General features: G+C 43.1%; 2 protein-coding genes across 2 annotated transcripts; one reads left to right on the top strand and one right to left on the bottom strand.

Moving 5' to 3' along the window:
- The first annotated feature begins 44,988 nt into the window (after positions 1-44,988).
- ABCA1 (ATP binding cassette subfamily A member 1) lies at positions 44,989-124,360 on the top strand. The gene is made up of 49 exons (XM_054397778.1): positions 44,989-45,063; positions 50,075-50,168; positions 55,144-55,285; positions 56,536-56,657; positions 74,725-74,846; positions 78,888-79,079; positions 86,224-86,310; positions 90,750-90,990; positions 91,490-91,629; positions 92,276-92,392; positions 95,252-95,440; positions 96,330-96,535; positions 96,627-96,803; positions 97,390-97,612; positions 97,960-98,181; positions 98,777-98,981; positions 99,535-99,648; positions 100,358-100,529; positions 101,077-101,208; positions 101,713-101,852; positions 102,789-102,926; positions 103,416-103,636; positions 104,076-104,148; positions 104,678-104,880; positions 105,860-105,908; positions 106,799-106,912; positions 107,096-107,244; positions 107,685-107,809; positions 108,197-108,295; positions 109,466-109,655; positions 109,811-109,905; positions 110,295-110,327; positions 110,851-110,956; positions 111,618-111,692; positions 112,098-112,267; positions 113,084-113,261; positions 113,808-113,923; positions 114,014-114,158; positions 115,163-115,286; positions 115,893-116,022; positions 116,158-116,278; positions 116,454-116,516; positions 116,934-117,040; positions 117,467-117,608; positions 118,855-118,989; positions 119,728-119,831; positions 119,959-120,051; positions 120,223-120,466; positions 120,675-124,360. The coding sequence occupies exons 1-49, from the start codon at positions 44,998-45,000 to the stop codon at positions 120,813-120,815; spliced, it is 6,786 nt and encodes a 2,261-aa protein (XP_054253753.1). The 5' UTR covers positions 44,989-44,997; the 3' UTR covers positions 120,816-124,360.
- A 2,511-nt stretch (positions 124,361-126,871) lies between these two features.
- On the bottom strand, positions 126,872-134,434 carry NIPSNAP3A (nipsnap homolog 3A). Its single transcript, XM_054398005.1, has 6 exons — positions 134,354-134,434; positions 132,699-132,906; positions 130,007-130,168; positions 127,517-127,666; positions 127,063-127,149; positions 126,872-126,948 (listed from the first exon to the last, which is right to left on the bottom strand). Exons 1-6 carry the CDS (start codon positions 134,432-134,434, stop codon positions 126,872-126,874), a joined length of 765 nt encoding a protein of 254 aa, XP_054253980.1.
- Positions 134,435-143,654: the final 9,220 nt, after the last annotated feature.

The raw sequence follows: 143,654 nt of genomic DNA, 5'->3' as shown, positions 1-143,654 counted from the left end.
GTGTGGTGTGATATTATAGCCCCTTCCTCACATTTGCTATCTTGCTGTACAAGAGATAGTGATTTATAAGAACTCAACCAACGCACATGCAGCAGATGCATGACTCACCCCATTTTTGCTACAGAATTAGTTCTGTGTCTGTCCTGCGTCTGCATGTTCTGTGAAACCACTTCCTTAAATTACTTTGTCTAGATGTCATGGCTTAATCACTTGGTGTTGAAACCAATCTGGGGTTACAATAAGTCACTCACCTTGTGTTTGAAGGCAGGCTGTGTGCTCAGAGTAAATTAGAGGACAAATTTTGGCCTAGCATCCATATGACTTCATCAAGAATAATGCGATGTGTTGTGGAATACATTCACATTATGTAGGACAGATTTGTTTAACAGCTCAGCATTAAAAAGCTCCAGAGAAATGAAACTGCCAGGTTTCCCACTCAACTCAATCCCTACTGAGCAACAGGCAAGTTGGGGGAATATGAAGAGATGCACCCTCTCTTCTTCCCTTCTCATGATGGGGGGATGAGAATATAGAGGGGGGGATATAAAAGGGGATGAAGATACAGACCTTAGGTTTACTACTTCTAAACTGCTCAGTAAGAACCAAGGCCTGAATTTCTTTTCCATTAGGTATTGCCTTGCATACTTAATTACCTGCCTTTCTCACACTTTTTATTCTGTGACTGCCTGGCTCAGCTATCAATATGAAGTGGGTAGGCATGTGGGTGTAGGTCATCCTTGTTATCTAGGGACCTTCCAAGCATCAGACCTCAAAAGAGGCTTTTGTGCAAAAAACCAAACAACTGGTTTGTTGTTGCAATGGGATTTGCAAGCACCACCTGGTGAAAGACCAGGCTAGGAGAGGAAGAAAAGCTCTTGAGGGTACTTAGGCAGTTTGTGGATCTGGGAGGCTTAATTAGCTGCATGCTACAAAAGACTGCTTGGAGATGGCAGGGAAAGTTGACTGTTGGGAATGAAGAGGCAAGAACGGTTGTTTCCTGAGTAGTGCAAAAACAGTGGAAGAGTCCTTAGGTTCTGAGGATCAGAAGCACAGCTTTGGACTGAAGTTACCAGGAGCGTGTGAAGCAGAGTGAGGCAGTATCAGAATCTGCTGAACGCAACTGAACTACAGGTTTGATGAGTTAAACAGAGCAAATCATCTTTGCTTTGTGTGGCTAGACAGCAGGAAAAACTAGTGGCCTGTGAGGTATCTGGTCTTTCAACAGCTGTGGATAGCACATGACAGGCCTAATAAAAGCACATAAAATAATCCTCTGTGAATCCTAGGACTCTCAAGAACTTCCCGCAGGTATGAAAGTGAGCAGGCTTCTAGCCTGACAGATCAAGACTTCTCTCCTAAAGGAGCCACCAAGACCCCAAATCTTTGGAAATTATCCTGTGGCTGACTGTTTCAGCCCTATTTGAAAAGGCCCAAAATTAGCTGATAATGTCTGAAAACAATGGCCTGCAGGTTATTGTTTATAAATACATGACGGGCAAGTGTCAGGAGGACAGAGCCAGGCTCTTCTCAGTGATGTCCAACGACAGGACAAGGAGCAACAAGTACAAGATGGAGCATAGGAGGTTCCACATAAACATAAGGAAAAAATTCTTCACTGTATGGGTGACAGAGCACTGGAACAGGCTGCCCAGAGAAGCTGTGGAGTCTCCTTCACTGGAGGCATTCAAAACCTGCATGGATGCATTCCTGTGTGACCTCTTCTTGGTGGTCCTGCTCTGGCAGGGGGATTGGACTAGATGACCTTTTCTAACCCCTAACATTCTGTGATTCTGTGATTCTATTAGGCTGGATAGGCTAGGGGTGTGTGCACTCAAAAGGAAAACTAGTTTCTTAAGGATTCAGGTGGCCAAGCACAGATATTGCCCTCTTTCAGGCACAAAAAGCAGGGCAGAAAGGCAATGTTTAAGAGGCTATTTATCCAACTATATCACTTACTTCACCCCTCATGTCAGCATAGAAGATGTGTGCCAACTCCATTTTATCTCTGAGTATTTATGGTAAGCCTGTAACAGTGAAGAATTCATATAGCAGGAAAAAAACCCAGCAGCATGTCACTGCAGTGAGGCATGATCCATCTTAAGACCATGGAAACAAAGCTCTGCTTAAACTAAACTAATTTAATGGAGGGTCTGATTTTACTGGGGAAGGCCAGGTGAAGCTTTTGCTGTGTAACTGGGATAACAGGAACTGAACCGTAAAGCACAATTTCACTGATATCCAACCAGTAAACTTCAATTCCTAATATTTGAGATTTCCATCAAGAATGTGGGCCAGATCAACTCTTGTCTTACTGACTTTGGTGAACATTTAACCATGGATTCAGGAAGCAAAACAAGGTGAGCACTCAAAGAAATGGCTGCCCAACTTCTGTGCAAACCCAACACCAAACCCGTGCCCTGAAACGAAATGCTAAAATGTCTGCCATTTACCACTGCAGACTGAATTTAATCTCAGCTGCTTCAGTATTAGTAAAATGGATTGCAAACACTTTCAGCCAGAACTTATTTTCAAATTGGTCACTGTGAGGATACCAGCATTTCTGAGAATGTTGTAGAACAGAAACGGTATGCTTTCAGGAATGTCCAACCACATGGACAAACATGAGGGGTTTTGAAATAATACATTCTTCCCTGCACACTTTGAAGGTTCATACCAACTTCATCTGTCCTTCTCCATTGAAATACCCTTGCAGCCTCTTTGTGATGTCCTCCAAGGCAGTAGTGTTCTGTTTCTGCATGTTCAGGTTGTGGAAGAGCAGTATGTTCTGTTAAATGTCTTTAGGACTGGGCCATATAGTATCTGGAACAATTGCTTCTGGCTTGAGGCATCTGCAGAGAAGACTAGCAGACCTAGGAAAGGAAAAGCCAAGTGTAGATTAGTTTTCATTAAAAAAGAAACAAGGTGATGTCAGTCTTAAAATGAGAAAGTGTCTCTCCGTTTAAAACAGGAAAAAGAAGAAATTCACATAGATGTAATTGAAATGTAGGTTTAGAAACCTACTGTGTAGAGCAAAGGCACCAAGTTTTCTCTGTCTTGTTACTGTCATCACAACTACTGCAGTTTAACACAGATAGTTTGATCAGGTGATGCCCTCAATGTGCAGCTAAATGTGTGTTTTGAGATTAACTCTGCCCAACTATCTCTAAAAGGTGAAAGTGGTGATACAGGATAAATTCACTCTTATGTGCAGCTATAAAGCACCTGCAGACCTCCTAGCACTGTAGTTCTGTTTGGGTATTATAATCACTATCCTCTAGCTTTGGATATATTTAAAACCAAAAAAAAACAAAAATTAAACACCAGTGCTCTTTGTGCTCAGTAAACTGTAGTACACTTTGAAGCTTGCAAGCGCTGCAATAAATTATTCACAGTCAATAGGAATTAAATTCCAGAGGAGGGAGAGGATATGAACACAGACTGTGAGATGCTGCAAGCCTCTGTATTACAGCATCTGTGCTGTGCCATTCTTGACATTAATCACCCTCCTCCTATTTCACACAACAAAGGCCCCCTACAGCACTGTGTGAGGGGAAAAAGCAAAAACATTGATTTCTTTGTGCGAGGGGAAAAAAGCAAAAAGATGGATTCTTGGCTTCCCTGTGGGACCTTCAGGCTCCTTGTGCAACTGTTTGTAGAACAGGCAGCTTCCCAGCTGTAGCACTCGAATCCTGCCTCAGGCATGATCCTGTTTGCTACTATCAGTCACACTTTGCCGTGCCACAGCACACCAGCCAGTCCTGGGCACTGCTCACCCCAAAATGGTTTTCAGTCCTTACCCACTGTCCACAGGGAAGCTGCTTAGGAGTATGAGCTCTAGCACCAAAGATGGTGACATATTAAAAAAGCATATATACACAGAATAAATATATATGTAGATGAGAGCTGATTACTTGCTTGCACATGCTAGAAAGAGTAACATGAAGGTCAAAGCCTGGCTGGGTACTTAGTAACTGTGTGAACTATCCCAACACCTCCAAGGAGGTCATGAACTACTAAAATGTAAATCTGAAGTGAGGCCATACGTCTTCTTGTCTGTGTCACCTTAGAGGTGACAAATCTGTTAGACCACCAATTTATTTATTAAAGTTACTAAATACAGCCACAGCATTAGTAATAAAGGTCTGCAAAAATTGACTCATAAAGGAAAGGAAGCAGAAGCTTGTGACAGCCTCGGCCCTTGTGATCTGAAGGCTGGGTTTGCTGAGGTTTTTTTTGATCGCAGTACTGCATGCGACTTCAGCACAATTTATGTCTCTAAGGTATGTGGCAACCCCAAATACTTCTGCAGCAGTGTCAGCCCCAGCGCTCCCAGGTGAGCGCTTTCGTCATGAAGGCTGTAGAGGTACAGGTGTTGCTTGCCTGTGTGTGTGCGGGGAAGCGGTCAATTTCATACTCTCCGCCGTGAGAGCGCGCTCGGCCGCGAAGGCGAAGCCAGCGGACAAGGCCGGGGGATGAGGCATGCCCCCAGCCTCCGCTCTCCTCTCCAGCACTTCCCCGTGAAAACGTTTCGAGGAGAGCGGAGACCGGGGCAGGGTGGAGAGTGGTGGTGTCGGGAGGGGGGAGAAAGGGGGAGGAAGGGAGAGGAGGGGGAACAGTGAGCGGCACTGGCTCCTTTGTACTGCGTTACCGGTGCCTCCGGTACCGTTGTCCTCCCACCCCAAGCCCGGCACGTGTTCTACCTCTGCCTCGCGAGCCCCATCCCCTCGACAGCCCGCATTTCCTGCCCCACCGACCCAGGCAGCTCCCCACACACACCCGATGCCCTGGCAGACCGGGAACCGCTGCCCGCGCATGCGCCGGGAGCCCCCGCGACTCCCGAGGGCGTTGACACCAAGTTGCTCTTCACCTACTTGGCGGCGGCGCGGCGCGCTGGGGTAACTGCCGGTCAGGCGGCGGCTCTCAGCGCGCCTGCGCGGGGTCCCCGGCTCGCTGCCTTTCTCCAGCCGGCGGGCAGCACCGACACCTTGAGCCTGGCAGCTCCCCGAGTTCAAACCGTTCCGCGAATAAACGCACACGCACACACACCCCCACCTCACCATCCCCGTGACCTGGCCGGTGGCTGGCGGTTCACCCTTCCCGGGGGAAGGGGGAGCAATAGGAGAGGCGAGCCGGGCAGGTGCGAAAGTTGAGGTGTGCTGTATTTATCGGTTGGGCTCCCCCTCCCCTCCCACCACCACTTATTTTGCAGCCGAAAGGTGATGCGCTTGCAAGGGCTTACACTGTGGATAGCCCAGCCATTGCTCATCCCGAGCGCTGGCAAGGAACGACAGTGTTTTCGCTCCGAGCCGAGGGCGGCTGCGTGTGAGGTTACTGCCGGTCACTGCTGCAGGGCGTGCGCACGCGGCGCCGGTTGCTTTTCCATTCCTTTAGAGGGAAACGCGGGGGGGGGGGGGCCGGGGGTGTGGTGTGTGTGTGTTTCTGTGCCTCCGATCGTTTAAGCTAGACTTCTGGTTTTCCTGCTAATGCTGCTGGCAAAAGGGTAACGCAAGCCCATACTGCTCCACAGTTGCATTGCAGAGCAATTTTCAGCAGACTAGGGGGTACGCTGCGTGAATGACTCTTTGTTTCACGCAGAGCTTATACCAATACTGATTTTAGTGTGAAAGGTTTACTTCTAGTGAGAATTTTGATCGTGGATCAAGCATAAATTCTCAAAAGAGACTTCTGAAAGCTCTAGACCAACACCAAACCATTCTTTCAGAGCTGATGATACGTGTTGGAGAAGAGAGTTTAAGATAAATACTTATACAGTCTTTTCTAGGAGTAAATTGGAACACCTCACTCTGAAAGCGCAGGATATTCTAGCGTGTTAAAAGCAGTGCGCACAGCTCAAAAGAGGTAAAATAGGGACGTTGTAGATGTATTTGCTGAGATACGACATGTGAATCTAGCATCTGGGTTGAATTTTGTACTTGGAGAGGCTAAATACGTAGTTTTCGTGGGTACAATCTATCCTGTCTCAATTTGCCACCATGTATTTCTTCTGTAAATGAACCCTGTAGTCATTAATCAGGAAAATCAGGTGAGGGGTTTGTCCTTTTGTGTTGCATGTGGCTTTGGCACCACCATTCCTGTGTTTCAAGGACACAGCTGTAAAGGGTGGTGAGGATGACCCTAACTAGCCTGTGAACTGAAGACTTGGATTATCCTTGGGTTTATTTTAGCTCAGCGTCAGGAATGTTTGTAGATCATTGTGACACTGTAATCACTTTTTTCTTTTTTAACTTTTAACAGCAGGGTAGGCTGTCAAAGCACAACACAGCAGTCCTCCCTTGGTCTAGAAGAATCCAAAATTGAAGGAAATTTGATGCTCCAAGAATTTGTAACATGATACACGTTCCGAGTTTTTGTATAAAAGCAACTTAACTCAGTTTAACTCTCATTAAATAGCTACAAAAGAGATGAACGGTTCTTTTGTTCTTTCATGAGCTACATACAGCTCTGATTTAGCTACTTAATCTGTAGCATACACTCAAACTTACTAAATGATATTGCACAGCAAGTAAACTTAAGCAGTGAAGAATTTGGGAAGAATGTCTTTTTATCCGTAGAAGCAGCTTTGCAATTTGCTTTAGTGTTAAATGCCTCCATTGTTTTCCCTCCCCCACGTGTTGGGTTTGTGTGTGTGTGTGTGTGTTTTTGGATGGAATCCCACCCGTCGTCCCCTTGTATACTTTCTCCATTTCTAATACACTGATTCATCTGTGTTTTAGTAGTCTCTTGTTATGAGGCTCCTGAGTAGAGTTGTGTGCTGGTCATCCCTGTGCTGTACAAAGGCACAAATAAATGGAAGGGAAATATTTACGTTTGCTATCGGAAAAGGGAGGTAGTGATAGAAAAGTAACCATTTTATTACTTTAACAGCTTTTGAAGTTATTTTCCACTGCCTCCCAGCTGCATTGTCCACACCTGTTGATGTAGATTTTCCACCTGCATTTGTTATTTTTCACTTCAGGAATATTTAAGGGAGACTGCACAATTGCTGTTTACTGAGTACTAAGGTGCCTGGGGTTCCATTATCTATACCACTTCCTCATTAAGTTAGCAAAGTTTACCAAAACTATAGTTTTTGTTTCTCTAGTGGGACAATAATTTCTTATTTACATTTATTCACACAATTTTATTACCTCTTGAGTTTTGTAGTAGCTGTGGACTTGCATGCATAGCAGTGAAGAAACAGTTTTTATGCTTAAAAGAAGTGTCAGCATGCTTGGGAGGACAGAGATATGAACTAGAATGGGTCTAGCTAAAACAATATTTTGAAGACTAGCATTACCAGGGTTAGTATTGCAATCCCTTCCAGAAGACCATGCCTTCCTTGGATCTGTTCTTGTCAGTGCTTTCACTTTCTATGCTTACTTTCCTTGTTACTTATGACAGCTATGACCTAGACAAGTGGGCTGTGCAATGGGTGGGGAACTGGCTGACAGGCCATACCCAGAGGGGGGTAAAAAATAGCTCTTTCTTAGGCTGGAAGTGGGTCACTAGTGGGGTTCCCCAGGGATCAATATTGGGCCCAACATTGTTTAATGTATTAATTAATGGTTTGGATATTGGAACTAATGATGAAGTTGGAACCCTGATGAAATTTGCTGATGAAACAAAGATAAGTAGGGAAGCTGACACCCCAGGAGTATCCTGACAGGCTGGTCAAGTGGGCAAGAAGGACCTGTATGAAATTTAATGAGGCCAAGCGTAGGGTCTTGCACCTGGGAACATGTAACCCAGGAGTGCAGCTCAGACTGGGAGTCACCTGTTTTGAGAGCAGTACTGTGGAGAAAGGGGACCTGGAGGTCTTGGTGGACAAAAGGTTCGACATGAGTGAACAGAGTGCTGCAGTGGCAAAGAAAGCCAACTCAGGATGCTGAGTTGCATTAATGAGGGATAAAGATGTCATTCTCCCACGCTACTCAGTGCTGGTCAGGCCCCACCTTGAATACTGTGTAGAGTTTTGGTCCCTGCTACTCAAGAAGGATGCCAACAGGCTGGAAAGGGTCCAGAGAGGGGCCACAAGAATGATCAGAGGACTGGAAGACCTGTCATGAAGGGAGGCTGAGTGAACTGGGTTTGTTCAGCCTTGAGAAGAGAAGGCTTAGGGGAGACCTCATAACCATGTACAAGCACATGAAGGGTGGCTATCATGAGGAGGGAGACTCCCTTCTTACAAAGAGTCACATGGTAAAGACAAGGGGTAATGGGCACAAGTTGCTACTGGGGAGATTCAGACTGGGTACCAGAAAAAATATTGTCACCAATCAAACTATTAGACAGTGGAATAAAATCCTAAAGGAGGTGGTAGATTCCACTACAGTTTCAAAGCCCAGCTTGACAGGGTGCTGAGCCATCTCATTTAAACTATATTCTTACCCTGAAAGTTTGGCCTAGATGATGCTTGAGGCCTCTTCCAACCTAGTGTTCTATGAATCATCTGTCCTTACTCTACAGGCCTTTTCCCTCCTTGTGTTGCTTCGATGGTGACTCAGAGTTGTGGCCAGAAATCTCAGACTGCAGCAGTGGAAAATGTGCTTCAGGCAAGAGCATCTCTCCTCATCTGTCCCACAGTGATTGTGTTTGAAGAGCAGATAGATGGCAATTTCAAGCAGTATTCCTGGACTTCTGTATTTTAAAAGTATTTTATGTTCTGACCTGAAAAGCTTAAACTGTGAAAAGATATGTTCTTGAAAAAGAAGTTTTCTACCAAATGGTAGAAAGCTCATGCTTCTACGGTATTGCTAACATGACTGAACATGTACCCCTAGCTTAGAAAATAAGCCACTTGAGCTGGAGTTTTATTGTAAACTGGATTCTCTTTAAAAATAGCACAGATTTCAGTTTCCTTGGAAGTGTAATTGGAGCCTTTTTTAATGGAACCTTTGTTATCTGGCTTGCAAGGGCAAGAACTCAAATTATACCTCATGTTGAGACATCCTCAGAAGTCCTGTATGGTAAAGACAGCATTTAGGATCTTCAAGTGTTCATTTTCAGCTTCCCGTTTAAAATTAAGGATTTGGAATAAGGAATTGGAATGTTGGCCTCATACCTCGAATGTGGGAGTTTTTTTTTTAATGAGAGTTTTGTTACCCCATTAGCAGGAATATTGGTAGTCTCTTTAGGCCTGGGTTAAGACTTTAACCATGTAACTGCGATTGCATAAATAAGTTTCCGAAATAATTTTGTGAAATCACATGTGTGACAAATGAGGCCAGGTATGGAACTAAAGGGACTTAATGAAAGACTCACAGTCTCCAAATACAGGTACATGAGAAATGTTTATATGCTGCAACAACTGTCTTCATATTTGGTGTTTACACAGTTGCCGATTACTGTGGAAGTCCTGTGAATTACTGCAGTATAAACAATAAAATGTGTTATGGTAATTATCGTACGTAGTAAATGATAATGATAATAAAAGCCTTTGCATCAGGATGGAGGTAAAATCACAAAGCAAAACATGAGGAATGCAAAGTCAAAACCAGGGTAAATGGAAGTTAATTGCTGTACCATAAGCTTTCCTGTCTGAGAGAAACTTTCTCAATTTCTTTGTTTTCAAATGGATGTCCAACATGTGATTAGAGTAAGTCATGAGTATTTCTCTGTAAATGTGAGAAATCTGAGTATTTTTCTCAACTGAGCTCCCTTTAAATGCTCTGACTGGGTCCCATAGTGTACACGCAGGTGCTGCAGGCTGAGAGACTGACAAGCGTACACCCCCTTGCATTCAATTGCAAGAGTAGAGCTTTTCAAACAATCGTTTTGGATCATGCCTAGCTACTGTTCAGAGTTTGCCAGCAGGGTGACTGGCACTGTACAGGTCTGAAATAACAGTGAACTGAGGAAGCTTGGCTATGAAAATGTTCTACCTTTTTAATAATTCTATTAATACTGTGAAGCTTTTCTTTTTCATGCCAAAATGGTAACATACACTGATGAGCACAATGAACAAGCTAAATTCTCTGGCACTAACTGTTCCTTACAGCTTACAGATCTACGCTGAGTCTGAACAGCCTTGAGCTCCGAACAAAAGTGTTGTTATTAGAGAAGTAACTCCCTCTGACTTCAAGAACTGCACTGAACTCAATAATCTCTTCCTGGTCTGTGGCTGAGAAATTGAGAGGTTTAGTACTGAAAAACAACAACAACGAAACCAAACCAACAACCCAAAAAAAAAAAAACAAACAAACAAACCAAAAAGACCCCAACCAACCAACAAAAACCCAACAAAAATCCCTGCATCATGACAAATTAAAAACTCGTGATCAATTCAATATTAAAACAACTGTGGACCCCAACGCTTTAGATGCAGAAGCAATCATTGTAATTTTTATTACAGTAAGAGCAGGATAATTACTTATGTCACATGCTGGTTATTTGATTTTTCCCTTCAGAGCCTGTAGCATGATCTGGGCAATATGTAAATAACAGTTCTTTCTGTGTAAAAGAAGTGCTGTTTTGTTGGTTGTTTTTTTAATATGTAATTACCTGTTAAGAATAACTTTAAGCTTCTGCCTGGGTCTGAGATGGCTTTACAGTCCCAGCTGGTTGAAGAAATTAGTACACAGACAATAACTGCAGCTATCTAGAAGTTTAAAACACTTGTGATATGCTTGGAAATTTCCTTTCCTTTCCTTTACTGTCCTGATAATTATTCTGATTGCTATTAAAAATACAAATTGGACATTCTAGTATGAAACTAAATACAACTCTACATCGTATGGCAGAATCCCCATTATTTGAATTTGTTTCAGTATCTGCAGTACAATGTAGACTGAATTGAGCCTTCCCTTTGTTTCCCTGATTTCAGTCATTTTGGCACTTGGCTTGTCATATCTTACCAGGGGTTGTATTAACTCAGCTCTTCCTAAAGGAAATACTGGATAAGTGAAATGGACATGGAACGCCCATGTCATAGAAACACCATCTGAGATTTTAAGACATGTGGATTTCACTTCTCTTCCTCTTTTTTTCAGTTGTCATGGGGAAAGGGGATATGCATTGTTCCTGCCTTTACATTATCTCATTATACAGCATATGAATTCAAAGCGTGGTGCTTGATGTAGTTCAAATGCAGTGAGTAGGTCTTGGCTAGGAGAACTGTTTTATATGCTCATGTCAGTGCCATTAAAAAAGGGTGCAATATGTAAATTTTTCCTGACCTGATATTGACAGTAATGAAGATATGAACCTCAATGCAAATGGATGCAAGAAGCCTGTGTTTGGCTGATGAACTGCACACATTTGTGATCTTACTTAATGAACAATGCAGAGATGCTCTAATAATGAGTAATTTTTGGCATTCTTGACTTACTACCTAAGTAGGTCTCTGAACTGGCCTCCAACACGCTAAGAGTTACAGTAATGTACATAATCAGACTTCACAATTGTGTTCCCCTCAGGGTCACCTCTAGGCTTGCAGAATGCAAGGCAAAATTTTTCTCCTGAAAAAACACAAAAGGGGAAGAGTTTTACAGAAGTCTTTTGGTGCCGGTAAAACTTGTCTCACCTGAACATGTCTGAAGGAGGAAACTGATACTTTTACTGTGATTCTTGCATATAAAGAAGGGTATTGACCTCTGGCTGGGGATACAGGTGATACTGGTTACAAAAGTTGTCAATTCTCATGATTTCTTCACTGCCAGAATGTTTTATTTATGTTTTGCTAGAGGCCATGCACAGTTTGAAAGAGATGTAATGTCCACTTTCAGGCCATGTGGGCATCTTGAATTAAGTGATGGCCAAACCTTTGGTGGCAGTTACATCTTGAGTTTTACAGCTTTACATTTTTTTGTTCCATACACCAAACAAAAGCAATTAACTCACGTTGCTTTGCTGGTCTCTGCACATCCTAGGAAGGCATTCAACTCACTTCTGCTCAAACACTGTCAGAATAGCAAAAAAAAAAAAGGCTGTTAAAACTATCCAAAAAATTTCACCCAAGAGCAGCATGATCCAAAATGTCTTCAACTTTGCATGCCATGGTGAGTGAAGCCTCTGCACACTCTGGGTACTGTAGTGCATCAGCCCATGAAATCTTTGTTAAGAAGGGGACAATGATCTACAACTCGAAAGTCCCAGCTGCATCTCCTCTACCTTCAAAACCAGTGACCTTGCCCAAAGCTTTAAAGTGCTTTAAAGTGTGCAGATACATCCCTTAATTTCTTCCTGTAAGTTACTTGGAAATTTCTCTTCACATTATTTTAAAATTTCCTTGTTTAGCTTGGGCAAAGTGGTTTGGTTTTTGGTTTTTGTTGTTGTTTTGGTGGGGTTTTTGTTTGTTTGGTTTGTTTTGTTTATTTGTTTTGTTAGGAGTAAGGGTGTAGTGGAGTGAGGGTTTGGTTCTAAAGGAGAGATCTAAACATACCTTCTTTTACATAGTGCTGAGGGATCTCCATTATGCATGGAGCTGAACCTGTATGTAGCTGGCAGAAGAAGTCTCGTGTTGTTTATTGTCCTGCCTGACCAACCTGATCTCCTTCTATGACCAGGTGACCTGCCTGGTGGATGTGGGGCAGGCCGTGGATGTAGTCTACCTGGACTTCAGCAAGGCCTTTGACACCATCTCCCACAGCAAACTCCTGGCCAAGCTGTCAGCCTGTGGTTTGCACAGGAACACTCTGTGATGGGTTAGAAACTGGCTGGAGGGCAGAGCCCAGAGAGTGGTGGTGAATGGTGCCACTGCCAGCTGGCAGCCTGTCACTAGTGGTGTCCCCCAGGGATCAGTGCTGGGCCCCATCCTGTTCAATATCTTTACTGATGATCTGGACAAGGGGATTGAGTCCATCATCAGTAAATTTGCAGATGACACCAAGCTGGGGGCAGGTGTTGATCTGTTAGAGGGCAGGAGGGCTCTGCAGAGAGACCTTGACAGGCTGGACAGATGGGCAGAGTCTAGTGGATTGAGATTTAACACATCTGAGTGCCAGGTTCTACATGTTGGCCACAACAACCCCATGCAGAGCTACAGGCTGGGGTCGGAGTGGCTGGAGAGCAGCCAGACAGAAAGGGACCTGGGGGTACTGGTTGACAGTAGGCTGAACATGAGCCAGCAGTGTGCCCAGGTGGCCAAGAAGGCCAATGGCATCCTGGCCTGCATCAGGAATAGTGTAGCCAGCAGGAGCAGGGAAGTCATTGTGCCCCTGTACTCAGCACTGGTTAGACCACACCTTGAGTACTGTGTCCAGTTCTGGGCTCCTCAATTTAAGAAAGATGTTGAGTTGCTTGAACATGTCCAGAGAAAGGCAAGAAAGCTGGTGAGAGGTCTGAAGCACAAACCCTATGAGGAGAGGCTGAGGGAGCTGGGGTTGTTTAGCTTGGAGAAGAGGAGGCTCAGGGGTGACCTCATTGCTGTCTACAACTGCCTGAAGGGAGGCTGTAGCCAGGTGGGGGTCAGTCTCTTCTCCCAGGCAACCAGCAACAGAGCAAGAGGACGAGTCTCAAGCTGTGGCCAGGAAAGTTTAAGCTTGATCTTAGAAAGAAGTTCTTCACAGAAAGAGAGATTGCCCATTGGAATGGGTTGCCTAGTGAGGTGGTGGGATCAACGTCCCTGGAGGTGTTTAAGAAAAGACTGGATGAGGCACTTAGTGCCATGATCTAGTTGATTAGTTAAGGTTGGGTGATCAGTTGGACTTGATGATCTTGGAGGTCTCTTCTGACCTGGTTGATTCTGTGATTCTGTAATATCAGACAGTTTATTCTGTGTTCTTGCATCTAAATGTATGTGAAAATCCCAGAATCAGAGAGGTTCAGTGTGGGACTCTAAGTATTTGTACTGGTCCCAGTGTAGTGTTGGCAAGGATGTTCAATCTCTAATTTTTTTTAGATACAGATCCCTTAGAAAGTCAGCCCCATGTGCAATGTGTTTATGAATGAGTCTATGTGCTTTGAATCTGTCAATTGTCCTCATGGTTCCACTCTTGTATTAAAACGTAATAATTGAGGCCCATATATTAAGAATAAAGTAAAATAGGATGAATGTACCCAGAAGTGGGTTTTATTTATTTCAAGCTGACCATCTCAGCTGACTAGCAAGAGAATCCAACTTGGGTGTGCATGTGTGTGTGACATAGCGTGAGCCTTTGCCCAGGCTGCTTTGGATTTAACCCTCCAGCAGTTAACCTACCATCCATTTGCAAAGCTACAGAGGCATATAAAGAATGGGTTACTATGGATAACTTTGAAGGAAAACTATGGTTTTCCTCCAGCTATTTTTTTTCTTCTTTTTTTTTTTCCCTTAATCACTGGTTCTAACTATGTATTTCAGTATATTCAGCATATTTGTCTTCACTGGGTATCATAAGGCTGATCTGTGTTGCACTGGGTAGTCTTCAAGGAATCATTCTTGAGCAAATATTCTCTCAAAGCCTGACTAAACAGTAGTTAATGCACACTGAATGTATCCACAGAAGACTAGTGCTCGGCTGTAAATTCACTTTCTTCTTTCCTGAGAAGTAGCTTCCTTGTGTAGACAAGCTCTAAGTCAGTTTCTGTTTAAACTAGCAATATGTGACAGTCTATGGAGATGTAAGAATGCCTTCCAGGAATTAGACATATTTGCAGCATGTCCCAGCAATGCAGCGATTTGCTGACTTGAAAAATCAAACTCCCTGTGTGCGTGTACCAGATTTTCATACTGATCTACAATGGTGTAAGGTAAATAATGGCAGGGGGGTTGGAACTAGGTGACTCTCATGGTCCCTTCCAACCCTGACTGATTCTATGATTCTATGAAATAAGGGAATTAGATGCACTCTGTCACAGTGTCTGGTTCCATGGGCTGCTGTTAACTAGCCAGGGATGTTTGCAAAGGTTGAGGATAGGGAGAAATAAAGCAAATCTTTTTTATAGGGAAGAAGGTAGGTATTTCTGTGGAAATAATTCTCTCTGTCCGCCATGGAAGCTTGTTAATACTTGCTTTTGTACTAGGTTTTTCCTCAGGATCAATATGGATTAGATGATTTATAATCTGGTCTCATCAAAGGGAAAAGACTTAAACCAATGTGCTCTAGATTCTCCCCAATGTATAATTTGCATAGTGGCATTAACACAAACAGATGAGGATTCATCCATTTATTTAAACCTCATTAAACACGTTAAGTAATTCATTAAGCTGTAAGAATTTGAAAAGCACAAGTTCTGCTATGAGCAGCTCTGCTGTAACCACTGGATGTCATTTTTATGGCACAGAAGGAAGCTTTTCAAATAGATTGGTTTGACAGAAGAGTTTGAAAAGTTTTTTTCCATTAATACATACATGTGAGGCCCACATTCTCTAATGCAGTTCTATATAAATCAGTAGTATTACTAGATAAAATGAAACAGTAATCTCTAATTGGATTATAAAACTTTGTAGCAGGAAATACTGCCATCTTGATCCATGAATATATGAAAGGCTGAAATGAACTTTACCCGCTGTGTGCTGACTAGACTTGAACTGATTTTGTAGGAAAGACAAGGGCTGATTTTGTCCTGTCCAGGACTAGGGACTCTTCTTTATTTCATGTTTATATGGAACTGAGCACACCTCAGTCTTTTCACTCAAATAATCAGTCCTCTGGTACAGAGCAGCAGGGAGGCGCTTCACTCAGAGGTGCGTGACAGTGGTTTGTGGAAGTGTCAGAAGTGGGGTAATGTTTCATTGCTTCACAGCCTTCTCTCCTGTACCATTATTTGGATGTACTCTTGCATTCATTCCCTATTTCATGGCCATACACAATTCCCCATCAGCTGGTGCACCTTAAAGAAAGGAAAAAGGCCTACCATCTGCTCTGTGCTGCTGCTGCCAAAACTCCACAGAATACTAACAGCAAGACAAAGCTTAGCTGCCAGCAGTCTCCATCTACGAGGTGAAGTGCAAGTGAAAAGATGGAAATACAAAGCATGGCTGTCTGCAAATCAGTCCCAGGAACAAAAAGCTGGAAGAGCTAGGGTTTCTCAGGAAAGTACAGCTAAAAGTGATGTATATGAGTTTTGCATGCAGTTGTGATAACTCACTGCATGTAAGGGAATGTCCTGGTTTTGCTGGGATAGAATCATAGGGCAGCCATGGTCTGTAGGTCCTTAGCAGTTTCAGGTCAGTCAGAGCAGCTGACCACAGCTGCCTCACAGGTGTATCCTACACTATAATCATCATGCTCATTATAAGGGGGAAGTTCGCTGAGGGTGGAGGTTCTCTGTCTCCCAGCCTACCAGCCCTGGAAGGGCTTTCTGATGATTCTGCTCCTAAGGCCTGCTCTCCTGTTTGCTCTGACCACTTTACATTCACACTGGGCTAAGTATAAGTCTGTATGCTTTGTATTTGCATTAGTGTCAACATGCATTTCACTGTGACATTAAATTAATTTTCATTTTGACCTACAGATCTTTTCTGCAAAAAAAGAGGGTTCTCTGGTGATAGAACAACTGCTACAGCTTAGACCTGATTGTAAGCTAAACATAGAGAACGTGTAGTTAAGTGCAAATATCTTATTGATGTTATTTGAAGACACAGGTCAAAACTAGAGTTTAGTTAATGTTTTTCATAAAATCAGTCCTTTTTTTAAATTGTTATCTTCACCAGAGTTTTCATCAGCAAATGATTTCGGTGTACAGACCCACACATTCTCAAATCTTACACACATACTAGAAAATTGGTCAGTGAATATGTTATCTAGAATTGCACTATAAGTAGCAAAGGGGTGTGTTTGGCATCTCTTGCTTGATAATGCCAAGCAGATAAATTCCATACAACAAATATTTAGTTGTTTGGGGGTTTTTTCTGGTTGGGTTTCTGTTTGTTTTTTGGTGCATGGAAGGTTAACTACCAACCAACCAGAGGATCTGTGAACATCAGTGAGTCATTTAAATCTTCAGAGTCAGTTCCACTTGGTAGAGGAGCCAGTAACTCCAGTACTGTGGAAGATTTTGAAACCTGAAATGCAGAGGCTTGCATAAAGCTCTGGTAGTAGTGATAGTATTAGCAGTAGATTTGCGCTGACATTCCCAAGGTAGCTGATACTGTGTGAAGGGAGGAGATCTCCCAAAACTCCTGACTGTTGGTCCTCCTCTTAAGAAATTACAGCATAATGGGATTCTTTTTTTTTTTTTGCTGGGTGCTTTACTGTAAGAACAGTTTCTAGCCATGCCATTTTACTTGGTTTAACACCTCCAGTGGCAATGCGTGCAGCTGGATATGTTTATGATGCAGCAGTATGCAGATGTACTTTCAAGTTGCATTCTGTTCCTTTGTAAGGAGAGTAATATGGAAAAACAGGCTGAGAAGATCCCTTAAAAAGTAATTTTCTCCCTTATGTTTTTCCAAAGTAGGTTCAACTGACTAACCTAAACTTTTCTGAACAGAATAGCTGGCCAAATTTCCTGAGTACTGGGTAAAAAGCTGCCATGGGTTTACAGTATGAGGGGATTAAAGATACATGAACATAAAGGTAATAGTATAAATAAAGACAGATTCCTGCTTGTTACTCTTGTTCAGTGGTAGATTGCAGTCAGCTTTTCAGTAGCAGGGTTATATTCTAGATGGAGCCTTCAGGGACATCCTTGCACAGGGACAAAAGCAGCTAAGCTGCTTAACATATAGGGGATACTTAGTTCTTCTTGGGAAATGACCCAGAGAAACCCCTGAAAGAAAGAGCTGTTTTTCTCTGTTCTCCTGTTTTTGTCTGGAAGGAGTTTGCTCTTGTGTAGGCAGGATCGGAATGCATCCACCACTCTTGGTTCTATTTGTCCCAATGAAACAAGCTCATCAGAAAGAACTGATAAAAACATTGATAATTATTCTCTCAAAGCTCTGATTTGTGCTTGATACAGAACTGAGAAGTTTGTTCTTCTCAAGGGTATTTCCTGTTTGTTTGTTTGTTTACACTTCTTTCCAGTTCTTCCAAGCTTTTCCTGTTTGTTTAGGTTTTTTGTTTGGTTGGGTTTTTTTTTGCTTGCTTGTTTTTTGATTTTTGTTTGTTTGCGATTTTTGGGTTTGTGGCTTCTTTTTTTTTTCCCCACTGAAAGAGTGGCAGCAAGGAAAACAGAAAGAAAAAGAAGAAAGAAAGGAAAAACAAAGGAGGTAGAGGTCTCTATACTTCAGTTTAGGGTAATTTAAAAAAAAAATATATGTAAATCTTTTTTTCAATCTTACTTTGCCAGGAAACACACCTTGCATTTTGAAGGGCTACTTCTGGGGACAGAATAGCTACAGTGAATTTCCCAATTAGCTCCACAACCTTGGCTCCATCCATGCAGCCTGAGATTTCCCAGCTGTAATACCCTACAGCTCACATTGCTACATGTGATCTTGTATGCAGGAATCTGTTCAAGGCACAATATTACTTTATTTACGCAATGTTACCTGCTTATATGTCTAAACTGTAATTGCACGGGGAGAAATTTTGCATTAACTTCATGCCATCAGAGATTTATTTATCATAAATACTGGAGCATGTATAAACAGATCATTACTATTACATTTAAATAGCACCTAATCATTATGCACAGTGTGTAGAAGAGGAAAACAGGTGAGACACTGTGGTTTCAGATCTGTCACTCCAGAGTGCCCCAAAGAAATTCTAGCAACTGTTGACAGCTTTGAAGATACTCATCTGTGAGAGGTTGGCTTGATTGTTCATTGAAAATAAAAGCAACCTAGGAAAATTAAACCTGAATGCTCAAACTGAAGAATTTCCAAAGTAGTCTTGGAAAGCAAGAGCGACATTTATAACCTGTTGCTTTGTCTAGATTCTTTAACTTGACAGAAATTGGGACAAATCCCTCAAATTTAATTGAGGTCTAAAATCACCAAGCAGCTTTTAAAATGTAGCCTTAATTTACTTTTCAGAGTCAGGGAACTTCTTTACCTTGAGGCACTAAAGGGACTGCAGAACCTACAGATGGACTGCATAGAATCTTTCAGTCCCTGAGAGAAACATGCTAAAATCATTAGCAGACTGAATTTAGAGAAGAGTGAACTTCAAATTTCCAGAATAAATTTGTAGTTGATAAACCTCTATTGTAAACAAGATCCCTTCTGTATGTTAAAAAGCATTCATGTTGTTTCTTTTATTTTCAAGACCAAAAATTGGCAATGGAATGGAGAAAAGAAGAATTAATAATGTCCACATACCCCTGGTTCAACATGAAATATGTTCTGTGAAGAAACTCTGAAGTTGAGCTTCTGAAGTAACATTCAGTCAACCAGCCTAGTGTGTGTTTAGAGTGAATACAATCCTGCAGGAATGGGCAAGACTCAAAGCCCATCTACTTCATCCCTAAAAGTGATCGTAACCAGATGTGTTACAAAATGGCACGTGACCACTGAAGCAGCTCTGCAAAGCTATATTAACTCCTAACTTCCTGTGATTAGCACAACATGTGGCTTATGAACTATTAAAAGCACTAATAACATATTGTGGCTAACCTTGGAAGAGCTTTGGAGGATGGCATAGGAATTAAAATTGTCTTGCATCTGTCTGTATGGTGTGCATACCATTCGCTTAGTGTTATATAGCCATCAGTTTTCTCATGTATTTATATAGTGCTTTTGGAAACCAGTAGGTTTGGGTTGATTGCTAGGAATCATTTTCACTGCGGATTTCTTTCTGGTAGGCTACAATGATTCAGTAGCCCACATATCAACCAAAGAGGAGTCTTGGAAATCTTGGTCAAAAAACTTGTCCATGATCATTATTTCCTTTAGAAGGATATGAAAGTCAACACTGGTGAGCAGCTTAGGGTGGAAGTCTGCACATAGAGGACAGGCTACATCAATTTCAATAAAATTCTTTCCTGCATGCACAATAAGTGAGCAAACAAGTTTTTACAGCTATCAATTCAACACACACAGGTAAGTCATTGTTCATTTTACAGCTATCAAGAAAAATGACACAGACCGATGTCTCGTTGCTCTGAAATTCTGATGAGGCTGATGCTGAAGACCTTGCTTTTCTGAAGGAAAATAAGCTGGAGAAATAAACAGAAAGAAGCTATTCCAAAGAAAAGGAAGCGTCTGAGTACTGAAGACACTGAGTGTTGATGCTGGACGATAAAGATTGACAGGATTTCACACTGGGGATAAAGAGGAAAAATGTCCAAGAATGATAAGAAAGAATGTAACTTAGATACCAGAGCCTCTGTGGGAATGTACAGTAGATTGTGAGTCCATTGTATCCCCGGGAAGATTGTTGATATCCTGACCAACACTGGAGGCAAGTTAAAGAAAAGACAGCATTTGCAGCTACAGGATTGTTTTCTCCAACTACCTGATGAGGTCACACGGTAATGGATGGGAAGGATGAAGGGGCACTGGGTAAGCTTAAGCTTGACTATGTCATCTTGCTGCAAATGCTAGAGAGATAATGACAGGCACAGGGAGATACCTGCTTTTAAGATTAAGAAAAAATGAGCAGAAACAGGAAATGGCCTGTCTTGGAGCCAAGAAGGGGATTGTATGTGCAGAGCAAGCTGGAAACACCCTAGATCCAGCCCCGGATGCCTGTGAGTAGCTAAAGAATGTAGAGGTCAGACTTTGCTGCCTTGGATAAAAGGAACTTTTAGAAAGTGAAGCCATTTCAACAAGGGAAAACTCAAAGCTGGCTGGTTGGTTGGTGGGATTTTTTTTGTGTTTTGGTTGTTGTTGGTTTTTTGGGTTTTTTTGGTTTGGTTTTGTTGGTTGGAGGTTTTTGTTTGTTTGTATGTTTGTTTTTGTAAAAAAGGAAACTTCAAACTGAACAACATGGTGAGAGGAAACCAAATTTGGCCATATGGAGCAGACTGCAGGCTGCCAGTGTGCAAGTTGGCTGGCAATTCTGAGAAGCTTTGGAAAGATTTGGGTTTGAAAAGCAATTCTTCACTCTGCAATATGAATTTGTCTTGATGTCTGGGGAAACTCAGGATTTGAGGAAAAACCTTTTAATCGCACTTGCAGAAGGTGCTTCGCCAGGTGTATAAAGAGACTATGGTCTCAGTCCACAGTCCTGTCATTCCTGGAAAGGGAAGTGTGAAAGAGGTGTTTCTTGCCACCTGGAAAGCAAGTCCTTGTAGAATGACATGGACTTGCAAAACCACAATAATACAGAGTACTGGTGATCTCAGAAGAGGGCAGGGATGGGAAAAGAGGAGGATATAGTTCTGACAACACAAATGTGTGACTCGCTCTCTTTAAGGGCATTGTAGTTCATGGCAAAGAAGAAGTCTATATCCTCCCTTCTCATATATGTGGGGATGCTGTCAGGAGAAGGACTGAGGCACACTTTCAGCTCGACACTGGAGCTTTGTTGCATACAGAGTGAGCTGGACGAAGCTGCTGGGTGACTGTGGAGCCTTTAATGTACACCTTTGCTTGGTTGGAGTCCAAAGGGATCACCTGGGTAAGTAAAACCTTCCTGGATCTGAGGATAGCTTACTCTGAGTGTGTAACTCATTCATTAAAATTAGAGGTGAAGGACAGGATACTTTCCTCTGTGGCCTTTGGTCATTGATGCTGAAGCAGGCCATATAGTTGTGGAGTACTCCCCACCTCTCATTCCTTCTGGTTCACAGGCTGCTTTTGAACACTTGATGGTGCATTTCCTTCCCTTCTTGACTTTCATTATCTAGTGAAGGAAAAACGTCATTTCCTAAAACGGATCATCTTGACAGTAAGATTTACACTGAATGCTGTTTCTACAGCTCTACAACTATGGATGAAAGATTTGTTACTCAGTGACTGGCTTTTTTTACAGTTAAAATTTAGAGGGGGCACTGCCAGTGTATGCAGCTAAATTCCCAATTGCACATCTCCACAGACTTAATGGACCTACTCAAATACAAACTCTCAGTGCCAAAGGCTGAAGGTATTGTAGTATCGAGCCCAAAGCAGGTGTTCTTAATTCAGTCAAAAGTTTCACTGAGTTTCATTAGGACTGACTGGGTAAGGATCCTAAAGGGTTAAAAGTTGATCTATCTTAAATAACTGTTTAAGAAGCTAGGCTTCACTTCTGTTCTGTGAGGAATTCTTGCTCCCGCATTGCGTGCACTGGGGGCTACTGGCACAAATTTTTATCATGGGAGATGAAGCAAAGAACGTTTGAAACACGGGCTTTGTCCAGTTCTGCATCCTTATCCATCCAATCATATTGCTTATACAGAAACCCTGCCTCATGCAGTCCAGTCTAGCCCTATAGAACCTGCCTGGCAGCATATGTGTAGAACCTGCCTGGCAGCGTATGTGTAATGTACACTGAAATATTTCTGCAGGGCTAATTTTTAAGAGATAGACAATTCCACAGCGGAAGGTTGAAATGTTAACATAAAAATACATTATTGCTTCATGTAATTATAAAGTACACCACCATTCAATATACAATTAAACTGATAACTTATATAAGCTTCCAGTATTTTTGCTGGCAACTCCACATATTTTCTTTGCTCTTCAAACTATAGCTTAGATCCATAGTAGGGAAAATAAGCTTATTTCTGGATAACTAAAAGAATTTTGACCATGTAAATATTTGGCTGCACATATGTTTTACATCCAAAATGTAGTCACGTTGTAACAGTGACCTTTGCAGTACCGTGTTGTTTGTAGATAACTGCAGGTGTAGTTTTACCTGTATTTGATGTTACGTGTTTGTGAGAAATTTCAAGGCTATGCTTGTGGCAACGGGCTCTCTTCTTAAAATGTGGGAACTGTCACTCATGAAAAATGGCTTCTAAGTCACCCTTCCTAAACATGACATACGTTACATTTAGAACCATTACGCATAACTGCTTAAATTACAGCTTGCTCATACCTGAGCTTCAATATATTCTTATTTTATTTGAGGACTTAGAAGCATCTTATTAATGACTGCAGACAGTTTGAAGCCTTTATTTATGTTGAGAGACTGAAGATGACAGCAAGCACTTTTGCCCTCAACAGGCACTGGGACAGGCCTGCAATGTTCTTTGATCCCCAGGACAGTAACTTCCCAGATTCACTTCTTAGTGTGGCACAGATAAGCACTTTAAAGCTTCCCCACTGCATGTCACAGTAAAGGATGTACAGGTGTTTAAACCTTAGGTAGTGCTTCTGTTTCTCTCCAGGTGGAAAAAGTAAGCAGCAAGTCTGTTTCTCTGTAAATAGAAGAATGGGAAGAAAAGTGAGCATGGCAGGTTGCAGTAAATAGCATGATGCAGTTACTTGTACTCCCTGGGCTGTAAACTACACTAGACTGACTAACTCCCAGCCTGGGAAATATAAATGATGTTAGGATGCTCATTGAGAGTTTATGCTCCTGTAAGACATAACAATGTGAGTATTTCTTACTGGAAGTTAGAAAGCTCCTTCCAGGAAGACTTTATGGAAGCTGTCACCATCCTCTGACTCAGATATTACAAGTCAAGGGAGAGTATACCAAGACACAGCACTAGGGTTCAAATCCAGATCAACCTTCAGTGTATACCCCAAGATACAATAGTGAGGAATCATGAAGCTACATTTGAGTGACAAACCTGCCAAGTGCTCAAAGCTCTTTGAAAAGTAGTTTTCTGATTAGAAGTATTACCAAAGTGCTGTCTTTCCTGCTTCCTGAACTGAGTCCAAACTAGGTCATCTAGTGCTAAAAAGAGCTTGGATTTCCACATGAAATATCTCAACAGCTGACTGCCAAAGGTGTATGAAACTATGGCTTGCTTGCTCTGTTGCTGAAATCTCTTTCAGACCTCTTCGCTTTTCACCAAGGCTTGACATGCTTGACTAAGCCCCACAGTCTTCTCTAGCATCCTGATGTTAGAAGCCATCAGTCTTGGCAGGCTCAACAGTGGTGTCTTTTGACTTGTGGAAGTTACGAGTATGAAGACACAACTTCCTCCTCAGCAAGAACACAGCATGTTTTCCTGTTTTCAGCTCTGCCCCTTCATTCCATATCTTTTCCATGAACAGCAATTTACACGTCCTCTGACCTCTCAGTAACTGGCATAGCTACAGTCCCTTTGCAGCTCTGTAATTCCTGCCTTGCTCCCTAGTGTGGGCTGCCAGATCATACTAGCAAAAGGACATTGTAAGGAGAGAACAGGCTGATGGAGAAGACTAGCCTTTGGAAAAGAAGAAAGGGTCAGATTTAATCTGAATGTGCATATCATGGGAAACTGTGTATTTGGCATAACTGGCAGGGCAAGCTTTTACTAGCAGGGAGCTGCAAGGGAGGAGAGCATGAACTGCTCTGTGCCAGTCACAACGGCTTTCAGACAGCTTTAAAACGGATGGAAACAAGCCGCTGTAGGTTAAAACCTCAAGTAATGGGAGCAGCACATGGCACCTCTGCTGAAACAGATTTAAGAACAAATGTCCACATCCAGTGCCTGACAGAAAGACTTGGGAGAGACAGAGAATAATGCCTTTTGAAAGCAAAGATGTTGAGACTAGAAAGTGGGAAGGATAGGTGCTTAAGTGGGGCTTATCTTGGGGAAGTGTTTAATTGTTTATGTATCCTTTCCCCCCACACACACACACCCTCCCCTGCTAAATATCTGAATCAGTAGCTGAAATTGTGTTAATTCGAGGTACATTAAATTAAGTGGAATTCCCTGAATGAGACTTCTTTGCATGCAAAGACCTATCACACCTTCCACAGGACACAAAAGTAAACATAATGTTGGTTGTGGATTTAAGACTTGGGAAGTGCAAATTTCTCTAAGAAATCTATAGGAGTGGCATATGTTCCTCCACTCAGAAAACTCAAGCTACCCAAATACAAGTATGGTCAGTGTTAATCTTAGAAAGTAATCACAGCTTGGCTATTGACTTTGTGTTTGCACAGCCTAGCCATTGGACCTAGCTGTGCCCCCTTCCCTTGTGATGCTTCTTGTACTGTTTCTCAGCTCTTGTCTCTGCTGCCACTGTTGCACAAACAGGGGAATGCAAAATTGAAGAAATGCTGTCCAATGGTTCACAAAGATTTCCCACCAATCCTACAGGTATTTTAACAAACTAAATTAAAGAGCAAACTAAATTAAATTATCTACTTGCTTCTCATGAACAGCTTTTTATTAGCTGTTTTATTGGAAAATATTGTCCAATTGCTTTTGTTCAATGGAATTCAGTTTAAGGAGACACCAGTAGCAGGACAAATTTCAGCTCTTTGATATTGATGTAGCACTGTTCCAAATGATTGCAGGGCAATAATTCTTCTGAAAACCCTATCCAGTATATCCCACTGTCTTTCAAATGCTTTACTCTGTGGGATGAGACATTAACACTCTGCTGACAATAGACTAAATGTACTTGCTCTCCCTGTTTCACGTAAATATGTTGAAATTATTTGTTTTAGGATTTTAAGTTACAATTTAGTAAATGTTTGTAACTGTGTGCAGATGGGAAGCTCTAATATATGGTAAAAAGCACACACACAGATGCACATTAAAGAAAATTTTCTTTTTCAGTTTCACAACCAGATGACTGTATGGAGTAAATCCATTTAAGTCAGTGAAGTTAATGCAGGAACTACACTGGGGAAACCAAGATCAGGAAGTGGAACATTTTCTTTATGAGGAGGGACTAAAGGAGCTGGGTCTCTTTAGTCTGGAGAAGAGGAGACTAGGGGCTGAGCTCGTTCATTGTTATAAACATGTAAAGGGTGAATGCCAGGAGGGTGGAGTCAGGCTCTTCTCGTTGATGCCCAGTGACAGAACAAGGGGCAATGGGTGGAAGCTGAGGCATAGGAAGTTCCATGTAAACATTAGGAAAAATTTTTTCACTGTGAGGGTGATGGAACACTGGAACAGGCTGCCTGGGGCAGGTTGTGGAGTCTCCTCTGGACATATTCAAGACCTGCCTGGATGTGTTCCTGTGTGATCTGCTCTAGGTAATCCTGCTCTGGCAGGGGGATTGAACTAGATGATCTTTTCAGGTCCCTTCCTTCCCCTAACATTCTGTGATCAGAACCTGGAGCTTTTTCATTTTATCCAGACTTGAACCCTTCCGTGAGCTGGTGACTGTGGGAAGCAGCTTGGGTCACTGCCAAAATGAACCTGTCAGTTTTTAGTCAGTGCAGAAGGGTCTGTGTGGTGAGTTTGAACGTTTACTGCTGTATGTGAGACTCCAATGCATAGTATTATTTCAGATTACAGTGAATCTGAGCTCTCTGGTGTTTGCTTTCAGGTATTTGTATTTCTGTGCCACTCGAAGAAATAAATACAATAGTGGTAGGCTGAGCATCAAAATACAAATCAGGAAACTCGAAGATACAGTTCCCTCAGTAACTGTGCATCATCCGGATTGCTCATAACAAGGCAAGGCATTAGCAGCGTGAAGGCACTAGCAGTGCATTATGTCTGCAGAGGAAACCATAATGTAGAGTTGTCTGCCTTTCGTGCATTACTGGTTTTCATTCACAGAGGATTTTATGCACTGAAAATGCACTGCTGTGCTTTCATAGATTTCACTGCAATGTCTTTAAAGTGCTCCTTCCAAGCTAAAAACTTGGAAGATATTGCATGATGGGTGGTATTTCTAGGGGAGGAGCCCATTTGTGAGGACAAAGCACTGTGACACTCAAAGCTGCTTGAGAATATAATAATTGCTAGGATCAATACCACAGGCTGTTTCTCAGGTAACTAAAATATGCCATCATTTATGGATTTTGTGTTTGGGGCAAGCCAAATTTGAGCATTGTGAATAGTTGTCTGTTTCACCAAGGACTGACACTGTCTTTATTTATGGGTAAGTATCAAGGTGTTAGCTTTCACAGTTCCTTCCCTTCTCCTTGCCATAAGGGACAGGAAGAACAAATTCTGGTCCTGTCGAAGCTGGTTATTATGGATTGATTCCTGCCACGCCAGCGCTGTTGGTATACTGTGTAGTCTAGACAGGTGAGGATGCCCTACTCGCACCGGCTCATCTCTGAAGATGCTGGAGCGGAGCAGGCATGAAGCTGAAGGTGATGGGCGCGCACTGAGCTCGCAAGTAACTCAGTGCCCGGGTTTCTGCTCCTTTTATCCGTAGGGAGGGACTGCCGGGCGACAGGAGCGGGGACAGACGCTGCGGGAAGAGGTGCTTCTCATGGACCTGGGGACGCGAGGTCCCGCAAAACCCAAAGCAGGGAGCTCGAGAGGAGGGGGCCGGAGCTGACATACACAGCCATACAGTTTGTTTTTGGCTTCAGTGTGCACGCCCACATGCAAATCGCCGCGTCCTCACGTACCCACCCCACCCCCCCACACTCTTCAGCAGCAGCTGCAGACGGAAAAGGAGGGGGCGGGGAGTGGGGCCAAAAAAAAAAAAAAAAAGAGAGAGCGCAAATAGAATAAAAAGAGAGGAGAGAAGGAAAAGAAGGTAAAGAGGAAGAAGAAAAGGAGAGAGGACAGCAGAAGAAAGGAAAAGGGGGAAAGCAGGCTCCTGGGCGGCCCCGGCCGTGGAAGGGGCGGTCGCCCCGGCCGCAGGCAGCTCCGCGCTCTCCTATAAGAGGCGCTGCGGGGCACGGGCCTCTGACAGTGGAACGGAGCGGGGAGTGGAGCAGGGAGCGGAGCGGGGAGCGCAGCGCAGGCGGAGGCGGTTGGGTTCGGTTCAGCTCAGCTCGGCTCCCCTCGGGACCGACGGCTGCTGGCGGCCGGGGAGGTAGGCGGCGGCAGGGTGGACGAGCCGCGGGCAGCTGTCTGGGGAAGCTTCTCTGCCTGTTCCCGCTCCGCTTCGAGCAGGCAGCGTAAAGCGAAGCACAAAAACAAGCAAATAAATAGGGGGGGATTGTTTCTGGTTTTGTTTCAACGTGGTGCCGCTCGCAGCGCACAGCGTGTCAGGAGTGCGTCGCTAAGGACGGCTTAAAAATAGCGGGGGATCGGGAAGGGGCTAATAATGATTTGCGGTGTTTTTTTGTTTGTTTGTTTGTCGTCTGTTTGGTTTTTTTTTGTTTGTTTTTTGGTTTTTTTGTATGCGTGCTTATTTCTTTAGTAATAATTTTATTTTCTCTTCTCCTGAGCGAGGTGACTCTGCCTTGGCAGCACTCGCGTAGGGTGGCTCACCTCACCTCCGCCTCTTCCAGCCCTGGTGGGCGCTAGAAGACAACGGCAGGGTTCTCATCCCCGTCTCTCTAGGGTGAATCCTTGTAAGGGCTATGAAGTCATGTGGGGAAAGGGGAGTACCTTGGGATCATGCAAGAGTGTTAAAATAAAAGATCGATTCGGCCAGTTTTGTGACGAGTAGAGGAGGTTCGGTTGCATGCAGCAAACCCTGCTTCTGTGTGCAGGCTGCTGTTAGGTCTGAGCTTTTCCGTTGCAGCATATCGCAAGCCTGCTGAAAAATACTGCTGCTTAGTTTTTGGAGATTCATGACTGTCCGGATGCTTGAAACGTATCAAGAAAGATACCCCAATTCTAAAGTAAAAGTTCATAGTAAACAGGGTTTCTTTTTTTTTCCTGTATTAAACCAGGAGTCCTCCCCTCCTCTTCCCACAACTGTTGGTCCTGGATATTTTAAAGTTGTTACAAATAACTTACTTAGATCAAAGCTGATCTTCAGTGTGTTGGAATGGGGCTTACTGAAGCCACAGGGGTGTCCACATGTGCTCACATGCTTGTAAACGTGTGCTAAACTGAAGCCTAAAGATGAGTTGAACATTCTTGAAAGTTACTGATATGGATTAACACATTAAAACTCATTCTGGCGGTACCTTTGAAAATGAGTTGCTGCTTGCACTGCAGAGTACAGCCGTACCTTGGGGATGTTCCAGTAACAACAGATGGCCGAGCTGGCTGTTGAAAGGCTTTTGTAATGGAGCAGTCTTGCTCGGTTTTGAAAGAGAGTCATGGTAGTAAACATTCAGTGCAAATGCTTTTTGGGCTTGGACCTTGTGACACAGCTTGCCTCCCTACCAAGTGGGAACGGCGATGTGTGTTGAGACTTTCCTGTAACACAGATCAGTGCGTTACTCTATGATGCCTTTGTAGGGTGTCAAGTCAAGTGGGCACTACCTGGGGCTCTCCAGTGTGCTGCTGACCAACAGATACAAATGTCTGTTGGTGGGTCTTCACAATGCATTGTGCAAATTTGAAGCTTGATTTATGTAATAAATCAGTAATATAAAATAACATGTATATGGTATGGCCTTGAGAAGTAAGGCCAGGAGACTGATGCCTTTACTTATGACATGGAGCACCTTGTTTCTCATGTTACTGTAATTTGGTAGGGCTGATTATGGTAAGAATTAGACGTCAACTCTTAATTTAGTAGTGTGGAACGCAAGAACTGTATGGTAGAATTGAAGCCGAACTTGCTAAATAGAGAATGCCTAGCATTTAAAAATAATGAAAATTGGTGGTTTTTTTATACTGGCTGTAGGTGTTCTGAGGAGATATACCCACTGGCATCTGTGTTGCAGGAGGTCACAGTTGTCATTGTGTGAGATTAGACTGTAATAATCAAGCAGCTAGTCCTAACTGCTCACAATAAATTGCTCTCAGCATACAATTAGCCATATGATATTTTTGTTAAACAAACGCCTCAAGTGCAGCTTTATGTAAGATTTTGGTGTTTGTAGGAGTTACAGCAATCTTTTGGCTGTCAATTCCAGACTTCCTCTGAATACAACTGCATAGCAGAGTATGCAGGTACTTTGAAAATTGCTTAATTGTTTCTTCATCCAGTTAGATTGAGGCACATTTATAAATTGATTTGCCACAGGCAGGCGCTGACAAACCTTTTTTGTAATGCTAAATTTGTTTTCAAACACAAGTTTAGCTCAATGCCATTGTTGCAAGCAGAGACTTGGGACACCTATCATCATAATATACACAAGAGTGGTGTGTGTTTAAAGGCTAACTGCAGAAAGTGAAATACCATAAGTTGTTTTTGTTTGTTGTTGTTTGTTTTTTTTTTTAAATGGTCAGCAGTATTTTTGCCTCTGTTCAGGGAACAGCCTTTTCTCCATCATTCCTTAGGCTGAACTCCCCCTGTGAGACGGTAAACAAGTCTGCTATGATTCAGGAGTAAGCTTCAATGACTTGAGGAAAGCAGCAGTGGACTGTGCAGATTCTGGGGCTGGAGCATTTTCATGAGCTGAAGTGTAACACATGCAATTCCGAAAGCAGATCTTTGCTTGCCTTCATCTCTGTCAGCCTGGTCTCTCAGCAGTGAGTTCACCTAGCAGAGTTAGACCTGCAAAGAGCAGGAAGAGGATCAGTACTGAACTCAATCCATCTGTGACCAGGGGTGATCAGCTCCAGTAGTGTTTATCACAGGGGTTGCACCATGCAGACACAGTATTTCTTAGGGTGTGGTTTCTTCAGAACTTTAATCCAGAGTAATTGAAGGCTGGTAGTGAGCTGGTAATGGCCCTACTTCATTCCCTTCCCTGACTGCCTATTCTCTCTTTTTTTTTTTTTTTTTTTTTTTTTTCCCTCCCTGCCCGTTTTTATCCTCCCTGCTGGCGCTGGAGTTCATCAGCCATGAGCTTCTTCTTTTTCACCTCACTTCTTTTAGTCTGGTGCTTTTTTGGTTGTTTTTCAGCATCCTGTGTCCAGAGTCTCCTCATGGCTTTGTGAGCACTGGAGCCAGCACAAAGATGATGGCAAAGCAGAAAGGGAACCAGACTAAGACTTTGTTTAAGTAACCTTGGAGCAAGCACCCTTAGTGTTTATATAGGTCTTCCAGGCTGGGCAACACACTAAATACTGAAACAAGTCCAGGGGCCATGGCTCTGCGTGATTCTATTATGCTTCTTCCCCCAGGCCCCCCTTGGACAGAAAGCAGAGTTAGTTAAGCAGAAAGTTGTTAACTTAGCTGCCAAGGTCAGTGTGTTATCTTCAGCCAGAAGAGAAGAAGAAACAGCAGCCAGACAGCCCAGCAACTGCCCCCACTGCAGAATGCAGAATGTGCAGAGTGCCTACTTTGTTTTGGGTAGTAGTTCTTAAACATTTCTATCTATCCAATGGAAGTGTTTAAAACAATCATTATTTTGCTTTCTTACACTCAATAGTGACTTATTTGCACTCTTTCACTTTCTCTGTTTTGAACTTTGCAAGGAAAAAATTAAAAAGACAGTTTCAAACCATCACATAGGCTGGATATTCTTGATGAATCTTCCTGTGAGAGGGACTAGAGTCAGAACCTAAAGTATCAAAAACGTATATATGGGACATATTTTCCTTGCTCATCTGAGGCAGGCAGGGCTCTACCCACTTTCTCCAGGTTTGACATGGTAGAAATTTGCTCTGTCTTAAGATTGTCTTATATTTATGCCAGCTGAGGATTTGTGTTTTCTGTGTAGTTAATGAGCACACACATCTGCAGTTACTGACTACAGGTTAAAAATACCATGGTAAGACTGTACTTGTAATGTTCAAATGATGATCACTGCAAAAAAGCTAAAGTTTCATATTCTGTAGCTGTATGTCACAAATTTCCATTCACTCAGAAGTACCATGATTTGAATTTCCAATGGGAGTAGAATCATAGAATCACAGAATTGTCAGGGTTGGAATGGACCTCAAGGATCATCTAGTTCCCCCCTCCCCACCCCACCATGGGCAGGAACACCTCACACTAAATCAGATTGCTCAGACCCCCATCCAGCCTTGAAAACCTCCAGGGATGGGGCTTCTACCACCTCCCTGGGCCACCTGTTCCAGTGTCTCACCACTCTCATCTAATCTGAATCTATCCATTTCTAGTTTTGATCCATTCCCCCGAGTCCTGTCACTGCCCAACATCCTATAAAGTCCCTCACCAGCTTTCTTGTAGGCCCCCTTAAGGTACTGGAAGGCCACAGTAGGGTCTTCTTAGAGCCTTCTCCTCTCCAGAATGAATAGCCCCAACTCTCTCAGTCTCCATAGGAGAGGTGCTCCAGCCCTCTGATCATCCTTATGGCCCTTCTCTGGACATATTCCAGCACATCCAGATCTTTCTTGTAATAGGGGCTCCAGAACTTGATGCAGTACTCCAGGTGGGGTGTCATCAGAGCAGAGTAGAGGGGGAGAATCACCTCCCTTGACCTGCTGGCTATGCTTCTCTGGATGCAGCCCAGGCTGTGATTGGCCTTCTGGGCTGCAAGTGCACACTGCTGGCTCATGTTGAGCTTCTCATTCACCACTGTTCCCAAGTTCCCCAAGAGAGGGCTGCTCTCAAGCCAGTCCCTGCCCAGTCTATATCAGTGCTTGGGGTTGCTCCAGATGCCAGACCTTGCATTGGATTTTGTTGAACCTCATGAGGTTGTCATGGGCCCACTTCTGCAGCCTGTCATGGTCCCTCTGGATGCCATCCCTTCCCTCCAGCGTGTCTGCTGCACCACACAGCTTGGTGTCATCAGCAAACTTGCTGAGGGTGCACTCAATGCCACTGTCCATGGCACCAACAAAGATGTTGAACAAGACTGGTCCCAGGACTGAGCCCTGAGGGACTCCACTTGTCACTGGCCTCCAGTGGGACATGGAGCCATTGACAGCCACTCTCTGGGTGCAGCTGTCAAGCCAGTTCTTTATCCACTGAATGGTCCATCCATCAAACCTGTATTTTACCAGCTTGGAGACCAGGGTGTCGTGAGGGACGGTGTTGAAGGCTTTGCTCAGGTTCGGGTAAATGCCGTCAGTTGCTCGTCCCTTGTCTATTAATGTTGTGACCTTTTCATAGAAGGCCACCAGGTTTATCAGGCAGGATTTGTCCGTGGTGAAGCTGTGCTGATTGTATCCAGTCACCTCTTTGTTATTCTTTGTTGTTCTTCTGCCTCAGCAGTGCCTTCCCAGAGATCTGCTCCATGATCTTACTGGGCACAGAGGTGACACTGACTGGCCTATCGTTCCCTGGTTCTTCCTTCTTTCCCTTTTTGAAAATGGGGGTTATGTTTTGCCTTTTCCAGTCAGTGGGGACTTCACTGGACAGCCATGACTGTACTTCATTCTCTATATTTTTAAGTCTCTTTCTTTAAAATAGGTGGCCACAAAGCTAGTCTTTTTTAGCATTTGTCACTGGGTGGGGGGGAAAAAGCATGTGAGCTTGCCTCTAGAACTGAGAGCAAGACAGAGTGGGATGGAAAACTGTTGATGAAGCTTTCCTGACACAACAGACTAACATTGTAGGAAAAATGGGAAAAATTCAGATCACTATTCTTTGGATTCTTAGTGAAAAAGCTTGATCATGGATAATAAGAATGCATGTCAGTTTGAATAGCATAAATATCCACATACAAGCTGACCTTTTTCCTCTTCTGTTATTTTCTGGAGGAGTGTTGCTTAGCAGAGCTCTGTCTAATGCAATGAGATTGGTTTATATTGCCCTAACTTTGTTAGGGAACAGTTCTTATTAGATGGGAAAAGGAGAGCAAAAAAGCATTTCCAAGACCATTCTGGTTTGGGCTAGATAACAAGGTCATTCTCTGGGAAAGAACAAACAAAAGTCAGAGCCTCTGACCACAGTTCAGAGATCATTCTGGAGGTGTGGTTTCCTTTTTAGCAAATAGCGTGCAGGACTGTGTGGAAGACAGAAGTGCCCAAAACCTGTTATCACCTTACTTGCTTGGTTCCCTGAAATAATCTGCAGTTTTACTAGCCCATTTCCAAATGAACTGTTGCTAAGAGGAGCAGGCAAGCCAACTAATACTAATACTCGTCAGGGTTCTTGCTTGATTGCTTAGTAAAAGTAAAAATTAAGTGATGTGGAAGGTGTCAGAACAGCAATGGTGGTGGTGGTGTAGGTCACAAGAGCAGGACTAGGGACTAGGAGAATCTGGTTCCCAGCACCTGAGCCCATCTTCTTGTGATGGCTTGCCCATTTCCTGTTAGCTGCTTTCATGTTGTTACAACAATGACATGACAAAACTTTATATTCTTCGTAGTAGAAGTGAAAGTGTGTTTCTTCTCACCTGCAGGAAGCAATGTGTCTTCTTAAAGATTATAGTCTGTGTTGCTAGTGTCAGCAACCTGTGTTTAATTTATAGGTTTTCAGATGTAACATCTGCTTTTCCAGCTGATTTTTTTTTTTAAGTTTGTGTGTGTGTTCCTAAAAAAAAAAAAAAAAAAAGGCAAATTGTGCATGTTCTGTTGTTTGAGAGCTGTATTCATGGGGAGTATATCAATATGACTTTTTTCTTCTTCCCTATGTTGTAATTGTACTCCCTTAACAAGAGTTTGGCTATGCCTGCAGATAAAAGCAGAATTAGGACCAAAGTTGAATGGGTTGAAAAAACTAAAACCTCTCATCAAAAAAATAAAGCAGCCACCAGCCTTTCCAGAGTGCAGACACATGGACATTTCATTCTGGTAGCAGTACAGGAGTCTAAGTTCAAAATCTACTTCTGCTCTAATTGAAATATTCCTACCAAAAAACCTAAGCTGAAAATGCATTTGTATATTTGGCCCACCAATGGACAATGTGCCTCTAACCTAATTTCTTTGTTTTAAAGTATTTTAGATGGATTATTCTTTATTAAATCAGAACAGTATTTCCTACTGCTCCCCGCCCCCCTTTGCCCCCATCACTCCCAGACTTACATTTAAATATTCAGCCCAAAAGTAAGCAATAGATCTTCTGCTGTGTTAGGGGAGATCTGAACTTGCTTCATTCTTGTAGAAAACTGATATCATCACCTGTATACCATCTGTTTTCAGATTTCTTCAGTTTTTTTTCTTTCCCCATGTTACTTTCTTGTGTTCTCCTGATTGCTGTGTTTTCCAGAGCTTCGTTTCCAGTTCTTGTGACATGTTTTTAATATTCCATAATACTGCATCTATCTTTGCAGTTGTGTTTATATATGAAACCAGACGTAATTGCAGTCAGCTGGATTGTCTTTGGGAGTATACACTGACTCCAGGAGAACTTTCTCAGCACCACTAAGGATATCCTAAGCTCAACAAAAAATGCATATCGTGGGTCCATTAAAAGCTTGTAAAACTTCTGTTTTATTTTCTCTCTTGCAAGGTTATTGCTTTTCTTCTTGGCATTCTATGCCACTTTTGCACTTTAACCTAGAGTTTTCTGTTCCAAGTCATATGGCTGAAATAGAGTAGACCCCAGCTCTTCACCTCTCTGCTTGAAACTATTGCAGCAAATTAATGGAGCTCTGTCCTGAGTCTTGCATCACAAGATGTAACTTAGGACATGAACAAATTCTGCCACCTCTCTGTCTTAGGTCTGTATATGCGTGATGGTAGAATAGGCACATGTTGGCTTTGCACGTCTGTTGACTGTCATGCTGACCCTCAGGGTTAAAGCTTCAGCAGTGGGGCTATGGGTTGTGCCTCTGGAGCTGAAGAATACAAAGTATCTGGAACAACAGTTTCCACTGTGGATCAGGCAAAGCAGGGAAGATTGGCACATGGTTTCTGGCAGTGATCCCAGTTAGCTGCCCTGTGCCACACCTGTCAGTGCAGGCACGCGAGCTTCCTTCTTATCGTTTATTTTTATATTCTCCTATGAATAACTTCAAAGATAATGTGGTTATTGAACTCTATATCAGTTGCCAAGATTGATCAGAAATTGATTCCTCTTGATGGCCGACACTGACTGCTTTCAGAAACACTTGGACACCTTTTTATCACTTCAGTGAATTGCTAGATTCCAAATCCATACAGATAGGTGGTAGCTGTGATCTTGGGTGTGTTGTAGACTTCAAAGCATCAAATTCTACTCAAGCTGGCAATGGCTGCTAAATGCTCCCTTTGTCAGTGTATTGCTTTTTTCCATGATGTAATTTCCTTTCATTGTGCTAGGGCTTTTTCTTGGCCTGTTTTTCTGCATAGTTTAGGAATAATTTGTTCTTCTGCTGTTAATTCTACCTGTGTAACATATGTTGGTGCAGTGGCACAGATATCAAGCTTAACAGACAGCTTATTCTTCATGCAAGGGAAGCTCAAAGGCACCACTGGGATGTTTCCTACAGTGTAAACCATGTTGTTTTCTGCTTTGTTACTGAGCGGACACACTGGTTTAAGGCATTGTGGTCCCAGATGGCAATGATGATGTTACAGGGGAGGCATGCACCTCAAACTGCAGTTTAATTTTGTACTGGGCACAGTTTATGTCCTTGTTTTCTCCCAAGATGAAGAGCAAGTGGAATAAAAACAAGATGTAGGAGAAGACACTCCATTAAAAAAAATGCTTATGAACGTGATGCCAAAGCTTACAGTGCTTGGTAACTTCACTGAGTAGAAGATAGAAGCATGCAGGTGATGCTCTAGCCACTCTGCAGGAGGATTGTGCTACACCTTTCAGTGTTAGACTTGGTTAAACCAGATGTACCGCTGCTTTGTCTAAAGTAATTCAATGCCAAGGACATGCTGTGGAAGGGATGATGGTAAAAATATTCTGAACACCCTTTGAGCTTGTGGCTTTCTTTTCCTAAAAAGCTGATGAGGCTGATGATTTTCTTGGGGGCACCCTGTGTTCTTTGTCCCCCTTCAGGTTGCTTCCAAGCAGAACAGTATCTTTTGCAGTGTGAAGTTCTTGACTTTTTTTTTTTTTCTTAGTTTGAAAGATACTGTCCTTATACAGGATGCATCATCAGCTGGAAAAAGTGACTGGGGCTGTGTAATGTAGCTTTGTGCAGACTGTGTACTGACAATACTATAGTTGCGCAGAGATCACAGCATAATGACATGAATTTGGCTTAAATTTTGCAATTTTATTTTGGCAGTATGTTCTATTATTTCTAAATTCTAGTAGAGAAGAGCTCATTCTTTGAGAGCCAAAAAAAAAAATCTGCTAATGTGGACTATGGATTCTTGGACATTGGCCGTGGTAAAGCAAATCAGGTTTTCTGTTTGTTTTTGACAAAGAATGGACTAGATTTTGGCTGCTCTTTTTTTTTTTTCTTTTTTTTTTTTTTCTTTTTTTTAATGGGTGAAGTAGAGGACATTCAGTGTCCTGTTGAAATGCATTCTGTATTTCACAACCTTACAGTGGAAGCTGAATTTTTGTAAAATAGATGACTACATTTCATATTAAGTGTTAGACTTGACATTTAGGCAATTCCTCTTTCCTAAGCATATGACACAGCCGCCTGCATGTGCTTTTCTTTGGCTCGGTTCAGCAGTGGTGCATGCAGACTTGACATCTTCCACTGCATTGGAGCTTTCTGAGTATGCTAGAAGTAAAGAGAACCAGTTGTTATGGTCATTATCATAAGCAGATACTGTTCCCTTGTGACCTGGGACAGGTCTTCAAAACAGGTTGGCATGCTATATCACAAGGGGAGCTTATAAAATACCAGCCACTGCTGAAAATGTGTCTTTCTGTACATAAGCAAGGAGGCACTGAGGGCTTTGGAAAACATAGTCAAGTTTGTATCATGGAGTACTTTATAAGCTAGTGCTTGACTCTCTGGGAAAGTGTACCCTATGATTTGTTTCTGATTGGTGGGAGTGGGCCCACCAAAGGCCCAGAAATACCTCTTAGGAGTTTGGTTGACAGAAGACAGAAGATGCATACTTTGAACAGCTTAGGGCCAGGCTATTTAATTGCTCGTTATGTTAATTCTGGGCTAGGTCTCTCAAAATGACCATCTGCTCAGCTGTTCATAGTGGAGCATTCAGAAATATTGCACATGTAATACACTGACTTGAAAAATCCATTTGCCCTGTCCTAATGCCAAGGCTAAATACCTTTACCACTTGCCATTTGATCTAAATAGTTGGAAAGTCAGATTTCTGCCCTCAGCACATCATTATATTAGTTCAAACTCTTACCAGAGCAGGATTTAGTCTCTATTCTCTGTGTAGTGTACCTAGCTCAACCTAGCTTGGGTTATGTCACTATTTGTTTTAATAGCAGCAGTTAAAGCAGGTTGTGAATAGGTATTTTATTATCAGCCTGTGCTAAAGGGAGAAGTTCTTCTCCACTGGTTGTCTGCAGTCCTCTGATAGGTTTTGCCCCCTTAGGTAACAAAGGGAAGTAATTTATTCAGTGTTTTGAAGCTGTATGCACACAGCCCAAACAATCCTGTGGATGAGCGAGATGCTATGTGCCTTGTTTTTGTCTGGACCAGAGGTGGCAGTTTGCTGGAGGGATTCCATGAGACTGTTTCATCATCTTCCTAACGTTTTGGCACTACCCTTTGGTATTACTTTTACAAAATTTGAAGTACTCCTCAAGGAGGGAAAATGAGTTAATCTGGTTGTGGATTATCATGAAGGTGGATCTTAAAGTGTGTCTCTTGTACAAACTGTTGTTCAGAGGGCAGATGGATTGCCATGTTGAAAGCAGCATCCTAGTTGCGTTCAGTATTAGCAAGCACACTAGTAGAGGATCTTGCCAAGAATTGTCACCCAAATATTGTTTGTGGTCCTAATTAAATCCTTACCTGCTGACCCAGAAGCTCTCCAATCTCATTGTTAGCAACAAGGAGTTGATGTAAACCCTGATATGACCCAGGTGATTTTTCAAGAGGAAAACACTTCTCACTGAGGGATTTTTTTTTTTAATATGGAATTGGAAACTTGGTGTCCAAGACAAATTTGGCAAATGGGAAAGGTATGTCCTCAGGGGAGGTTATGAAAGACCTGCTTTTAGTGTCTGTGTGGCTACACTGATAACGATCCAGCAGACCACAGGTTCAAAGCTCACACCTCCACTGCTGATCCTGCATTGCTTGTGATTGCTGCAGAGTCTAACGGTGCTTAAACCAGGAGACAAACGTGTGGGGTCTGGTGGTCACATTCTCATCTTTGTCTCTACTTTGTTTGTGGCATCGGGTGAGTTGTTTGAACACTTGTTGCTGCTAACACTTCTTAAAACACCTTTTTCTAAGTTAGTTCAGACTTTTGGGTTTAAAAAAATCACTTTAAAAGGGAAATACTGTTATTCCTGTAAAATTACTGTGGTTTTAGTGTCAGTTTCTTCTCTTTCATAGAGCACCAGTAGATGATGTAAGTTTTTTGACTACCTGAAAGCTTTGGAGAAGGGAATGTTGATTTTGCTTCTATGGGTTCTGCAGGCTTTATGCGAGTTGTTTTGATAATAGAATGAACATTAATTCAGATTCTTTAGGCGTTGGCTCTTTCTGCTGTGGATGCTATCTCCAGAGGCAGGGTAAAAAACTCCTTGCAATAGTCTCAACAGAATTGAGACTAATGCTGGTTTTCCTCCTCCTTTAGTCTTATTCGGAGTTGCAGAGTTGTAAAATGCTTTTCACTTTTTGGGAACTGTAGAAGTTATGGTGAAAGTCCTCCAAATACTTGTGCCTTGAGACCTTCTTATGGCCTTGCACAGTAATAGGTTGTACAAAGTGGATGTACTTGTGTAAGAGTAAATCTTTGATTGTAGCTTCTGTGCTGTAAGAATTGAAATCCTGGTGCTCTGCAGAGAAGCAGCCAAGATGCTAGACCTTGATTTGGGAGATGTAGATTTAATTTGCAACTCTTGGCTTAATCTGCACTTCTGTTATCCAAATGTCCATCCAGGCCACTAGTTCTCTGATGAACCTTGTTTGAGACATCAGTTCATGAGACAGGCATTCCTGTTGTGGGGACCTGCTCCCAGCTGATGTTATATGGGGCACTAGGGGACTTTTACCTTGGATCTGGGCTTTGCAAAGTTGTCATGGCTCTTGATAATGCTTGCTCCACAAAATGCAGCCTGATGCTGCCTAAAAGAAATGAAATGTTAAGGTATTTCTCAGTGTTCTTGAAGAAGACTATTTCTGCTGGAATCTGGTGTTTGTGCTTTAGTTGCCCCTTCTCTTCCAAAGTGGGTGTTTTCTGACTTGATACATACATAGGCAAAAGCTACTGGAATTAAATACAACTTTCATCTGAGGCAGAAAGCGTGCACTTTACTGTGTGCTATACTGTCTGCTCATGGGAAAGTAACAGAACTGACAAGAGTAGCTCAAAACGCTATCCACCAGACAGTGCCTTTTTTCCCTTCTTAAGTGAATCATCTCTAAATATTAGATTGGTAGTCTCCAGGACCACTTGATCTGTGGAGAGCTGCCAATGGTAGTAGCTTTTGTGATGTGAAAATCTGACCGAGAGAACAGGGCAGAGGCCGCTAAGCGAAGGCCACTGAACTGTCATCAACTAGTAAAAGCTTTTAGCTTTGCTGACCAGGATGGGGTTTAAGTCATTGGAGACGTGAAAGGTCTATAGCCTCTTGCCAGAATCCCTAAACATTCCAGTCTCATAATGCCTGATAAGTTCAGTTTGTTCCCTAAGTATGGATTTCTTCTCTAGGGGAGAGGTGTGGTGGGGTTTTTTTTGTTTGGTTTGTTTGTTTTTTTTTTTTAACTCCCTCCCCCCTTCCCCCCCCCCTAAGAAAAGCAAACAGCTGCATTGTTTGCAGAAAGCTGCTTTTGAAGGCTGTTTTATGTTTACTTAGTACAGACACCAGGCGTGGGGCTGGGGAAATGTATCTATGCCACTTGAGCTTTTTGCTTTTTTAAATCTACAGCTGTAAAAATACATTGCTTTGTATTCAAGATGAATTTGCTCCTGGCACACCACCTAATGGGCTTTTCAACAGCCATTCTACTTCCAAGTACTGGGTAGCACTGATCTAGGAAGAAGGGGTTGGTCCGAGTATGTGATTCGCTATCAGCGTGTTACCCTCCAGCCTAAGTTTCTGTTGAGTAATTTTCTGAATTGCACGCCAAGATGGAATTCCAGCCCTGTAGCTCTAGAGGCTGTGCAGAGTTTCTGCAGCAGAGGGAAATGTTGTGTGCAGGGAATATTCTGCAAAGGCAGACTGTTTGACAAGCATGCAGAGCCTGTGCTGTAATTCTGCTGGTGGGTGGTGGTGTGGCTGCTGGTCTTAGTGAACAGAGAAAGTACCTATCAGGTGTTAGAACTTTTAAGATCATAGCAAGAACTCCAAGATGGATCAGAAGATACATGCAGATTGCTCAGCACCTTTTCCCCAGGAAGAGGCTGGGGGAATCTCTGAGAAATCTGGGGAAATATTTCTGTTTCTTTTATGTGATCCCTCCTCTGCTTTATGTTAGGAACTGGGAAAGCTTAAGACAACTTAAGCATGTTGAATGTGCACAAGTGTGAGTGGCCTATTGGTAGAGTATGAAAGACCTCTGTATACTGGATCTCCACCATTTATTTGCTGGCTAAATACAAAATGGCTGCTCAATCCTTACTCTTTCTTGGCTGGCTGGTCAACTGAATGCTCGTTGTCTTATCTACATGTTGCATAGAGCTGGATTCAGGATGTTATTCCAAGCATGCATTACTCATTCCAGTCACCAGATAGCCTTTTCTGATGGTATCTATTTGTGATGTCAGTTTGAGTTTGCAGCTGAGTTACTAGATAGTTGCCTGGTGTACCCAAAATCTGTAGACAATTTGGGTCTCTCCTGGTGTGTTCCAAGTAGTCCAAGTTTTGTGGTTGTTTTGTATATGTTGGTGGAGAAGTGCTGAAGAAGAGCTAGACAAAAACAGATTTATGGATGATGAAGAGAAATAAGACTGATGCCTCTAGGCTTAAAATTGCTGTATATTGATATCTACCTCTAGTGGAAAACTTGCAATATTCACATAATGGGAAGATTGGATATGAAAATTTTGTCTTACACAAAGACCTTTCCACAACTAAGCTGTGCTATTTCTTGCAGTTGAGAGAATTCTTCCTACTTTATGAAAGCCAGAGATTGCACTTTAAAAGGATGGGTCCAGTATTGGCAGGTATAAATCCCCATTATCTTCAGCAGAGATGTTATAGCTTACATCACAGATGAGTTTTGCTATGGTGATTAATTCACACAGTTTTTCTTGTTTTAGTCAAAAACTATTGCTGCTTTAGTTTTGGACAGTTCTGGGTGAATGTCAGAAGTCATCACTTGATACCTGCTGTTGGTTCAAAGCTTTATTGAAGTGAGATACAGAAGGCTGCTGGTATTTGTATCATAGCACTGCAGTACTAAATGGCAATGTGGATTTCAGTTTCCCAGCTATGCTGAATTTACCAGAGAAGTCTGAAGTGGGGTTACAGATGGACTTCATCTCCAGCTGATCTGGGAGTGTTTGGTCTATCAGTTTTCTGCAACTGGGCCTACAATTCTTGCCTATTGTCAGCTGGGAAAACATCTGAAAGGATGCTAACTCATTTTTCTCTGGCTTTCTCAGTTTGCAGAGCATTTTCAATGCATTAGTAATGCAGGTGGATCTAGTTAAGTGGTATCAGCAGTGAACCAAATATGTCACCTTCTGTGGATCAAAATCAAAGACAGCTCTAGGCGTCAACAAACCTGTATTAACTGGTCTGTACAGGTACGGGGCAGAACATGTCTTTGAAGCTGTCACCCCAGTGTGGCTGGAAGAAGAACTAGGCATGCTTCAGTTTCAGGTTTTGTGATCTTGGTGACTAGTCCAGTGTGCTCTGGCCCCTAATTTAGTGTAGGTGCTTAGCTGGTCATGCCTACATCTGGACCAGATTTTCAGATGTTCGTGTACAGTCCTTACAAATTAGTATTTCTGTTTAAGTTGAAACTTGTATCCAGGCAAAGTGGCCTTATTTAAAGGCCAGAACATTTGCTTTGTTCCGGTAGACTACAGCGGAACCCCAGAAAGCTAGAGTCCAAGCAGATGGCCATGGCTGAGCCTTCGTGTCTGCACAGGCTTTTGCTGATCACCTGAAATGTGTTAAATGATCACATGTGCTCTTATCTCACTGCAGTTTTCTAGTGCAATGTGGACCCTACAACCTCTATAAAGCAATATTTTTGTCTTCTGGATCCTGCAGATATACTGCAATTTTGAGGGACCAATGTCTGGAATTTCACTGATGTGTGTTAAACCAGCTGCCCTATGATAACCTCAAACATCCCACAGACTGCTTCATTTTATTTTTGTGTTCTGGGCAGGATATTAAGGCACTGATTGTACTTCCATTGAAAATAATGCCAAGGGTCTCTGTGGCTTTCTGTGGAATCCTTCCTGTTCTCTTCCTGTGGCACTTTATACCTGTGGATTTTTGTATTTAGGTGTAATTGCTGGAAAGCATTGGAAAGTAGTTTGTTACAGAGAGTTGACAATGTTATAGAGGGGCTAATCTGGAGTGGGTACCATGGATCTTCTGAAGATAAGATTTGTTGCATAACTATGAGTGAGTGTAAAAAGTTGTGCAGTCCCTTCCTGTCCTCTATTTCTGTATGCTCAACTTGTCTAGTGCAGGAATGGTCTCAGGCAGAAAGCATGCTGGAGAGCACAGCAAAGCAAATGGAGAGCTGTGACCCACAGACAGGGCTTGGTCCTGTGACACAGAGCAGGTTTTTACCCTGCTGTGGATATGAGGTTAGCCTGTGAAGTGCCTCACTCTGAACATGTTTGGGAATTCGCTGTCTACCAATGAGATGTGCACGCAGCAGGAAGCTCTGGACTGCGGTGGGAAGGCTCTCTTGTCAGATCTGTTGGGCATCCCTCTGTGAAGGAGCATCTGTAGACACTGTGGCAGTGAATTATGGCAGTACCTAGCAGAAGTTAATGAGCCCATGCAGGCTGTACACTCAGCTACCTTTGTGTTCATGTGAGGTTCAATTTGTAGGGTTTTGTGGGTGTCTGTTATTGTTCTTTGCTTCTCTGTACTGGATTAACTAGCACTCTTGGCGTGTTGTGATACTATATTGCAATTACCTATAGAACTCAGTGTAATGGGGTTCTTCTGCTAGTCATGTTTGGGAGTTTTGTTTTGTTTTGGTTTGGGGTTTTTTTTTGGTAGCAGAGACCTATATTATTAAGACAAGTTTTTAATCTGCAAGTCATTTTAATAAAAGAATTTACCTTTGGATGAGACTTAAAAGGCCACAAGTGTTCACTAACTTGAAGTTCACATCCAGAATTGCCATTTATCATCTAGTCTTACTCCAGTATTGGACTGGTTAGAGCATTTCCTGAGAAGTCTTATGTTCCTAGCACATTTATGGATTTTTGAGAACCTTTTCAATGCAGTTTGCAGCTAAGCACGCAACTCTGACTCATAGGCTATGGTACTGGTATCTGGGACACTAGAATCAAAAGCATGTGTGTTCTTATTTCAGCAGATGTTGGAGGGAATGGTTCTCTCATTGTTTGGATCAACTGTTATCTATCCCATCAACACTGAGCCTGTCACCAGAGTGTATTCAAGGACAAAAATCAGAAGTAATTTGATGTGGATTAACTAAATACCTGTGTGAATGTTTACTCAGAACAAAACTGCTCTTAAACTGAAGTGGCCTAGGCCTTAAATTCAGTTATGCCGGGTTAATTTTGGAAAAAAGATTTAAGGAAGTTTAGCTAATGTACTGTAAGCTCCTGTTTCCGTTTGATCGAGTCTTCCTGGAAGTCTGTGTACCCAAGCCTGTGCCATGCTACTACTAAAAGATGCCAAAAATTAATATGTTTCTAACTTTCAGTACTTTCTCATACTGAATGCACCCAATTCAAAGCAGTAGTGAAGTCCAGGCGGTTGCAAGACTTGAACACTGACTCATCAGCAATCTTCCATTTGCATTATTCAAAGACCATTCTTAGTCACTTAATTTCAAGGAAATGGACATTTTTCCTTTGCCTGCAAAGTGCATAGCATTTTCTTCTACAAGTGGTGGCATTGACTGGAGTTCAAAACAAAGCCTTTTCTAATTTGGCAGCAGGATTTTCACTGTTATAAAAGTAAATATGGAAAGAAGTTTTTAAAGAAAATGGGTTGAATTGTACGATTCAGTCCTGTTCAGAAGAGTCTGTAAATCACCTTTCAGAGCCTATGGTTCTTCTCCTTGTTCTATGCTATTCTTGATCTTGTAATTTTGGGCAGGGAGAAAACCGTTGTCCTTGTGGGTATTACCTCGGAGCTCTGAGGCACAGAAGAATGTAAGAGACAGTTTTGCAGTAAGAGTCTAAATCTGGGTTTACTGACACCCATGATACTTGGCAGCAGTGGCGGCGAGTGCCCTGAAGGGCTACAGGGTTACGTGGGGTTACAGAGTGTAGCATCTGCCTTTCCCTGTCTTGTAACCTTTTCTGTTCTGACAGAGCTTTTCCCTTTCCCTTTTTCTCCCTGCCTCTAGTTAATGCCCAGCCACAACATCACTGCTGTGTACTGCCACTCCTGCTGCACAGAGAGCTCCTAGGCTTTGCTGAAGGAAGATGGCTTTCTGGACGCAGCTGGGTTTGCTGCTATGGAAGAACTTCACATACAGAAGACGACAGACTGTAAGTATTAGGCAAAGGGCTTTTTGAAGTCTTAAGTTGTAGTGTGGTAACTTATCAAGCAAAACAGGGAAAGATCCTATATCTTAATGTTTTACCTCTATTGGTCCCTGGCAGAGCAACTGGTCTACCTTTGGCAAGACTCAATTCAAACTGAAGAAAGTGGTGGGTGGACAGAAACCAGGGGACCTGAAAGTGCTCAAGACTTCTGTCCTGAGTACTAGTGTGAGTGTTAGAGTACTGAACTACTTGCCATGTGCAGCAAGGAAGGTGTAAAGTGAAAACCTGTGCTGTGACCCACTCCAGTCTGCAGATGGGGCATTGCCAGACTGCAGCAATTTGTGCTTGAGTTCAAAAGCTTTTGAATGCTGCAAACTGCAACAACAGCAACAAAATTCTGCCATTTTCTGTCAGCAGAAGCGATAGAGGCAACAGCAATCATCTTAACTCTTTAATCACATACTCTGATAGTTTTCTGAACCCTGCAAATGTCAGGGTGCTTGCCAGACATTTAGGGCTGGGTTGTTTTAGAACTTTGAGTCACAAGAGACAGGAGACTATCATGTGTACCACTGGACACAGAGATAGTCTCTGAAATCTGTGGCTTAGATGTCTGAGGCTTCGTCTCATAGGACTTGTGTCCAGTGAATTCAGAGCTGGAATTAGGCCATTCTTAAATAAAACCAGATAAAAAGGGCTCATTGCATCTTTGTCTTCTCCTGTATAACTCTGTGGCTACAGAACTACTAGTGATGCCAGGAATTTCTATGGGATTTACATGTTTTTGTCCTTATCCCAGGAACCTTAATCTCATAGGACAAGACTTCCTAGCTGAAAGGCTATGGAGTGTGTCACCTGCAAGGAGTGTTTGCTCACTGCATATATAGGCCAGCACTGTAACTTCGTGAACAGCCTCATAATTCAGAAAAATGTTGTAATGGAACTGGGGAAGGCAGTCTCAAAACTGACTACAGTCCTAAAAAAAGATAAGCTGTTTTCAGCTATTCCCTACATAATCTAGGCTCTTGGAGCTGAAAACAGATTCTTCCTCCCTTGCTACTAGAGATCTTACTCTTGATCTGTCCTAAACTGCCTTTAGCAACTAGGGGAACTCTAGGACATTGATGGAACCTCTGGAGTAATGCTTAAACTGATTAAACTAGAAGATTTCAGAGGAGTTGACTTTTACACTAGGAACGGTGGCTTTTTTTTTTTCTTTTTTTTTTTTTTTTTCCTTTTTTTAGTCTTGTCAGGATCTTCTGAAAATGATGTATCAGGTTTGAAAGTTATGTGAGGTCTGTGAGGTCTGAGTCTGGCTTGCGTGTCCTGTCAAGGTAGCTGTAGGCTAGCTTACCTGGCAGCAGACTTGCATGTGGATCCTTCGGTGATGCCACGAAAACATAGTAGGATAGGCCTATGTCAGTGGAAAAAAAAGGCCTTCATGGTCATGGTTTTGTCATTACCTTGAATCTGCTCAGCTGTTTCTTGGCACCTTCTTGTAGCTTCTGCATCAGTTTCCCATCAAGCAGCCCAAACTGCTCATAGTCTGTGTTCCACACTGATGTTATTAGTTAATTCACAATGAAGGCCTGAGACATTGGTTGGGTTTTTTGTGGTTCCTGTATCTGGAGTTTTTCTAATTAGTGGCTCCTATTTGGACTTTACAGGAAGGTGTCAGGAGGGGAAGGCCACTTAATAGAAAATGGCAGAGAAGTGGGAAAACACTTCTCTCCATGCTGTTATCATGGCTGCACAGTCATTCATCTGTTTGCTTTACTGTCAGGAGACCTGTGTCCTTGAGCTGGGTGTGCTGGCTGTCCCGTTTGTACTTACTGAAATTGTAGCTGGGAAATAGTTTGATCCTTACCCTTCTTCCCACAAGAAGTGTGTGTGAGCCTTTGCTTCCCCCTGAGCCCTCTCCTTGGCTGATGTGAGTTTGGGCTGCATTGCGAAAGCTGGGTTCAAAGCTCAGCCTGACGTGTGCAATTCAAGTGTTACTTTGTACTGGATAACTTCCAACTACACTGGAGTGGGGGAAGAAGTTTACAGCAGGAGAGGAGAAAAGAAAATCATGTTCAGGGGTCACTGTGTAAAAACACTTCTCTGTCCCTTATGTCTTGCAAATGAGGAGGCACCTCACTCTCATGGAGAGACTGGTCAGCAGCTGGTAGCTCTCTGTGTTGAAACTGGACCATAAAAGTCAAGAGGGTGGTTGACTCTGAGATGGGGTTATAGTTTGGTTAGTTCTTGCTCAACAGATTTCCTGTTGACACAGTGTAGATCTCAGTGTTTAATTGTATTCTGCATCTTCAGCCAACTGGTATAAATTGGGCATGTTTCCAGGTCTAGCCTCAGTAAAATTAGGAGTAGCTTACTCTTGGCCAAGCGCTACCTCTGAATTCACCTGCTGTGTGCAAATGGGATGTTTCTTCTTCAACTCCAAATGGAGCAGGGCAGTAGAGAGGTTGGAGGTTTGAAGATTCATTTCATTATTTACCAAGCTGGTCTAGTACTCAGCACAAAAGTAGGTGTGAAGGCTTGATTTTTCATTACCTACTTAGTATGAACCTAAGTGATAGATGTCCCCTTCAGTATCTGTTCTCCTCTGCAAAGGCCACAGTGGATGAAAAGTGCTGTCACAGGAAGGTCAGGAAGCAGTAGAGGAAGAAACCTCTTGACTTTTAGGAGCAAAAGGAAGAGAACTCACTTCTGTTGAACACTGCAAGGCTCTCTATTGAAATGCCACTGACACATTGAGCTTGACTGCATGCAAGCTTCTGGTGCAGCAGTTGCCAGTTGTCTTTCACTAAGCAGCATTTCAATGGCTACCATGATGCAGTAGTCTCCAGATGTAAAGGTGCAAGTCGAAGACCCATCCTTTATTTCTCTGTCCTCCCTGAGCCTGTTAATCTGTGAAGTTAAATATGTTGTATGTGCAGAGGCATAGAGCACTGTGTGTACAGCCACATGTGGTTACTTTCATGATAGTGTAATTAACCATAATCAGGCATGAAAAAGAAGTGCTATATGTGCAAGGTGGCCAGGCTCTTCCTTCATCTAGTAGGGCCATTGAGACATTACTGTCCACCCCAGAGGAGTGTGGCTGAGGCTGATATCTTGCTGAGCAAGTCAGACTTTGATCTCAAGGGCAGCTTTTTCTCGCTGGTTCCTGTAGCAGTTCCAGGTCTGTGAGAGACCTTGGTCACCCCAAGAGGTTTCCACAAACCCAGCCTAAACTGGTCTTCCCCGGTATAGTGACAGTCACTTGTGGTGCCGTACCCCTTGCCTGTGTCACAGTGGTAGAGGACTGTGATATGTGCCAGAGCACAGCTTCTGATGCTTGGTGGATAAAATAACTTTTCCCGGTTTCATAGCCACCTTTCTGCTGAGATGTCATCCTGTAGCTGTGAGGGTATCCTGCAAAGGGAAAGAGTAAACAAGTTGTTGGTGTCCTAGCTCTGAGCATCTGGGAAACAGATCACTGTTCAATGCAGAAGGAAGCAGGCTGTCACTGTTAATGGCTGTTACTTACGGTAAATACAGAGACCAAAGATACTGAGGCATCTTGCTGGCATCTTTGTTAGCCTGGTTTCAGTGGAGTTTCTTATCCAGTAGTCATACAGTATGTGCATGGAATTAATGGTTGGGAAACAGTATTCCAAACTCATTCTGCAGAGCCTGGCACTATTACTAGAAGTGCTTGGAAGACTCTGATGTTCAGTTTTTCTGTCTTTCCAATAGGCCATTTGGTTGGACAACAGCCATTAAGTGTATCTTTGAAGAGCCATTCTCTGCTGGATAAGTGGTACTTGTTTTAATGCAGTGTTTTTACAGTGAGATTATTTTGAGGTACAGTAGTCACCTAGAAGTCTCACATTAAGGTTTGTGATGGGTCCCTTGTGCCGTGACAAAAGTCTAACTTTAGTTGTCAGTGGTGTAATATAGGAAAGCATGTTTGTGTGTGTACATCTCTCTCCCACTGGGGTGCAAGTCTTAGCCTATATGCCCTATAGTAAGAATGACGTAGACATCTCATTAGAAAAGATGGGGTTTTCCAGGAAAGAAGGGAAAAATATTTCTCTTCGCTTGGCCAAGAAAACACTGTTTTCTTGCTCCCAAAGGAGGAAAAACCTTAGAAGTAGTAGCATATAAAACTTCCAGGTTTTCCTTGTATCATGGTTCACCTAAAATGCATGTTTAGGCAGCCTTTCTGGAGTGGGACAGGAGAGGAGTGGTTGGTAAAGCGTAGCCTTTGGAAGCCTCAGCTTGTGTTTCAAGATCTAGGCTGAGAAACTGCTTTGTCCACACGCATCTGTGAGACCTGGTGCATCTCAGTTAAGTTTTCTGTGCTTTCATTTCCTATCTAAAAGGGCTCTGCATTTAACAGCAGGCCTTTCATACATCTTTGTCTAGTCACTCCAAATAATCTTTATATCTTTACCTGATATTCACTGCCTATCTATACATACTCTGGACCAGTGGGCACCTACCTTCAGGAACAAAACATACATTAGAACAAAACAATAAATAGATGTGAGCTTAATCTTAGTAGCTGTGCTTTCCACATACCAATATGCTTCAGCAATACTGAAGGACTTGGCATAGTTATGCACTGGCACAATTTCCATGCTTAATGTGTTAGGGTAGAAGCTCAATGATTTACAGTAAGAATTGGATGCAAGTAGTTCCCACTACTTCTAAAATGTAAGGGCAAAAATTCAGCTCACTGCTGGAAGATTAACTGGGAGGTTTCTTGCAGTCAGGGGACAGAAAGAAATCTTAAGCACGTCCAGTGTAGTCCTGTAGCTGGCACTTATCAATGAGAAAATTCTTTGCAGATTATCCTCTGACAGTAGAGGAACAAACTTTGTGGTCTTGGAATATGTAGGCAAAGCAAAGTGAGGCAGTGCTGCTTGCAAAATTGTCCTGGCTTACAAGTGGATTGTCCTGGAACCTCTGTTCTGTTCTGTATTTTAAATATGATGTCTTAATACTTTGTCTTTATTGTTTCCAGTTCCAACTGCTGATTGAAATTGCCTGGCCTCTGTTTATCTTCTTCATCCTGATCTCTGTAAGACTTTCATATCCGCCCTACGAGCAGCATGAATGTAAGTACCAAACACAGCAGCTGCATCAGAATGGTGGTTATTAGAAGGTAATAATGCAGCTGGCAAGATGCAAAGAGCAGGGGCAGTGGTTGCGTACTTCAGTCAGAAATCTTCAGGGTAGTTTTCTACCAGGCTTCTTTCCTTCCACTCTGGGGACTGCAGTGTGTTCTGACATGTTAATGTCGCTCCGAGACTGTACATTGCTGCTTTTTTTTTTCTTGCTGTTGCTCATTTTTTGCATTTACAATGTGTTAGCCAAGAATTTTCTGTGAAACTGTGACAAGTCTGCAAAACCCACACATAAACTCATCGTTGGTCTGATGTCACTTAGCATAAAAGGAAAGCAGTGTTCAGGTCTGTGAGAGCAGTCTCATTTTCAGGCAGTAATGTGGGTTAATGCATCACATTAAAGAGCACAAGGGTGGTTCCATTCCTTCTATTAGACCGTTAGCTCTGTATTCAGTAGATTCAGCAGTTATACATTTTGTAGGGGAAAACCATTCCACTTTTCTCTTTACATCCTATGTGGACACATTTCTGCTCTTCTTGTAAAGAAAGCTTGTTTTTGCTCTGTAAATGAACTCTGCATTGGTTGCCATTTGATTTGAGATGCATGACTTGTTTTTTAGCAATGAGCTTTGTCTTGCTGTGATTGATGACAGCATCATACTGTGATAACATGACTGTGAAAGACCTCTTTGTTTATCTTTCCTTTACCTGATTACTACAAGGTAAGATTTAAGGGTCAGCACAATGTGGTTCTGGAGAGTGCTCTGAATTATCTCATTCTTAAAATGGGTAAGGAACTATCTCTTGCTGTGCTTACCCTATGGTTGTTTACAGTTGCTGGGGCATTTTAAGCTGCTTGCTAGTCTTTCAAGCTAGCAAGAATCTTTTCAAAGCCAAACTGTTTGCAGTTTCCTATTATGGTTTGGACACCACTGGTGCCATGTACTGCCTAACTCATTTTCTGCAGGCAGGGCAATTGAAGCTTCCCTAAATTGTCTCGTACTTTCCACAACCTGGAATTGCCTTTTCTTACTGAATGTTAGAGTGGCCTTAGGAGAGACAACCTGTAATACTGACATGAAGCTGAAGAGAAGCAATAAGCAGTCTGCTCAGCTGGTAAAAATGACTAACAGCCTCAGTGGTCATTTATCTCAGCTGTGGCGGTGCTGTATATAAACTCAAACCTAGCAAGCAGTGCCTTTTCATACAGCTGCTTAGAATTGGCTTTTTAGCATTAGCCTCCTTGTAAATCATCAGAGAATCATAGAATCAGTCAGGGTTGTAAGGGACCACAAGGATCACCTAGTTCCAATCCCCCTGCCGTGGGCAGGGACACCCCACACTAAATCCTTTGCTTTGGCACCCTTGTGTCACAGGCAGTTTTGAGTCTTTTCATCTGAAGCCCTTCTCATTCATGTTTTGTCTGCCTTCTCCTGTCAGGAATTGAAGAGTGCAGGGCATCTGGTAACTTTTTCATTGGTTTGTTATGGTTATGTCCTTTCCATTTTTCTAAAAGCTACTGAGAACAGGCACCTTTAAGCGTGTTTTCACTGAACATTGATTCATGTGTTGACAAGCAGGGATTTTTTTATACAATGGAACATTTTTTGCTGAACTCTGAGCAGAGACAGAAAGAAGCCTTGAGTTCATGTTGAACTCTGTGGCAACCCAATGGATACCTTAAGGTAAGCAGGATTGTTATCTGTGGTGGAAGTACTGTGTGCTGTTATGAAACCACTTGCAGATAATGCCTGATGATAGCACTAAGAGAGCTGCATGCAGATGCTTTGTAGCCTCCATAAAGCTCCAACATTTTAATGGTATTACCATTTCCCAACAAACAGATTTTCAGTTCTTTTCCTATTTGAAGAGAAGAACTGCCAAGGATAGAGCCATTTCCATAGTCAGACTTTCCAGTCAGAATTTTGTATTTTTGGTAGTGAGACTAAATGTGTAGAACCTTTTTTTGAAAACATAAGGGAAAATTTTATTAGATCTTAAGTGTATTACATGGCTTTCACCAAACCAGCCAGAGAAGACATCTTAAATCGCTGTTGAGCAAAACAGCTGACTTGTGTCTTGTAGAGCTTGACTTTTCTGTTCTTGTGAAGCTTTAAGGTATTCAAAATGCACTTCATTTGGGGGAAAAAAATGACAAAAAGTTACTTTAGTATCTACTGAAAAGCTTGGTGCCTTAAGCAATGCCATTGAAAATGGTGTGCTGTTACACTGCTTTCTGTGCAAATCATCTGAATCAAAGCTGGCAGATTCCTGCTTTTCTCCCTTTCTTCTCTGTGTACTCAGAATGCATAAGGCCACATCTTGAGTACTGTGTTCAGTTTGGTGCCACACCCTACAAGAAAGACATTGAGGTCCTGGAGTGTGTCCAGAGAAGGGCAACGAAACTGGTGAGGGTTCTGGAAAAATGGTCTCTTGAGGAGTGGCCTGAGGGAACTGGGGTTGTTTAATCTAGAGAATAGGAGGCTGTGGGGAGATCTTGCTCTTTGCAACTAGATGAAAGGAGATTTTAGCAAGGTGGGTGTTGGTATCTTCTCTCTAGTAAGAAGTGATAGTTCAAGGGAAAATGGTCTCAAGTTGCACCAGTGGAGGTTTAGCTTGGATTTTTAGGAAGAGCTTCTTGCTGAAAGGGTTATTAAACACTGAAATAGGCTCCCCAGGGAGATGGTTGAATCCCCATTCCTGGAGGTATTTAAAAAGAGGCAGAGAGGTGATGATAAGGGATATGTTTTAGCACCAGGCTTGGCAGTTAGCATAATGGTCAGGTGTTTTCCAACTGACGTGATTCTGTGATTCTGTGCTCTTTGAGAAACTGGTGTTGCATCCACCACTGGGTGTCAAAAATCGCCATGAATTCTTGTGCATACTTTCTTTCACATTGCTTTTAATACTTTCTTTGAGTTCTTAGTCATCTAAAATTAAAGGCTTGGAAGAGAGAAAAAGTGATTTTCTGAGAAATCTTAAGAAAATAATTTGAAATTCTTAGGATTTTCCTCTTCTCCCTGTCCCTCCCTCCCCCAAGCCCCTCAGCCAAGAAAAACAAAAAAGCAAAATGAAAAGTCGGAGAGCACAGGTAAATAGCTTTTCTGTTTAAAAAAAGAGAACTGGGAACAAACAGTCTCCTGGGTACTGGTGTGTCGGTGTGAGCTGAAATTCCCCCCCCTCACCAACAATAACCAGGCTAGCTCAGTCTGGAAGCAAATGAAAAGCTGTATTTACAAGCAGAGTCTAAAATCTACAATGAAATGCAATGAATATATACAAATATATACAATCAACAGAAAAAGCACAACCGATCTCCCTTTGCTTCCCCCCAAGGGGACCCTCCCAAAGGGGCCTCCCTCTCCCAGGAGCTTCCCCCCCAGACCCCCCTGGACAGAGAAGCAGAGTTAGTTAAGCAGAAAGTTGTTAACTTAGCTGCCAAGGTCAGTACATGTTATCTTCAGCCAGAAGAGAAGAAGAAACAGCAGCCAGACAGCCCAGCAACTGCCCCCACTGCGGAACGCAGAATGTGCAGAGTGCCTACCTTGTTTTGGGTAATAGTTCTTAAACATTTCTATCTATCCGATGGAAGTGTTTAGAACAATCGTTATTTTGCTTTCTTACACCCAATAGTGACTTATTTACATTCTTTCACTTTCTCTGTTTTGAACTTTGCAAGGAAAAATTAAAAAGACAGTTTCAAACCATCACTACTGGAAACAATGAATCTTCAATTCTTTCACCTTTCTGCCGGACAGAGTCCTTGGCTCTTTTCAGGAAGGGAGGGCTGATTAAGTTCCCTGCCTTTCTTCAGTCACTTACATGAACTAGCCTTGCTATAATTTGGCAACATTTACTCTTCCTCCTGGGGCTTTGGTACCTCCGGTTGTGGCTGTGGTAGTAAGGAGCCAACTGCCCTCTGTGTGATTGCAGGCATGCTGCGAGGACACGATGGGCACCGGAGAGGGGGAGAATGTGTGTCTCGTGGTCAAAGCCTTGAGTAGCTGCTTTGAGGAACTGTGAGAAATATTGAGGAAGAGGCACAACCTCCATTCTCTCTTCCCTAGTGTGGGGGACAGGAAGTGAATTTGCTTGCAGAAATCAACCTGATAGCTCATCTAAGATACACGATTATAAAAGCAAAGCCTTTCTTCCCAGGTTGTTGAAGCATGAGGGATTCACAAGTACAGAGTGTCTTACTGGTGGAGATCTGCCAAAAGGAGTCTATTACTGCTTTAGGTCTTGACCAGAATACAGAACATAAATAGGACATAAACTCCGTATGTATGACTTACGTAGATCTTCAGTAGCAAGAGTTAGAGTTTAGCAAAAAGATTTGAAACATGGTGGGCGGGTGCCAAAATACTTTGGGAACTCCAAAGTTTAAGACCGTCTAGAAATCAAGCCGCCAACACAGGACAGCAATAACATACTTACTTAATGGAAACCAGTGTAGGCACCCATCCCACAACTGCTGATCTTTTGCTTTGTGTTTAATTGGTGTGTGTAATTGAAGAGAGGAGATTTTGGAAACTAAGAGAACTGATGCCAAAAGCCCTGACCAGGGCTGTCTGTGTGAACTCAAGCTGAATCCTTGTGTTAGTTAAGCATGGAAATCCAGAGGAGTGTGGCTGGTTAGAAGGCATGTGTGTACATATGCTCTCCATTGGAATTGCCTGCTGTTGGGCATTTCTTAGTGAGAAGTGCTGTAGCTCCATCAGTGTGGCCAAAACCAATGCTGCAAAGATGAGAGGAGCAATGAACTTCTCCTGCAGACTTAACACGGTGGAGTTTTTCAGGAGGCTAGAGTTGTGTGGGGAACTTTGTGTTGCCTCCTCTGCTCTGTCATAAGCAATTTGGTGCAGTAACCAGTGCAGAATTAGTGTTGCCCTTCAAATGCAGTGCTGTGTAATAGTGGCTTGGATCCTGTGTGCCCACCTCTTAACTCTTTGTGTTTCTATTCTAGGTCACTTCCCAAACAAAGCTATGCCTTCAGCAGGAACCTTACCATGGGTACAGGGGATCATCTGCAATGCCAACAACCCTTGCTTCCGCTACCCAACTCCTGGGGAATCTCCTGGTATTGTTGGAAACTTCAATGCCTCTATGTGAGTCTGCCCATTTTTTTGTCATCTCTGTTCTTGGGAGAATGTGTGGAAAAGGGGTATTTCGAAGTCACCAAGTAGTTGAGTAATCCTAAACTATCCAGGTTTTTCTCCAGCTGCCACTGAAGTACTAGGCTTTCCAGCTACCAAGTTCAGAGGGCTTAGCAGAGAGCTGTCAGGTGTGCAGTCAGGTGTTCTGAAGTCCAAGTAGTCAGAGCTCTTGGTGAGAGATGAGGTCTGTCTGAATGAAGCCTGAGTCCATTGTCTTATTGGTTGCTCAGAATTTGGCAGCAAAAGGGCAAGGCATAAACTTTTTTTTCAGAGAGTCTCTTTTCCCTGGTTAATGAACCTCTGCTCTGACATTAATAGCATTGAGTGAGAAGCAGTAGAAGAGCAGCTCTGGTGAGAGGGGATCTGATCAATGTCTTTAAATATCTAGGATCTTAAATATCTTAAATATCTAGGGTGTTGAGTGGAGGGGGCCAAGCTCTTTTTGGTGGTGCACAATAAGAAAGAAACAACAGTTACAAGCTTGAACATAGAAGATTTCACCTCAACATGAGGAGAAACTTTTTTACTGTGAGGGTGATGGAGCACCGGAAGAGGCTCCCCAAGTGAGGTCGTGGAGTTTCCTTCTCTGGACGCATTCAAAACCCACTTGGATGCATTCCTGTGCAGACTACCCTAAGTGATCCTGCTTTGGCAGGGGGCTTGGACTCAATGGTCTCTGGAGGTCCCTTCCAACCTCTAATGTACTGTGATACTCTCTGACATTTGTCATCTAGTACTGACTAATGTGTTGCAGAAAGTTCAGTTCTTGACCCGTTTCCTTATACCCTGCCCTGCTTGCCATATTCGTACTGACAGGCCAGTTAGGCTAATGCAGAATACAATGCATCTGCAATCCAAATGCTTCCACATTTCTGAGGAGCAAGGACCTTAAATTATTGTGCATCTAAGAGGAAGCAGTTTGCAGGCAGCAAGATGCCGTTCTCCCAGTTTTAAATAAATGCTTTTAAATATATGGAGGTTCCCAATGTAACTTTGTTTGACCTTGCATTAGTAGCCATCTTTTATTAGGCTCCTTGGATTGTCCCAGGGTGGTCAGTGAAGAAAAGGCTCATTGTACTGCAAGGGGCATAACTGAAAGAAACTGAAGCTTGGAATTGGGATTGGCATGTAAAACTGTATTGGTGGTTGCTGGCTTACATAGCTGATGACTGCTGGTTTTTCTTGTGTTTTCCCGTTACCAGTGTTTCCCGCCTGTTCTCAGATGCCAAGAGGTTACTCTTGTACAGCCAACAGGACACAAGCATAAAGGATGTCCAGAAGGTCCTGGGAAAACTACGCAAGTTGGAAAACTCCTCTGTTTCAGGTAATAGCATGGTTAGAAAGAGCTACCTATATGTGACATTTCTGGTCTGGTTAATTCTGCATGTGTGTAAATTTCTGGAATGTATCATAATGGGAATGCGTGTGGTTATAATTTAAAGCTCATCAAACCCTTTTAAATCCTGCAGAAGAGCCTTCAACCTGTCTTGTGTCAGAGCTTTTTGTGCTCTCTAGCTTCTTTGGTGGAAGAGAAGAGATGGACTGTATGCCAAGAATAGCAGCTGTTTTGGATGTGAATTTACAATCCTCAGCTCACTGAAGTCGGTTGAAATGCTGACTTCCTCAGAGGATTCCAATAATGTGTCTTTTTGAAAACATTGGTTATTTTGCTGTTTTGTGAGTGAAGCGGTGAACACAATACAGCTACAATTTAGCAGTCTACTTCCCAGCTCCAGAGGAAAGTGCACTAGAAGAACACTGATGAGGAAAAGCTCATGCTGGCCTCCAGTTTACAAACTCAAAGCTGATTATTATCTCACAATTAACTCCACATTTCCACTCTTTTTCAGTTGTTTGTTTGTTTTGTTTCCGTATGAATATTTGCTGTGGGATATTTGATTCTCTGTTGTGCGGAAGGATTTTGAACAGCAAGGTCCAAAAGAAAATGTTTTATCTTAGTCTCTCACAGTCCCATTTGCTATGAAAAATAAGAATCCTTACATCTTTAGATTGCATGAGAAGGTCCAATGTTCTGCCTTGCCCTGTGCAGATAAGTGAATAGTGTGAGGTCACACAGGAAGTCTGCAGCAGAGCTGAGGTGTGACACAGCTCTGCCCAGTCGGCGCAAAATCCAGATGTGATCAGATCTGCAGGTGATACTGTGGTCTACTGACTCTCTGAATATTGGTTGGTGTTTTTAGTTATGTATAAGGGATACTCATCCTTGCGGGGCTCCATATCTATACCATCAGGCTTCCCTCTTCTTACTCTTAGAACTGCTAAGTGGCGTCATCATGCTTCTGCCTAAATCTGTGACAGTTGTAAGGGGAAGAGCTTGCAGAGTGAACCCTTTGTGCAGAGATGAACACACAACAAAGAGGAACTAAATAAGCTGAGATGACTTTTTTCCCAAGTTGAGGTTTAATACTGCTTTTCGTGGACCTCTTTGAACCCTTGATTTAACTTGGTGATCTTGTGAGAACAAACTCTTTCTGTCATAGAATCAACCAGGTTGGAAGAGACCTCCAAGATCATCCAGTCCAACCTATCCAATCAACTAGACAATGGCACTAAGTATCTCATCCAGTCTTTTTGAACATCTCCAGGGACAACAACTCCACCACCAAACTGTGCAGCCCATTCCAATGGGCAAATCACTCTTTCTGTGAAGAACTTCCTCCTAATATCCAGCCTATACATCCCCTGGCACAACTTGAGACTGTGTCCCCTTGTTCTGTTGCTGGTTGCCTGGGAGAAGAGACCAACCCCCACCTGGCTACAACCTACTTTCAGGTAGTTGTAGACAGCAATGAGGTCACCCCTGAGCCTCCTCTTCTCCAGGCTAAACAGCTCCAGCTCAGAATGCCAAGTTTTGTTGTTACTGGATTTTACACTTTGTGCCTGCAGTAGTAGTTGCAAGTTAACTCTTCCAAAAAGAGCAAAATACTAGTGTTCTGTATTGAAGCATGCAGTGAACATGCAATGAACATCATACACAGAAACTTACAAAAAAACTATCAAAGACATAATCCCAAGAAGCATTTCACATAGGGAGCATTGTACAAGACAAAAGTCAGGAGGTTCATATTTCGATGTACTGTAAAGATGAGCAGACTGCAAAAATAGGCCTCAGACTGGTCATCAAAGGTAGTAGTTCTACAATAAAATGTCAAATGTGTAATAAAAATCAAACCTCTGTGTCATTAGAATGACAGACTGCCCATTGTTGGTAAAGACTTAGAGGAAACAAAGCCTGTTTGTCCATCTCATGATACACTCATTTACAAAGCCTCTGACTTGGAGGTCTCTGCTGCCTGCTCTTCAGCTGCCTGATTCATTTCTTGACAGCGTACATAAATCAGCATCCTCTAATCTTACAAGTTCTTGTGTGTTTATGCTTAGCAGTGCTTAGAGTCTTGTGCAATAAGGGAGCAGGCCAACCCTTAGCTACTGTTGGTGGGTGTGAAAGATGCTTAAATCCTTTCCTCTCTGTGGCATTTCCTCCAGTGATTCTAGGAACTGAAGACAACGGTAGGAGAGGATGTCAGATGTGAAACACAACCTCCAAACCTGAAAGCACAGCATTTATATGTGTATTTCCCCAGTTAACAGGAGGATTAATTACCTACTGAGCTAGGAACTGAAAACATCTGTAATAACCTCCTATCTTCCAGCTCTATCCTAGACCTGAAGCCATGCGAGTCAGTGGTGCAGACAGATGCAGCTTTGTAGCTCGTTTCCCCAAAGGGAGGACAGGTGTGCTCCCCTGCTGTGTGATGTGGGCTTTAATGAAGTGTCTGCAGCTCTCTTTATCTCCCCTCATGCTGACATGAGGTCCTACTTTCCTACATGCTTCCCACTGCCACCTCAACATTATTAGCAGACAAATTAAAGCTGTAGTATATATACTGTTGTAACGCTAGTCACACAGAGTAAACATGTCTGTGTTTGGCTTCAGGTATTTGAGTCTATTTAGAGTGTATTTGCTAAGTCCTTTCACTTCAAGCTTCTTTAAAACAACCCTCCCAAATAAATCTTTGAGGTGTGTCTGATAGTGTTACCTGATCTGAAATTAGGAATGGAGACTTGCTTAAGGTAGCAGGATGCTTACACAGGTATCTGCAAGTCAGTGTCTTGGTCAAAGACAAGGAGGTGACACTAAGATTTCTGTTCAGGCAGTGCTGTGCATTAATTCCAACAGGCTTTGTATCTCAGTCACTTCTTGATGAGACGGGACATAATTCACAGTTTCACAGATTTGCATTGAGTTGGGAGGGACCCTCAAAGTACATCTTGTCCAACCCTCCTGCAGTGAGCACCTCAAACTAGATCAGGCTGCCCAGGGCCACATCCAGTCTGATACTGAATGTCTCCAGGGGTGGGACCTCAACCACATCCCCTGGCACTCTCATTGCAAAGAACTTCTTCCTTATGTATAACCTAAATCTGTCCTGTTCCAGTTTAAAACCATTGGCCCTCGTCCTTTTGCTACAAGCAAACAAGTAAACAGTCCTTCCCCAGCCTTCATGCTAGGTTCCCCTCAAATATATGAAATATCTGAATAATTACTGAAATAATTCTTCCTCATAACAAGGCTGTTTGTCCAGAGCCCTGCAGCAGAGAAAGGGGAGGATGGAGAGGAGGTGGAAAACAGCCCACTATTGCTTCGTGTAGAGTGTTTTCTGGCCAGGATGAAGTACTAACTGATAGCTTCTTACCTCACACTGGTGGTGTGAGGGATTTCAGCATAAAGCAGCTGTCATGCTATATAGGTGCTGCTGTTCTGGATTCACTTCCAGCAAGCTCTGAGGGACGAAATCTACATGCAGGCACTCACATACTTCTGTGTAAGCAGGTTTGCAGGCAGTTGCCAGGTGTGCCCTCTACTCAGCATTTGTTAACATCTCTGTCCAGCAGTGTCACTGAGGTCATGGTAAGGCAGAGTGCAAATCAGAACAGAGAGTCAAAGACCTTGATGATGGCACTTCCAAGAGCATGACATGGATCCTGGGATTGCAGCTAGCCTGGTTTTGTAGCTGGGCTCAATATTCTCTTACCAGAGGATAAAGTATTTGCAAGAAATAAGCTTTTCTTCTTTTTTTGAATGGTAGAGATACACTTTGCTTTTGGTTCCGTGGCACACTTTATATCATCCTTATTTCTACAGGACTCCCAGATAATTCAGTCTGCAGTGCTGTAGGGTAATAAATCAACACATAAAATTAAAGCTGTCACCTTTTGTTGTTGCTAACAGTTGTACATATAAGCAAGTCTAGCTAGTATTTTTTTAATTGCTCTTAGTTTCCAGTGATCCTGAAGGACATGTTTCTATTTTTCTTGAAACCAATCCAACTAAACAAAAATGGAGCAGTGAAACAGGCAAACAAACATGAGAAATGGAATCAAATCTCAGGCTATTATTCTACATGTGCCTTGCCTTTCCCAATTGTTCACTGAATTAGTATCAGTTGCAGTATAGGAGAAACAGCTGGTTCCCTCTGCTGATGTGGCACCCTGTTGCACAGACAGATGTTGGGAGTAAAGGAGTTTGCAGCCCATCTGGTCAGTGCTGACAGTGCTACATTTATTTAACAGGTAATGATCTTAGAGGGTTTGGGCTGAAGAACAGCCTTAGGAGTGGCTTTCTGGTGGCATGTCTTTTGCTGTATGATTAATTGGGGCACTTGGGGAAACAGGATGTACGTTATCTGATAGAGGACATTAAGGTGATAGCTAACTCCCTCCTCCATGACTTCTCTCTAACAAAAATAGCCCCACACTCTCAAGCTAAACATTTAAATTGATTCTTCTACCTGCCTACTTCTCCTTAATTAAGTTAGTTTCCTCCTTGACTTCGCTTGGGCAGGACCCTAGCAAAAACCAGCCAGGCTAGAATGAGAACTTACAAGCAGTATGTCCAGGTGGCCTTCACTCTTGGAAACATCTGCAGACAGTAACTGTGGCAGGGTGGCATTCTTGCTACTGCCTGTTTGTTTATACATATAAAACTGGGTTCTCTGTGCTTCATAGTGATGCCCAAGTGCTTGACTTTCCTTTTAGGCTGGGGAAAACGTTGTCAAAAATGCTGCCCTATGCTATTAGTAGAGACACAATGATTGGTAGGGGTGGGTAGGAAGGCTGTTCTACCTTTGTGTTACCAGTACACAAAGTACACATCAGTACATTCTGTGTCAGCCCTCAGCAGAACTCCCCAGGGCATTCATGGCTCCTGCCAGGAAGGGAAGTCTGGGACTGTATGGGAAGTAGTGTGATTTCTGCTTTGGTCAGATGCAGTCTGTTGGGATGAAGCAAGTGGAACAAGCTGCCAGTACTGGGTAGGGTACTTGGGAGATTGTTACACATGACAGTTTTCCCATACTTGCCAATTAATTTTTTTTCAGATTTCTAGGTTGCTGAGTAAGGACAGACTTGAGTGTCTGCAGATTTTTTTTTTTTAAATATTTATTTATTTGTTTGCTTTTCTGTGCATGAATGGACATTGTGCAGGCAACTGCAGATCTGGAAAAACCTTTCCAAAATATTCCTGGAAGGACAGTTTTAAGTCCTTTAATACAGGCAATAGACAAAATCTCTGTGTTTATCCAGTTGTTCCATGAATTTTTTTCTGTCCTAAACTGAAACTAGGAGGATGGCAGTCAAGAGATATGCAAAGGCAGAGAAGATTTCTTATGACAGTGTGGGTCTCAACTTGTGTGTTGAGCAGTTAGCTGTGCAGCTTTTATTAGTGAGGTGGTATTGTGCTGGCTGAATTACACATTTGTACAGTTACCACTTTCAACAGAGTGTACTTCTGCTTTCCTTAGTATTTTGAAGCCAAATATGAAATTAAAGTAACAAAACTATGTTGATACAAGTTTAGGCACAAAGGTCTGCTTCAGCATTCAATCTGTTACCAGGAGAATCACACTTGTTTCCCATGAGGCTGCCTGACCTTTCAGAGGTTCCTTTGCAACAGAATTATTACATGACTTTGCTTTTAGGTTGGGATGGGTAAATAGATACAGCATAATGTGCATTGCTACCTTATGATTATGCAGAACTGGGCTTTGATGTCTGGTTTTGGTCTGAACTGCTGAGATGCTTTTGAAGTGAGTGGTTTAGAATTATGCCAACTTGGGTTCTAGGTAGGTGAACACAGATGTGGGAGGGAAAGACTGATAGCCCTTTTAAAAAATGGAACTGAAAAAATTCATGCAGTGTTAATTAAACCTGGCCTTTCTAGAGTGTCTGCACTATACTATAGGTGATGTGAGCTTGAGACAAACATTTCTGAGAATCCTGTCACAGAGGACTGTATGAACCCTGATAAAAAAACAACCAGGAAGAATCTCAATCATGTCAGCATTGGTGTGCACTAGGGAAGAGCTGCACTGGCAATTTGGTTAAGACCTGCTAAGCTGATGGTGCCAGCTAATGGTTTGACTGCGTGCAGGGAAGCCAGTGGTGCCCATATCTACAACTAGCAACACAGTTATTCCAACATACACCAAATCACTGTACCTTAAAGGCACCGTCTTTATCTTGCTGTTAACTTGTCTAGATAAAGAGACAATGATAAAGAAAACAAGAATTGCTTACTGTGCTTGTCACAGTGTAAATAGTGTTAGCATGTGCTGCAGAGGCAGGACAGTACTAAATGTTCTGGATGCTTTCTTTAGCCTGCTAAAACTTTTCATCCCCGTTGTTAATGCTGACTCTCCATTTTATTCACTGGTTCAAAATAAGAGTGCAAGCAAACAATTGCACCTTTCACACTCACCTAGTCTCTACCTCTGGTTGCACACAACCGTATCAGGATGGCTCGCTCATACCAGCATTATGTTGCCAACAACTCAGTGTGCACCCCAGTTTGCATTTATTTTCTATATTTTCCATGCTGACACAATTTCTGGATTTATTCTTAAAGACGTCTAGTCTCAGAATCTCACTAAATTGCCTGATCTGTGGAAGATTACATTTGGTTTGTTTAAGCTACAGTCTGAAGTTGATTGAGAGAGTGGTATAGAGACTTTTCATGTTGAGCTTTGTGGTAGTAGTCCCCTAGGAACTTTGTACCACTGTCATGTGGTGAAAAGTTCAGCTGCCTAATTTGGATCTGACCTCTTGTACCTCTCAGGTTAATATTCTGCTTTGGAGCCTTTGCTATTAATAACACTTTTCATCTTCAGTGTGCATTACAAACATTTATTACTTAGTTTTTACAGCATTCTCTGAGCTAATTTAGCTCCAGCTTCAGCTGCCAAGGAACTGCAGCCCTCATTCTGCAACAAAGTAGGATGTGCAAGTTTGAAAAGTAGTCAGGATGCAATAAAAGGTGATGGCTTTGAAATACTGTCACTTATAATCAGGCGAGAGAATAGAGCAGTGCTTGACTGAACTTCTTGAAAATCCAGGAAAGCTCAATTTTTGTAGGAAGCCTTTTTCATGGGAAACAGATGCTGTTCTATTTAAATACTTCTGGTCATAAAATGAGAGAGTTAATGCCAGGATCCTGTCTAAAATCAAGCAACATATTCTACCACTTGCTGCTAAATTTCTTTACATCTTCAACAAACTGCAAAATTCTTCACTTAAAACCCCAGGGGTTTGTGTGGTGTTTGTGTTTTCGTTGGTTGGGTTTTGTTTTGTTTTAGGTGTTGCTGCATTTTATCATGTAAAGGTTATGTTTTGTTTGAAATGTTTTTAGTACAGGTGACAGGTTTTATGCTTGTATCATAGTTTGCATATATTTTATTTCTAAAATTCTGGAAAAATTATTTGAAGTCAAGTGCAGAATCTGCAGAATATGATAAAATCATACACAATTTTGTGAAACTGAGATAGTTAAACTTCATACTGATTTTATACCTGTGTGCTATGAAATCCTTGTCTGATGAAAAAATTGGTGTAGCTCTGAAAATTTTAGTGGCATGTAGCTCATTTATTAACTGAAAATCTTGTCCTACCCTTTTTAACGCTGACCTGGCAGTACTAAGCTCTATGTGGAGGAGATTCAGGCTGATCTGTGACAAACATCCTCTGTAAACAGTCAAAGTTTCCTTCCCTTTCTGATCTAGTTTTAGCTTTTAAGGATTTCCTCTGGTTTTTGGTTCCCCACACACACCCCCCACCCCCATTCTGTGAACCCTTCTGTTCTTCTATATGTATCTTTTTTAGAGGTAAATACTGCTGGAGTTAATTCTTAAATGCATTTCTGGTTGACAGAAGCAAAAGGTTTGCATGACCACAGATTGTCAGAACTTAATCTGCAGAAACTATTACACCTCAGGAGATCCTATCCTTGTAATTCTACACCTATTTTAGCAAGTGCAGCTGAAATATAATTGAACTGTATCTGAGGGTGACTGAGCATGCATAGATGCCAGAAGGGGATTTGCTGATGGGACAAAGACAGCTTACTGCAAAGACAGCAATATCTCAGCTCTGAGAGCTTGTTGTGACTTGTGCCAACTGGCTACTTAGGACAGCAGCATCTCTTGTCTACCCAACAAAATGACACTGCAGAACAGTACCAAAAAAAGAAGAAAACAACCCCCCCCCCCCCAAAACCTTTTCCACTTGAGACAAAATGCAGACATGAAAGTATCTTGTCCCAACAATTTTCTTCATAGCAAAGGCACAGATGTGTGCCAACAGGGTCAGCAGCCATCAGATATCTCTGCTCATGTATGTTATTTTCCACCTTTGTTCACATACTTGCCCATTGCCCAGCAGGACAGAAAATGGGCTGTAAACCCAGAGAGCAGAAATCAAGATAATGGACTAATAGCCCTTGAAGACCACAAGTGTCTTCATCTACCTGGTCCCTTTCATTCCTTCGAATGTCATCTCTTGCTGCTACCTGAAGAAAGTGCACATGAGTTTACCAGTGCATCTTTATAAATAATGCAGAAGACCTCTCTAGCAGTACACACTCCATTTAATTCAGGTGACTGCACTGCTTTGACACTCAAGTGCACAGGATCAAGTTCCTAAAACAAAATGAGGCACTGCTCATCACTGGATACTGATACTGCTGCAAGTATTCCAAGGGGAATTTTCAACCAGCAAATTATGTCAATGCTGAAGGGAGGGAATGGTCAGTACATTGACAGTCTGTCCAAAAGAGCACCAACCTGAAGGGTGAGCTCCTCAAACTGTCAAGGCAGAGTCTGTTGAGAACATCCTGATGTGAAGAGCAGTGTAGTATTGCACTTACAAGAGTCACAATCTCTAGCCAAGATGTGAATTTAGGCAATCCATATTTACTAATCATCTGCACTTTAGTCTTTCCCAAAGACTATTTTGAAGTGCTGTTGCTCAACAGTCTGATATATCCAAAGGGCTGAATGGTTGCAAAGGTTCCCCTAAATTAGGCTGAGAAACTGAACTCTTGTCTTAGTGCTGAAGTGTGATTTTTTTTTTTTTACTTTTTTCTCTCTTTTTTTGCTACCCATCCTTCATACTTGAGTGTCAAAAGCAAAAACAAACTACTATCCATGAGGATAACTTTCCAATGACCAACTAAATGGAAGCATAAGGAGTGGGAGCTTGGAATAACTCAGATTTGTTATGTTTTCAGTATAAGCAGACAAGGTTTCCATGTAAATGAATTGAACTTTAATGATTGGCTTATCCTTGCTAATCTTTAGTATTTTTTCTTACCTTTTGGCATTGGTTTGACCCTTTGTTCTGCACATGGCTTCTGCTGTTGTGTGCTAGATGAGGGTCATTGGGACTTGGCACTAAATCCAGAAGTGTCACATCTTCCTGAAGATAGAGGAAGCAAGAGCCACTATGATGTGCAGACAGCAGACTTGATATTATATTAAACTTTAGAAAAACTCAAATGTGAGTCAGATTCCCTGAGTCTGTGATGAGTGAGAGGAAGGGTGAAGCTTCACACCCAAGGGTGGTGGAGTGGCTTTTTCTCTTCTCATAAGAATTTCACTATAAGGTAGAACAAAAGTATAGGACGCTCAAAGTGCTTTAATTCAGGACACTCAAGGTGCTTTAATTCTGGGCAGTTCTGCCTGCCATTTTGCTTTACCCGTGTCAGTTTCATGAGGAAAGAATTTCAAATTGGGTAGGCTGGTACCATGATAAGTTTCAAGTAGTATGATACTGCTGAAGTGGTTCTGCCTGCATGTTTTGGGCTTTGGAATTATTCTGAAATAGGCTACTTCTGTTTGTATTTGAACCAGCAGTCTTCCAGATGCATGTTCACGTAGCCAGCTCATGATAACTCTTCTGCTATTAGTAATTGTAATTTGATTGGAACGGCCTGTCCTACATTTTTCCTGTGACTTGCATGTCCATTGAATTTGAGGTCACTTGCTTACTTGCTCTTTGGTCACAGCTCATACTTTGAATTTCTGCTTTGCTCCATGCATTTTAATAGCATAATGTTATTCTTTGTGTGCTCACACCTGTGTTTGCCATTAGAATAGTGGTATGTGGCTGGATATGACCAGGGTGTTTGGTTTCCAGCCATCTGTCTATTGATTTCTTTTTTAAATGTATTTTAGTCTGAGTTGTTTCGAAACACCTGAAATCTGCGTATTGTCTAAGACATAATGTCCCTAGCATAGTCAAAATCCAATCTTAACAGGAAGCCCTTGCTTTCTGCCTCTTTAGAAGCACTTCACTTTCTGTGAGCTGGATTTGACCTTTAGAGCCTTCCATAGCCTGTGCCAGCCCTCAATGTTTTGTATACCGCTCCTGAAAATACATTTTTTCTTCCTATAATAAAGTATTGTGTCTGGTCTGGAATGCAGTCTATCATCTTCTTGTCTGACCAGCCAAGTCAGAGCCTGCAAAATTTACAGTTTGTCCTTAGTTTGTGAAAATAATCGGAATTTTCAGCCAGTTGTAACTGCCATGCTATTTGGACCTCTGCTTGGAATTTGTATTGTAAAGCAGTATTGTAAAGCACTTAGGATGTTTACTTAATGCTTGGTTGCTTAATTTTTTTTTCACTGTTGGAAGCCTTTTTCATTGGTAAGCTGTGTTTCACAATTGTCTGTGCTGATAACAATTTAGCTTGCAGCAGGGGAAGACATGAGAATATCTCTTCTGTGGTGTTACATGGAACTTTGAGAGGCAGTAAAGTGCATCCCTTCAAATGCTGAATAGGCTGGCAGGACTGCCTGTGATCAGCTTGTGCCCTTTGCTCTTCTGTATGTCTTTGGTTTCTCCTGTGTGCCATACAGGAGGGGATTTGAGACTGAAAAGCTCTCCCCAAAGAGGGGTATGAGTCTTGTTTGCTGAAGACTTTTCATTCATGTTGGAGGTGAGATAGATGTCAGGTGGCTTAAATAGGCTCTTCATCATTGAAGCCAGCATAACCTTCACTGAATCCTGAATGAGGACTGTTCTCTTACATGTGCACCAGTACATGCCAGGTCTGCTCTCTGCCAGAGTGACTGTGTGCTGGCCACTATTTTTAAAGCTTTTCTGAGCAAAAAAGGAGACTTGTAGAGGAATGGAGGTGGTGCTGGTGTCTGCAGTCACAATATGAGAGGGTAGGCCTGAGCCTATTTCCCTTTTTCCCTGGGGGGAGATCCTTGCTGTTGGAGCTGGATGGCAGCCAGCCTTTTCTCTACTTACAGCAGCATTTGGAACGGCATATGTATGAATGCAAAGAGCTCCAGCTGAGTAGGTGCTCACTGGGTTATTATGTAATGGCTGCAGAGGCAGCTCTGTTGCACATCTGATGGACACAAAGCAGAGCTCTGTAGCTACTGTAAAACTACAGTATTGCCAAGGCATGGCTGCGGTAGGAACAGCACTTGGACTGAGTCAATCAGGCTTGTATTTGTGCTCTAGTTGATCCTGCACAGCAGGCCTGCTGAAGCGCTTGATGTCTTGTCAGAAGATCAGGGTACATCTGTCCAACTTGTTCAGAGGACAGTATCAACAGGGATACAGGCAGCTATCCCTGAGAGCTATTCCCACCTCTTACGGTTTTGAGGCTGGGTGGCTTTAAAAACCATAAAGTACAGACCTCTAGAGGCTAGAGAGGACCAGGAGGGGGACCAGAAAAGTGGAATTCATTCCCCTAAGTCCTGCATTCCTGTAACACTGGCTGCACTGCTAGTTTCTGCCCTTTCCCCCTCCCTCTCTGCTCCTGGGAGGACATGCAGGCTGTTACCTGCTTGCAGGGGAGTGAGGGCTGGTTTGGCCTTGGCAATGCTGCCAACTGGGGCCTAGAGCTGCCAAGCCGAATTTTTGCTGTGTCACATGGGTTCAGTAATGGGGAATGCAGAGAGGCACAGCAATGGTGGGAGGGGGGCACTTGAGGTCTGGAGTTTTGGCCTGTATGGGGAGGATTTGAAGAGGTTGTTGGTTTAAAGAGGTGGTTGTGAGCCCAGGTCAAAGGACTGGGCTGAGGCTGAATGTGAATTTGAGTATTTTTTGGTTTCTGTATATAATTGTGAACAGCACATTTTACTTCCAATTCTTTCCAACACGGTATGAGAGTGTCTTTATTTTACTTTCCTTTGGGGGGTAAAATACTATTTCTGTCTGCTCTTAAAACTAAGATGACACCACCACACAGAGGGAAGAGTGCTGCACAGAAAAAGCAAAACATAGTAATTGTTACAAGCGAACAAACAGCCAGCACCAAAAACCCCAAACACAAGCAAACAAAAAAAACCCCAAAAACCCAACAAAACCAACCAACCAAAGAAAAAACAACCAAAAAACCAAACCAACCAACCAAAGAACAAAAAAACCCCTAAAACTCAACAATATCAACAAAACCAAAACAAAACAAAAAGCAAACAATCAAACAAAAACATCAACAAAAAACTTTAAAATTCTTACTTGATTGTGCTTTCTGGACACATACAAAGTTAGGGCTATCATGAGGACGAATGAAAGTTTGCTGCCTTGAAAAGTACTTGCCTTGCCCAGTACTGGCCCATCTGAAAGGTTTGCTTTTCACATTGTAGATCAGGGTTATTTGCTTTACCTAAAGTTAGGATATGGCTGTTTACTATGGGTGATCATTAGTTCACAAGTCCTTCAGTCTTTGGTTCCCCTGTTGAACTTGCTTGCAATCCCATTTTTATAGGAAGTAGCTTCAGATACATTTTGTGTGTAAGTCACAGTGCTGGGTAATGAGACTGAAAATCAGATGAGGTATGCATGTGAACTCATCATGTATTCCCGAGGAATATTTCTAAGATGCTTCATTGAAAAATTAACACAAAATTCCAGCATTTGAGGTAATTCTGCAGCAAGACTTACTTTGCTGGCCCTGGTCTTCTTACCTTGTGAGGATTTGCTGAAAGCTAAGGCAGGTTTCTAGCCAGAGTCCTTGTAATGGTCACATGTACAACCAGTATATGCTTTCAGCTGCTGAAGCTCCAGCTCATCCTCTCAGGTTCAGCCCCTTCATGTGCTTGTGTCTTGCAAAGACTCCTGTTGCTGGGAGTATTACTGTGAACAAGCAATACCCTAGGTGAAGCAGGCCTTTGTCACTAGGGAGCCTTGTTTGCCAGTTGTGCCTGGGCACTGCAATGTGGTGTTGGACCAGCTATGCAATCAGGCTGATGTGGGTGTCTGAGTTACTGACTTTGCATATGAATGCTACAGAGGTGCTTTGCTGTAAAAGTCTGGTTACCTGAATGGGGAACTGGGAGCTGTGAATCTGAACTCTTTGTGCAGGGAGAGAAAAATGCCACTCTTCCTTGCTCTGCTTACTCTGTTGACTGTTCAATTGTGGCAGAGATAGTTGCTTCTATCTGTACTGTACTGGGAGCCCACTTGTCTGTCTTATCTCCTTTGTGCCCCATCCTGTCTCACTATTTCATCTTGCTGTGATGCTTTAATGTAAAATTATTGGGTGCATTTATAAGTAACACGGGCTTATCCAAAGTCTAATAAATCCTCCAACCTCAATGCGTGTACAGAAAAGTAACAGAAAAGTACAGTTGTATACTGTACTTTTGTACAGGAAAGTACAGTTGTTTTCTGCCTTGCATGTGCCATCAGTAGGGAGTAAAATCCCCTGAAAATATAGTTGTGTTTGTAGCTGGGACTCACTGGCCTGCTTTCCTGAATTAAGTTACCCTATGAATCTCCTTCTCCTCCTTCAGCCCAGTTCCCTGTAGCAATTTACAGCATGTGAGGCTGGGAAGTGAACCACAGATCCAGCTGTCATGTTGTTTTAACTGAGCTGCTTCTTAATTCTAAACTGGCTGAAAATCTGTTTTATTGTAGATTAGAGGCACAAACCATTTAGGCAAAAGCCCCACAAATTGAAGTCGTATCTGGTGAGCTTTGTCCTCTACAGTGGATTGAGATATGTTGAAATACCACATGCATGCCTTCTATTTTTAGAAGGCAGCATGCAGGATATGAAAACTGTAGCCACAATTTCCATGGGGTTTTGTTTTTCAGTGCTATTGTTTAATTTTAAAAGACACTGCACCATTAAGTTTCTGGAGGAAGGTGTGAGCACTCTGTGCTTCCAAGTGAAGCCAGAAAAAATGGGGAAGAGGCTTAAGGAGAATAGTCTTGCTGTAACCTGCCCCCACAGGCTTCTTGTTCAGCTTGCCTGTGGATCTTCCCAGTGTTGCTGGAAGTGATCATTGCTTACTGTGTAACCTGTTAACGGTCATTCTTGTAAATGCAAATTAAATCCGGCTGCATGCTGTGGTTTCTCCTATTCCTTCCTGAATTGAACCATCTTTTGTATTTGTGAAAGTTACTGGGGGTATATTTCTAGAAGGAAGACACTAAAAATCTCCACAGATCCTTCCTTAACTGCACTTCTGTTCTGATCTGTGTGGAATCAGAGTCTCCACATAGCGCTGACTGCCGGCATTGAGGGCTATTTATTTGCATGGTTTATAAGCAAAGCCTCTGTTTGCATTCTCTGCTATTTTGTTCTTGTTCCCTTAGGATCAGGGCTGAAACTGTAAAAGCACCTCAGTATTTCTTATTATCCCCCCACTGAATCAGTGAGATGATTTCACATCAGATCTGACTGTGGTTCCTCATCTGAGCGTGGTTCCTCAGTCTGACATCAAGTTCATCTCTGCATTTGTGCCTGGGGCTTTTCAACCGCAGACTGTAGCCTCTGGTGACAGTGATGAGGCGAGACTGCAGGACTATGGCTCCATTGGTTTTCTGTTGAAGAAGAAAGGGAGAGGCTGTATGCCCATGTCAGTGAAAGTATGTGGAAAGATTTCTCTCAAATATGCTATCCTGATGCTGCAGCTTGTATCAGTGTGTGCCAGCCAGCTTACAATGGCTGACCATACTGGTGTGCTGGGCCAGTCTCAAGCGTGAGTGAAGATGCATGAGTTAAATTATGATTGAGCTGACATACTTTGCTTCAGTTTTTTTGAGTAACTTCATGGTGTCTGTTTTTTGGTGGGTTTTTTCTGTTTGTTTGTTGTGGTGTTTTTTTTTTTTTTTTTTTTTTGTGGCAGGGAAATACTGCAGTAATAGGCCTCTAGTTGTAAAGTATGTTCTTCTATTCAAAGTTTGCATTAGGTAAGGGTGGTATTAGCCCTCAAAAGATTTGCCTGGGTTTTTTTGTTTTGTCTTTGCAGAGGAGTTGTTTTAAGTTGATGGCCTTGGGCCCTAATGGACAAGCAGTCTTGGAACAGGATGGCTGTTTCCAAGAGGAAACCTCTGTTAACTCTTACCATCCTGAAGTACCCAGGGCAGGAATTGAGACTCATTGTGGTGTTCGGTGCTTTTCTATGGTGTCATATGCAAGTCATTATGCTTGGCCTTCATGATTGAAGGGGGATTGTGTAAGACACTGAGCCGCAAGTGCTGGAATTAGGACCAGATGGGCTGAGAGAGAAAATGCACAGTAAGAAAGCCTGTGTATTTGCTTAGGGCACTGCAGCGAGACTGTGGTGTTTGAATTCAGTCCTTTGTCTTGGCAGAGCTTCCATGTGTAGTCTTGGGCACAAAGGGTTATGATCAGTGAACACAGGATCATGACCAGCTGGCTGGAAGCCAAGCATTGTCCCACATGCCATTTTGATAACTTTACGTTCTGTTCCCTTCATGTTTTCCTCCACATGATGATGAAAAACTGCTTCACATGTTTGTAGAAATTGTCTTAGAACACACTATCAATTTTCACCAAATTCTAGGGCTGACCAAGTCTGAAAATGCTTGACATGACAAAAAGGCAGGGGACAAATGCCCTGTTAATCCTGGGCTGGTTAATTACAGCTGTGTTACTCCCCATTATGATTACAGACAGGCTGGCAGAAATCCCAGTGTAGTTCAGTTTGCTTTCCTGTAATTAGCTGTAGAGTATGTCCTCAACTAAAAAGTCCTGTTTCTATATGGCAAAAAACAAACAAACAACAAACCAAACCCCCAAACAAAAAAGCTTAGGGAAACTCAAAGGTGCACAACAGTGAGAAAACAGAAAAGTTAAAAAAAAAAAATTGCTTGGTTATGTGTATTTTTCTTTTCTTTTGTTTTGTTTTTCACAAAAAAAGTATGTGGGGGGAAATACTGAATTAAAATATTGAAAAATATTTTAAATGGGGACACGTTAAATGAAAAGCTTGCAAACATTTGATCTCTGCATGTCATCATGCCTTCAGCCAGCCACCCCTCTCTGAATATCAGAATTTCATGATCTCACCAAAAAATAAATAAGCTGCAGACATGTTTAGGGAGTTTAGTGCATTTAGGAAGTAACCAAGGAATTGGAGGGGGGGGAATTTTTCCTCCCATTGCGGTAAAGCAGAGTACTTCAGCTTATACTTGAAAGAATAGGACGTTTTTATGTTATTGCAGGAGTTGGCTTTTTTCCCAGTCTTTCCCCACACTGGAAGAGGGGATGGTGTTTGATTTTGGTGATTGGGTGAAGTGGGACATTTGCATGGTGTGGTCAAAACCAGTATATTACTGAGTGGTCCTGCTGGAGGGGAGCGAGGGAGAAACTTTTGTACTAAAATAACCTCTGTGTCGCCTCAGCAGAGGGGGGTGATTTACTTTTTTTCGTGGAACAAAAAGGCAACAGGGAATTTGTAACTGGATATGTAGATGAGGGAGCAATGACCGTCAGTAACCTCTACATACTTCGTTCTGCCAGAGCAGAGCGCGTGGCTTCCTCCTCTTGTCGGCTGCTCTGCCAAGTTCTGGCCAGGGAAGCAAAAGCAGCACCCAGGCTGCCAGCCTCCCTGTTGCGGCCAGTGACATGCAGAGTGCCCTGCATGCTTTTTCCTGAGGCCTGGGTTTTCTTGAGGGTATCACCCGCTGACCTAAGCAAAAAAAAAAAAAATCCCAAACAAAACAAAACAAAACAAACCCAAAAACAAACACCCCACAAAACCAAAAAACCCAACACCACCAAAAACAAACCACCACACAAAAGGAGGGAAAAATATTTTGTTACAGCTGTACCCTATGGGAGGGGGAAGGTACAAACTCTTGCATTAGTTTCCCTTTAGAGCTTGTTTCCTGCTGTTTGCCATGGATTGTGGCATCCTATCTTCCTACAGTAGAAAAAGGAGTGTGGCACCTTGTTGATTGACTTGGTTTAGCCTGTAAATTGTCCCTTTGGTAATGCCCATGAAACTTGCGCTCTTAAGTCCTCCTGTCATAGATACTTTCCTCATCACTGCTTGTTCAAGCATACTAAAGATAGAAGTCTGAGCTTCAGTTGCTTAAACTTCAGGTTTGTGAACTTTATTAGTGTGCATGGATTATAATTTCCAGATGGTTCCCCTCTGCTCTGACAGAGATACAAATTTGCTTTAAAGCCAAGACTTGAGACACCAATGGCTTCAGAAGGTGAAGCTTTTGGGAAAGAAAACGGAATAAAATTTTTGCAAAAATTTTGCCAAGCAGTAAAAATTTCTTCCTAAATCTGTGCAATTCTGTATTGTGTCTGTGTGTCTGCTTGTGTTGGACTTTGAAATTTATGTTAGAGAACATCTACTGTTAAGACAATTCAGTACAGGCTAGTAAATCCCTGAATAGTTTACACACTATCTCAATTCCATGTTCAGTAACAACACAAGGATTAAGTGAAGCTGAGTCTTTGTGGAATGCTAATGCTGGAGTAAATTTCACTCCAGAGGAGCAGCTTGACGTGCCTTGATTTTCTTCTGTTCTTCAGCATATTGAACTGAAGTAATGATGTTCCAAGGGAGTTGTTTTCAAAGGTGTGGGGGGTTTTGTCTTTTTTTATTAAATAAAGATATCATGGATTGACATCTCTGAAAGCTGCCAAATTTCAGAGCACTTTGCCAGCAGCTCCTCTTTCCCTTTATGATATCTTTTGTGTAATTCTCACTCCCTCATTTGTCAGCTTTGTTTTTCATGTTCAGGGCTCTCACGTGAGCTTCCTTTTGGCTTTGCCCTGACCAGAAAATTGTTTTGTCACTTTGCAGATTTGAAACTTAGGAATTTCCTGGTTGACAATGAGACCTTCTCAGACTTCCTCCATCATAATTTGTCTATGCCGTCATTTGCAGCAGAGCAGCTACTGGATGCACGTGTCAACCTCCGGCAGGTAAAGAGCACTTTCAGACACCAACATAATGCTTAGCTTTGGTTTGTTTAACCATAGTGCCAAGATCCACAGTGCGGGTTCCTTCTGTGCTAAATGTTGTAGAAATACAGTGGAAAATGTAATCCCTGCTCCTCTCTTCCAGCTGAGACCCATATGCAAATGTTTAGATCTGCATAAGAAAATAGCCTAGTACCCTTCAGGCTGAACTGAATTTCTTCTTTCCTGTCTGCTTTTGTTGTTGTTGTTGTTTGGGCTTTTTTACCCAAATAAAGCATTCATTTGGTTGCTAATGCTGTTCAAACCGTTTAAATTTGATTAGGAATAAAAATGGGATGATTGTGCAGTCACTCAGCATAGACTGGAGCAAGGTTTCTATGATGTGTTGCTCTGCCTTGCACTCCTGTGCAACAGATGGAGCCTTGAATGCTTTTCCTTTTGTGTTTAACTCTTCAAGAAGACAGTAAATTTCTTATGTTGTACAAGAGAGTCAGTTGATCTCAGATGAAACTTGGTAGTGTTGACACTAGGCTGAAGCCCCTGTACTGGAATGGCTATCCACCGTTGTCAGTCTCAGGACTTGCTGACTTTGATTAAATAGTCCACCAGCGTCCTTTCTAATGCAGAAGTAAGAACTGTTTGCTTCAGACTTCAAAGGAAGACCTGCAGTCTCTTAAGGCAGTGCAAAAGATAATGTGCAGAAGGAGGAGGAAATCCATTCTGCTTCCCAATTCCAGATCAGGTCTTTTCTTTGGAGTTGATTAATAGTTTCAGACTTTGTTTTCATGTAGTTACAGATGCCATTCCTCTTCTCACATGTTGTCTCATTTTTCAATGAATTCTATCAAGCCATTGGTTTTGGTGTAGTTAGATAATTAATCCTGCATTATAAGGATATATCCTACTAAAAAAGTAAAGTGGAAAAAAATCTTATCCATTTAAGGCTGCAAGTTTCGTTTTACTTGAAACTAACTTGCTTCAGATTCATGCTAGATTAAAACATAATTGTGCCATGTGGTCCTGCCAGTTTAACTAGGAGGCTTCAGCAGCAACATAGTAATTCCTCTTAAGCTCTAGTGGAAAGGCAGAAAGATTTCTGAAGAGGTAAAAAAGCTAACTCTGACCTTATGTTGTGTGAGTGTCCTATTATGTTGTTTATATATAAGCAGAACAAGAAAAGCTTGGCTTTTATCTATATAAGGGTGGTGAAGGGGTAATCAGTCAGCTCGTTACTGCTTGAATACTTTATAGCTTTGTTCTTGTTTGAGGAATTCTTGTGCTGATTCTGCCAGAACACTGGAAGCAGTGTTGTTTAGTCCTAATCGTGGTTTGTGCTCTGGGATACAGAAAGAGCTAATCTAAGCAGCAGGGCAGTAAAATGCAGAGGAGGGCAGTAAAATGCAGAGGAGGACAGTGGTCCACCAAATCTTTCTTTCAGTACTCTTGTAATACAGATAAAAACTGAGAGGCAGAGCTCTCTCTTCCTGCAGGATGACGTTTTCTGACTCACAAAATGGACCTCTTTGATTTTGCTGGAGGTCTGGGTTGGAGATTTGACCTCACTATTGAGATGCATGGTGATTGCAGTATCACACATACAGGTTTTGGAATCTGTATGTTTGAGTCACAGCTTCATTCACAAAGTTGTATAGAATGGCCCGTTCAGATTATATAAACCTCTCACAGCAAATGCAGCCTTTTCCTGAAGTTTGTTAATGTCTTGTGGTTCTTCAGCAAGTCCAGAAGTTATGATTTGCTGAAATCACAAAGGAGATGGGACTCTTGTTTGCTAGTGATACTCCATAGTGACAGTACAACAACATGCCAAGCAGGGTCATATATCCAGAGTAATTAACGCAGTGCAAAAACATAAAAATGGCCAAAGCCTTTTCTTGATGGGCATGACTAGCTCAGTCTTGAATTCTTCGGTAGTGGCAGGTGTGCTCAGAAGGGTGTGGGCTTTGGAAGGAGCCTGGATCAACAGGCAGCTATCTAGTCAAGTCTAATATGCTGCTGTTGTTGAGGTACATCCAGACAATTGTAACGTGGCTTGAATAATAGGAGCAGGTCCTATCCCTGGGAAAAGCTTCAGGGGCACAGTGAAGTTCTGGGCCAGTGTTGCAGCACAGTCTGTTGAAGGAGTAGATAGTAACACCCAGTACACTGCCGGGAACAAATCTCAGTTCCGTGTAGCAGGGAGAATCCTGGGAGGAAACAATGTGAGCACAAAACAGTCACCTGTGACTGCTTTCATGCATGAGCATGGTGTTTTGAGAGCCCTCAGGGGACTTGACTTGTGTTTTAGAATATATTTGCCTGTTGAAGACACTGTAGCTTCAGATTACTTGAAATGATTGCAGAGAATTGGCACACCATGACTAGGTGTTTTAGTTTGGGGATCAGGCAGGGCCTCTGTTCTAGGGTCACATGCTGTGGATCTCACTGCATTTGGAAAGAGTGGCTTTTCTCCAAAACAGCTTAAAATCCAAGGGATAAAGTGGACAGAAATAGGGAGGAGTGGAAGGATTGTTCACCATTTCTTATGTGAGTGAGCACTGAGGCACTGGGAGACAATGGTTTTCTGTGTGTAAACCCAGGGAAGCTGCTTTAGACTCATTCCGGGTCTCCTGAGTGTCATTCCAGTTCTGCAGGAATATCCCTTTTTCAGCATGGCTGTGTTGGTGGAAGTATCTCTGCTGGCAAAAAAAAAAAAAACACTCACTTTTTCCAAAGGCCAGCCTTTTTAATGCAAGAGTTGTCAGATTTGTTCAGCTGAGTGTACAGCATGGAAGCATCCTATTTATGGTATATGGATGCCGACTAAAATTAAAGGTTTGCACAAGTATTGCATTATAAATCTCTTCCTTCTTTCAGTTCCATCTGTTTGTTTTTGGAACATAGTGTGCTTTTTCCTCCCAGATTGTTGATGCCCTTTGGGTTTTGAAAGACAAGAAAATGTTCAGACTCAAACTGTTAACTCTTCTGGGATGTAGGTCAATCCTCTTTAGTTGTTGTTGGAAGTTGGGTAATGCACATTGGATATAACAAAAGAACAGAAGGAAATTAAGTGTAAAGCTGTATTTACCTGTGGATTTACGGTAAAATGGTTCCCTCCATCTAGCCCTTAAGCAAGTGAGAGATGCTTTCCAGTGTAAGAGTTTGGATTTTCCTTGCTTTTATCACCCTCGTGAAGTGTGCACCTGTTTGACAAGTTCTTCTTTGTTGTTCAGCAAACCTAAATCCTGAACCTGGCCATAACTAGGCCATCAAGTCTGAAAGGGACTGTTAGTAATCCAGAAGGTTTTCATGCATTTCTTTCATTTATTAGTTGCTATTTATTTAGTTGCTTGTGAATTAAGAAATGCTATTGCTTGTGAATTAAGAAATGCTATTGCTAAAGCAAGCCATTACTGTAGGTAGAATGTGCCTATTAAAGAGGACTCTAGGATCTTATCTCTTGTTTGTTGCACCCAGTAAGATAATTATTTTTACTGACAGATTATCTGATCCAAAACATTACAAACTTGGCAGTTAGTTAAGTGATACTTCAGAATTAGAGGAAAAGACGATCATAATCCAGAGCAGCATGGAAAATGTGGCTGGCAGATATTTCTAAGGAGTTTGGGACATAGGTCTTTTGCCCTTCACATATATTTGACAGACTGTCAGTTGTGTCTGATCAAGTCTTGTTTTGCCTCTGTGGCTCAATTCCCAGAAGACTGAAGATTAGGCAATGTGTGTACCCCTGGTTGGAGGAAATGGCTGCTGTGGAGGACAGAATCACTGCTGCTCTGTGCATGTTTGTGGAGAAACGGAGGGAGACATGTCTGCCTCATGACTTCTCCCCCACGTATTCAGCAGGGAAACATGTTTTTCTTGGAACTGAATTGTGCATGGGTCAAGGCAACAGAGCCTGTAGAGAAGAATCCCCTCTTACCGCTATCTGGAAATGCTGTGAATGGTTAGTTGTGTATAGGTGATGTCCAAGTTTGTGCTATGAATCTTCCATAACGTGAGACTTGCATGCTTTCCCGACTTTTCCAGGTCCTCGTGTCTGGGTACCGAATGCGACTGCCAGATTTCTGCAATAGCTCAACACTGTCTGAGTTTCTTACCATGCAGAATCAGACAGTAGCCACAGACTCTGAAGCCTTCATTTGCACCTTGCCAAAGGAAAAACTCCATGCAGCTGAACAAGCCTTCCGTGCTAACCTGAATCCACTGAAACCCCTCCAGGTGAGTCCACTGGTCCTCCCTGTGAGAGGCTATTCATTGACACAGTGACATTTTCTAGGGCTTTCAGTGTAGGAGCTCAGCTCTGCATTTCCATGCTTCACAGAATGGTCCGGACCAGAAGAGACCTTCAAAGGTTTTGTAGTCTGACCTCCCCTCAGTCAGCAGGGACATCCCCAACTAGACCAGGCTGCCCAGGGCCTCATCAAGTCTTACCTTGAATATCTCCAGGTGAAGGGCATCAACCACCTCCCTGGGCAACCTGTTCCAGTGTTCCACCACCATCACACTAAAGAACTTCTACCTGACATCCAATCTAAATCTGCCCTTCTGTAGTATGAAGCTATTGGCCCTCATCCTGTCACTGCAGGTCATTGTAAGAAGCCTGTTCTGAGTGATAAAAACACCACCTTCTGCCCATATTAAGCGGACACTGAGCACAGAAGCTTCTAGCCATTGGCAAGCCATGACAATAGAACAGGTTTAATTCATACAAAGAAGAGCCGAGTTTCAAAGCCTTCTTTCAGAAATTCACCAACTGAATGGGTTTTGAAGCAGGAATTCATTGAACTTCAGAAACTTATTTAGGGAGTGATTGGAGACTGGAGCAAACCTACTTCTTTATCTAATAAACCTTGGTGATGTTTTGTTATATGTCCACAATATCTGGTAAGAAGATGAAAGTTTGAGAAGTTAGTGCTGGAAATATCAGTAGAGAGATGAAGGGACCATAGAAGCCACTCTTACCCACTTACATATTCTGTTCTGTACTGTGAAAGAAATAAACATTTGGGCTGTGTGAGTTCCCAGCTTTGATGAGCCTCTCTGGACCAAAAGTCATGTACCACTTGCTTGGCTTGTCCACAAAGAGGGTCATTATCAAGTACTGGAATCATGTTTCTCTTCTGCAGAGTACGTAGTGGTCAGTTACTTCTCTCTACAGCTCATGTTCTGTTTTCCATGTGTCCTCCATCTGCAGTTTTTCTTTTCTGTTGAAAGAGCAAAATAATTGAAGTGTTAAAGAGATAAGGTAACATCTCTAAAATTGTCCCTGCAACAAAGATGGGCTGCAAGCAGTTTCTTGTGTTCAGTTAGATGTATATGCATGCATTTACTTTAAATCACTGAGATGCTAGAGTTTTGGGGACCAAATGGCATGAAAGTTATCAGCTATTATTGGTCATATGGACCATCTGGAGAATCAGTTTTGCTTTTCTCACTTATGGATGTCTCTACAACTTAGTTGACAGAAAGAGGTACTGAATGTATTTGCGTTGTTCTGTAGTGTTTGTTGATGCAAAAAAGCAGTCATAAGCCAGTTAGTGGCACTGGGCAATAGCAAAGTAGTTTAAGACATTCTGTGTAGGTTTGGTGGACATCTGAAGAGCTGGCTTGTGATCTTGGCTTCAGAGGAAAAAACTTGAGTCCATAAGCCAGCAGTTCCAAACCTGCTGTGTATTGTGCACTGTCTTGGGAAGGCCTGCATTTTTCTTCAGAAAAATACCACAGGGTCCTCTAGTTAGGCTTCTGGAATGTATTAGGGAGTTAAATAAAAAACAACTGGCTTCAATGTGGCCAGGCAAAATGAATAAATTAACTCTAGGATGAGGATCAACACATTTGAAACTAGTGTCTTTAAAGGCTAAGAAGTGCCTTGACCTGCAGTAACATCGCTGAACAAAGAGAACTTTCTGTTCACGAACAAAGGAGGTTTTGACTGAGCTTGTAATTAAAGGCACTGTGGGTCAAATTTTGGACATGCATACTGAAGATAGCATGCACTGTATCTACTACAGAGTGTGTAAACCAATGCCAACAATTTGCCAGTGATTTATTATTTTTTTGCTTAATGCCCTTGATGTATGGCACAACATGGCATTTCAGTAAGGGTAAAAACAAATGCAGGTACACAATTCAGATGCAGATTTTTGGCTCATGTAAATGGGACCTGGCCTCCACTGTTTACAGCATTCTGTGCTGTATGTAGAGGCTGCATCTTAATATGATAATACAATTGGAGTGAAAAGGACTTGCACCCTTGTGCAAGAAATATGTAAATTCAACACCAATGACTTGAGTAATAAAATAGGAGGGTTTGCCGTTCAAGTATCTGGGCAGTAGAGTGGCTATAGTTTAACTATCTCAATCCAGAAGACTCAGGCCAGCATCTACCTGCTTGTTCCTGCCCCTCTGTGTTGGTGGTTTTATTCCCTCTGCAAAATGTTGCAGTATCTTACATCATGGAATTGATCCTGATTAAGAGTATCTGACCTGATTTTATGCTTACAAAAACATTTGAAGTTGAGCTTGCAAGATTGAGAAACCAGTGGTAAGGATGTGTGTGGGGGGGCTGAGACCCTGACATCAACATCTGCTTCTGCTGGCTTAAAGTGAATGTGCATCTGCAGCCTGAGGGAAACAGAAGTGTTCTAGGTATCTCACAACAGAACAGTAATTATTAGTCAATTTTGGACAGAGCAGTTTTAAAAAGGAAATTAAATTCCATGTAAGTGAAATGCACAAGCTCTAAGTGTCACAGCCCTGTTAAGAAAGTTTTTGGGTTTGTTTTTGTTTTTCCGTTTACAAACAGTTTTCTTTCATATCTGCACATCAGTTCCATCCTGAACAGCTTGAGCATTTGCCCAGAGTGCAGTAGTACAGTTTAGAGAAAGAAGGACTTGTAATTAAAATTTTCTACTGGAATTTCTAGTTCTGCCATTGATCCATTGTATGACTTCAATTTAGTCTGCTCTGCAGGGTGACAAAACAGAGCCAAGCACATAAAGGCATGGTAAGGAGGCTAAAGTATGTCTCTTTATTCTTTATTATGCAAGAAACTCTTTGGGCTGGGCTGTTTAGATCAAAAACCAGCAAAACACCTGGGAGGATCACAGGACACCAAGACAGAGGATCAGCTTTCTTTCTTGACTGAGTATTCACTCCACTAAAAGCAACAAGCGTTTCAAAAAGTAACACTCCCTCTTCTCAGGACCCACATTGTAAGCTTTATCCATTCTCTGAAGCCTTTTGGCCAACAGCAAAGACTATAGGGCATATGACATGTTGTGTGAGCCCCTTGTGGACACATCTTCTTGAGGTTCCCTTTACAGTGGGTGTAGTCAGTGAAACTGAGGCAGGAGAGGCTGGCTTGAGAGCAGCAGTGAAAAGGTACCTCTAATTGCACACACAAAAAACTTCCTTTTTTGTTTTCTCCCTGTACTAAGCCTGCAGTTGAAGAACTACACAGTCTAGGAAAAATTACAGGCACCTTAGTTAGTAAGAGGGAGTAATGGTAATAAGTCAGAGGTATCCCACTGGACCGGTGGTGTGGTGGCCAGGGACTGTCTTGTGTCGTGAAAATACCTGTCTGGGGGACAATTTTCCCTTTGCAAATCTCCCCAGTTTTGAAATTATTTGGAGGGAGGTTAATGACAAAGACTACTCAGACTGGTCCTGTGGGATTTAATATCTGCAGCACTGCCTAAGGAGGGCTCATTTCCAGTGGTGTGGCTCTGTAATAAGCTGTAAACACATTGTGGCTTCTGTACTGTAGTGGTCCTTGGAGTGTGGGTAAGCATGTGAAAATCCAATTGCTTTTTCTTCCTTTCTTCATATTATGGGTGGTATTTTGTCATATGCTAGCATGAGCTAAGCACTGAATAATAAACACATTCCCATTGAAAAGTGGCTTTAGAAAAGGTCTTTTAATGTAAATACATGCTGCAACTGACTTTGTGGCTTTCCTTGTTCTTTTGAGAGTGTTTTCAGTCAAACACAATGATATCATGCTTTTAAGCAGCTGTGCTTTGGGACTTCCACTCCCAGGAAACAAAAGCAGAAGCTTGAAGCACATGATTTTTTTTCTGCAAAGCTCAGTGTAAAGTTTCTGCTAAGATCAGTATAAATTTGTAATAACTTTTTTAAAGCAAACATAGCAGAATGGACTCATGAAGCAAAACCAACTAGCTGTATGATGCAGACAGTGGCTGAATTTTGTTAAAACCTCCAAACACTTCAAACACATGCGTTCTCCTGCATATTAAACAGATTTGTCCATCCCTTATAGCAGGAGCTGACAGGTGGAATAACTCAAGGGTTGCCTTGACTGTGCAGCCAGTTCTAGTCATCTCAAATATTTGAGTCTTGTAGCATGCATGTAAAAGAATAGAGAGTCCATCCAGTGCAGTCTGTACTTCAAGAGTATTATGTTGACAGCTCCAAAAGACGAGTCTAGTGGAAGTCTTGACTTGTCAGCTGCTAGCACAGTGATTCTACAGGGTAGTACCTATAAGAACTTCGGCTTTCCATGGTGTGCTTAGACAGAACAGGTGATGCTTTTGCACCATTTTGTCGGATAATGAGTTCTTGCCTACCCCCTCCCCAGGCCTTGATGTGTGCACACAACTAGTGAAGACATTCTATCAGTGGAACTAATCTTAACTGGAGCTGCCCTGAATCTAGAGAGCTCTTAAGACTGTAATGAACTACTTAATGAGACACTGCAAAGAGTTATTTTCCAGGGAAATTCATGACATGCTTACCTGTACAAAGATGACTGGCCACTTACGACTGATTTTTGTCATTGTCTCTAGAGATACAACTTGTGAGGTGCTTCCTGCATGGGCTTTAGGGTGCAAAGTATGATGGTAAAGAAAGCGAAACTCCCTCTGTAACGATCACATCACTGCAAGTTCTTGTGAGAAATGGACTTGGAGTGCTATGGACTTGTTAGGGAAGAAAGATCAGGGTGGTGGGCTGCGAAGGGATAGGTGGGCTCTCCTTGTGCTTCAGGGTAAGATTTGCAGGTTCCTTGAATTGCTTAAGACTGGCACACTGGGTCAGACCAAAGTCATGTTCAGCATGGTGTACCAAGTACTAGCCTATCAGTGGCCCATAATGGAGGCATGTGAAATAATGCAGCGGCAAGTTAAATGTATAGTAAAGTTTCCTCAGTGGAACATCCTGTTACAAGCTTGCAACTCAGCAGTTCTCAGCTGCTGCTGGGATCTTGTTATCTAATAGCATTTGGTAATTTTTTTTCTTCTAAGACTTTCTGCAACTCACACTTTCAGCACTGGATACAATCTATTGAATTTCTCCACTTTAACTGTTTGGTGTGCCAAACCTGTGGCTTGGTTTAAATCAATCTTTTCACTAGAAGTCCTCTAGTCCTGTATGATGAAGTATGATGAAGTACAGTGAGGAATCATCCCCTATTTCCATTCTCCATCCTATTTCTATTTCTAGAGATCTGTCACAAGCTCAGTTTGTCATTAAAGACTCCATTGGAAGAACTGTTGTCTATTGTTCTTCCTTCAGAAGCCATTCTTACCTTGAGTCATACTTCTGGCCTTTTTCTGTGCTTCTGTTCCTTCAGAGGTGGAGGACCCAAAATTGCACATATTAGTTGAGAACCAGGATTGCATCATGGATTCATATTCATGTTCATCTGTCTTATGAGGGTTATTCCAAGGCCTCACTTTTTTGAGTGGCTGTAGCTAGTTCAGAGCCATCAAAAAGTATCGTCTCCCTACAGACTTCATTTTACAGCACTGAAAATTTCATCTGGCTCTTTATAACTGCATGTCAGCATGAGTCTTCACTAATCCTTTGCATTTGGCTTTTGACTTTCCACTGTTCTGAACCAATTAATATAATCAGAAAACTCTTCCTCATCTACCCTGTCCCTGAATCACCTCTGAATACAGTGAACAATCCAAACCTGCATAGAGATTGATGAGGTGTATGAAGCTGAACAAGCGCATCTACTGTTACATATAAACCTTAGACTTTCTACCTTGTATTGTTGCTGAAGTGGCAGTGCAGCTGTGTAACTTTCATATTTGCTAACTATATTTTTTTTAATATGTCTTGAAGTTCTTAGCCTGTGGGGAGTTTGAATTGCTTTTCTTTTAGCCCTAATGATGTGTTTTAATTTATTCAAACTCTAAGGACTGTGTTTGGTAGAAATTCATACAGTTTAGAGGGACCCACCCTGAATTTGCAACTGGTTTTGGAGCAGGCACTAACCGTGTGCTCAGAAAAGTTAAGTGGGTTTTGAATGTTCCAAAAGATCAGTGGAACACAGACCCACCAAATAATTAAGGTTGAAAAAGATGTCTAAGATCATAAAGTCCAACCATAACAGTACTCATTTATACCAGCTGTCACTGACCAGGCAGGTCTATCACCCTTCAGCAAATCAACTAGAGCAAGTGAAAGCCTCCAGACATTATTCCAGGAAAGTTGTGAAAATGGAAAGCTCCAGGCCAAAAGAAGTGTGTTAAAATCAAGCGGTTTGTCTGTTCCTGAGTGTCACAATGCTGTAACTTTGCCATGCTTTCAAATGCTGCAACTTGTAGCTGCTAACGTACGATCTTAGGAAGTTATTTTAATCTCAATTTCTTTGAGACAAGGATTGTGTTCAAATGTTTCCTGTGCAACATAATCCAGATATGTGAACAAAAGGGGAGAGGAACCTTGCAAACTAAATCCTAGGCCTACTAATTACATGTAGAGCAAATGGAAACAAGGAGTTTTCTTCAATGTGACTCCCTGCTAGAGCAAATAGTTTCCTGAAATCTGTGCTTGTGATGAAGGCAAGTGTCAGCTGCTTCATGGAAGCTGATTGTTTTAAACCATGCTCTTGGTTGAGAGAGAAAGCATCAAGGTGTGATGGGAGGACTTGAGTGATGAAGGTGATGTAAAACTGCAGCAGGAGTTCTGTGTGTCTGAGCTGGCATCCCTAGAGTCCCACTGAAATCTTGTGTCCCTTGCATAGATTTTGCATCCCCTTCTTAGCACTGTCTTGCAGATTCTCAGGTCTGTCGTGTATGCTGTGCTCATCTTGTGACCTGGAATGCAAGCCATCTTTTGCACTGTAACTCTGTGTGCATTCGTGTAGCATTTTATTGGGATGGTTGTGTATACCTAGCCTGTGAGGAAGGAAGGGATGTTCCCATTGCCCTGTGGAGTGCCAGAGCCCATGGTATTTTAAGCTCAAGGTTGCACAAAAAGCCGGTTTTGTCACGAAAGCAGTCTGACATGTGAATAGTCTTTACTATTCTCCTTTACAGGAAGGTTTACAACAGTTTAATTTTTTTGTGCCTTGCAGTGACTTCTAGTTTCCTTTTCTGTCTCCCTGCAGAGACAATTTTCTTTCAATTCCTCCTTGCAAGACCTGTCAGAAACTGTGGAGACTTTGAGAGAGAGCCTCGGGAAACTTGTTAAAGAGGTAAGTGCCTTCATGTCAGGAGAACACATCACTGTGGTTGCTCTATTAGCATGCAGTTGAATTCCAGAAGCACAGATCTCCTTGGTGCAACTCAAAGTCAATCCCTGGCTTGTTTTGAAACTTCCTTCTGTCCTATAGCTGTTCTGCATGTGTCAGTGGAAGCAGCATGGACTTTGTAACCCCATGGCACTTCAAGTTACAAAAACTAGATGAATTTATCAGATTTATGGCTGAAGATTGAGCTCTCTTATGAGGAAAAGGAATTAAAAATGTCTTCTGTGGGGTTTGCCCCCTCAGATGTGGCACAACTGTTGGGATTGCAGTACATCTGCTGCCCAGCAATGCCTTGCAAACTGCATGTGGAGGTTTGCCTCCTTTCTATTTTCTTCCACTGGATTGCCAACCTTATCAGGTTTATCACTTGATTTATTTACTGGTCTCTGGACATGGTGAGGGTGTGGCCTGTGGAGGAGATGTTGTGGCCACTTTAATCTAAATTAGTAGCTATAGGTCTTTTTTTAACTTCTTGGGGCAGAGATTATTTTCTGGTCCTTGTTGAGTACTCAGTGCAGTAGAACCAACACTGGCTGAAAAAGGCTCTGGCAAAACATAAATAGTAATTTGCAGAGGCAAAATTACTTTATAGAGACTGCAAGTATTTGCTTTAGCAGGTGAAATGATGGATGCTTTAAAAAAAAAAAAAAAGAAGAAGAAGAAGCAGCAGCACTGTGTGCCTAGCATGAGTCAGAATTCCAAAAATGAGTTGGGTTTGTTTTTTTTTTTTTTTTTTGAGCCAGAAACTTATCTTAGTTGCTTTTCAATTGGCTGTGACTTTGAAGTGCTGCTACTAGGCAAAAACATTCTCTCCCTGAAGCAGAAATCACAACCATCTAAACTAAACAATGACGCCGCCTCCTCCCCCACTTTGCTAGTCTTCCGTCTTCGCAGAGCTTGGAGCTGTGAACGGCAGTAACCTCTGAGAGCATGTACAAGAGCGGGTCACTTCAGGTTAGCGTGTGCTCCACTCCCACAGAGGGGCAGCTGCCAGGAGCCAGCACCGTGCCAGCCAGCAATCCGGGCACGCATCGCTCCTCGAGTCCCACAGCCTGCCACCGGGTCCCATTTTCAGTGAAATTAAGATGATTCCAGGATCAGCTTCAGTTAAGACTATGGAGCTTTTGCTGCTAGGAGGGAGGCTGCCGTTCAGAGTTTGATTACAGCTGTTTCCCATTGCGTCACTTAAGCTTGCCTTTTTTTCTTGTCTGGGATAAAAATAATTGAAACCATGTGATATTCAGTTTGCTGATGTGGCCGAAAATGTCCTGGGGTAATGTGCCTTTTGCTTGGCAGCTGTTTTGGGTAGGACTACCTTTTATTCTACCCTATTGCTGGGCAAACAAAGGCAGCTTTTTCCTCTATGTTCAGTGTGAGCTGCTCCAGATGGCTTGACCGAAAGTTACTTCTTATTGTCTGGCAGGCTGATTCCTATGTGAAAAGGAGGGACTAGCTCCCTTGTTTCAAAGGGCAGCAGCTTGAGAGGGAGGAGAAAGCAATTGTTTGTGCCACGTCTAGGAGCCTTTCTAGCAAGGAATTTTAATTAGAAATGGTCTGAACAAAATATTTGTCTCTGAGTATGGGGGCTGATTGGGCCTGGGTCCCTGGGCTCCTTAGATCAACCCAGGAGGGCAGATTAAACACCAAGAGGAAGGGCAACTATTAAGAGAGTGAGGTCTAACGTCTGGGAGAAATAGCCTGGCATCCCTTCACACATGAGATACTTGATTCCAGTAGTGTGAACAAAGTAGCTCTGTATGCCGATTGTAAAATTGCTGGTGCCAAAGGTGAAACTAAGCTCCCTGTTCAGTCTGTTTTAAAATTATGTGTAAAAAATGCGGTTGCTAATGCATCTCTCTGCATTATATAAAATCTTATATGTTCATAGGAATTAGCTGTACTTCCTATTTGTTTATGTTTGCTCATGTTAAGGAATTTATGATATTTCAGCTAAAGCAGCTGACTTTCTTGCTGAGCAAAGATCACCTCTCTTACCTAAGGTATCAGATTTTCCCCAATGGGTCTGTTTGAATTGGACACTCAAACTGTCAAACTTACAATGTAGCCTTGGCCTTTTGGGTGAGGAATCATCAAATCCAAAAAATCCATGTGAGCACATGCAAACAAAAGAAGCTATTGTGTGACAATTTTTTTCACTCATGGTCCTAGTGCCCTGTCAGTCACCCTGAACCTATGGAGCCGTTTTGAGTAGCACTAGGATGCAGACAATAGCAGCAGTGAATACTGAGGAAATGAAAATACACTTTTAAGCAGTCTCTATGGGCATATGTATCGAATCCCCCAGCTTTAGCTGTTCTCACAGCTGTCTTTCATCCTATCAATGTGTCATGTGTTTTCTGGAGGCTAAAAATAGAGGCCACTTGTAGTAGCTGTTGTTTAGTATCAAGAATTTTTGCCTGCAAGTTGGCACATCTAAAGCAGGCACAGTGCTACAGACACACACAAAGGGTCAGATTTGCCTTCCAGTGTAAGGCCAGAGACTCTGGTTGTCCTTTCCTTGGATGAATACTCTTACTTTCTGCATTGTTGCCTGCTGGCTTTGCCAGCTGTCCTGGACCTTAATTATCTACATCTTATTTAAGCAAAAGTGACAAAACTAATTAACAATGAGCAAAAATGTCAGATAGTCTTTGGCTAAGTTATTGTGTCTGAAAGCAGGGCAGTTGGGCCACAGCACCTAAGGTTGTTTCTGAGTTGCAGCTGATGATCGATTACGAATAGGTATCTCAGCAGCTCTGCTTGCCCTTATTAGTGCTTGCTGTTGTTAAGGACAGCAAGAACATGCAAGTTAATGCCATCTTTTATTTCAGTAGCAGATAAGAAATTAGATCAAATTCTAGAAAAGATTCAAAAAGGGACAGAGAACCAGCTGTAAGATGCTACCATGGCACTGTATGAAACTGTGTTTTTGCCCCCCTGTATGGAATAGGCTGTTCCTCTCCAGAAAAAGTAGCAGAACTGGAAAAAGTTTAGAGAAAAGCAATTAGGACATTTAGAAGTGGAATGATTTTCACACAAGGAACAATAGGGTAGGCTAGAACTTGTTAGCCTGGAAAAGGAACAAGTTTGGATATGACAAATGTCTGTAGTGTTCAGTGGCCCAGAAAAAGAGATTGAATGTTTACTGTTTCTTCCAGTGCAAAAAACATGGCACCAAGCAGCTCACTGTTGCAAAGTTAAGGAGAGGGGTGAGGAAGTTCTTCCCAGTGGTGTGTTGGATGTTAAAGTACTTGTGGGTGTTCAAAACTGAGTTTACAGAAACTAATTTGTGTTTAAGAAACAGAAGTTCCCTGAACTGATAAAAAGTGGAAGCTGGAAGGTTACTTGGGGAAAGTATCCTACATTCTTGATCTTGTAGTATTTTTTTCCTGATATATGCTTACTGTCACCATCACAGAGGTTACTGAGACAGACTTCTAGTCTGTATGGACACACCTCTGTTGATGTTTTTGTATATGCAGGCAGAATCTGAGAGCAATGCTTGAGTGTAGCTTGAAGTCAGCACTCACTGAGGCACTATGCTCTTTCCACTGTGCCAAGCTTGACCATGCCTCTGAATATGGTGACATTAATGCAGTCAGTGTCTTGGGATGAGTGCCTGGTGCCTTTGTTCATGCCATATTGCAGGTAGATGCTTATGTCAGACAAATGAGTCTGGAGGTACCAATTGTACTAGCCAGTTGTGTGTGGTCATCTCAAGCCTGCTGTCAGGCAAGCTGGGCAGGAGAAGGCTCCTTGCTGTGATTGGCTGCATGCACAGCTCATGCTGTTACCAGGCTGCAGGCTGAAGCTGGGCTTGTTTTCAAGGGTTTTCTGTGAATGCCGTTGACACTAGAGAAGGGAGGTGCTGGGGCAGGGGCAAGATATGATACTGATCTAGGAGATGAAACTTGCTGCCTTGTGTGGAGTCTGTGGAGTCTTGCTGACCTTGATTGAAGTGTGCCAGGGCCCCATTCACCCCATGTCCCTTGAGCTCCACTCATTTTGTGGTGTTCCGTACTCCCTCTTCTGACTCAGTGGACCTGTGGTGAAGGGACTCCACTGGAATGTGAGCCCTTGTGCAGCCAAAAGGACAAGCAGCTTCCATGTGAGAGGGCAGGGAGAACAGACACCACCCACAGCACTGGAGAAAACTTAGGAAGAGAGAGCTTGGCAAGGGCACATTACTTGTGCATGCACAGAAAAGACCTTCTACTGTGGCAGCGGCAGATGTGATTTCCTTGGTCATTACTGTAGATGTTCAAGGGAATTCTCATTGGTTTAAAAACAGATGTGTGATTTCAAGCAGAGCGGCAACGTCTTGTCCTTTCTCTAATCGTGTTCCTGTAACTGCTTCCACTCTCTTCTCCCACCTCCCCTTCCAGCTGCTGAGCATGAAGAGCTGGAGTGATATGAGGCAAGAGGTGATGTTCCTGACCAACGTGAACGCCTCAAACTCCTCTGCACAGATCTATCAGGCTGTATCACGCATTGTGTGTGGCCATCCTGAAGGTGGAGGTCTCAAAATTAAGTCCCTCAATTGGTATGAGGATAACAATTACAAAGCACTGTTTGGAGGCAATGGCACTGAAGACGATGTGACTAACTTCTATGATAACTCCACAAGTAAGTGTAACTCCAGCATGGCTTAAGGTCCCATCAACTTAATGGATTTCATTGCTAGTGTTTCCCAAACTCTACAGGTGAAAGAGGTGGTCCTAAGGAACAGCATACCTTCCACTGTTTCAGAAAGGCATGTGCATGCCATCTCCTGCATGTGCCTTTAACACCAGTGAGGATATCAACATACAACAGGGGCCCTGTGTAGAGTCCACAAAAAGGTCTGTGGTGGGCCTGCAGCAAGGTTGTAAAATCAGCATAGGGATAGCAGTTTAGCTCTCAGTGCTGGAGAGCACCTGTGTGCTCCATGTTGGCTGAGCAGACCACAGAAGCTTGTGCTGAAAGGGGCTTTTGTGGAGCTTTGCAGTGGAGGAGAACTTTTGTTGCCTGGCAAATGCTGTGCTTTCATCTGTAACTGTCCTTGAAGCCCACACAAGTGGGGCATATTCTTTCTGCAGCTGTCACCATGTTATTCAGCCATTCACCCTTGTCTTCTCCTCCTCAGCACCCTACTGCAATGAGCTGATGAAGAACCTGGAATCCAGCCCACTTTCCAGGATTATCTGGAGGGCTTTGAAACCCTTGCTGGTTGGGAAGATCTTGTACACTCCAGATACACCAGCCATAAGGAAGGTCATGAGTGAGGTAACTAGCCCTATTTGTGGTATGCCAAATGAGATATGTCCTCTGGCTGTGCAGCTTAGCTGCTCTGTATTAAATTTGGCCCAAAGCACAGCCTACCTAGTCCCTCACTTCCCATGCATTTGCTTTTGAAGGCTCAAGGGGAAAAACCCAGGCTGAACTCTTTTTTCTAGATTTGTCCGGAAGCTTTTCTGGTGATGCCTTTTGATTATCTGTAAGCTTTGTATTCCCTAGGGAAGGCCTTGATAAACCTCCAGGTGTCCTTCCTCACTTCCAGTGCAGACTGCTTGGTGGATCCTTAATAATTTCCAATTGCGGTTTATCTAATGTGCTCTCTACTTCCCTATGCTCCATCAGCAAGGCTTTTGTAGCACACGGGGAGGGTCTGCCTCGGTGTGTCCTTCATCTCCAAGGTATTCATTCCCAACCAAGCCTGGAAAGACAGTGCTCAGCCGCAGGCATCTACACTCTCTATTGTTTTCCTTCCAAGTGCTTGAGATTTTCACTACTGTGGTCCTTGTAGAAATTTAACTGCTGTTTAAATATAAGCAACACCCAGTACTTCACTTGACAGGTCAATGCACCCTCTCAGTCTCCAGTGAATTCTGCCAGCTTTTGGAAATTACCTTCCTCTCCTCTTTGCCGACAGGTGAACAGGACGTTCCAGGAGCTGGGTGTGTTTCGTGACCTCGGGGGTATGTGGGAGGAGATAAGCCCGAAGATTTGGATGTTTATGGAAAGTAGTCAGGAAATGGATCTCATTCGGGTCAGTATGCTGTCCTTGCCAGAATCACCACCGTTATCTTCTGCAATAAGTGATGAAATATTTATTTTAGATGGTGCTTCAGTGCTGAACTGGACAGATAAATAGTGTGGATGGGACCACTTCTTGAAACATGTGACTGTACCACCTTGCAGTGTGCTTGGCATTCCTTCCTTTGTGTAACAATGTGCTGCAAACAGGAGCAGTGTGTTCCAACACCCATTTCTAATCTGCCTCAGTGGGGAAGTGGGCTGTTTCTAGGCTCTTTCTTCCAGAGTTGTCCTAATGCAATACAAGTGTCTACCTTGGTGGTTTTGTAAACTGGGAGTCTGCAGGGTTGATGACTTGTTCAGCTCCCAGTACTGTGCACTTCGCCACAATGGTGCTCTCCTGATGGCAGCAAAGCGAGCAGTTGTATACCTCGAACAGATCCTGAAAGGTGCCAGGTGACCTCAGGCCCTGTTTGGTCCAGTATGAATCGAATGGTTATCATGCTAGAGCTGAACCTAGATGCCTGGCAGTAATCTGGCACAAATCTTGTAAAAACTTAATTTGGAGTTGCATGGTGTGGTTAATTTAGTAATGCTTGGGTACTCATGGGAAAAAAGCAAACATCACCCTGAGGCTGCTTGCTTCCTAACATGCCGTGCATACTGGACCATGAAAAAGGGCTGGGAGTCTCGTTCAGATTTTACATGCTTTCTGCCAGCATGTTGGCTCCTCAGAGCATTGTGCCAGGTGTTAGCCCTGCATTTCTGGGACACTACCTGCCCAAGTGTTCACTGTTGCTTCCCTCAGGTGCAGCTCTTGAGGGGTGTATCTCTCCAACATGTGCTAATGTCTTGGGACACACAGTGATGTAAAACTGAATTGCACAACAAAGAAACAGTTGTAGAGTCTCTGCAAGACAGCTGGTTGAATGTCACAGTGCAGCTGTTATACAGGGCCCTCCCCAGGTCTTCTAAGCCTTGAACTTCATTTCTTGTTTACCCCAATATAACACTGTGCTCGAATAGTCCTGACCTGTCCTATTGCACTTCCCCATCAACATGACATGCCAGAGGGTCGGAGACATAATTTTCATCACTCCTGTGCCTTCACTGGCTTTGTTAAAGCTAATTTTATAGATTTTGGCACCAGCGAAGTGAGAATTGGAGACACCAACTGTAAATCAAATCATTAGCTGCAGAAAGTATGGACGAAGGCAAAGTTTGGGTATTGGTTTGCAGTTGTGTCCTTATGTTGCTGGTTTGATTTTTTTTTTTTTTTTTTAACGAGCCCTAGGCTTTTTGGTTTTATATTTCATTCTTCTTACTAAGCCTGCTGCCTCTGGTAGTTAATTCTTGATTTTACCAGCAGCCTGGTTTCCTCTTCTGTATTGGTACAGTAGGAGGGGTTTATTTTTGCCACATATTACAGTTCACAGATGCAGGAGTACCTCGCTGTCAGTGCCTGGGCAGCATCCCATTCAGTTCAGAGGTGCAGCATGGATCACTTGTACATGAATAAGCTGTTTGTAGCTCCTTTCAAGAAGGAGATGGGTCCTTTGCTGTTTGTTAGCCACTGAGGCCACTGTGCTAGCTGGGTGACTGGTCACACCTCCCAACTTTCTGGGTTTTGCAATCTCTTTGGCATATTGCTTTCTGCTGATAAAGGGGAAAATGCTTTACTTGCCCATCGTTGACACACCCAGATTGCTGCTAATGCAGCTGCTAACTTCAGGGAGGACATGTGCTCCCTGGAGTTAAGGAGCTCCAATGTTGCTGTTGAACAGGATGAGGCTGAGCCCCTTCTGTGCAGACAGCCCTTCCTGCTGGAGATGGTGGTGCAAGCCAAACTCAGAGGAGACAGCAGCACAGATGATCACTATTTGCTCGGATTTCCCTTTTGTATGTTCTGCTTTGCCAGTTTGGTCTATTCTGTTTTCCCAGTTCACAATGCTGTTTTTTTAATTGTGTGAGCCATTATTCTCTGGTTTGCTGTTTACAGCAGATCTTGGTGAGTTCCTTACCTCTCAGCTTCATTCTTTATTCTCACAGAAAATCCATTTCCTGTTTTTAGTGGTTAGGACTTTTACAGTTTCTCTCTTGTGCAGGTGCTTTTTAATTTTTTTTTTTTTTACATTTTCCTCACCTTCCGTTCAACTGTGCCCTTTACAGTTAATGCTCCCCTCTTGCCTACTTTACATTGTCTGCCCACATGACAGTTTTCTGTTTCAATGCCAGGTGCTTCTACCTGGACTGCACTTGCGTGGGACCTGTTGTGAGGCCATAGTTCATCCCCAGGAAGCTAGGAGTTAAACGAGGTGAAAAAAGCACTGTTTCAGACAGGAAAACAGAGAAGCAGGACATCATGGCTGTACAGAGCTGCTTCAGCCAGTCCTGATGGTGCAGTAGCAAAATGTGTCAGAAAAGCCACCCAGTTCATGGTCCTGGTATTTCTACTCGGCACTGCTTCTAGCCACAGCCTCTCTCCATCCCAGCTGGGAGCAGACCTTGAAAACCACGAGCAGCTGAATGTATTTCTCCTGAACACCTTCCTATGTCCTGTTGTGCTGGTGCAAGACCTGCTTTGTATCTGTGTGTGGCTCTCTGCTGCCCTCTCCCTGGGAAAGAGTTGGCAAAACACAGAAGTAGCTAGCCTGCCTGCAGGGCACACTCGAATAGTGTAGCTATACCCAAGGAGGCATAGGCTTTGCAAGGAAGGATGTTCCTCACCATGCTGATCTCAGTATGGCAAAAGGCCTCTTCCTGCACCTTTTAAAAATGCGTTTTCCGTAGTAATAAACTTTTTCTTGATTATAGAGGAGATCTAACATTCATTCTCAAGAACTATTTCTCCTCTGAAAACAAATACCTGCAGACGCTGCTGAAAGGGAAAGCTCTTTGGGACCTGCACTTGCCAGCTTCCAACTGGACAGTGGAGGATGTTGCCCGTTTCCTGTCAAACCATCCAGAGGACCTTGAGACAGCAAATGGCTCAGTGTATACCTGGGTAGACGCCTTCAATGAGACAGACCGGGCTATCCAGACCATCTCCCGCTTCATGGAGGTGAGATCCTGCTAGTATGGGCAGGGAGCTGGGGGAGGACAGCAGCTTGGTCTCCACCTGCATGTTGGGGTGTTCCTGTAAAGGGAAGATAAATGTTCCTTGGTCCATTTTTTGCAAAATGACAAGGGTTTAGTAGGCCTGAGTGCTCAGCATGTTAGAAAATATCATTTATTCGGGTGCTTAAACACAGATACTGGAACATAACTGTAGGCCATGCTCTTGAGGCCACTGCATATGGTTTCCCACTCTGCTGCTACTGGGTGACTGAAAGATGCTGCTTGCTTCACTGTCTAACAGCTCATGTTTTGATCCAGAGGTTCAGTTGGGAACTGCGGTGAAGCTAGCAGCTACTTTAAACTAAGGAAGACATAGTGAATGATGAAATTTGTTCTGCTGGTTACTTGATCACCTTGGCAGATGAGTGCAAACAGAAACAGACCGTGGCCTGTTGGCCTTAATCCAAAGCCTTGGGTTGTCTCCACTGGTTTTTAGAGGCTTTGAGTCACACCTAGTTTGTTGGTAACAGAAAGTAAAATATTATCTGTAGAAATTGATACTTGGATGGGATCCTGTAGCTAGTACTGCAGTTCTAACCAACCCTTTATCCAGAAAATACCTTGCTGAGATGTATCTCAGTGATATATTTGACTGGCAGATGACCATCAGGTAGGAAAAATGACATCTGTAGCAACTTACTGAGTGGCCAGTAAGTAGATTCTGGGCTACTTCATGATGAGCTACTGCAAAGCAGTCCAGTGCTGCAGCCTTTTCTTGCCCATGGCATTACCGTTCCAAAGTTACCCCTTTTTTCTCCCTCCCAAACATAAATAAAGTACATTCTGGTTTCATAGCATATCCTATAAATGCTTCCAAATCTGCCCCTGTCTAGTGTGTCAACTTGGACAAACTGGAGCCTGTGGCTACAGAAGTCCGCCTCATAAACAAGTCCTTGGAGCTTCTGGATGAAAGAAGATTCTGGGCTGGCATAGTATTCTCTGAAATAGCCCCTAACAGCTTAGAGCTCCCTCAGCATGTGAAATACAAGATACGCATGGACATTGATAATGTGGAAAGGACCAACAAGATCAAGGATGGGTGAGTCCTGACATACTGCCCAGTGGACAGTTTTTCATGGGAGATGCAGTGAGGAGGATTTCTAACAGAAAGGTCTTGTCCCTCGGTGCAGGTACTGGGATCCTGGTCCCCGTGCTGACCCATTTGAGGACATGCGCTATGTTTGGGGAGGCTTTGCCTACCTGCAGGATGTAGTGGAACAGGCCATCATCAGGGTGCAGACAGGCACGGAGAAGAAAATGGGAGTTTATGTTCAGCAGATGCCCTACCCTTGTTATGTGGATGACATGTATGTATGCAGGTGGCTTTGAAATCTCTCAAGAGGATTTGGGCTTGGGAGGAATGGACTTCTGTCACTCCTTGCATGGTTTACATCCCAATCTCCAAGGTGTTCCTAATCCCTGGAATTAAGGTTAGCTGCATGTAGGATTTAAAATATGTAATGACTTGTGGAGTCCTTGCCAGGAAAAGGACTGTACAGCACTTTAGCAAACAGAATACACTACTGAGATGTGACCATGTCCTCAAACCTGATGCAGGTAAAAATAACACTGGAAAAAAAAGCAGAGATGTAGGCACAGGAGAGTGAAAAGAGGACAGTTGAGAGCAGTCCCCAAGACAGACAGATCTTTGCACCCTCTTTCCCACTGAGCAACAGTTCCAGCTCCAGCTCCCACTTTGGGCTGGTTATGCACTCTATACACATCAGCCTCGCCTCCTGGTGAGACACTGATCCTGTATCATGTTCTGCACATTGCTGCTTTGTGCAGTGAAGCTTTACTTGTCACCCTGCTCTCCTAGTCCTTGAGTGGTAACTTAAGTTGTAGTGATGTTTTTAACTCTGTTCTTCTGCCCCCTTTTCTTCCTTCTCTCAGATTTCTGCGTGTCATGAGCCGCTCTATGCCTCTCTTCATGACTCTAGCCTGGATCTACTCAGTGGCTGTGATAATTAAGGGCATTGTGTATGAGAAGGAAGCCCGGCTGAAGGAGACGATGAGGATTATGGGACTTGACAATGGCATCCTTTGGCTAAGCTGGTTCATTAGCAGCCTCATCCCTCTCCTGATGAGTGCAGGTCTGCTGGTGCTGATCCTTAAGGTGAGTCTACTGATTTAGTCTGTGGCAGCAGAATGTGGAGCCTTGAGAGCCTGCTAAGCAGTGGTCTGCATTGGCACACTGGGGAGGAGTTAGCAAGGGTGGGCTCTTTTTGCACACAGAGTGTTGGAATAAACCAGAGCTGCATGGCTGAAAACAGCAGGAGGGGCTGTAGTAGATTTAGTGCTTTTGAAAAGGTGCATCTAGAGCTGCCCCAGTTCTGGGAAGGTTGTTGTACAAACTGCAGCAAGCCCAGTATTCCCTGAGCTGCAGCTCTGCATATCTGCTTGTAGTAGTGCCACTTTGGAGAGCCCTGTCAAAGCCTGATACATGTGTTGTTCTCCTACCAGGTGGGAAATCTGCTGCCTTACAGCGACCCTAGTGTGGTGTTTGTTTTCCTCTCAATCTTTGCTGTTGTGACCATCCTGCAGTGCTTCCTCATCAGCACTGTGTTCTCCAGGGCCAACCTGGCAGCTGCCTGCGGAGGCATTGTCTATTTCACACTGTACCTGCCTTATGTGCTGTGTGTTGCCTGGCAAGACTATATCAGCTTCTCACTCAAGATCTTTGCGGTGAGTCTTGAGAAAACTGTCCTGGGTGCTGTACCTCCAGTAGTATGACGTTCAGCAGCACTCTAGCTGGATATTGATAACAATGTGGGGAGGTGGCAATGGGACATAGTTTTTCAAATTTAAGGAGGTATCATGACTGGGCGTGGTGAAGAGGAATGGGCTAACTGAACCTGCTAGGAGCTGCTGGGAGGATTTTTTTTGCAGTAGTTTTGTTGGCCGGGTGAAGCTGCCTTGATATCTGTACACTGTGATGCCATACATCCAGAGATGCAGTCTGAAGGAACCAGCTACCATTCCTCTGCACAGCACTTCTTAACTGTCTGGAAAGGGTGACTCTTAGTGATCTTGCATAAAAGTGCAAAGGGCAATGTAAAGAAAATAAGGAAATCAACAATTCTGGGAGGTGGTCCAGCAGAGACTTAAGGAGTCGCTTTCTGGTACCAAGTCTGTCACTCCCTCTCTTCAAGTAGAGTAATCCTTGGACCTTGGGCTTTTTCTTTAAGGCTTCTGGACCATGCTCTTTAGCCTTGTGCTGAAGTTGAACTTGATATTAATTATAAAACACTGAATGTATGTTCATGCCTCCCATTTTCAGAGCCTACTGTCTCCAGTAGCCTTTGGCTTTGGTTGTGAGTACTTTGCACTGTTTGAGGAGCAAGGAGTTGGTGTTCAGTGGAACAACTTCTTTGAGAGCCCATTGGAAGAAGATGGCTTTAGCATCACCACATCTGCTATCATGATGTTGTTTGACACTTTCCTATATGGTGTCATGACCTGGTACATTGAGTCTGTCTTTCCAGGTAAGGTCTGCTTCTGAGGGAGGATGATGTCATTATCCTTTTAAATAGATCCTTTCACCCTATTCATTTGTCAAGGTGCAGATTTGGCCCATCTTTAAGCAGAGCTGCAGAAAGGTCATAGAGATAAACCACGGACCACCATTGCAGTAAGGCTGCTGCTGCTAACAGCAGTGACTGTTGCCCAGCAGAAACTGTGCCCTATTTTGGTGATGGCTAAGCTAGTCTTAGAAGCTTTGCTCCACTTCAGCTGTTTCCTCCTCTGAACTGCTAAATCCATGGACCCTGCTTCAGTGGAGAGTTGACATTCTCAGTACCACATGTGAATGCTTAACATCTTGCAGTATAGGGCTTTTAACCCTCAAGTTCACGTCAGGGTCTGGGGAAAGAGATGTGTGTTACCTCAAAGTCTGTCAGTGTCCTCACCAAGGAAGATTTCTTAGTCCTGCCTAACCTAGAGGCTTACTATGAGTGGAATATATCCCTTCTTGTCCTAAAAGTTAATACAAGGAAAGGGACAGATGCAGTCAGACTCACATAATGCTTTTCTCTTTAGGCCAGTATGGGATTCCCAGGCCCTGGTACTTTCCTTTCACAAAGTCTTACTGGTTTGGTGAGGACCCACAGGAAAGGCAGCACCCTCATCCTGACCAGAAGGGGCCTTCAGAAGGTAAGTGGTGGACATACAGCCTTTCTGCAGTGAAGTGTTGTGGTCTGCCTTTTTGAAAGGAGAGTCCAAGGACAGCAGGACTGGCGTGACTAGTTTGGAAATGGATCCAAACTAGAGGAGGATACATTTAGATTGGATGTTAGGAAGAAGTTCATCACCATAAGGGTGGTGAGACACTGGAACAGATTTTCCAAAGAGGTGGTCGAAGCCCCATCCCTGGAAGTTTTTTAAAGCTAGGCTGGATGTGGCTCTGAGCAACCTGATATAGTTGAAAGTGTCCCTGCCCATAGCAGGAGGTTGGAACTAGATGATCCTTGAGGTCCCTTCCAACCCTGACAATTCTGTTATTCTGTGACTTTAGGTGAAATTGGTCATTCCTTGTTATCACAGTTGGGGTATACTCAACAGGTGGGTGTATCCAGATGAACCTAAGGTACTTTGCCCACTTGACTCCAGGTTGGTATTCCAGTCTCAGGAGGTTGAGAATTCCTCCCATTTTTGCCAACCCTGCTGACACTGGGGCTCTCAGCTCTCAGATAAGCCCAGAAGAGACAAATGATCTAAAGGACAGCTTCTGTGGAAGGTTCCTGTCCTTGAGGAAGAAATGGGGTCAGTTCTTGATGTAGCTCACTTCTTCTTGTATCTTCACAGGCTTGATGGAAATGCTAAACCCTATCATATCTCTTTGTACTTTGCTCTTTTCCTCCAGTCTGCAAGGAGGAAGAGCCTATCCATCTGAGCCTTGGTGTTTCTATCCAGAACCTGGTCAAGGTTTACCGTGATGGCAAGAAAGTTGCTGTAGATGGTCTCACGCTGAACTTCTATGAAGGACAAATCACCTCCTTCCTGGGACATAATGGAGCAGGGAAAACCACTACCATGTAAGAATAAAAGAATGCTTTAAGAGAGTGACTGAGTGACTGAGCAGTTCCTATCAATATTGTAGTGGGAGCTGTACTACTGCAGTGTGCAAGCTGATGCAGACTGGTGTGCTCCAGTGATTTCTGTGGAACTCTGATGATCACTCTAGTTGTGCAGCTGCCTCAGAAGATAAACAAGTATACAGGAGATTGAAACCAGACGTAGCTCAGGTTGAGCTGCAGGAGTACATCTGCTGGCAGCAGTTTTCAGTAATGCCATTTGTGATTATGATTTACCAGTGTAAGAAAATGAGTTGGGACTGAAAGGATGAAAAGCTTTTAGAGGAAAATGTCTTCAAGTGGTCATGTGAATGTGCTTTGATCACTGTCAAAACCATTAGAGCCTTTTTTTTTTTAATCCATTAGCTTTTGCTAATGTTCCTCAGACTACCTTCCCGATGTGGGAGCTCCCCAGGGCTTCCACCCACTCTGCATTCATCCATCCTGGCATGTGCGGCAGCTATTTCTTAGTGGTGGAACCTGCTTATCTGTTATGTTTGTCCTTCAGGTCCATCTTGACTGGCTTGTTTCCTCCAACCTCGGGTACAGCCTTCATCCTGGGCAAAGATATCCGCTCTGAGCTCAGTGCCATCAGACAGAACCTGGGTGTCTGTCCACAACATAATGTGTTGTTTGATTTGTAAGTAGCATCTGGGAGACACAGAGCTAATATTGTCTACTTGACTTTTCGGTTCTTCAGGAGACAATAGTGTATTTTCAGCTGGAGCAGTCCTATTTTTACCTGTGTGCATGGTGTGACACAGCAGGGTGGTGTGAGAGTGGTACAAGGATAATCTGTTCATGAACATATTCTTACCTGTCTGTGAATTATCAGGAAAAATCTACACTTCTATCTTCCACTCCACTGAACTTAACTAGGCCATGTTTCCCCAGTGCCTGGTGATTTGGAATGTTTAGGGTACTCAGACAACCTTGAAAGAGTATTATTTACATTGGTGCTTAATAACCACACCCTGAAATCAGGTCCAAGTTTAGCACACCCAGTCTGTAGCTCCTTTTTGAAACCTCAATCTTGAAAGGTGTTCTCCCAAGTAAACAAACATACCTACTGTAACGCTAATGGAAGGGATGAATCCCAGCATGGCACTGTCAGCTGTACCCTCAGCCTGCTCCTGTTTTCTAGGCTGACTGTGGAAGAACACATCTGGTTCTACGCTCGCCTCAAAGGGCTGCCAGAAAAGAAGGTGAAGGAGGAAATGGAGCAAATGGTAATGGATGTTGGTTTGCCTCACAAACTGAAGGCGAGGACAAGCAAACTCTCTGGTAGGTTCAGCTGCTTTTACATTTCTCAGCTGCTTTCCCAGCCCCAAAAATCCAGTCTCTTGGGTTTCACTGTCTACATCACAGCCCTTGATTGGATTCTCCAATTAAATAAAGACTACCACATAATTAAGCACTTTGGGGAGTCAGTTGGTTTTAAGTCTCTAATCAGTGTATCTTAGTAAACTTTAAAATCTTTCACTGCCTTATGTTATCTAATGGCCACAGCAAGACACTTACTTTCTCTGAGTATTTTATATTTGTTTATATTACAACATAGTCCATCTTTCTCTTACTCTAATATGTTTGGATTTTAGGTAATATTGGCTCAGACTGTAATCTCTAAGTCCCTTGCTGTATGTGAACTGTATGTACATTTCTGACTTCTGCTTCTTCATTTGGCATCCTGGAGTGTCCTTCCCCTTCATTCAGGAATGGCAAGATTGCTGTATTAGTCTGTACCAGATAGCTAAAGGATTGTAACTCCTTTGTCTCTGATTTGACTATCCACACAAACTGCACTTTTGACTTTGGGAAGGGAGAGCAGATGGGCACGGGCTTTAGTACCGGAGAGTGTAGTATAATTCCTTGCTGTTGCCTATTTTACAGGATGTGTGTCTCTGAAGGACCTATTACTGCACTGCAGGCTCTGGAGATCCATGCTCCAGATCCTCAGATGTGGTGAGGCCTCCAGCTGGTGACTAGCTGCTGCCAATGATAGTATGGTTCACCTGAGGAAGGGTTTGCAAGGTGTGGTTTCCTTCAGTAGCAGGAGAGTTAGACTCCAGATGAATTATCCCCTGTCCATGAAGATCATGGGACCTGGAATGCCTCAAACAATAGCAGTGTTTTTTCTTCTCAGTGTGCAAGTCTGCTTTCTCTCAGAGATCTCAGTATCCTACATTAGCCAGAACATCTCTTTCTTCTTGTGTCTGACAGGTGGCATGCAGAGAAAGCTCTCCGTTGCTTTAGCCTTCGTTGGTGGCTCCAAGGTTGTCATTCTAGATGAGCCTACAGCTGGGGTGGATCCTTATTCTCGCAGAGGGATATGGGAGTTGCTGCTGAAGTATCGGCAAGGTATGTGGTCTCTAAATGTGTCATGGGAAGCAAAAGAAAGTCAATACGATTCATGAGTGTTCTCAAAATAGCAATGTATCTTTGCAATTCTAATGTGTGTACTGAGGAAGAAACAAAAGCATGCAGGATAAGGATGTTCTGATCTCTCATCTGTTCTCCTATTTCATTCTATTCATGTCAGAGCTCATGCACAAAGTTCTCACTGGGTTGTGAGAGCAGTTAAAAGTCAGAAATTCACCCATGAAGTGCAGCAGTGTCCTATTCTATGCAACCAGCCTTTGCCTAGTGTGACAAGGGCCTGCAGAGAGTGGGGAGAACAAACTTGTGACAGCAGTTGTGAAACATATGCACTGCTAGTCTCGTTCAAAGGAGCCTGCACTTGTGGCATCTATCTCCCATCCAGCTACATGGCAAGATCCAGATGATTGTGGCTTTGGCTCAGGAGTGCAAGTATGGTTGCCAGTGGTGTTTTCCCTTGCTTTATTCCAGGCCGCACCATCATTCTCTCCACACACCATATGGATGAGGCAGATATTCTGGGTGACCGAATTGCCATAATTTCTCATGGCAAGCTCTGCTGTGTTGGCTCTTCTCTCTTCCTGAAGAATCAGCTGGGAACAGGCTATTATTTGACCCTGGTCAAGAAGGATGTGGATTCTTCTCTGAGCTCCTGCCGAAACAGCAGCAGCACAGTGTCCTACCTGAAAAAGGTACAGCTAAACATTCCTGCTTGTGTTCATTCTTCTTTCATGAATCTTAGGCTTGTGGAAAGCAGCAATTAAGACAGAATGTCTCAAAGAAATTCTACTCTTTAAAATTGCTAATTGCTTTTATAGGTACCATGCCAGATCATGACTGGTTAAAATGTTGCATGGGACATACATCTCTGTTATAGTTTCTTTCAATGGCAACTGTCCAAAGCTGATCAGAGAGATGTAGAATATGCACACTTTTGTACCAGTCGCTTCTGTAACAGTGACCTCTTAGTTTTTAGGACCTTGTATTTTAGCCCTTTGAAGTGGTATGTCACCATTAATTTCTGACTCCTTTATGGAATTATCTAGATTGGTGGGCCCTGGTTTTGATTCAACAGCAGGAAAAAATGGTTTTTTTGTTTTGTTGTTTTTTTTTTTTCTCTCTTGTGACCAGGATGACAGTGTCTCCCAGAGCAGTTCTGATGCTGGCCTTGGCAGTGACCATGAAAGTGACACACTGACAATAGGTGAGGCTTGGGGAAGAACGTGAAACTCATTCCCAGTGCTGACATTGCTCTATCTTTGACCTTGCACAACTGCCTTAGCCTTGTGTCTGATGTAGCTACAGTCTTGGGACAATTATGAAATTCAGAGAGAGGGTATTTTTAAATCTGTAAATATTGGAACAGTTTTCTCTAGTGAGACATTTTGGGTTCAAGCTGTCCTGGAATTTAATAACCAATGATTGTATAGTTGCTGGGCCTGTTAGCAATACGTAGCATTTGCTGGTGAATTGCATATCAGTGACCTGCAGAGCTGCCAGTAGCATGTAAAAGCTTTCCCAGGTTTTCCAGATAAAAGAAATGGCTGATCTTGGGTCTAGTCTTTTGTTCAAGTCTTGTGTGGACTAATCTTGTGTGGACTTTGCATGGAAATAAGCTACTTTCCAGAGATGTCCCATTTTTCTTCTTTATCTTATGGCAAGGTTTTTCTGACTGAGCTCTTTCCAGATAATGAGCAAGATGAACACCATTGTTTTCCTTTTGGTTCTTCTAGATGTTTCTGCAATTTCAAATCTCATTACAAAACATGTTCCTGAGGCCAGGCTGGTGGAGGACATTGGCCATGAATTAACCTATGTGTTGCCATACAAAGCTGCTAAAGAGGGAGCTTTTGTGGAACTGTTCCATGAAATTGATGACCGTCTCTCTGATCTTGCCATTTCCAGCTATGGCATCTCTGAAACCACACTGGAAGAGGTGAGCAAGCTGAAGATTCTGCTAAACTAGGAAAAATGGATAGTGGTGGACATTAGAATGAGACTAGGTCTTGACTCTTCCTGTAAACAGGCAGCTTTGTGTTCCTGTCCGAAATGGATTGTCTTCTGACCTGTTAAGTGTGTACTCATAGAAGCAGCATGCATTAAAAACTGAAATGTAGTACAGGCCAGGATAGACAGGTCCTTCGTATTCAGTTGCACTTTGCTGAGATTTTGTGTGAAAATTGGCCAACAGTTTGGCTTCTAATCAATGTGTAAAGACCTTTGAAGTATTTTTTAGGGATGCTTTGTGCTGCACTTAACTGAAAACACACATTTCAGTACTGGAGAATGACACCTCTTCACGGAAACTGCTTAGATGTATGCCCTTGTCAAGGATATTTTTTACAGTTTGCTCCTTGTGGCTGTGTTCCAACTGACAAGTCACCCTTTCTTTTATCACAGATGTGTCATGACTTTATCCTCTGTTTGTGTGAAATTTCTCTTTCTAAATTTTATTTTATTTGAATAATGACAAGGGAAGCTGAAATGATAGTGTTGCCACTTAACTGAGGTTGCCCTCTGGTTCTCCTGCAGCTAGTGAAGGCTTTGGCTGCTACCTTCAGTTTGGAAACGTGGGGGTTCTTTTTTAGTTTAGGAGAGCCTGAGGGACACACTCCACAATGGTACCCATTCAAGCATGAACAGGAGTGTGAGCACTGTCAGACTAGGAGGTAGATGGGATTCCCCAAATTTAGTAATGTAAGTCTTTATCTGAGACATGGGAAGGTGCTTACGTTTGAGATGCACTGAGAACTGACTTGGCTCCTGGAAGCTAGAGAGTCCATATTCTTATTACACGGAGGACAAACCCTAGATCCTCTGTTTGCATGCTGAATCTGTCAGTCTTGTGCTCTCTTGAAGAACCCATAGTGTTGGACCTCTTCTAATTTCCACTGACGTTTATTATTGCTTTTCAGATCTTCCTGAAAGTGGCTGATGATAGCGGTGTGGATGCAGAAACCTCAGGTAGGTGTAGTTGTCTCCTACTATATTGAAGGGGACTTCAGGAGGAAGTACCCTTCTGTGTGGTATTTCTGCTATTTACACATGAGGCTGACCAAACCTAGGTATTTCAGGAGCAGGACTTAGCTCCTAGGGAAATAAAGACTCTAGTGGTTTTCTCAAGTGAAGAGTGTTCCTGATCTCACCAGCCTTGGTCAGGTGGGTGACAGGATGTCTAGTTACACAGCACATGTGCTAAGGTGTGACCAGCCCTGTTTCTAACTGAACTGGAACTCTGATATGCTAATATTTTTAATGACCAAAAATAGCTGTTCCGAGTACACTTAGTGCATGCTTTTATATATTGTCAACTTCTATGGACTCAGTGGTAGCATGTTTAATTTGTAGTAGTGGACATTCTCTGGTGTTGGAATGTACGGTGAATTGCTTGACTGACACTATTGTCTAGTCTGAAGAATAGGGGAAAAATCCTGATAGGGTCACATCTCAGTAGGGACTGAAGAGAAGCTCACTGTGTTAGGTGGGTGCTTATGCCAGTGTTTCCTGATCGTCTAGGCCTAGCAAATGGCACTTGAGAGTTGCAAGCATATTAACTGAGAATTTGCTTGCAGTGAGAGCAGTCTACAATTTTCATGGCTGAATGGAATAAAAAGTGTCCAATACACTGGAAGAAGCTTTTAGGACAGCACACAAAAAATGGTGCCTAAAACACGTGACCTTTGCAGAGTGACAATTTTGATGATACTTTTGCCTGCACTCAGGTCACTCCAGATCAGCTGCTCAATGTACAAATGGAAGACATATAAAATGAAAATGATACTGCTTTGTTTTTTCTGTGGTGAATTGGAGATTAACTGAAGCAGTCCAGCTAATTCTAACTGCATTGTTTTCAGATGGGACACTGCCAGCCAGAAGGAACAGGCGCGTGTTTGGAGACAGGCAGAGCTGCCTTCGTCCGTTTACAGAAGATGATGCATTAGATCCTAATGATTCAGATATAGATCCAGGTATTGCTGGGGATCAAGCCTGTGTGCATTTTGTGAACACGTGTAAATAATGCAGATCATAACCCTGAGTGGGTTATGAGTGAGAGCAGCTGTTGAAGCTGTCACCCTATGTCTCCAACACAGAAGCACCCTGAGAACATTTCTGTGAGCTTTTGAATGAGGGTCATTTCTTCTTGCTAGCAGAATCCAGGGAGACAGACCTCCTCAGTGGCATGGATGGGAAAGGCTCCTACCAGATGAAGGGCTGGAAGCTCACCCAGCAGCAGTTCATGGCGTTGTTGTGGAAGAGGCTGCTTATTGCCAAGAGAAGCCGGAAGGGCTTCTTTGCTCAGGTAGGAGCACCCAGTGTGCAGGGGCCCTCAGCAGGGACTGTTAGGGACCATGAATTGTATTCATATTTGAACATGGGCAGAAAACCTCAAGAGAATACAGATGAGCAAAACTGGTCTTCACTGCACCTCTGAGCAAACTGGAGCCTGTGTAAGAAATAAAGTGGTAACAGTATTCTTGCAAAGCAAGGATACCAAGGTTCAACTCCAACTTTGACCTTGAAAGTAGCATTTGCAGGCTGAGTCATCTGCATCCCAAGTGAGTGCCCTGACAGAATGCCAGGATAGGTCTTGCATTGATGTTCAGTAATGCTCTGGTGTAAATAGCAAAGACCTTCCTGGGAAACTGAAAAAATTTTGATCTATTTAGTGACTCGTGTAACTCTTGATGCCTCTGTAACCATTCACTTTAAAAAGGACTTGCTCTTCCCTTGCAATTTCAGATTGTGCTGCCAGCTGTCTTTGTGTGTATTGCTCTCATGTTCAGCCTCATTGTTCCTCCCTTTGGGAAGTATCCCAGCCTGGAATTACAGCCCTGGATGTATGACGAGCAGTACACTTTTATTAGGTATGTTTCTTGTGTCTTAGAAATGGTGGTAAATCCTACAATTCTTTTCTTTTCTGCAAATGTGAGTTACTGAGTTCCTTGCTGGGTTGTTTAAATTTGTTTTTCTGTGCTTAGCTCAGAAGCACATTTTAGTAGTCCTGGTATTTATTTGTTTGTCTATCTTTAAATGCCACCTCTAACTACTGGTTAGTGCCATGACTTGAGTAATACTATGCACAAAGACCAGGACTGTGTGTGCTTCTAGGCCAACTGTTTTTGTGAGGAAAATCTCCACCTGTATCCTTTTCCCGAGTTCTTCCACTGTACTCTCAGCCTTTCTCAGCTGCTGCTTTTCCTGTGTACCTGTTGTCCTACTGACCTAGTGGTGTTTTTCTGCTGTACCCATAGCAATGACGCTCCAGAAGATGCAGGTACTCAGGAGCTTTTGGATGCCCTTCTCAATAAGCCTGGTTTTGGGACACGCTGTATGCAAGGTCACTCCATCCCGTAAGTAGAACTCTGGGCTGGGAAGAAGCCCAGCCCCAGCTTCTAGTCACCTGCAGATTTAGCCAGCTTTAAGAAATTATAGTCATGCATGACCAGAGCAGCATTTAAGCCAAAAGATTTGCAATTACCTTTACTTTTTGTGCTGAGGACTTCCTAAAACGTTGCCAACCCTCAGCATGGTGAGTGAGTGAGCTTTGAGTGCAAGTCTTTACTGACAGAGATGGAAAGGAGACAGTAGTCTCAAACTACTCTTTGGTCCTGAACATGGAAAAGGACCTAGTCATGTTGCTGGATGTTACTGATTGTAGCTATTCCCATTCCACAATCCTCTGTTTCTAGCTACACTGTAAAACTAGGTTAGCACCCCAACACCAGCAGAAGCAGTGGAGAGCCAGACAATGTTGGCCTTCTTTCCTAGCTCTAGCACTGACTTGCTCCATGGCCTTGAACAAATCACCGAAGACTCAGGACATGACTGCAAAAGGAGTGCACAGAGTCCAGAGTAGTTTGTCTCTAGCCTGGAAGAACTATGGCTCATGTTCACACGATGAGCAGGAGAGGGGCAAGGCATGCTATGTGCTGGCTAGTGGTGGAAAGTAATCCATATCCTGCAGAACAGACATGGCAGGGTTACTCCACCCTTGGGGTATCCACTGATGTTGCTGTGGGAAAGAGCAGTATTTTGGTGCCCAAAGGCAGAAATGCCATCCAAGAAATTGCTGTCTGCAGTGATCTTAGAATCCTAGAATGTTTGAGTTGGAAGAGACCCATAAGGATTGTCGAATCCAACTCCTAGCTCCTCACAGAGCTACTTAAAACTAAACCATATGACTAAGAACACCATCCAGGCCCTTCTTGAACTCTGGACACTGTCTGTGCTGGAACTGACTGAAATAAAGCACTCTTGTGCTGCAGAGTGAATGAGAAGAGGGAAGTGTCTGGCACTATGCAGTGTTGACTAAGCTCAATCTTTTTGTCACTAGGACCTATTAGAAGCTGCAGAGCCTCATCTATTGCCCTGAGCTGTTTGTTCTACTGAGGTTAGGCTCATCTGAAAAACAGTGTGCCTCTTCTGGGGACTATGATGGCTGTTATTTGAATGTCTTGTAAGCAAATGCCATCACAGTTGCTTTTAAAAACTGCATTTGCCTTGCCTCTTTGCTGACACAGAGACACTCCTTGCACTGTGGGTCAGACAGAATGGACCACGACTTCAGTCCCAGACTCAGTCCTGCACATCATTTTGAAAGGCAACTGGAGCATGGAGAACCCTTCCCCCTCTTGCGAGTGCAGCAATGAGAAGATCAAGAAGATGCTGCCTGTGTGTCCTCCTGGTGCAGGCGGGCTGCCACCCCCACAGGTAAGAAGGAACTCAGTGGTGCTGCAATGAAGGATACTCCTGGAGAGCAGAGTGGCTGGGTGTGATGCTTGTGTGTGCAGCACTGCACACAGTTTGATCTGCATCTGCATTTTGTGATGGATATTTGTTGTCTGTCTTTTCCCCACTGATGACAGCGTGAGCAAGACACTGCTGACATCCTCCAGAATCTAACAGGCCGCAATATATCAGACTACCTAGTCAAGACCTACACACAGATCATTGGGAAGAGGTAGCTATTGAACACATTCTCTCAATTCCCACCCCACTAAATGCTGTATGGGGGTGCTGCACATACTGGGCAACCCAAACTCTTCAGCAGTGGGCCAGACCCACTTATCTCCTGGGACTGCCCTGATCCACAGCTCAGGTGATGTTTCTGCATTATTAGTGATGCTACGACAGTTTTGAGAAGGATGTGCTGAGCCTTGTAGGCACAGTATGGGGACAATCTAGGCACCAACCCAACCCTAGGGATTACATCAAAGGAGTGGTGGGATATAATGCCACATGTGAGAGGCTATTGCACTCTTTTCCCTGGCCATGTGTCTGCAGCACTGTTAAGGTCTCTCTCCTCTTATTCAATGTATTATACCTTGGTTTTCTTTTCTGTTTCTGCAGCTTAAAGAATAAGATCTGGGTGAATGAGTTCAGGTGAGTCACTGCCTTTTCTCTACATATGTCCACTAGTCTTTAAATAATGTATTAAGAAGGACAGACCCACCTTGCATTGCAGTTTATTTTGTACGACTCTTAACTGCCAAATGCTGAAGGATCATGTTTAAGGATAAACCAAGACTGTGAAAGAATTGTCTTATGCAAAAAGCAATATTGGCTTGAAAACATTTGCAGGACCAGCCTACTGATACTGCATCCTGGGAAGTGCTGTTTTTCTGAGGAAGGGAAGCAGGGAGATGTCTTGTTTCACTTGCGCTGGCAGCAGAGGATAGCTGTGTTCATTAAATGTTATAGTGTGCTGAGCAATCATATGATTTAACCCCAGAAACAAGGAGTAGGAGATGTGATGGCTAAGCAGCAGAGTATCAGAAGATCAAATTGTGGATATGCTTGCTTTGGATGTAGTCCAGGAAAAGGAAGCATCTGGGAAGGGGAGTGTCATTGTACGGAGGTCAGTGAGTAGTCAGGTCATAGCATCACTTTCTATCTGAACTTCCAGGTATGGTGGCTTTTCCTTGGGAGCCAGCAGTTCCCTTATGCTTCCTCCAAGCCACGAAGTCACTGATGCCATTAAACGCGTGAAGAAAATCTTGGAGCTAGCGCAGGTGAGCAGCTGTCCCCCATAAACCCAGGGTGTGCTAATGTTGGAGTCCTCTGATTTGGGAGATGACTCGGAAGCCATAAAATGGGGAACGTGTATGTTAACTGTGTCCAGTGGCTTCTTCCCATTGCCTATGATCTGGGGTCTCCAAAGCTGGGAACAGTAGAGAGCTTAAGAACAAGCTCAGCTGAGGCTTACACAGCCCACGTTGTTGGCATCGGCTCTGACTAACTCCAATTGCAAGCCAGAGGGGATTACAGACATCTCTGAGTGTTTTGTGGCAGGACAGGATAGGCTGTATCAGGGAATGAACAAAACCTCAGCTGAGCCCTTCTGTGCTGAGTCTGCCTTAGCTCAGAAGAGATTTTGGGCCACTGCTTTCTTCTAAGACTGCCTGCGGGCTGTGATGTCTCTGAAGGTGGCCTCCAACCCTGGTTAGTACTTAACTGCCAGGGAAAAAAGCAGGCCTAAGGCTGACCTCTCTTACCAGTGGAACTGTGGAAGGGAAGGGGTAAGGGAAGCTGCAGTTTCTCAGCCTTCTTACCACCTCTGACTTAGTGGATGCAGAATGGGAAGAAAACTGTCAGAACTGTGGAAAAGTGCGACCCCACTAGACTCCAGGATGTGAATAACAATACTCTGAGGGGTGTCTTTGATTTTTGCAGGGAAGTTCTGCAGATCGGTTTCTTAACAGCTTGTCAAGTTTCATGAAAGGCCTGGATGCAAAGAATAACGTGAAGGTAAAATAACTAGTCTTCACTGTGCCTGCTATTTGAAGCTCTGGTAACCTGGGGTTATACTTAGTTAGCAAGTCCCAGCAATTTGCCTTGCACAACTGTGCAGGCCAGAGCTCTCTGTGTTTGCTAGTGGAGCAAATGCAGCTTGTATTCTTCTGTGGGTTTCCCAGAAAATCTGTTTTTCCTTTGGAGTCTAGGCCTAAGACCCAGAAGTTCGCTGCTGGGCTGGTGCTAGCTTCCAGCAGCCTCTTGTGGTGTCTGATCACACTATAGGTTCTGTGGCTGAGCAAACTAGCTAGAAGGATGTGGAAAGAAATGATAAAGTCCTTAACAGGGGAAGGGATGTTCTGCAGGACTCAGGAGTTGATGTCTCTGGTGTTTTTCTGATGCTGATGTGGTCTCTTGCAGGTGTGGTTCAACAACAAGGGCTGGCATGCCATTGCCTCCTTCCTGAATGTGATCAACAATGCTATCCTTCGGGCCAACCTGCAGCAGGGCAAAAACCCAAGTGCTTATGGGATCACTGCCTTCAATCACCCACTCAACCTCACCAAGCAACAGCTCTCTGAAGTGGCATTGTAAGTCTTGACACGAATGTGGATGGTTTGGGCTCCTCAGGTGCTGTTTACTGAAAACAAATAACATGGGAGGTTTTAGCTTCACTGGTAGATACTCAACAGCCTGTAGCATTTAGGCTTTCAAATGCTGGCCTTGTATTCAGTGATCTGGGCAGGTGGCAACATAGCTGTTGAACAGTAACTGTTGAACTGCACTGGTGTGTAAGCTTTCTATGTCTCAGTCCCTGGAAGGTGCAGTTTCAAAGAAGTACTGTAATGTTAAGACCTTCTGCTGCTTGGGAAATTCCTCTCAGCCATATCCAGAAAGGAGGCTCACTATGGATATGGTCATTCTTTTGCCCCAAGGTGCCACTGTTTGATTAGTAACCATTAATAGATCCTATTCAGTTTTACCCACTGTCTCAGCCTGGGGGGAAATGCACAGGGCTCACTGCAGTGAAGCATTGACTTGTGCACTATTACCACAGCCAGAGTTGAGGACTCGTAAGCTGTCTGAAGATACATCCTTCAGATCTAAGAACAGTGGCAGATAACAGTTGGATACCTCTGACCTTTGAAACTATTATGCTGAGGTAACCAGCAGATAAGATTGTGGTGCTAGCTTTAAGATGCCAACAGGCTCGTGTATGTTCCCTTTGTTACATGGCTGAAAAAAAACCATGCAGTGAAGACAGCCTGATGTGGTCATCCTTCACCCTTCCAGACAAAGCAGAAGGAGAAACGGTTTTTGCACTGCCCTGCATGAACTGCCTCATTTTATCTCAAAGAGGCAACACCAGCAGAGAAATACTTTTCTTTCTTCATTTTTTTGTCCAGGATGACCACTTCTGTGGATGTCCTAGTCTCCATCTGTGTGATCTTCGCCATGTCCTTTGTTCCTGCCAGCTTTGTGGTCTTCCTTATCCAGGAACGTGTCAGCAAGGCTAAGCACTTGCAATTCATCAGTGGTGTGAAGCCTGTGATCTACTGGCTGGCCAACTTTGTCTGGGATATGGTAAGGGCAGTCTGACTGTACTAAACTGTCCTCCATTTTGTGTTTGCAGGATGTTTGTTGCATTGAAGTGCAAAGTATAGTTGAGACCAGTGGGCACCACATAAATTCAGTGAATAACAACTGTGCCTGTGACTTTTGTGTTTGCTCCTTTGGGGCAATGGTTCACCTCAGTGAGTCAGGGAATACTGAACAAAGGATGGAAGGGCAACCATAAACTCAGTCATCAGCATTTATTATGCCACTTTAAGATATCTGCCCCAGAATGTTTGCTTGTGTAGCCCCATGTTCTGCTCTGTTCAAAACAGATTTTTTTTTTTATACCTGTGGTTTCCAGAAACTCTAAGAGTCTACTGATTACTTTGAGAGGGACCAAGGATTGTAAATTTTGCATTGAAGTTCACACATACGACACCCCTAGGACTCTGCCCTTGGAAACAGCTTTGGGAACAGAATAATTTTGAAAAACTATTGGTTCAGAGCAGATAGACTCCTTTCATTTTTTTGTCATCTGAAAACAAATCTAAAGCCATATTTTCCACCTTCCAGTGCAACTACATTGTTCCAGCCACTCTAGTCATCATCATCTTCATCTGCTTCCAGCAGAAGTCCTATGTATCCTCATCCAACTTGCCTGTGCTGGCTCTCCTTCTGTTTCTTTATGGGTAAGGGATTTCTCAAACAGAAAGATGACTGGGGAAGGCTCTTAGACTTGGGAGGTGCTTACCTAATATTGCTGCCTTTCCTCTTGCCAGGTGGTCCATCACCCCTCTCATGTATCCAGCCTCCTTCGTGTTTAAAATCCCCAGCACAGCATATGTTGTGCTGACCAGTGTGAACCTCTTCATTGGCATCAACGGTAGTGTGGCCACCTTTGTCCTGGAGCTCTTCACCAACAACGTACGTTTCCTCAGAAGTTACTCAGTGCTATGTGCTGCTGCAAGCTAATCCCATGTTGATGCCAAGTTGCCTTTAGCAGTCAGTTCTTCAGAAGGGCTAGCTTCTGCCAGCCTGTACCCATTAGCTACTGCAGCAGTTTAAACACAGATTCTTATGGGAGTGGGTTAAAGCCCACTTCAGCAATGTTCACAGTAGAGTTAAGGGGGGAAGGGACCTCCTGAGACTATCTAGTCCAATTTCTGAGCAGGGTCAACTAGAGCAGGTCACTCAGGGCCATCAGGTTTTGAATGTTTCCGGAGATGGAGGCTCCACGGTCTCTCTGGGCCACTTCCTCTCATGTGTGTAGGCAATGCAAGATATCTTAGCAGGCCCTATTTATTCCCCATTGGTGTGAAGTGTTCCTTGTAGGCTGAGGTTGAGGAGACCCTCTGGGAGTTATCTGTTGATTGTACCACTGCCTATAGGCATAACTCATTGACGATGGTAATTTTTGGTACAAGGCCTGTTGTAGCTCAGTAAAAACATGTACATGCTTGAAGATAAGTGGCTGGCAGAACAGGAACCTCTCTTCAGGCTGCTGTCAGTCCAACCTGTGAGCAACAACAACTGGAATATCACAAACAAAAAGTATTAGAGCCTCCAGTATAGGGTAGGAAGGGACTGCCCACAGACACTGAGATAACCAGTGAGGCACAGCTTTCCTGTTTCCTCAACCCATAGCCTTTCTGCATGTTACTGTTTGCAGACACTGCATTTTAGACTCTTTTGGAGGAATCTGTATTTTGGTACAGCTCACTTCTATGAATAGTATTTTGAGCAACACAACATCACTGTCCCGAGGGGCCATGGCACTGGTTCTTGGAAGAGTGTTTCTAATCCTTGAATTTTTTATGGGATTGCATTGTTGGTTGAGGGAGAAGTCAATCACAACGTGGGTCACACTTGGCAGGTGGTGGCTGCTTTCTGCTGAGATGGCTAACTGTTGCTTCATTTTCTTTTAGCAGAAGCTGAACAACATCAATGATATCCTGAAATCAGTTTTCCTCATCTTCCCCCACTTCTGCCTGGGGCGAGGACTCATTGACATGGTGAAAAACCAGGCCATGGCTGATGCTCTGGAGAGGTTTGGTAAGTGAAATTGTGTTATCATAGTGACAGTGGCCTTAACTGAATAGGAAATGCTCAAGTTTGCTCCTCTGACTTTTCAAGAATTGGAAGTGCACAATTTGCAGCACAGATATAATCAAACCTGGCAAGCCTACACAGTTGTCCTCCAGGTCAGAACAAGGACTGAAGAAGGCCTGGCAGATAGATCCCCAGAGTTTTTAGTTATTAGGGGCATTAAATAAAAATGCATAAAGCCAACAATATGGAGAGGATCATGAGGCCAAACGTATGGAGTGGCTGAGATTCTGGAAAGCTGGAATTTTTTTTCTGGGATGTGGATGCCAGGCCTGAGACACAGCCTTCCTGTGCTTCACTAACCTTTCAGGAAGCTGGGCCAGCTCTTCATTGGCAGATTGAATTCTCTGGGCCCAACTCCCAACTTTGCTGCAGTTAGAAATGTGCACACAGCCACAATTGACTTCTTGTGTGGTCTATCACTTCCCTCCTCCCACTGGCTGCTGTCCAGTTGCCCCTGGGTCCCAACGTTGATGAGCTTTGCAGGAAGAAATGCTAGCCTGCTTCTGTTGCTCTGGAAAGGTGACTGTGCTCTTCATCTCATTTTGGCAGGAGAAAATCGTTTTGTGTCCCCAATGTCATGGGACCTGGTGGGAAGGAACCTCTTTGCCATGGCAGTAGAGGGTGCTGTCTTTTTCCTTATCACAGTGCTCATCCAGTATAGATTCTTCATCAAATCCAGGTAGGTTATCAGCTGCGCTTCACCACTGCAGGCAGAGGAAGTTTACATTGGTGTCCCCTGTGAAGTGGGGAGAATATTCACTATAGGGAATCCCTGTCATCTTCTGTTAAAGCTTTATCATGTTGTTCTCTCCAGGCCCGTGTATGCCAAGCTGCCTCCTGTGAACGATGAAGATGAGGATGTAACAAGAGAGAGACAGAGGATAATTAGCGGAGGAGGACAAAGTGACATCTTGGAAATCAAGGAGCTTACCAAGGTGACAAAAAAAGTTCTATGTTCCTAAGATTTGTTGGCACAAAAGCATGCAGTTCACCAGAAGTCTCATTGAGAGGAATCCTCTAGTAGAGGAGCGTGTTTGGCACATTGAATATGTACACCTCCAGTTACAGTTCTCTTTGACATTGTCCTTATTCTTTTTCTTATGCTTTCAGATTTACAGAATGAAGCGAAAGCCAGCAGTTGATAGGATCTGCGTTGGAATCCCCCCTGGAGAGGTGAGCTTATCCCTCAAATTCATTGCTTTACTGTTAATGTGGTATTTAAGAGCAACAGAGAGCAAAGGGTAAAGTAAGATCAGAAATGGATGATGTTCAGATTACATCTAATGAAACTGCCTGGAGGTTGAAGCAGTTTCTGATTCTGTGTGTCTCTGTCTTTGAAGGAGGTACTGAACTCTGTCTGGGACCAAAGTCCAAAGCTTGACACAAAGTAGTGCTGTGGTACTTGCACTTGTCACTGCACCAGGGTGACACCAGAGTTCATTCATTTTACCAACCTAAATGCAAAAAACGTACTCTCTTTAGCTGTCCTGAGAGTCAATATTGCTCCTTCTATCTTGTCGTTGCTGAAGGTAATGTAGCTGAATCCTGTTCTCAGACACAGTGTGCTCATCTGCTCTTTTGTATCCCCAGTGCTTTGGACTCCTGGGAGTAAATGGTGCTGGCAAGTCATCCACTTTTAAGATGCTTACTGGTGATACAGATGTGACAGGAGGAGAAGCTTTCCTCAAAGGAAACAGGTGAAAGACCATGCATCTCTCTTCTTTGTGTCAAAGCAGTGCCTTTGCTGTTTCCTCCTCCAGCATTCTCGACTTTTGTTCTGCTTCCAGCGAGTCTAAACTTCACCTCACTTTTCCCTTTTTCAACTCTGGCATCTATTTCAGCTCTTTGCCAAGTCTGATAAAGTACTTAAGTGGCTTAGGAAAATGGATTTAGTCTGGTAGTCACTTTTGAATACCTGCCCTCTTGTGTTGAATATCATATTTAACAAAAAAGAAAGGGGGAGTGGGGAGAGAGAAAAATTAATTTGGCCAAGACAGACTTCTAGGATTCTGTATTTTTCTTAGTTCGGTACTTCCCACTTGTTTCACTTTCAGCACCTAAAACAGCAGTGTGTACTTGAGAAATCCTTAGAAAGTTTGTTTGGGTTTTTTTTGTGGTTACAGCATCCTGTCCAACATCCAGGAAGTCCATCAGAACATGGGCTACTGCCCACAGTTTGATGCTGTTAACGATCTGATGACAGGGCGAGAGCATTTGGAGTTCTTCGCACTCCTGAGAGGTGTTCCAGAGAAAGAAGTCTGCAAGGTAAATGAAACGCCATAGGACCCACCCCAGTGACCTGCTTGCATGCACCCTCCTTGCACAAATGTGATGCCATGATGTTTTGAAGCTGCTTGAAAATACTGTATGTTGAAATCTGCCCCATATTCCTTCCAAGGCAAATCAAAGGTGCTGTGGTTTTTCAGCACTGCTTAGAAAAGTGGATTAAATGGATGGGCAGATTCTTGTGAGCCCAGCATTCCCACAGTGGACGGTCTTCTTCATTGAATGACTTCTTTCCTTTAAGAGTCTGAGGGCTGTGGAGCTGCAGGTCATGCAGAATCTCGCCTGCTGCAAGAGTTAATTCTTCTGAGTCCCAGGAAGCAAGCACTTTACAGCTTTACAGCAGCTTCACACATGCTGTTACATCTTTCTTGTTGATCATTGAAGTGCTGCTATTTCATCATTCAGACATGGGGTTACATTGACAGTCTTTAAGCAGTTAAGGGCAGCTGCCGTCACAATACAGCACCCTTGTCAGTGCTGTTTCCATGAGTTAAGAGTCCTGGGTGCTGCAAAACAAGAACTGCTGTAAGGTAAGAAGATGGCATCTGTACCCAGTGCTTTAGATAGGGCTAGATCTGGTACCTAGGATATGTCCAGGTATACTGCTTGAATCCCTCTTTGAGAGTAGTGATGGCAGAAAACTGCAAGCTCCTTTGAAGGTTGCTGCTAAGTTCCTCCATGTGATGTTTCCATCAGCCCCATACAAAAAGGTACCCAGTTCTGGGTGTGATCTGCATAGTCCCTGAATCTCCTCCCCCAAACACTTTTTTAGTCCCTGGGGCAGGCTATTGGCACCAGTAGCAATACTCAAGGGTAACAAATCACATCCTCCTCATTCATCTGAAGGATTGCAACACCCCACAGTAGGACTGCTGTCAGTAGTGAATGTCCCTGCTGCAAGCCAACAGCAACTTGTAAGCTAGCAGAAGCTGGTGCTGCTAAGAGCCCTACACCAGCGCTTGACATGGCTCAGTTGATGCTGAACTCATGCTCACTGGCTAATAAGCTGCAGCCATTTGGTTTTCTGGCCTCTCAGGGACAGGATTGCCTATATCCTCATCCTGATATAAACAGAGTATTTTAAAACCTTCATCTGTGCTACTTTAGGTCCTCAGATAAGTGGCCATTCCACAAAATATTATTAAAGCCAGCACTCAGAAGGAAACTCTCATTGTGCAGATGTTGCTGTGCTCGATTGAAGATGGTTTTGTGCTTTCTCTTGCAGGTTGGTGAATGGGCGATTCGGAAACTGGGCCTTGTGAAATATGGAGAAAAATATGCTGGGAATTACAGTGGAGGGAACAGGCGCAAGCTCTCCACAGCCATTGCCCTCATTGGAGGGCCACCTGTGGTGTTTCTGGTGAGTCTACAACCTTTGCTTCTCTGGAAAACAAAGATCAGGTTGAAACGATGACTTTATATTTCACCAACAAGTAGTGTTTAAATACATGATTAGTCACTTAAACATGAGCTGAAAACATGTGGAAATGAAGATTCCCTATTTAAAAGTAGGTGCAAGCTACAGTAATGGACCTCCAGGCTTCTCTTTCTGAAGAATGACTGGAAAAGTGGGAGTCTTGAACATGATGCCAAGCTGCCAGCTGTGTAGCTTCTTCACTACCTTAGTACTGCTGCAAAGATTTCTAGACCTACAAAAAATTTAAGACCTTCCTGTGTGACACAAGGAAATCTTAACTGTGCAGTGTAAGATCTGTGTTTTTAACATGTTGAAGGAAGAGTGGAAATCAATGTTTTAGGCTTCTTTAGATTAAAACTGAGGACAAGTCTTAGGACTACTAAAGTGCATAGTACAGGAGAAAGCAGTCTAGTGCTTTGTTTAAACAAGCTAATTGACTTTAATTGGTTTCAGAACTAATTATTGCAGCATGTTACAATTGCAGTTAAAAAAAGTACTTCTCAGTTCTGAAAAAGATGTTTGCTTATTTAAAATGTGGGGCATAAACTGTTTTCTCATTTTGGAAAATGAGTCAAACTTGCTTATTGTCAGTGTTTTCAGTATGCATAATCATAATGGACAGGTCGTCAGAGATGAGGTATTTGTTGGCAGGAATGCAACAGCATAACCTGTTTTTTGCAGGATGAGCCAACAACAGGGATGGATCCCAAAGCACGTCGTTTCTTGTGGAACTGTGCTCTGAGTGTAATAAAAGAGGGGAGATCAGTGGTGCTCACATCTCACAGGCAAGTAGCAGCCCAGTTGTATCATACCTTGGCTTTTGCATCTACCAGGGCTGGATGCTAAACTCTGCTTGGCTGCTCTGCCCTCCACTGCTACTTGTGGTGCTAATGAAGTTACTTCTGCCTACAGCATGGAAGAATGCGAAGCTCTCTGCACTCGAATGGCGATAATGGTCAACGGGCGATTCAGGTGTCTGGGCAGCGTCCAACATCTAAAGAACAGGTACCTATTTTCACTTACACCATAGAGTTGTCTGCATTTATAAGAGGATAAGTCAGATGTAATTTCTCGTGCAGCTTTCATTTTGGTACTTTGACTAGGCTGCCGGATTTCAAGATTTTCAACTTGCGTTTCAGAGGCTCTTAACCTCTGTGCTGGCCTTCTTGTTTACAGGTTTGGAGATGGCTACACCATAGTAGTGAGAATTGCAGGGGCAAACCCAGACCTGAAGCCTGTTGAGGAGTTTTTTGGCCATGCCTTCCCTGGAAGTGTCCTGAAGGAAAAGCATCGGAATATGCTGCAGTACCAGCTTCCTTCTTCACCATCCTCTCTGGCCAGAATATTCAGTATTCTGTCCCAGAACAAAAAAAGACTCCACATAGAAGACTACTCCGTTTCTCAGACCACACTTGACCAAGTAAGTTTTTACTGACATCTCTGCCAGAAGCTTCTTTGTGCAGTGGTAGGGATAAATCCACCAATTTGATCTGCCTTTTAAGGGCATTTCAGCAACACAAGAGTACTGAATGTCAGGACTAGTGTATATCCCAGGAGGCCTAGTGTATAAAATTCCCCAAATTAATGAAAATCCACGGTGATGTATGACACAGCCTTTCTTCTTGTAGGTTTTTGTAAATTTTGCTAAGGACCAAAGCGACGATGACCACCCTAAGGACCTGTCATTGCACAAAAACCAGACTGTGGTAGACATTGCGATACTTAATTCTTTCCTGCAAGATGAGAAGGTAAAAGAAAGTTGTGTGTGAGCCAATTTCAGCAAAGAAATGATGAGCAGAATGCAAACTTCCTTTTCCTGGGATAGGATACTCCCAAAGATGAAGCTAGAGGAAGATCAACTGGACACTCTACTGATAACCATTCAATGCAATGCAATTCAATGCAATGAAAACTAAATTCCTTTATAGGGGCAGTGCCTCCTGGAGTTGTCTTATACTGTTCTCAAGTGAAAGACTTGAACTTAGCTCATTACAGTATAACTCTGAAGCTGTGGTAAAGCACCCACCAGATGCTGTGGGCTTTCAACCATACTGTATCTTGTTCTTTACAGTATGTTTTTTCTAGGGTTGCAAAAATAGTTCATTGAAGAATCATGGCCAGTGATTATTTATAGACATTTTAGACATGCATGTCCTTTAAACATTCATGTCAGGAGTGGGAATTTCTTGGTGCTACATCCATTGCTGGCAATGAATGCTCCAAGACTGTGGGAAGAAAAGTCACCACCAGTGTTGTAGCCTTAGGTTCTGAAAACTTACCTGACCAGCTTCTTTTCCTAGACTGGTGTAGGTCAGTTGGTGACAAATCTGGGGCCACAAAGCAGTACTGTGCAGATGAGATGGCAAGAGATGAGCCATCTGATCCATACATCTCCATCAGTAAGTGGTGGTATGCAGAACTGTGAACGCTGCAAATGCACAGGATTGTCCCACCAGCATCATAACCAATAGCCTGCTCTGACTAGGTTTTTGTGTAGTTAAGTACTCTCCTGCTCCTTTGAGGTACTGCAGCAGCTGCATGAATACCTAGTAAGAGGGAAGTGGGTGAGAAGCAGACCTAGGGTTTGGACCACAGCAGCAAACTCAGTAGTTGTACAAGCTGCTAATGCCAAGAGCAAATTCTAAATCGTGAGCTGTCACTTAAGTGTGTAATACCTGCTCTTTAACCCCTGCTTTGCACCAGAAAGGTACTCATCATCTGAAGTTACTGCTTAGCTCAAGCATGTTGCCATTACTGTCTTCACCAGGTAAAACTAGAAATGAGATGTAGATGTTTGGGTTTTTTTAACAGTATTATTTATGACTTTAAATAGGTAGGTAGCATAATTAGGGATTGAAAGTGCTTTCGGTTGATCTTTGTAGCCACAGTATTTCTTTACGTTATGCCTACAATGCTATGCTCTCATTCTATCCATTCAATGATAGCTCCATTCATGATCTGACCAAGTTCCAGACTCTAGCAATCAGCTGCTATCTGCAATTTATGCAAGTTGTCCACTTAAAATTTTCCATTTTGGAAAGTGGTATAACCTTCGATTAATGTGTAAATTTCTGCTTCTGTTGTGCAGTGCAGTTTCAGTCATTAGGTGATCCCTATCTGGAGAATACACCCTTACTTTCCATGTGACAAACTGTTTCAGTAAAAATCCCCTTGAAGAACAAGGTAATTCAAAATAGTCAAAGTTTTTTTTCAATTTCAAAGTTTTCCAAAGCCAGAGTAACATGAGAAGGGGATATTATACAGTAAGAACAACCAATTCTGGACCATGTTGTGCAGCAGTCATGGGAGAGTATGCTTTCATTAACATTAACTTATGGGCCCCTCTGTCTTGGTTTTACATTCAGAAATAGGTTCAGTAATGTGGTTTGAATCCCACTGCATGTCCTGGGCTATTCTTGTATGTCATGCCCCTGCCTGAAATATCCATGCAGGTTCTGCACTAGTTCTTGATACCACTTCACCATGAATTGATCATGCACAATTTTCTTCTGTGAATGTCCAACAAACTGGCTGGATGAGCCTGAAGAAGGTTGATTATTTATTTCCAGATAGAAATAAAACTTGGTAACACTGACCAATTCATCATTTTTTAAAAACACAAACAGTTACGCATTTAGCACAATTTCCCAATCCCTGCTGTGTCCTGCCTTGGGATAAGGTAAGAGCTTACTACATGCTCTGCTGAAGTGCCTTTTTCATATTTTCTTTTATCTGTATAATACATTGCTAAGGGGATTGAGAAAGGAGTGTAATGGGGATTGGTATACCTCACTTAAAACATGCTTTGTTATGACATCATCACCCTTTGGGGATGCGTTACAGGGTGGTGATGAAGACACCAGATTTCCAGGTGCAGAAACAGCTATGACTTCTCTGTAACAGGCTGCAGATGTGTTACAGCATAATTGAAACAAGTAGCATGTGTTAAAGGCTTACCACTGCTAAAAATCACTATGACAAATCAGAATTAAGTCACCAAAGTGAAGGGCTTATTTTGCTCTGCACTGAACTAGTGCATGTAGAACTGTAAGTTCTAGGATTCAGATCTGGTCCTGAAAGGCATGTGGTTTTCTCTTTGTAACTGCTCATGTAAAGGATTAATTCAGCAGGAAACAACAATTGCATCACCATTGTCTTTTCTTAACCCACCAAAAGAAGAATCTTGATTCACATTGCCCTGTGACTGTCATGCAAAATCTATCTGTGACAAAATATTTCTGTAAACAACGTGGGTGGGGAAAAAAAATCACGTTAGAGTCACGTACAGCATATGAACCACTCTTGAGAATGAAACTGCACTGAGGAGTTAAATTATTTTAAACATTGACATGTTACATCCCTCTTTGTAGTACATTTGTTTCAGTAAGGAGTTGTATTTTCCCCATGGTTAAACCACCACTTTGTGCTTATCCTCCTCCTGGATTATAGTTGGTCCTTCATTCCAAGCACTTTATGCTATCTGTAATGGGATCTATTTTTGCACTGGAATATCTGTTAACTTTGCAAAAATCTAGAGAGATTTCACAACTGAAATTTCTAAGTTAAATCCTTAAATGGACATTTTTCATTAAAAGGAAAAAAAAAAAAGGAAGAAAGGCAAAAAAAAAAGTATATATATTTGTATTTCCTATTAACTGTTATGTGAAATGTTAAAAAGGCACTCTAATTGCCTTGTGTTAAGTGAAAAATAAAGCTGTTACGGCACCATTGGTCTTCATAGTGTCACTTTTGCATATGTTTAGAGGAATGATACTTAGAAGGTTCTGTCTTACCTACGTTTGTTTTGTTGTGAACTTCGAAGCATAATGTACAAGCATGTTCCAGTGCCTCTACAGATTAGTGTGGGGCACACACTCTTTGCATGTAAGTGAGGTAGTACAAGATTTGAATGGGAAGTGGTACTTTAAGTTGCTAATGTTTGTAAATAAAAAAAGTCTCCAGCAAGTCCTGAAGTGACTGATGTAACTGTCAAATCCAGTGGCAGAGCATAACAGTGTTATCTGGATGTTTAAATACCAAGTCAGGTACCTGTCTGAATATTTCCATTACAAAGATGCAGGAAGTTGCAGCTATTGATAATTGTTTCTGTCTTTTGCTTTGTCAATGAAAACAGGTAATGTTTGAATAGATATACTGTAAAATACTCTAGACTTATGTAATGTCAAATTAAAGGAAGATCACTCAAGTTAATACTCAGTTGATTTTTGAACAATAGTTTAGAAATGGAAGCAGATTAATGGCCAATTGTTCAAAGGAAAACTTATACTAAAATTTTACCTGCTACTGTCCACGGTCCCACTGTCAACCAGTTAAGTTCCAGAATCCAACCAATTCTTCAAGGTACACTCATGACAATTCATCCTGAGATAAGAAGCCAACTAAAATTTCCTGCAGTTGGTGTTTTAATCTAGTGTCCATCTGGTGCTTTGGCTAACATGCTTGATTTATCAGGCTCTTGAACAAACTTTGGAATAAAGCACACATCTAACATCCTGAGTATTCTTTACTTTCAGTGCTAGTGACAAGGAAAATAGTTCTACTAAAAAACGCCAACTATACTGTTTTTAATATACCTTTTTGTCTTTTTATTCCAGTAAAACACTAAAACTTTATTTTCCTTCACTTGTTGGGGTGGGGGTGCAAAGTCCTATTAGAATCATAGAACGGTCTGGGTTGGAAGGGACCTCTAAAGGTCATCTAGTCCAACTCCCCCTCCCCCTCCAGTAAGTAGGGGCATCCTCAACTAGATCAGGTTGCCCAGAGCCCTGTAGAACCTCACCTTGACTACCTCCAGGGAAAGGGCCCCAACCATCTCCTTGGGCAATCTGTACCCTTATGGTAAAGAATTAATTCTCCATGCCACCCATTTTTCAGCCCACGTAAGTTCCTCTTTTAACTACCATAATGCAACATTCTGAATCCCCTTGGTAGTGATGGTTTAATAGCCTTTTACACCTTAAAGAGTTGATTTACAAAATATAAGGTAGTATTCTCTGACATGATGCTTGTTCTACACTGAATGAAATGGCTTTCTTGGAGGGAGGAGAGTATGATGACGGGTTACAGAAGCTAGGACCTTTTATGTTCTCTCTGCTACAGTAGCTGGATTACATCCACTCACTTTGGACATAATTGCCAACAGCTGTTTTTTTTAGTGCTTTCCATGATATCTGAATGTACTTTACAGAAGCAATAAAGATGATTAGGCAGACTGCACAAAGATACTCAAGTATAAAAGCGAAACCAATTGCTCATTACATGTTAGTGATAATCCTGTGCTGTCAGTTAGTGACCTTTGAGTTGCAGAAGGGGGTGCTCTGTACCACTGTAAGCAAGATAGATGTTTGACTTCTCAGTCCATGTGTCCTCCGCCCATGCTCTAAAGCTACTACTCTCAGATCTGTTGCTGACAAAAATGCAAGACTTGCAAAATGCTGTACTTTGAGAGTGGGGTTTATCATTTCATAGTTAAAAGAGTAGGAGATTGATGTAAACACTAAAAATGTAGACCAGCTGTCACTGCATAGTTGAACAATAAGGGTTCACTAACTTCAGCACCCTAAAAAAACACTAAAATGCCTCTTGCAAAGCCTTATGTCTGTAATCCAGAGTTTTGACAAAGTGTTTTCGGAACAAAAAAGGAAAGGGCTGAAGTAAACTGTAGTAACATGAAGGGCCTGTCTCATGGCAGAATTCACTGGGAAATGCTACCTGATTAGCTCCACCTCAGCACCTTCTAGGTGCAATTCCAGTCCCACTAAGGGATTGCAGTACTCACGTAAAGCATCCCAGTAAGAAGTCTGATTAAAACACAAGTGGGTAACAGAGATGTGGGGACATTGCTTCTTAAATCCAAATGCAATTGGTGGTGTGGTTTAAGAGCTACCAGGTGAGCAGGTGGAAACTCAAACCCCCTAGGTGGGCAGGAACCTGATGCCCAGGTGGAATCTGACTCCAGGGGGAGACACCCTGACCCCAGGGGGTGGAAACTCGATTATGGGGGTGTCACTGGATCAGGTTATTCCCTCCCCTTTCCTTCCTCAATATAAGGGGAATTGCTGTTTTGCTCTCTCTTGCCCTTTGCCTCCCAGAGGGCTGCTGACCACGTGGCTGGGTGTGCCTCGTGGTCCTGGCTTACCTCCGTGGGTCGGGGCCCGCATGCCAGGGAATCCAGTGCCATCCTTGATCTGGTTCTGTATATATCTGTATTTATTCCTTTCCCCTATATCCCTGTACATCCTTTTTCCCTAAGTACCTTTTATTTTTTGTAAAAATTATTTTCTTAACCTCAAATTTCTGTTCAAATCTTTTGTTCATGCTTTTACTTCTCCTGCCTACCTTTTTCCTGCAAGGGGAAGTGGGAGGGGGAACTTTCTGTTCTGTGCGTTTGAGCCCTGGAAACCCAAATGGCCACAAATAGCCAAGATGTGATAATTGCAAGTCACCAAAGTACATTATGAAAATCACAGCAGCCCCTGAGTTGTAGGGCTGGAAGAGAGCAACACTGAGTTTGATAAGTGATCTAGCAACGTAGAAAAGTACCAAGAACTGAGGGGTTAAAACAAAAGACAGGGGAAGTGTGGTTTATGCCATAACTGACAGGGCTCTAGTTCTTTTTTCTGGGGACATAAGACTATCAGCATAAACTTCTATTTAGTAGTTGCTCTCAGGGTACAAAACCATACTGATGTCCATTGATAGTGATCAGAATTTTGTGTGTTTATTGCAAACTGAAGGAACAGCTTGGTTCATGAGGGTATGCCAGTCCATATGATGGCACTTGCTGACTTCTTTCTTTAAAAGGTTACTTCAGTGGCGAGCATGGCAAAGGGATCAGGAGCATATTTTCTTGTGAATCCAGGAATCTGACACTGTCCCGCACTAAAATGAAATTAAATTCTATTTTATTAAGATAGTCATTCAATGAGAAATAACAGTTTTGTTAGCATGCACGCAGTTAACACTGGTAAGTTCTCTTGATCAATCATCTCTTACCGGCTGCTACCACTCTGGCATCTTCATGGGCACTATGCCTTCCTGCTGCCCGGTGATCTGGACTCTCATTCCACCAAATCACATGGACTGAGAAAGTAAAAATTGAGTCAGCTGAATGCTGTTATGCTGCAGTATGACGTGTACTGTTAAGTCCTAGCAGTCTGCCTTCTCCAGGCAAGTAAGTGGTGGGATGAACTTTTGTTAAGCCTTTAAAGGGTTTGACTCTAACATCAGATCAGAGAGTCTTTCAAGATAGCATCAGGTTATCTTAAAGGCTGGCTTAAGCTTATAAGCAAATACAAAAAGCTGGGTTCAAGGACTGTTTACACAACTCTGGTGATCCACACCACTGTTTTCAGCAATCCAGCCAGCCAATCCTGATCCAGGACAAAGGCTTGCCCCTCTACCTCCGCCTCTTCCCATGCCAAAGTCTGTATTAGAAACTGAGTAGTACCTGTGTTAAGTAATCCATACTCTGTGTGGAAAATACCAATTAGCTTGGTATAGCCTGCACTAATATGAGTATTGATTGCAGCTTGGAATGCTTCACCCCATAATGCTGGCCCACCAGGCTTCATTCGGAAAGTAACCCATTCATATACTCCTGGAAGACAAGGCAAAGGAGACTTCAGGAAAGGAAATTGCTGTGCTGATTCCAAAGCAGCATGTCATGGTCGTGACGTATTTACTGTGAAACTGCCGCTTGGGGTCAGCAGAACATGAAACTGTCACATCATCACAGCAGGCACATCTCACATCTTCCAGGGGCTTACAAGATCACAGGTAAGCGGCAGCTTGCTAACTGGAGCGAGTTCAAGTGTAAATACAAGTACTGGAACCCTGAGGAACAGAAGGCTTCATACAAAGCCTAACTAGGCATTTTTCAGTGGTTCCTGGAAATCTTGAGAGATTTGGACTACTTTGCAGAAATACTCATATATGTGTTTATAGGATTTGGATGGCCAAGTGAACAATACAAGGTGGTCTTTCTGAGACTGGTGACATTTTCTGGCATTGAAGCAGTTTCTGACATTATAAACCCCTTTGCCCCCTTGCCAGGCAATTGATCTGTAGGCATAACCAACAGAGCAGCACTACCTTAGCATTTCTGCTCTGACAAACAACCTCCCTTATTTGTAGAGAAAAGGCATGATTTGCTGAAACACTCCAGTCCTGATACAAGACACATTATCAGTCTCCTTTCAGTTCGGGTGATCACTCTAGATCATAATTGCTGACATTTAAACAGAAGATACCATATGGCAATCAAACAATCAATGTTGGAAAAGACCTGTAAGATCATCAAGTCCAACCACCAACCCAATGCTACCATGCAAACTAAACTACATCCCAAAATGCCATGTCTACATGTTTTTGAAACACCTTTAGGTGGTGACTCCGCCACGTCCTTGGGCAGCCTGTTCCAATGCCTGACCACTCTTCCAGGAAAGAAATTTTTTCTAATGTCCAACTTAAACCACCCCTGCAACAACTTGAGGCTGTTTCCTATCATCCTATCGCTAGATACTTAGAGAATAGATCAGCCCCCACCTCGCTACAGCCTCCTTTAAAGTAGTTGTAAAGAGCAAGAAGGTCTCCCCTCAGCCTCCTTCTCTCCAGATTAAACAATTCCAGTTTGCTTAGATGCTCCTCATAAGACCTGTTCTCCAGACCCTTCAACAGCTTCACTGCTGTTCTCTGGACAAGCTCCAGCAACTTAAATATCCTTCTTGTAATGAGGGGCCCAAAACTGGACACCGTATTTTGGGGTCAGCTTCACCAGTGCTGAGTACATGACCACTTCCCTACTCCTGCTGGCCACACTATTAATAATACCAGCCAGGCTGCTGTTGGCCTCCTTGGCAACCTGGATACATAGAATTTAAGGACAGGACACCTACGCCTAATGTGTGATTGTTACAAAGTTTGTTTGACTTTCACATATCTTTAAAATTATGGATTTTTTTTTCCTTAAAACTACTATGTGAAAAAAGAAGTGACATTAAAGAAAGTGCTAAAAGAGCTCAGTGAAAGAGAGACAATCATTGTCTTTCAGTGTCACCAGGAAATGCACTCTCACTGATGGATGGACAAATTCACTCTGGGACGATTGCTCTTCGTGTCAGGACAGTTACGTTTAGGGTGAATAAGCATATAACAAACTGGTCTGAACCTAGGACGACAAGAATGGAAGGACTTCATGACTAAAAGAACGCCCTCAAGACTAAATGATGGAATGACAGTAATTAAGAGCAGTATCTAAAGGCAGTAAAAAACTGTCAGCCTTTGTAGAAAATGTCTTCTTATGGCTTCTTTACACAAACCAGAGACAGATTTCCACACAGATCAAAACATCACAGTGTTCCCTACATAGCCTGTGGCGATTTTAACACTAAAAACCAAACCTCTAGGAGAATTTAAATGCAAATGTAGGACCACTTTAGTGTAATGGACGTGATATAAAATCATGTAACCAATGATAAACAATCTCTTTACTATTTGTACTGTATATAAACTGCTATTGTTTGAGTTAACAGGGTACTGCATTTGTGATTTATCACCTAGCAGACGTTTCTGCAGAACTGAAATAAAGCAAGTAACTCAGTTGATCGGCTTCGCCATCAGGTAAAGAACCCTTTTTTTTTGGAGGCTAGACTCTGACTGCTACTACAGTATTTTGCACGTTCATTTAGGTAATTCACACACAAATCTTTACAATCTTAATGATCAGGGCTCTAAGTTATTGATGAAAGTAAGTGGAAAATCCTTCTTAAAAACTTTGTCCCTCATTAGTGTTCTGTCACTTTTTCACAAGAGTATACATACACAGACTTGTTACATAAAGGGTTATCAAATCACGTCATCGCTGGTTTAAACTTCAAACCATTTTTTGTTAGTATATCAGCATCAGTAACTTTAATCAGCAAAAGAAAAGGTAACTCACCCCCTTCTTTTGGAGGCTTCCCAAGTTGACACCAGGGAACCAGATAAGCAACCTCATTGTGCTGTTTTTCTATCAAGGGGAGAGCTGAGGAGATGAATTTTCCTTGCCAGTCTTTGTCATTGGCTAGCGCATGCCGAACTGCTGTTCTGTGGGCAAAATTATCTGTTAAGACAAAAAAGGAGAAAAAAAAAATCTACGAACCCACTAAATGTCACATCTGACTCAACCATAATGTGTAATAACAAGGAGGCAAGCTGCCCTTATGTTTGAAAGGAATATTTTTAAACAGCATGTTAGCTGAAAGCAGATGTGGTGAGTTTCCTGTAAATTACACAAGAAGTTTTGCTTTAGTTCTCAGATTTAAATGGTTTAAAGCCAACCCAAATCTTCCAAGAAAGTTTGTTACAAAGTCAAAATATATGTAAGGTTACATTACTCTTAAGAGAGATTTATGTATGACACTCAGAGGAACTTACTGGATGTGGCAACAGTTACCAAGGATAAGGAGACTTGGAGAAACCACAATGGATAAGTGAAGTGAAAAAGAAAATTCAGAAGGAATATTAGCCTATTGAGAAAAAATTGGGGGAAAAAATAATTTTGGCTTACATAAAATGACATTAAAATTACAAATGTAGAAGTAATGTTTGTTTGCAGTGCTACAGAAAAGTTATAAAAAGCCCAAAATTTACACAGTTTTTATTTTTCCTAATTAAAAACAAATTCACTGAATTAAGAGCATCTGAATTGCAGCTGGTTAGGCTGCGGTGGCATCTTAAGCATTATGTTTATGTAGACAGCTTTTAATAATGCAGGAGAAAAATCCAGCACCTGAGGATGGAAGAACCCTGAGAAATATCAGTATCTTGGGACTAAGAATAAAACACACCAATTCTTTTCAACTACTAAAATGATATAAGGAGGGGTTTGATGAATCAAGGAGCAGGGATGTCACACACATAAACACCATTTAAATTTTTTTTGTTTTGTTTTTATTTTAAAAAATTTCTCACAGATTATTAATAATTAGTTGTTTGTTTGTTTTTTTTTTAAAGCAGGAAAAAGAAAACAAAAAACAACCCCAAAAAATAAAAGGCAAGGCAAAAAAATTCTGAGAAGCAGGGTAATTTATTAACCATAAATGCACATGAACTCATAATATTCCAGTTGACAGATGGCTGGTCCTTTCACTCCTCCAGGACAAAAGGGGTGACTCTTCATTCTGAATAGGTACAGGGAACATTCCGAATTTCAATGAGCGAACTGAGGGTTTCAGAAAGTAAATTGGCTCAGCATATGGATAAACCCTGGACTGCAGCCTATATACAAAGAAATGATACCAGTGTGCCTTCCAGCCGCTCCATAACCCCAGTATCAAGTTCCCTCACGCTCCACAAGGTGCACAGACAGCCCACCAGTTTCTTGCATAATTGTAGCTTTTCTTGGTTCACCTGCACACCTGCCAGGCCAGCAATGACTCCAGCACCATAAAAAGTTGATTATGCTGCAACCCTGCCTGTTGCTACATTGGCAGAAACAGCAACTAAATGCTCCATATGTTTGGGAAGTTAGAGCTGGCAGAGTGACTTCTCATCTCAGCACAGTCCAGTTGCAGGAGTTAACGCATGCAAACCGTGCTCATTGCTTTAGGGGCGTCACTGTTAATTGAACTAAAAATTGAGAATAATTCTACATGCGTTACAGTTTTAAGCTACACTTAAATTGTAAATACAAATTAGATTCTTCCAGAGAATTCAGTCCAGGGGCTGGATGATTATTTCTCTTTTTTTTTTTTTTTTTTTCCTAAGGGGCTGAGCAAGTAATAGAGGTAAGTTTATTTCATTTCATTGGCTCTGCAAATTCCTACATAGTTTAGGAACACAGAGTTTTATGTCGTCTTCTTTTCCTTTCCAGGCTGCCCCTTTTGCTTTGCTTCTGGCTGCCTTATCTTCGACCTTGCATGCAGACTATCATCTGTTTTGACTGTATAAGGTACAGGAGGAAGGGACAGAGAGAGAGAGAGAGTGGGATGGCTGTTAATATAGCCCTCTGGGCTGCCCAGCAGGGTGTGAGTCTGTACAGGGGGGTATTTCTGATGTTGTTGAAATATGAATATATGTAAATATGCCTTGTATATGTTTATTGCCTTTTATATTTAGTCCACTTTTTGTAAATATAATTTCATTTTGATTCCAAGGTTCTGAGTTAGTGTGGTAAACTTACTCTGGGGGTAAATTTCCGATTTGTTGGGATGCAAATCCAACCCACAACAACATGTATATAAACACACAGAGTGCATATAGAATGTCTGGAGTTATAGGCATTATCTTATTAAGGAGTTTACAAACTCTTTTCCATCCGTTTTGAAATTCTGAAGAAATTCCTGGTCAAGGAGCTGGCTCGGAGTTAAAAATGCCACAAATAAAACACTTCGCCACAGTTCCTCTATTATACTTGTTTTGAGCAGAGATCATGGTTAGAGACTTAACTCGCTCATCCCAGCACGTCGAACTTTTCCTGACATGTTCTCCAGCGCTCTTTACAGCAAGTAGTAAAGGAACAAACGTCTTTGGAACCCTTCCTTTAAGTAAGAGCAACTAATAAAAGCTGGGTAAGCATTCTGCTTGCCTTCTTGCCTGAGGGACAGGAAGCACAGAGAAAGCAGAGCAGTGCAAAGGGATGCTGAGCATACCGTATTTCCAAACATGGACCACCTTATTCATCGCTCCCAACTCTGCAGACCAGAATCCCACCAGCTCTGAGTGAGCTGTGCGAAGGTGAAAGTACTTGTTGACCACTTCCACAAAGTCCTTCATTTTTGATGGCTTAATATCATATGTGCGAATTTCATAGAAAATGCTATTGTTTTGTCTGGGTCCTGTAGCAAGGGATGCAAGTACCTGAGAAAAAACATTGAGAAAAATAACCAAAACTAATTCTTAAGCCTGAAAATTGCCTTCTGTCTAATTTATAGGCCTTTTATTAAAACAGTAAGATGCTATAGATGGAGGGTTTTACTGGGGGCTGGGAGAGAGGAGGGTACTTTGTGATCTCCACTACACTCCTTTGGAAAAAGCGCCCACATGCATGATTTGCTGCAACGCTTTTCGGCAGTGCAACAGACCATGATGTGTGTTATTTGTCGCACTCTGTTGCTTAATTATTAGCTCATACAAAGTAGGGCTTTCCTTTTATCATATGCCTTTCTTAGGAAAGCAGCAGCAGAACACATAATGTTGAAGTAATAAAATGAGTGTCAGCTGAACACAATATTTGAAGGTGAGGCTGACGGCACCACCAAAGCAGAAGAAACAGCCACATCTGCCTGTGCTGCCTTTCCCCAAGCAACTCATGCTGTTGCAATTACAGCATTGGGAAATTACATATTATCAGCAAAATAAAGAGAAAGGTAAAAATAGACATAGAAGACATAGAATCAAGAAGGCTGGAAGAGACCTCAAAGATCATCGAGTCCAACCTGTCACCCTAAACCTCATGACTATCTAAACCATGGCACGTCCAATCCCCTCTTGAACACCTCCAGGGATGGTGACTCCACCACCTCCCTGGGCAGCACATTCCAATGGCCAACCACTCTCTCTGTGAAGAACTTTCTCCTCACCTCCAGCCTAAACCTCCCCTGGCGCAGCTTGAGACTGTGTCCTCTTGTTCTGGTGCTGGTTGCCTGGGAGAAGAGACCAACCCCCTCCTGGCTACAACCTCCCTTCAGGTAGTTGTAGACAGCAATGAGGTCACCCAATGAACGGGATAAGACTAATTCCCACCAGCAGAGGATTGCTAAAGTCAGCATCCTTGCCCTTCACTGGCTGCTTCCCAAAGGCCGGTCAAGAACAGTTTTTCTATTCATGTAACGTAAGTCCTACAATACGGACAAGTTACTTTTGCAACTGTCTCAGTAACCGGGAACAAGCTACTCCCATCTAAAGTGAAACTAGAAAAAACAAGGCCAAAGCAACTATTTGCCTTGTCCCGTATTTGCAGAGGTTGCTGCGGGGTGGATTTCGGACATGTCTTACTTCACGACCATTAGCAGACATGTGCACTGTACAGCTCGTTCAGCTCAAACCACAAAATACAGGCGGCCAAGATCAAAGGTCGTGTTTCCTAACGACCCTTCGGAGTATTACACATCCAGTTTTGGCTGCCGTGTGTCACAGCTTCTTTTTGCACTTACGGTTTCTAAGCACCGGTCGAAACAAACGACGCACTCCCTTCCCCCCATTCCAGGCCCCTGTGCCCCGAGGCCCAGCGGCTCGCATCACCGGCCCGACCCCTGCCGCCGCCGCCGCCGCGCTCATCTTCCCCCATCAGCGTACCAGCCGTTACCTGAGGGCGGGGCCGGGCCCAGGCCCGGGCCAGGCGGGAGGCGGCGACGAGGGGCCGCCGGAGCGCCCCCGGGGACAGCATGGCGAGCAGCAGGCCCAGAAAGGCAAAGGCTGAGCTCCAGTGCCAACCTCGTGGGAGGCCGGGCTGCCCTGGGGCGGGGCGGCCCTCCCTCAGCGGGGCGGCCTCTAGCAGCCGTTGGGCGGTCGGCGCACCGTGGAGGGGGCTGTTGGTGCTGGGTCTGCCGGCCATCTCGCTGAGTGGGTCAGCAGTGAGCTGAACCGCGGCGAACGGCCTGGGGTTTATTCTGCTGGATTTGGAGGGAGGGAGGAGCAGAAATACTCGTTCAGGTTACCAGATGCCAGCGCCTAAGACGTATCTCTGGCCTGGGGCTTTTATTCTGCTGGATTTGGAGGGAGGGAGGAGCAGAAATGCTCGTTCAAGTTACCAGGTGTCAGTGCCTAAGATGTGGTATCTGTCACTGCCTGAGTGCCTGAATACCATAAAAAGGTACCCTGATTTCTTAGTCCCCTGCAGGTTGCCCTGGGGCAAATCACTCAGTAAATCACCTACCCTTCCGTATTTGCAGGATCAAGTATCAAATTGTACGAATACAAGCCCTCCAATACAAGTCCTGAGGCTTTTCCTGGTAGTGTTCTTTTGAGTAAGCCGAAGCTTTGTGCGAGGAGTGCACCCTGCAGAGCACTATCACCCTGCTGCAGCTCTGTGCCTAACTCCGTAGTTCTTGCTGCCACAGTAACCTAGGGGCGAGATTTTGTGACAGCAGAGACTGCTTACCTTTGTGGAATTAACTGTTAGCCGAAACAAATGTAAAGGTAAAAATTCCATTGGTGCCAGTCCATCCAGTTTTACACATGGAAGGCAAATCAGCTCCTAACAAAGGATGGTTCGTGGAAGACTACCTACATTAACAAAGCACTATCTATCATGATTCCTCTTAATCGGGCCAGAACATTCCTTCTTTCACCTTTGTAATTAATTTTGAGGGCTTCCACATAGAATTAAGATGAAGAGAGAAATGATAGATTTGCACCTATGAATCTTTCATGCCTTTTCCCTCCCTCCCCCCCATCACAATTATGGACAATTTTTCTCTTTGTTAAATAAAACCCTAGAAAGAAAGGTTGCCTAAATTTAAATGAGACAGAGTAAGTAGTTTTAACACAATAAAGGAGCAGTGTGGAAAGAATGAAGCATCTGTACTGCATACATGTTCTATGTTCATTTGCAAGTGGTATTCTCAGTTGCATTTTTTTGTACCAGAAGAACTGAGCATTATACATGCCCAAGTGTTTTTGCAATATGAATAATTGTCATAATTTTTACAGCAGAAATATACATAAAGTGTCATGACTGATGCAGTTATTGATGGTTTAAGATGGGTTTGATGTGTTTTTTTTTCACTGATGAATAAATTGTATTTCATCTGAAGCCACAGAATAAAATTGTAAACTCAAAAATACTTATTCTCTTTTGCTTAGCTTTTTATATGGATGAAGTAATGTTGCCCATAGCCATGTTGTGCTGGAATATTCCTTCATATTAAAAAAAAAAATATTGTTTGAACTTTTTTCCATGTTTGCTTTATCATCAGGAATGATCACATAAGCCTGGATTTGAATCAAATAGTTATAGAAAACAAATTTTGTTCTTGCTAACCTGAATAGTCAGGAAGAAGCTTTCATTTTACGTTTCTTTTGTGTAGTCAGGGAATAGGAAAGTGGATGTGATTTTCATATTTGAGGAAAACAACACTTTTGTGCAGAGTTAAAAAAACTGCACCAGAATTCAGTGAAAGTCTGAAATGATTCCCTGAAATAATGCAGCAAATGATTTTATAGAGCAAGTAAATTTGAGAAAAATGCTTATGAGTGCAGCTAACACAAAATTCGTTGAGAAGGCTGTTCTTTCAGCTCTGATTTTTGCCTGAAACTTAATTTCACCATGCCTAGAAGTCGAGGAGTAGATCTTTTCCACGTGATTGTGGCAGAGCCAGTGGGGAAAGGAGAGGATTGTTACCTCCAGCTCTTTCCTGCCACTTGTAGGTCTGTCTACCAATACAGAGAATCATAGAGTCATAGAATCATAGAATCATCCAGGTTGGAAGAGACCTCCAAGATCATCCAGTCCAACCTATCACCCAGCCCTAAGCAATCAACCAGACCATGGCACTAAGTGCCTCATCCAGTCTTCTCTTGAACATCTCCAGTGATGGTGACTCCACCACCTCCCTGGGCAGCACATTCAAATGGGCAATCACTCTCTCTGTGAAGAACTTCCTCCTCACCTCCAGCCTATACCTCCCCTGGCGCAGCTTGAGACTGTGTCCTTTTGTTCTGGTGCTGGTTGCCTGGGAGAAGAGACCAACCCCCTCCTGGCTACAACCTCCCTTCAGGTAGTTGTAGACAGCAATGAGGTCACTCCTGAGCCTCCTCTTCTCCAGGCTAAACAATCCCAGCTCCCTCATAGGGTTTGTGTTCCAGGCCCCTCACCAGCTTTGTTGCCCTTCTCTGGACATGTTCCTGTACCTCAACATCTCTCTTGAATTGAGGAGCCCAGAACTGGACACAGTACTCAAGGTGTGGCCTGACCAGTGCTGAGTACAGGGGAAGAATAACCTCCCTTGTCCTGCTGGCTACACTATTCCTGATACAGGCCAGGATGCCATTGGCTCTCCTGGCCACCTGGGCACACTGCTGGCTCATGTTCAGCCTACTATCAACCAGTACCCCCAGGTCCCTTTCTGTCTGACTGCTCTCCAGGCACTCTGTCCCCAGCCTGTAGTGCTGCTTGGGGTTGTTGTGGCCAAAGTGCAGAACCTTGCACTTAGCCTTGTTAAATTTCATCCCATTGGCCTCTGCCCACCCATCCAGCCTGTCAAGGTCTGTCTGCAGGGCCCTCCTAACCTCCAACAGATCCACACCTGCTCCTAACTTGGTGTCATCTGCAAACTTAACTGATGATGGACTCAATTCCCTCATACAGATCATCAATAAAGATATTGAACAGGATAGGGTCCAGCACTGATCCCTGGGGGACATCACTAGTGACTGGCTGCCAACTGGATGTGGCACTGTTCACCACCACTCTCTGGGCCTGGCCCTTCAGCCAGTTCTTGACCCATTTCAGAGTGAATCTGTCCAAACCACAAGCTGCCAGCTTTGCCAGGAGCTTCTTGTGGCAGACAGTGTCAAAGGCTTTGCTGAAGTCCAGGCAGACTACATCCACAGCCTGCCCTGCATTCACCAGACAGGTAACCTGATCATAGAAGCAGGTCAGGTTGGTCAGGCAGGACCTGCCCCTCCTGAATCCATGCTGGCTGGGCCTGATCCCTTGACCATCTTGCAGGTTCTGTGTGATTGTACTCAGCATGACCTGTTCCATAACCTTGCCTGGCACTGAGGTCAGGCTGACAGGTCTGGAATTTCCTGGTTCCTCCTTCAGGCCCTTTTTGTGGATGGGCATCACATTGGCCTCCAGTCATCAGGGACCTCACCTGTGAGCCAGGACTGCTGATAAATGATGGAGAGTGGCTTGGCCAGCTCATCTGCCAGCTCTCTCAGCACCCTAGGATGGATCCCATCAGGTCCCATGGACCTGTGAGGATCCAAGTGGGTCACCAGGTCCCTTACTGCTTCCTCCTGGATTACAGGGGGACTATACCAGTCCCCAACTCCATCTGCCAGCTCAGGAGGCCAGTTGTCCTGCAGACAGCCTGTCCCACTATTGAAGACCGAGGCAAAGAAGGTGTTAAGTACCTCTGCCTTATCCTCATCTTTTGTTACTATATTACGCATCCAGTAAGGAGTGGAGGTTGTCCTTGCCTCTTCTTTTGCCATTACTGTATTTACAGAAATAGTTTTTATTGTCCTTTACAGCAGTGGCCTGTCTAAGTTCTAAATGGGCTTTTTGCCTCTCTAGTTTTTTTCCTATAAGATCTAGCAACGTCCTTAAACTCATCCTGGGATACCTCCCCTTTTTTCCAAAGGTGATACACCCTCTTTTTTTCCCTTAATTCCTTTAGAAGCAACTTGCTCATCCAGTCTGGTTGTCTCCCTCATCGGCTCCTCTGGCACATGGGCACAGCCTGTTCCTGTGCCTTCAAGAGTTCTTTCTTGAAGTAAGTCCAGCCTTCCTGAACCCCTTTGTTTTTAAGGGCTGTTTCCCAAGGAATTTTCCAAGGTAGTTCCTTGAATAAGCCAAAGTCTGCCCTTCGGAAGTCCATGGTGGAGGTTTTGGTGCTGCCCCTCCTGGTTTCACCATATATTGAAAACTCAATTATTTCTTGGTCACTGGACCCCAGGCAGCCTCCCACCACCACATCTCCCACCAGCCCTTCTCTATTTGTAAACAGCAAGTCGAGTAGGGCTGAACCCCTGGTAGGCTCACATAACAGCTGGGATAAGAAGCTATCCTCCATACACTCCAGGAACCTTCTAGACTGCCTCTTCTCTGCAGTGTTCAATTCCCAGCAGATGTCTGGCAAGTTAAAGTCACCCACAAGAACAAGGGGAAGCGATCTTGAGGCAGCCTCCAGCTGCTTGAAGAAAATTAAATCAACCTCTTCTTCCTGATTAGGTGGTCTGTAACAGACTCCAACCAAGATGTCAGACTTGTTGGCCTTCCCCCTAATTCTTACCCATAGGGACTCAACCTGATCATCCTTAGTCTCTACCTCCATGACATCCAGAGTCTCCCTAATATACAGGGCCACTCCTCCACCCCTTCTCCCTCTCCTGTCTCTCCTGAAGAGTCTGTAGCCCTTGATTACAGCACTCCAGTTGTGAGAGTCATCCCACCATGTTTCTGTGATGGCAACAACATCATAGTTTTCCTCCTGTACCTGTTATCCATGCTGTGTGCATTAGTGTACATACACTTCAGCTGGGCTGCTGGTTTTGCCCCTGTCTGTGGCTTACCACCCTCAGCCTCCTTTCGTTCATCTCTAGTACTCCTCTCACTCCTCTCCCCTTTCAAGCCTAGTTTAAAGCCCTTTGTACAAGCCCTGCTAGCTTGTGTGCCAAGGTCTTTCTCCCCCTCTGCAACAGGTGTACCCCATCTGTTGCTAGCAGTCCTGGGACCATATAGAGTTCCCCAAGATCAAAGAACCCAAAATTTTGTTGGTGACACCAGCCTCTTAGCCACTTATTAATCAGGAATGATTTCCTGTTCCTTTCAGCATTCATGCCTGCAACTAAGGGTATGGATGAAAAAATTACCTATGCCCCCGATCCCTCTACTACTTTTCCCAGTGCCTTGAAGTTCCTTTTGATTGATTTATGACTCTGGTATTGACCTCATCACTTCCCACCTGCGTAACTAGCAAAGGATAGTAATCAGAGGGCTGTACTACATTAGGCAGCCTTCTGGTAACATCCCTGACCCGGGCTCCAGGGAGGCAGCAGACTACTCTGTGGGAAGGGTCCGGCCGACATATGGGGCCCTCTGTTCCTTTCAAAAGGGAACCACCAATAACAATTACCTTCTTTTTTTTTTTTTTTTTTTTTTTTGTGTGTACAAGCTCTGATGTGACAGGGGGACTGATTGGTATACAGGGACTGATTGGTATACAGTGACTGAATGGCATATAGGAGCTGTGCTTCACAGACATAAATTTCACAACTCACAGATGGCATTGAATATCTGGACATAACAGTGTTAATCTTGTAGAAGAAATAATAATGGATAACATCTGATGCAAATGCTTTTTGATAAGAAGTTTTAATTTTGGTTTTAATTTACATACTTGTGACTGCCAGAGCTGCCTCAGTAGAAATGAGTTATTAAAAACTTTTGTTACTGATGAAACCAAAGCTCCATGGAAGCAAAATGCAAAACAGCGATTTTTGTGCCTCAGTATTTATGTATTGTACTCCCTCCATGCAACATTTTCATCCATTTTCATTTTCCAGTGGAACACTTTTTAAATCTGATCTGTATGTGACTTGTGAATGTGGGCAAGCACTGGATAGGATTTTTTTTATTTCCTTCGTACCATAAGTAGGATTTTTTTTATTTCCTTTGTACCATAAGTATGGATAGTGAAGGTAAAAGTAACCATCTGTACCAAAAAAACTTAATGTTTAAGCTGCTTGTAAGCAGCTTTAACTTCATTTGTGATGTTTGCTTAAACACAGAGAAAGTGAGTTAGTGTTTTGGAAAATAAGAAAGCAGAATATCTACCTCTCTCCAAAGGGGATGTTCCCATTTGTAAGTCACAGCTTTCAGTTGCTTACTGCATGAAGAATATAATGTGGACATTTCTACTTCTCCATAATTTCCTTCCTCAGAAAGGCAATTTTGAAAAATGTAGGAGGGCACAACTCACCACTTATTTTCCATGGGTTTCCACTACACAGGGCAGTGCCATTGGTAGGCTTGAGAAAGGTGTGCAACAAGCTTGTTTAGTGTAACTGTAATACACAGGGTTTCCACTGTTGGTTCCACAAATCTCTCACGCTGTGTACTGCCCTTCCCCTCTCTTGTTCTGCTGCTGGGTAAACAAGCAACAAATGGTTTCCAGGTTCGCATGTAAGGCGACATTTCTAAGCATAATGCAGTCTCTTTGTAGTTTCCAGTAGGCCAAAACATGTAATACTCCTCTGGTTTCCATTCTTTCCACTGTTCCATATGAAAATCTGAGTAACAGCTTATCAAACTCAGTATTTTCTTCCCTGTTTTCCCTAGTCAGTGTAATCTCTGGTTTTATCAGTGGCAAGAGTCATGTTAGTGTTCTTTGTAGCCAGGGCCTGAGGACATACTTGTACCAGAGTCATGTTCAGATGCCTTACCAGGTGGTGAATGAGCATTAAGAAAGTTGATTACATGCTTTCACTTTGCCGGAGAAGGCAGTGGGAGAGCAGTGTGGTGCTCTGTCTCTCTGAGAAGCAGGTCTGTGCTCTCCACTCCAGAGTCCCACCTGAATATGTGCTGATGTTTAGTACAGCCCCTGACAACACCTGGGTAGAGTCCATCAGCTGTCTTGGCTTAGATACTGCAGCCTTTCTGAGGTGTGCATCAAGAAGACAAGGGGCAGAGCAGGTGATTATGAGGGAGCTACTTCATACTGCTTGATTTTTGCAAAATATTTAGGCCTGATGTCTGACATTGTGACGTTTTGTGTATTGTTTATATCAGAGCTAGGAGGAGAGTACTGTATCAAAATGTTCTCTACTCATCTTGTGAGTAGCTGTAGCACAAACTGGGTAACACGTTGAAAGGTTTTCTCTGTTCTTGTGTAGAAGATGTGCTTCCTACAAGGTTGGTGAATGTTTTTTTTCTCTTTTCTTTTTTCTTTTTTTTTTTCCCCTGAGGAATCTGCAATGGTTTAGTGACTCCAGAGAAGAAGGGCCATGTTAAAGATAACACACACACTGAAATCCTCCAGTCATATTTTATGGTAAAATGGTTGCATTTCAAGCCTTTGATTTTTTTTTAATGAAATCTTTCCTATTAACAGGCCATTAATATTGTATTGAAAGTATTTAAAGCCTGTATTTGTCACCTGTGCTTATCACTTGCCCACTGTAATTGCAGTTGCTCCTCTCAGAATATCTACTTGGGCTTTGTGAATGGTATTTTTATAATTTGAGAGCGAAATACTCCTCTTAGTCAATCTGTTTTTACTTAATTAGGCAAAAAATGAACGGTCTGCTTGTATGTTTTCACAGATGGGGTGACATAAGGCAGCTTCTGACACTGTCAGTATTTCAAGCATGATGCAGCTGAGAACTAGATCTATGCTACAAAGAGCATGGAAAGAAGAATATGAGTACACAAATGAAGTGTTACACAAGGAAAGCCTACCTGGGTTGACGTTTTGCTTCACAGGCACTAACGAGCTCAATTCATTTTCCTCAATAAAATTAAGATCTGAAAGGCTGCTGATAAAATACTCAGATCCTTTTTCCTCAGTGCCTTCTTAAACACACTGGACTAAACTCCCCAGGGAGGTGGTTGCATCAGCATTCTCGGAGGTGTTTAAAATACACATAAATGTGGTGCTGAGGGACATAGTTTAGCACCAGACTTGGTAGAGTTAGATAATGGTTGCAATTGATGTTCTTAAACGTCTTTTACAGCCAAAAAGGTAAATGATTCTATTCTGTTATTTTTATTTGCTTCTCTTTTCTATATAATGTTTTCTGGAGGTTTACAGTGAGATTTTCTCTAGGATTTAGCCAAGGTTGCACCTGTGTTCTGAGCCCAGGTTTGCATTCAGAGAAGCGAGTATAAGATGAGAACTATGTATTGCTTTAAGGCAAGCCCTAACTTCTATAGTATGAAAGCAGGTGGCAGAGATCCGTCTTTCAGGGACAGCCCACCATTCCTTGGGCAGGTATTTTCTGCGTCTTCTACTTGGTGTTCTACACACAGACCTGGACATGTTTAACTTGGAGAAATACATGATGATTTCAGCTGAAAATGGAACAATACTGTGCCTCCTAACCTCCTAGGCTGTCGAGGCCTTATGTAATAGAGAAGGCAAGCAAAAGTACTTTAGTGTCAGATTTGTATGAAGGAGGATGGAGTGAAGCACAACACTGGGGAAAACAGCTTTTTGCCTTGCAGTCTTATGCCAGGCCCAGACCAGAGCTGGAGAAAAGACGTGGTCCTGGGCTGGCATACGAGACAAGGAGAAGCTAATAGGGACCACTTTCCTTTATTTGATGACTTCTTTTACCCCCTCTCTCTCTCACCTTGGATCCAAGATGAATTCAAGCAGGTCACTCTTTGGTGAATGCATCCCCTCATGCTGTCTTGTTGCTGTGCTTGTGCCAGTGGGAAGCTCTGCCTGACCAGCTATCCTCTCTTCCCTGTGCTGTCCTGCTAAACCTGACCCCTGCAGTGTCCAGTGTGGAAGTAAAGCATTGCTGCTTTACTGTGGGCCTCATTAACCTAGGTGGAGAACTCTCAGCGCTGGCACATATTAAGCATGTAATTTCTAGATATTTTGTTCTTCACCTCTTTATCTGTGACCCACTGTAACACCAGTAATACAACTTAGGACACTGAGTCACACTGCAGCCAAAGTTCCAGTCGCTGTTTTAATGAAGGGAGCTCAATGATGGCTGCATTTGGCCTTCTTGGGGTTGGAAGAAGTAAGTCTTGCTGCCTTTTTTTTTTTTTTTTTTTGCTGTGAACAAGCTCCTCTGCCCTAATTTAACTTGTGAGTTTGAAATTCAGTCCTGAAAGACTTTTCATCTATGAAAAGTCAAAAATAATGAGTGAGATTTCTAAACAAGGCTGAGTTACCAACTCCAGTAACTCACCTCCTAATTAT

Source organism: Indicator indicator, chromosome Z (genome assembly GCF_027791375.1).
Source record: "Indicator indicator isolate 239-I01 chromosome Z, UM_Iind_1.1, whole genome shotgun sequence".
Taxonomy (NCBI): Eukaryota; Metazoa; Chordata; class Aves; order Piciformes; family Indicatoridae; genus Indicator; species Indicator indicator.
Note: the sequence above shows the minus strand (reverse complement) of the source record. Positions and strands in the feature narration are given on the sequence as shown.

Excerpts from the sequence above, each read along its gene's own strand:
- ABCA1 (XM_054397778.1), top strand. The coding sequence starts at position 44,998 with ATGGCTTTCTGGACGCAGCTGGGTTTGCTGCTATGGAAGAACTTCACA. Across the intron at positions 56,658-74,724 it reads GGAAAACTCCTCTGTTTCAG|ATTTGAAACTTAGGAATTTC; the intron begins GTAATAGCATGG and ends GTCACTTTGCAG. Across the intron at positions 107,245-107,684 it reads GGAAGGGCTTCTTTGCTCAG|ATTGTGCTGCCAGCTGTCTT; the intron begins GTAGGAGCACCC and ends TTGCAATTTCAG.
- NIPSNAP3A (XM_054398005.1), bottom strand. The coding sequence starts at position 134,434 with ATGCTGTCCCCGGGGGCGCTCCGGCGGCCCCTCGTCGCCGCCTCCCGC. Across the intron at positions 132,907-134,353 it reads GGGCCCGGCCCCGCCCTCAG|GTACTTGCATCCCTTGCTAC; the intron begins GTAACGGCTGGT and ends GTTTTTTCTCAG. Across the intron at positions 130,169-132,698 it reads GGTCCATGTTTGGAAATACG|ATAATTTTGCCCACAGAACA; the intron begins GTATGCTCAGCA and ends TTGTCTTAACAG.